At 49.5% G+C, this 123,881-nt stretch overlaps 2 protein-coding genes across 12 annotated transcripts; both read left to right on the forward strand.

The window, feature by feature from the left end:
• The first annotated feature begins 12,410 nt into the window (after positions 1-12,410).
• On the forward strand, positions 12,411-97,372 carry MARK1 (microtubule affinity regulating kinase 1). Of its 11 annotated transcripts, XM_055144419.1 has the most exons (19): positions 12,411-12,528; positions 44,388-44,591; positions 45,618-45,690; positions 47,143-47,222; positions 60,463-60,511; positions 61,723-61,788; positions 65,767-65,837; positions 71,302-71,358; positions 74,251-74,487; positions 74,577-74,696; positions 81,025-81,124; positions 82,088-82,200; positions 84,249-84,402; positions 84,865-85,058; positions 86,073-86,173; positions 87,386-87,550; positions 89,240-89,491; positions 92,474-92,518; positions 95,328-97,372. In XM_055144419.1, the coding sequence occupies exons 1-19, from the start codon at positions 12,478-12,480 to the stop codon at positions 95,680-95,682; spliced, it is 2,487 nt and encodes an 828-aa protein (XP_055000394.1). In that variant the 5' UTR covers positions 12,411-12,477; the 3' UTR covers positions 95,683-97,372. The 11 variants fall into 11 exon arrangements, 8 of the variants coding, with proteins under 8 accessions (XP_055000394.1, XP_055000395.1, XP_055000396.1 ...); XM_055144420.1 differs by lacking the exon at positions 47,143-47,222 and having other exon boundaries at positions 45,618-45,671; positions 89,237-89,491; XM_055144421.1 differs by lacking the exon at positions 47,143-47,222 and having other exon boundaries at positions 45,618-45,671.
• A 12,120-nt stretch (positions 97,373-109,492) lies between these two features.
• Positions 109,493-118,767, forward strand: C7H1orf115 (chromosome 7 C1orf115 homolog). Its single transcript, XM_055144620.1, has 2 exons — positions 109,493-109,798; positions 117,087-118,767. The coding sequence occupies exons 1-2, from the start codon at positions 109,535-109,537 to the stop codon at positions 117,204-117,206; spliced, it is 384 nt and encodes a 127-aa protein (XP_055000595.1). The 5' UTR covers positions 109,493-109,534; the 3' UTR covers positions 117,207-118,767.
• The last annotated feature ends 5,114 nt before the right edge of the window (positions 118,768-123,881 follow it).

Raw genomic sequence — 123,881 nt, forward strand, 5'->3', positions numbered from 1 at the left:
CCTTTAGACAGGTCTTATTGACAGCTTCTAAAATGTTTGCCTCTAAACGGACTTGTTCTTCCACTAAAGCCCACTTGCCAATGCCTAAAATCTGGTTCACAGTATTACCAACTTGTTTTGGTGTTTTAATTCTAGCAAATTTCTCAACCTCTTCTCTCCACCAGGATTTAAATTGTACATATTGAGAATTTTCTAACACTGCCTTTGCAAGAGTTTGCCAATCAAACGGAATTATAGTATTAGCTTCTGCAAAATTTTCTAGAAGGGCTAGCACATAGTTAGAAGTAACACCATAGGTGGTCACAGCTTGCTTAATCGAGGAAAGAAACTTAAAAGGATCAGGCTCATTGGGGGCCTGAGCGATAGCACAGCGGGTAGGGCGTTTGCCTTGCACGCGGCCGACCCAGGTTTGATCCCCTGCATCCCATATGGTCCCCCAAGCACCGCCAGGAGTGATTCCTGAGTGAAAAGCCAGGAGTAACCCCTGTGCATCGCTGGGTGTGACCCAAAAAGCAAAAAAAAAAAAAAAAAGGATCAGGCTCATATACGCCTGCCTGTCTTTTTCTTTGTATATCAGGATTACAAACAACTGGAAAAGCTATAAACTGAGCAGGCTGTTGACTCAACTTTGCTTTATATAAAGGAGCTTCATATTTTTGCATCAGAGAACGCAACTCAGGAGTAAGCTTAAAATGGCAACACAGAGATTCCTCTTCCCTATTCTTATACAATTGAGGCGAAGGAACTGCCAAAGGGTCAGGATCAGTGATACCCTATACAGCAGGCATTATCCTTCTTTCAGAAGGGTGGTTCATCTAAAGGTACTTCATTTATCTAATTAATGTATCTAATTTTTCATTAACTTTTCTCAACTCTTGGGAGTTTACCTCCTCTTCTAAAACCGAATTTTCTGTGTCTGACTTGACGCTGTCAGACTCAGATCGGGCAGGTGAATCATCAATTTGATATGATTTACCAGACAAGACAGATGCTGTTGGCTTAACACAAAATTTTGGCAATATTAAAGACTCTTCCCCACTTTTCTCCTCTAACACAGGAGTTTCCCTGTAAGTTGCCTTAGAATTTGATGAATTAGTGGAGAGAGACGTATGAGGAGACGAAAGAGTTGATGAATCAGTGGAGAGAGCCATATGAGAAGTTGAGAGAGAAGGCTCCTCATACTCAAAGTCAAACTGAAAAATTCAGGGCAGCAGCAATATAATTGTACGCCCTCCATTCCTTTGCTGGGATCAAATCTCCATTTTTCTGTGCATAACACAGTTCTCTCCCTATTTTTATCCATAAATCTAGATTGAATTGTTCTATATTTTTTGGCTTAAACCAATGACAATACTTTTGTATTCTCTATAGGAGGCATCTTATTATCTGTTCCTTTAAAGACAGATCAGCTGCTTTTGTTAGAGAGTTCAAAGTGTCAACATAGGCATCCTGCTGAGAAGTTACAGAATTGCCCATTGCCCCTTTTTCTTTTGCTTCCTTTATTTATTCTCTATTTCTTTTCTCCCTTTATTTCTCCTTTTCTTCTTTTCCCTTTCTTTCTTCCTTCCTGCCAATCTTTCTTTCTCCCTTTCGTTCTCTTTTTCTTCTTCCTTCCTTATCTATATTTCTTCTTTCTCCCTTTCGTTCTCTTTTTCTTCTTCCTTCCTTATCTATATTTCTTCTTTCTCCCTTTCGTTCTCTTTTTCTTCTTCCTTCCTTACCTATATTTCTTCTTTTTCCCTTTCGTTCTCTTTTTCTTCTTCCTTCCTTACCTATATTTCTTCTTTCTCCCTTTCTCTTTTATTTCTTCCTTCTTTCCTATTTCTTTTCTTTCTTTCTTTCTTTCTTTCTCTTTCTTTCTTTCTTTCTTTCTTTCTTTCTTTCTTTCTTTCTTCCTTTCTTTCTTTTTTTCTATTTTTCTTCTTTCTCCCTTTTTTCTCTTTTTCTTCTTCCTTTCTTTCTATCTCTTTACTTCTTTCTTTCTATATTTCTTCTTTCTCCCTTTCTTTCTCCTTTTCTTCTTCTCTCTCTTCCTTCTTTCTTCCTTTCTTTCTTTCTCTCTATTTTTATTCCCTCTTTTTCTTCTTTCCTTCCTTTCTTTCTCTATCTATATTTCTTCTTTGTCCCTTTCTCCTTTTCTTCTTCTTCCCTCTTTTTCTTCTTTCTATGTATATTTCTTTATCCCCTTTCTCTTTCTTCTTCCTTTCTTTATCTCTCCCCTTTCTCTATTTCTTCCGGATGGAGCCTTTATCTTAAAGCCCAGCATTGGGCGGCCATATGTTGCAACAATGTTGCAGTTTTACTTGACTGCAGGAGGCATTTCACTTGCAGAAGAAATATACATTTTTGGGAGGATCACATGACTATCTCCGGAGGTTTTTGTGTTGTGGCCTGCCTAAGAGCAGCCTGGTCAACCCCCTTTTATTAAGAAGGTTGATGTACTAACCAATGATATTCAGCCACATAGGCAGAATATGCAAATTAACTTAGTCAACGGAAACAGTAACAAAGTCAGTTACACACCTGGGAAGTATAGGCAGTTAAACAGTAACAGTAACAGAAAACGACATTTGCATCCAGGCCTAGCTAGGCCTGAGATTATGGGGTGTTGTATACCAACATCAATGTAGTAAATAAACTACAATAAACTCAATGTAGTATAGTTACCTAGCTAGAGAGTTATGTTTGGACACGGGGTGGGTCACACCCAGCAGTGTTCAGGGGTTATTCCTAGCTCTATACTCAGGACTGGCCTCTGCAGTGCTTGGGGAACCACAGGTAGTCTGAGGATCAAACCAAGGTCTGTCACACTCAAGCCAAGTGTCTTGCCTCTTGTACTCTCTCTCTCTCTCTCTCTCTCTCTCTCTCTCTCTCTCTCTCTCTCTCTCTCTCTCTCTCCTCCCTCTCTCTCTCTCTCTCTCTGTCCTTTACATGTTGAATTTTTTTTATGTTGCACACCTGAAACATATATTATTTAATGCAATGTTACTTCATGAAAAACTACCTTTAGCTATCAAAAATAAAAAAAAAAAACCTAAAGTGCATTCTTACCACCACCTAGAAAACAGAAATGTTCGTGTCACCAAGGCCGTCACGAAGGAGCTCTGAGGTCCAGCATCACAACTGTATTTTCACAGTATCGAAAGGGTCAGCTCAACCTTTGCTATATGAGTCTTGGTGCATTTATCTAAAAGCTAACATGCTCACATCAGGGATTGATTGTGCCAACCTTTTCAATAGAGGTGGATCCATAGTAGGTATATGTAACTGTGTGTCATTGACCAGTGGTTTAATGTTAAGGTGCAATTAGATTTGTTATGGAAAAAGTAGAGGGCAAAAGAATGGTTTAAAACATTGCAAGGGGGGTGAGGGGCAGAGACCAGTACAGTGGGCAAGGACCTTGCTGAATGGACCCTGAGCATCACCAGATGTGGCCTAAATTCCTTGCCTCCAGGGGAGAAAACATTCCAAAGAAATACATTTGTCCTTACATGTAAACCTGGATTCTAGACTTAGTAGCTTTGTGAGATGCAGATCCCATGACTTTCATTATTTTAACAAAACTCAGAATTTGGGTACTTGGTTTAAAATCTGAAAAGGAAAATATTGACAAAGGATAAAGAGAATTAATATGACACCTTTTTAACTGAGCTATTAAGCACACTGAGAGTGGTAGCAAGAGAGCAAAACAGATGCTGTTTCAAAAATGGAAGAACACTTAAACAAGGCTGTCACTCATCAGTGGCAAAATATCACTATCAACTGAGGGGGGAAAATGGGATCTGAAAACATGCATTCAAATTCAGAGAAATGATCGAGTCTATGATTCATTGCCCATCGAATTACTCCCTATTTGAACTCCTGTCCTTCTGATAGCCTAAGAACCCATTTTTTTTGCAGTGGGAAGATGGAAACCATGCTCATAATTTCACCCTGAGAGGTAATATTGAAGGATTTGTGAAGGTATATTCCACCAAAGAAAGTAATAGGGGGCAACATTTGTATAAGGCAAACAAGAAAGAACTTTTCAAAGCTGTATCTTCATCTGAAAAATAGTGCTTCTTGAATGGTTTTAAACATAGATTCCTATTTAGCACTTGATTCTTACCAAACTTCTAAAATATTGATAGTGTATGTAGAGCAAATGGAAATAGGGAAAGAATTGCCCATGATTTAAGATAAGGCAGTTCCTAATGATGAAATGTAAGTAGATGGGGGTCAGTAGAATAAAATTTGGATAATATTACACATGCAGATCAAATACAAGTCACCTGCTCCAAAAGACAACTGTATTATGGTTTTAAAGCACCAAAGTAGTTGTGGAACCAGTTGAAGCCGTTTATACAAAGGCTTACTGGAGAAAGGCCAAAATACTAAGAGAGAAAGCAATTATCTACAGATTGAAGAAAAGAACTAGCCACTGCAATTCATTACTTAAAAAAAAACAACTTTTAATGTAGGTGCTCGTGTTTATTAAAAGAGAAAAATAACCACGAATATGTAAAATGTCCTTGTACTGTGGGAATCTCTGGTTCTGAGCTGTCTACATATAGAAGGACCTTTTAAAATGTAAACTTTTGTGAGTGGGGATTTTTGTCTATTTTGTCTCGAACTCTAAAGTGCTAAGACTAGTGCTTGGTATTACGGCTCAATATTTTAAATGAATGAATGAATGCAGAGCAACATGTGACATCACTATTCATGTAAGAAAGAAAGCAACCATTGACATGTTAAGTAATTTAACTTTTAATCTAGAAAAACAATTTGAAGACATTGAAGAAATTGAGTTGAGTTGAGGGAAAGCAACATCAAAGCTAGCTTTTTTTTTTTTTTTTTTTGCAGTGAGTGACAAAACGAGTATGAACGTAAAAGAGAATAGTTCATCCGGGATATTGTCCATGAAATCAGTTGATTGAATTACAAGCTTGTTTGAAAGGGTGTTGAATTACATTATGTTCAATTTGTAGTTGCAAATACCCAGGGAAAGATCATCAAACTCCCACTTTGGAGTGGCTTTCAAAACACTGAAAAAAATCGCTTCCTTTGTCATATCACAGTTTAGGAGGTACAAGAATGCATATCCACACCCTACATGAGTGAGTAAATCACCGTCAATAGTCATTTGCACGTTTGCTGTCCCAGATGACACTGCCAAATGAGGCTCTGACAGGCAGCCTGCTGCAAGGCTTGAGGTAGGAAAAGCCAGTCAGCCACGTCCCGGGGTGGACCTGCTGCTCTGCTGCCGTGGCCTGGTTATTCGCCTTCTTGCCTCTGAAGTTCTTTCTCTTCCTGAGCGCTTGCTGTCAGCACTCCTTGGTTCGTGCAGGTGCCCACTTATGAGACATTTCTTGTGGAAAGTTCAGTGACCAGCAGCCCCTAGAAAAGAATACCAGTAATTACAGGAAAATGACAAAACAGTAAAACTAACAACACTTTGCCAAATGATCCCTTTTGTAGGACGTAGAGCAGAGCCACTCTGCTACCCAGGCAATAACATTTACTGGGAAGACAATTTGCAAACAGTGTGAATGTTTATCTACACCTACAGCCCCTAGTTGTAAATGTGAACGATTCTCCTATAATATATTCTCAATTCTCAGAAGATGCGTCTTCAAAATTCCAAAGAAAGTGGATGTGCAGAAAAATTTACAACAGGGACAAGTCCAAAAAAGGTCTTTCAGGAAATCGGGTATCTGCTAATTGCTAGTCACTGTGTTAGGCCTTGGGCAAAAAAAAAAAAAAAAAAAAAAGTTTTAACAAGAGAAATTCTACAGTTGAGTAGAAGGCCAGCCAGATGCCTGTGCAAAAAGACCCTGCAAAGGGCAGAGGGAGTAGCTAGGGAATGAAGGATGAACACGATGGCTGGGATGAGTGGCAGGGTCCGGAGGCCTTTCAGTGGTTTGCAGAGTTCAACTCTGAGTTCATCATGTGGAAAGGAGGGGAAGGACATCCCAGGAAGAGGGGTCTGAATCAAAGGTGCAGGCAGGTTAAATTCACTGCATATTGGGGGAATTCCAGACAGTGCCACATTGTCAAGCCTAGATGCTGGAGCTGAAGTATCATGTAAGCGTCGATCACTGGGAGATGTGCAGTGACCAACCAATCCAGCTCTGTTTGAATTTTCTTGATACTGATGGTTATGAATACATAGGTAACAAATAGAACTGCAAGGACACATTGGACCCTTTGTGAACACAAATACAATGTAAAAGGCAGCAGCCTTATGCAGATTTGAAGACCACACTATATTTTGTCTTGAGGTCCTTTACCATTTGAATAAGTCTCGGTTTTAGGTGGGGAAAATTGGCATGGATTGAGAGTTCATGTCAGAAATATGGGAGAACAGTGAAGATGCAGTTTATTTTCTGAAAAGAATTGCTTGTTTCTTTCTTGGTGGACTTCATCATGCTTCTTTTTAGCTGAGACAAAGTCTCATAGTTGGCTTGTGTGAATTAAGTGAAATGGGGCAAATATGAATTAAGTGAAATAGGGCAAATAAACCTTAGGTATCACAAAATCCTTCCATAAATAATTATTAATTCTCCAAGTCTATCAGACTTGAGATTTTTGATGTAGGAAATGTACAGTTTTGTTAGTTTCCTATGTCACATATTGTAAATTCAGACTGCAATCTGTGAACATTCATTTGTGTGGATTTGCCATGTTTTTCATTCGTCTTGCTAGAAATGGATATTATAATGCTAACTAATGGTAACTATTTAGGTAAGGAATATTCCCCTTAAATATCATCATGCTTGGCCTGAGCTACTTGTTGGTCACATTAGAGAATGAATTGTTAATAGCTTCTGATTAAAACCTTAGATTCTTCAGCAACTGAACCTTTTTTGTTTCACTTTACCTAATAGAGAAGTGCTGTCCAATCAAGATATCAGTTAATCACCTATATGATTTTATATTTTTCAGTATCCACATTTGAAAATGTCAAAGAATCGCTTCTCGGCCTTTTGGCTAAGATCAAGTGTGAAAATGTTCAAAGAAACAGCTGGGCTTAATTTTCATCATATAAAGTATTTAATCCAACATGTCAAAATATTAGCATTCCAGGATGCAATCAATATGCTATTTATTAAAGAGATGGCTTACATTCTTTCTGTTCCATCTTTCAAAAATTGGTATGTGAGGAGCCTCGAGGTGCTTCTGCAACTCACGCACTTGCCTTGTGCATGAGACTAAAATTCAGTCCCCAGTATGGCCTCCTGCATGGAGCTGTTCCCAAGTGCTGGCAACACCACCAGCCCCTTCAGGCTGCTGCACAGTGTGCTAGCCCTGCAAGACCGCAGCCTCCCGCCAGAGTGCTCGTGAGCATCGCTCTGAAGAGTGAGGCCTCAGCGAGCATGTGTACGTGCATGCAGCAGACGGCGTGCAGCCAAAGTGTATGCAACCCCGGTAGTCCCAATAAACATCAGCCCAGGGACAGGAAGGGACAAATAATACACCATGGATTATTCTTAAAAATAAATTAAAAGGATGGTGTGTATTTTCTTTCTTTTTTCTTTTTATTGGTTTTTGGGCTACACCTGACGATGCTCAGGACTTACTCCTGGACCTCAGGAATCACTCCTGGTGGTACACGAGGGACTGTATGGGATTGGAGAGCAAACCCAGGTAGGCCTCCAGCGAAGCAAGCACCTTACCCACTGTGCTATCACTCCATCCCTGCTGTGCATCTTCTCCATGCAGCACACCTCAATCCAGATGACATTTTGTTTTGACAGGGGCCACACCCGGGTTGCTCAGGGCTTACTCCTGGCTCTGGGCTCAGGGATCACTCCAGAGCTGGGGACTTGAACCCTGTGTACTGCCAGGGATAGAACTAGGGTTGGCTCTGTGCAAGGCAAAGTGCCTTAACCACTCTACTAATCTCTCTGGCCCCCAACAACACATTTTCATCAGAAATATTGGATCTGGGGGGCTGGAGCGATAGCACAGCGGGTAGGGCGTTTGCCTTGCACGCGGCCGACCCGGGTTCTAATCCCAGCATCCCATATGGTCCCCTGAGCACCGCCAGGGGTAATTCCTGAGTGAAGAGCCAGGAGTAACCCCTGTGCATCGCCAGGTGTGACCCAAAAAGCAAAAAAAAAAAAAAAAAAAAGAAATATTGGATCTGTATTTAGATTGCAGATTATTTAAAATTGCAAAGATATGTCCAATTTCACCCAACTTAATAAAAACGTTGTCAAGAACTGACTCAAATGTCAGTTTTTTTAACGTGGTAATTATTTAAAATAAAATTAGAGAAGTCAGCTACTCATTTGCACTAAGGATTGTCAAGAGCTCAACACCCACATGTAGCTATATCCACCACGTAGGACAGTGTCATTCTAGAGAATTCTGTTCCACAGAGCTCTTGCTAGGCCATGCTCCGCTTAACATACTTCAGTGTAGATCTTTATTCTTCTATTTTCTCTGTGCTTCATTTCCCCTGATGCCATTATTCCCCAAACACCTTAGGCTAGAAACTTCTAAATTAAAGGTGCCACATTTGGTTAATAACTCTAGAGAAAATTACTGAAAGGCTTAAAATATTCCTTTTGTAATTTCTTTGGAATCATGGGCACAAGAAGCTACAGAAAGACCCAACAGGGAATTTTTTCTACTAAGCATTCTCCTATAAATACCGTGGCTACGCAGTTTGGTTCAATCATGCAACTGCTTCATGCCCCTTTTGGGGAAACAGTTCTGGTGGGGGTGCACTTAAAACTCGTTTTGGGACCACACTTGGTGGTGGTCAGGGATTGCTCCCAATGGTGCTTGGTCGATCACAAAGTGCCAGGCTTGACCTCTGGCCTCCCACATGCAAAGCACGTGCAAGCACATGCACCCGCCCGGTAAGCTATGTATTTAGTATGTCCTGGCCCCAACAACTTATTCTGGAAAAAAAAAAAAGCACAAATTCTTTTCTAGCCAATGAAAAGTGAATTTTTATTTTATGTCAAGCCAAAAATTGTGGCTGTGAATAAGGATTACTTGAATTCCATTTTAAGAATGAAATGAACTTTTCATAGGGGCAACTGGAACTGCAGCTGTAGGTGGGATGGAGGGAAGATAGAACTCAGAGTCTTTTTTTTTTTTTTTAGAACTCTGAGTCTTAAGCACACCTGGCACATGGTCCCCACTTGAACTATCTCTCTGCCCTCTTTTTTTTTTAAAAAACTTTATTTATTTATTTATTTTGCTTTTTGGGCCACACCTGGCATTGCACATGGGTTACTCCTGGCTCGTGCACTCAGGAATTATTATTAATTAAAATACTCCTGGTGGTGCTCAGGGGACCATATGGGATGCTGGGAATAAACCCGGGTCAGCCACGTGCAAGGCAAACGTCCTACTCACTGTGCTATCTCTCCAGTCCCATCTCTCTGCCCTCTTGAGTGCCATATTTTAGCTGCCCTGTTTTCAGTCTATTTGTTAGCTAAAATACAAATTTGAATTACCTAACCAAGAAAGTCTCCCACTGAATGTAGGTCAGCTGCTAAAAAATTGTCTTGGGTCTGGAGAGCTAGTACAGCAGGTGAAGTGTGTGCCGTGTAAGCAGCTGACTAGGGTTCAATTACTGGCATCCCTTTGAGTTCTCTGAATTTGCCTAGGTGCAGAGTACCACCAAGTGTGGCCCAACAAAAACCAAACAAACAAATAAACATTCTTTTGGGGTTGACTTAAGAAATAAGTATCTTTTTTGATGCTATGCAATACTTAGCACTGTCCAGGACATGAGCAAAACATGAGAAACAGAGCTCAGAATTTGCCCATGGTTTGTGATATGTAATTTCAAGTCTTGGAAGCCATTGTGTCTGAATCCTGGCTCTCCTTTGGGGCTCTGTCTCTGGTTTGCTGGTGGAATCTCCAAGGGATCTTCTCACCGGGGCAGGACTGAACACTTCCACATAATCCAGTTATCTTCAGTACGTGACTAGCCATATTCCAGTTAGCTTTTGAAACTTGACTGTGATCTTGAATAAGTCAACTGAGCTGAGAGGATTGTTGTAAGACAGAGATAACCTGTCTGGGTTGACATAAGAAAACCCACCTAGGGTAATTGGTGAGTAGGAATTGAAAAAGCCAAACCCAAACTACCAGATGAAGGAACAGTTGAAGGCATGATGCCTGTCGCAACAGGGCGGAAGCCCTTTCATGGAGAGCTGCTCATTTCCAGGTTCTAGGCTGGAGAGGAAGCTGGATGGGCTAAACAGATCTTTGCACGCAGGAGCCCCAGATTTGATCCCTGGTATCTCAAGAGCCCCAGAGTAATTCCAGGAGTGGATCCCAAGCATACCCTGCTCAGGAAGGAAGGAAGGAAGGAAGGAAGGAAGGAAGGAAGGAAGGAAGGAAGGAAGGAAGGAAGGAAGGAAGGAAGGAAGGAAGGAAGGAAGGAAGGAAGGAAGGGAGGGAGGGAGGGAGGGAGGGAGGGAGGGAAGAAAGAAAGAGAGAAAGAAAGAAAGAAAGAAAGAAAGAAAGAAAGAAAGAAAGAAAGAAAGAAAGAAAGAAAGAAAGAAAGAAAGAAAGAAAGAAAGAAAGAAAGAAAGAAAGAAAGAATATCTAACCTCTGGGTTCTAGAGTAACATTGTTAGGTCACCCTGGGCTGCAGAGTCAGCCAGCAGCTCTTACGGGTTATCTTCTAGCAACTTCTCTTCTCCTCTAGCAACTTAGATTCATCTCCGTGATCCAGGAGCCTATTAGAGCTTGGCTTTCCCACTCACACAACGCCCCACAGTTCAGAAAACAGCCTTGCAGTTCCAGAGGCTGAATTCTGGAGGTTGAATGATGAACCCCAAAGGGACGTTGTGATTTACAGTTGCCTTGTCAGAATGGGACGTGTTTACAAGACAAAATGCTAAAGAAACAAACATAGCTGGTATTCTAGAAGAGAATGTATACATGTATATGGGAGAGGGCTCCCTCCCAGCCCAAGGAGCGCTGGGTTTGCTATTTTTAGGGCTTTGGAGCATGTTTTAAGGGTCAAGTGTTAACTTCACAGAAATAACCTTTAATGATTCAGGACAGAAACCATCTGGTGCATTCCTCCTCGGACAGGGCTAACTCCAGGAGGAATCTCCCATCCTCTAGGATTCCCGCTGTAGATTCATGGCAGTAGCTCGGGAACCGAATCTCACCCTTCCCACTCCTTGCTCTACCTTCCTGTCCACCCACGAGAAGGAAATTTTGGGAAAAGGAAGGGAAGGGGGAGGCTTTTCCCCCTTTTTGCCCTTGAGTCAAAAGATGTCAGCAGTCCTAAAAGCTCCAAAGCTGCAGTCTCGCTCTTTCCAGGACTCCTGGGCCCAACCCGCATTGCACAGGCGCGCGGCAGGTGCGGGAAGGCGCGGCGCCTTCGCGTCCGGATGGGGGTCACTCGGGGCCCAAACCAACGCACGGCTCCCCATCCTCCCTCAGCGAGCTCGCCTCGGTGACACTTCCTTGTGCCCCAGGAAGTGACGATCAGCCAGTGGGGCCGTTGTAACTCCAGGGTCCCCTCCACTCCCAGGGATGCTTCTGGCCACCTCCGCGGCCCGGGATGCCCAGGTGGCCGCGCCGTTTGCGCCACCCGACCGGCCTCAGGGGCGCTCGAGTCGCCCCTGGCAAGCTTGCACAAGCGCCTCTCGGGCGGACGGTGCCCTGTGCCCCCGCAGTGGGGGTGACCCTGCACCCACCGGGACAAAGGGACAGGAGAGGGGTCGCGGGGAGGGCGGCACCCCGGGAAGCTGGGCACAGGGGCGCGGCGGCTAATTTCCCCGAAGCAGAGTCCCGAGGCCGCAGCGGGGCAGTGCGGGGTGCAGACCACGAAGGGTCCAGGGTCGTTCCCGGGAAAAGGGCAAACGTCGGGGTCAAAAAAAAAAAAAGGCGATGGACACCCTAGGACCTCCGCGCCGCCTCGTCCCACCCCGACACAAACAAGGCCGCGGGGGAGCGGGGCTCCCGGGCCGCGCGCCGGCGGGGGCGGCCCGCACCCCGCGCGGGAATGAATGGGGCGGGCGGCGCCGCCGCTCCGGGGACCGGCACCCGCGGCCGGGCGGGGCGCGCGGGCGGCGCGGTCGGGGCCGCGCGGGCCGCGCCGAGCCCGGCCGTGATTGGAGGCGCCGCGAGCGCCCGGCGGCCCGGCCCGCAGCGCCCGGCGGGGCCCGGACGCCGCCCCCCGGCGCCCCCTCCCCGCCCCTCGGCGCGCCGCAGCCGGCCGGCCCGCGCCGGGCAACCGCCCTCGCCCGGAGCCCGCCCTCGCCGCCGCCCGCGTCCCCGGCGGCGCCGCCGCGGCCGCCGCTCCCCCTCCTCCCGCCGCTCCTCCTCCTCCTCCGCCGCCGCCGCCGCCGCCGCCGCCGCCGCCGCGCCGCCCCCCGCGCCCCGCCGCGGCCGCTTGTTGCACCGCCCCGCGGCCTGCGGGAGCCGCTCCCCGGCCCGGCCCGGCCCGCCCGGCCCCGCCGCCCGCCCGCCCGCCCCGCGCGCGGCCCGCACCGCCGCCCGCCCAAGATGTCGGCGCGGACGCCATTGCCCACGGTGAACGAGCGGGACACGGAGAACGTGAGTCGGCCCCGCGCGCCCCCGCCCGCGGCACTGCGGCGCCCCCGCCCGCGCGCCCGCCGCCCCCCGGCGCCCCGGGACCCGGCTCCAGGCGCCCGGGCGGGCGGCCGCCCCCAGCCGGGGGGCGCGGCAGGTGGGGCGCGGGAGGGGCGCGGAGGGCGCCCGGGGGGAGGCGGCTGTCGCCCGCCGCGGGCTCGGGAGAATGCTGCACCCACCTCTGGGGCCCCGGGGTCACTGCAGAAATGCGCCCGAGCCCGGGGAGCCCGCGGCTTCGGGCGCTCTCCCAGCCCCTCCGGGTCATTCCGGGCCGGGCTTGTACTTCAGGACTCTCCCCGCGGCTCCTCGGGGCGTCCCGGGGGGCGGCTCGCCGGGGGCGGCTCCCCGGGGTCCGGGTCCGAGCGCCCTCCCGAGTTGCCCGTCCCGATGTCGTGGCGTGGAAACTCGAGCAGATGCAAAGGATGCGATCAGCTGTGTTTCCACCTTCCGAAAAGTACAAGTGTGTGTGTGTGTGTGTGTGTGTGTGTGTGTGTGTGTGTGTGTGTGTGTGTGTGTGTGTGTGTGTGTGTGTGTGTGTGTGTGTGTTGCGCGCTCCTTTGTGGGGAGGGTTTTTTGGTGGATGTTTTTGTTTCCCCCTCCGAACCCTCACGCCCTGTATGTACAGTGAGACCTTGGCTGGTCCTCGGGCGGGTGCTCGGGCTAAGTTCGCGTGGGCTGCCCGGCGCGGTCCTGGAGGCAGCAGCTAGTCCGAGGTTGCCCGTGCCTAAGGCTTGGTCAAATAAAATCATTAACTGCTTGGGCGTTCTTAGACAAAAGGGGCGACAGGGGAGTGACAAACTCCGCGCCGGAGTGCTGGAGGTATAAACGGATTCTTTCATCTGGGCCGAGGAGAGGGGCCCTGGAACTTCCTGTGATCCCGGGAGGGAGAAGAAATGTTCCTAAGAGACTATTGTTAGAGCAGCCGGAGATGCTTCCTACTGCTTTTGTCTTCTCCCGTGGTGTTTCGGATGGTTTCAAAAGACGGGGCCACGCAGCCGCTATCATAAATTATAACTTCATTTGCATCCACAACCGCTCTTTCAAAAAATGTCATTGACTTGAGATTTTTTTTTTTGATGGACAGATTGAAGAAGCGGGGGTTGGGGCAGAGATGAAAATTTTGGTTGAAGTTGATTTTAAAGTCGAGTGGGTGCCGATTTTTTTTTTTTGTAATGGGAATTCTAAAAAAAAAAAAAAAAACGTGTTTCTGTCATTTCGGTGTGAATGGAAAGTCTCACAGATGACGCCCTTTGTTGTGAATAGCAAAGCCCAGCTCACCCCGCACTGGCTGTGTTCTATTTCGGAGTGCGCTTTCCATACTTGTATGAGTAAGGTCCATTATGCAGACGTGAGATGGCATTCTGGAACATGCATCTAGGAATAGTACAAAATGCAGCATCACGTGGGACGGGGAGCTGGTTCCTTCCAGGCTCAGCATTAGGACCCTGCGCAGTGTGGGTGTACCTGCAGGAGAGGTGGGAGGCATGCACCCACTTGCTCCATGTGTACGCATCTTATTCCACCCTCATCTGTGTGCCCTTACTGTGCTTGTGTTGTGCAGAACTCTGCCTTGTGGCTTTTTTTACCCACGGCTCCATTTCCGATTGCAGTGAAAAGCAGCCCGATATTTACTGCCCCTGTTAATTTGTCAATAAGCATGCACTCAGCTGTTTCTGGCTGGGAGGGACAGAAGTATTTAAGACACGACCTTTCCCCTCAAGGAGTTGACAGGAAAGGTAAATAGAACACCGAGAAAATCGCGTGCTGTGTCACAGGCAGCGTAAATTAGGGCCCAGTAGATTTATAAATGCCATCGGTGTTTTATCAGAGAGACCACCCGGGCTGCCTGATCGATTGCCATTGGGGTCTCTATTCTCTGGCTGGTAATAAATGTCATGGCCAGATGCATACTTACCTCTTATCAATGAAATAAAATAACACACTGTTAGTGTCCAAATGCCCATAGTAGTCATTTTCAGTTAAGGTAATGCTCTACATTTTTTACTCATTATTTTTATTTTTATTATTTTATTATTATTATTATTATTATTATTATTTGCTTTTTGGGTCACACCTGGCGGAGCACAGGGGCTACTCCTGGTTTTGCACTCAGGAATTACTCCTGCTGGTGCTCAGGGGACCATAAGGGATGCTGGGAATTGAATCCAGGTCGGCCACGTGCAAGGCAAATGCCCTACCCACTGTGCTATCACTCCAGCCCCAACTTATTGTTTTTAATACAAAAAGTTCTGAAGAACACACACCCTTGGACTGGGGGAAGAACTCAAAGGAACATGTTTGGCACACACAGGATTTGATTCCTAGTACTGCCAAGGTGGAATTGTTTTTTAGTGGTTATAAAATTTATATTCAAATGGCTAAAAAAGACTTTTGAAGTTGTTCTTTTTTGGGGGGAGGGGGGTATTAGCATAGCTCAAAGCCTGTTACTGCTAGAAATGAAGATCTTGTCATTGAAAAAGCCCTTGGTATTTCATTCACTTGCATTCAGTATAAAATGTGTTTAGTCATAATAGCACATTGGGTCTTGTATCCGTGGGAATAGTCACTGAGTGTCCTCCCCCCATCACTACTACAAACTGGGGGTGCATCTAAGGTGCACATGAGGACCGGTGCAGCTCTGACTGTGTACTTAGCAGAGTGGAAAGACTTGCCTGTCTCTGAGAATCTTCTGCATGGGCTTTGTTGGGAGTATAAATAATGAAGGGTTTGCATGTGTGATGCTGATGGGCCTCAAAGAGCAAAATACAACCAACGATTAACCTCAAAGGCAGTACATGCTTCATATGGAACTAAAAGAAGCAGGTTGCAGATAGTAGAATTAATTGATAGAAACTGTGTGATCCTGGGGTGGAAACTGCTAAGTCCAGAGAGAATGCATGTCTGAAGCCCAGCTCGTTCCCTCCTGCTAGGCTCTGTTTCCTCCAGATGGCCAAGGAACCTGGGGCAGGTGAGATTGTCTTCATAGTTAGGGAGCACTTTTTGTTTGTTCGCTTTGAGGAGTGAGACTTCCAGGGGGGTCCTGGGTGATCTTTGTTTCTGAAAGAGGGTAGTAGACCCAATGAGTTTGGAAGCCTTGCTGTTATACCCAGATCATGCCAGCGTGGATCAAGTGAATGCTACTATCATCCCTCTGTTTCTTTAACAGATGCAAGGACTGGGGGGTGAGGGGGTGGGGTGAAGAAATGCATGCTTTGAAAAAACCCAATCCCGCTAGTCTGTGTGGGTCCAGACTATCTAGATTGTGATCAGTGTGAAGGAAAATGCTTGGACTGACTTTGGTTAATTTTCCTCTGACGCTGTAGCTTTGCGTATGGGCACTGTCAGTGGCCATGCCTGCGCTAGATCTGAAAGCCCGTGTGGACTCTGAGTACACGGGGCGGCCTAGGGGGGGTCCCCTTGGGAACCATTGCAGGGACACGGAGGGCGAGAGGGAAGTGTGCCTTTGTCCCTGCCCTGGGTTTCCACGCACCCCTCTCTTACACACACTTGCCCCGTCACTCTTGTTCTCGGTGCTGGCTGCGTGCCTCTCTCCTTACATGAGCATGGCCTGTGCCCACCCCCTGGCTCCTTGCGCTGTGGGGATGCTTCCACCACTGCCAGTGCTTCCCCCCCACGCTGCTCTCACTGACCATCAGGATAGTGACCGCGCAGGCGTAGGGTCCTGAGGCAGAGCCTGGAGAGAGCCACGTGACCTGCTCAAGGTCATGGCCTCTCCGTACTTGTTTGGATGGTTCCTGTCCTAGGGATTTCCAGGCAGACAGGAGAGGATGGAAGCTACTATCTCAGAGGCGGAGCAGGGCCAACCACGCTTGTGCTTGTTTGGGAGCGGGGGAGTGTCGGCCGGTGGGGGAGTGGGTGGGGGGCCTGCCGCTTTCTCTTCACCACCCAGGGACAGCCTCGGTGGCCTCACTCATGCTTTTAAGACTTCTGAAATGATTACGTCCTGTGGCCTCTGTGGAAGCCGTGTATCTGTGTGTGTATCTGTATATGTATACTTAAATATTTGTGTGTATATGTGCTTATATATGTGTATGTGTATATACATGTGTGTCTGTATGTTACATTTATGTCTATATATGTATCTATATGTGTGTGTCTATACATGTGTCTGTGTCTATATGCATCTGTATATGTGTGTGTCTGTGTATCTATGTGTTTGTATATGTGTATGTTTGTGTGTGTATGTGTGTCTGTATGTTTGTACATGCCTATGTGTATCTGTGTGTATATGTGTTTGTATATATGTGTGTTTCTTTGTGTGTGTCTTTGTGTCTGTGTGTAGTTCACACATTGGTCTCCTAATTGGTGCAGAGGGATGAGCCATTGTGAGGAAAAGCCTTCCTTCATGGGTTCCCTTTTAATTAAACGCTTTTAACACACACACACACATACACACACACATTTCTTTTTATTTTTACAAGCCCAGCTTGTTTAGAACCAGCCACGTGATCTCAACATTACTCATTTTACTGGTTCTGCTCCCACCTCTAACTTTGTGTATTATTTTCCCCTTTCCAAGGAGTATCTTTCCCATTCTTTTCATGAAGGATTGTCAGTGACGAGCTTTCTCTTTTATACAGGACGTGTATTTATGCCGTTTTTCCTGTAATTCTGTCTGCACAAAAGTTGGTTACTCTTTTCTTTCTCTACTCAGAGGGTAATATTCCATTGTCTACTGATTCCAATTGTTTTGTTGAAAGTCAGCTGCCACCAGGTGGCCTATCTTTTCTGTGTCTGTTTAGGATACCATTTTTCTTAGGTCCTGAACTTTCACTCTGATTTATTTAGAGCAGATTTTCCCTCCCATTTGCTTCCAGTGTCCACTAGTTCATACTTTACATTAGTTCTGAAGTATCAGCTATTATCTTTTTTGAATACTTCTTTGCTTCTTGTATCTTTCAGCTTTATTTGGGGACTCTGTGTTGACCAATACACAGTAATTGCTGCACATGTCTTCTCGTTAATTTTGTCCATGAGTTCATTGCCTCTCTGTAACCTATGTATATTATTTAAATCTAAACCCTATGGATTTATAACACTCGTTACTTTTGGAAAAGTACTAATCACGATCTCTTTGCATATTATCTCTTCTGTAGTGCTCTGATTAGATGTGCTGAAGTTTCTCATCCCATTTACATGTTTTAAACTCTCGTTCACTTATTTCCCTATTTTGTTGCTTATACTATAATCTTAGTACAAGTTACAATGCAGTTATTGCATATGATATATTTAAATCTTTTAGTTAATGTAGTCTCTTTAGTTGCATATAAATCTTTTTTTTTTAATTGATTCACTGTGAGGTACAGTAACAAAACTTTCATGTTTGAGCTTTGATCATAGTCATCAAACACCCATCCCTTCACCAGTGCCTGTTTTCCACCACCAGAATCCCCAGTCCCACCTCCTGCCCCATTCCATACCTCCCCCTGCCTGTGTGGCAGACAGTTCACACAAGACTCTCTTTCTCTACTCTAGTTACCTTCGATATTTTGAGACCAGTCCCACCACTACTCATATCTGCCAAAAAAGGCAATGCTAGACAATGTATTTTGTATTGCTTGTTATGGATACAGTATAATGTCTCTAGGAATTTTAAACTTTTAATAATTCGGGTCTAGAGAGATCGCTGCGGCAAGTTGCTCGGGTCCGAGATTCGGTTGTGTGTCTCTGGATATGGTCCTGTGGGAGCTTAAGTAGGCAGTGTCTAGATGTGGTGTCATGTCAGAGTCCCATCGGGGCAGGGGAAAGGAGCAGGGCGAGTCCTCCCCTGAGCCATGAGGCCTGGTGTTTGCCGCCACTCACTCCTGGAGCTTGTCACTGAATTCTAGAAAATGGCGGCCGCCGGGGCTCCTAGAGGGCAGGCGGAGGGACGGCACCTGCCCCTGTCTGGAGTAGCCCAGCAGAAACGGCGTATTGCAAAGTCCAGGGCCATCTCTGCAGCAAGTTGCTCGGGTTCGAGATTAATGTGTGTGTCTGCATATAAATCATTATTAACCTCTCATTGAATCTTTTTAACTTTTTACCGTAATTAAAAACGTGCATGAGACCTACTGTTGTTGCAAATTTCTAAGTGCATTGTGGTATCATGAACTATAGGAACAATGATGTGTGGCTAATCTCAAGCATTATTTTAAAATCCTGCACCACTGGAACTTCATAGCCATTCAGTGATGGCTTCAGCTTTTCTCCCCTCCTCTGGCAACTACAAGACCTTTTTTTTTTTAGTACTTTAGAAACCTCATTTAAGTGGAATTATGCAGTATTAATCATCTTATGGCTGGATAGTTTCACTTTGAGAAATGTCCCAAGGTTCACCCATTTTGCAGCATACAGCACAATTTTCTTTCTTTTTTTTTTTTGTTTTTATGGTGGCCATGTCTTTCTTTTTTTATTTTATTTTATTAAAAAAAATTTTTTATTAATGAATCACCGTGCAGGTACAGTTACAGATTTACATATTTTCATGCTTGTGTTTCAGTCTTACAATGCTCGAGTACCCATCCCTCCACCAGTGCCCATTCTCCTCCACCAATGACCCCAGGATCCCTCCCACCCCCCCATTCCATCCACCCCACCCCATCCTACCCCGCCTCCGTGGCAGAGCATTCCCTTTTGTTCTCTCTCTCCTTTTGGGTGTTGTGGTTTGCAGTGGAAGCATTGGGTGGCCATCGTGTTCAATCTATAGTCTGCTTTCAGTACGCCTCTCCCATCCCGAGCAGGTCCTCCAACCACACTTTAGTTGGTGGTCCCTTCTCTATCTGAGCTGCCTATTCCCCCAGCATGTGAGGCTGACTTCCAAGCCATGGAGCAAACGTCCAGGTACTTACTTCTACCATTCTTGGGTGTTATTCTCCCATTCTGTTCTTTTATATACCACAGATGAGTGCAATTCTTCTATATATGTCTCTCTTTCTGACTCATTTCACTTAGCATGATACTTTCCATGTCGATCCACATATATGCGAAGTTTCTGACCTCGTCTTTTCTGACAGTTGCATAGTATTCCATTGTGTAGATGTACCAAAGTTTCTTTAACCAGTCATCTGTTCTCGGGCACTCTGTTTTTTACCAAATTCTGGCTATTGTAAACAGTGCTGTGATGAACATACAAGTGCAGATGTCATTTTGACTATACTTTTTTGCCTCTCCAGGGTATATTCCTAGAAGTGGTATTGCTAGGTCAAATGGGAGCTCAATTTCTAATTTTTTGAGAAGCGTCCATACTGTTTTCCAAAGGGCTGAACCAGCCGGCATTCCCACCAGCAGTGTAGGAGGGTCCCTTACTCCGCACATCCACGCCAACAGCGGTTGCTTCTGTTCTTTTGGATGTGGACCAGTCTCTGTGGTGTGAGGTGGTATCTCATAGTTGTTTTGATCTGCATCTCCCTGATGATTAGTGATGAAGAGCATTTTTTTCATGTGCCTTTTGGCCATTCGTATTTATTCCTTGAGAAAGTTTCTATTCATTTCTTCACCCCATTTTCTGATGGGGTTGGATGTTTTCTTCTTGTAGCGTTCAACCAGTGCCTTATATACCCTTGATATCAACCCCTTATCAGATGGGTATTGGGTGAATATCCTTTCCCATTCTGTACATTGTCTTTGTATTCTGATCACTGTATCTTTTGCGGTGCAGAAGCTTCTTAGTTTAATATAGTCCCATTTGTTTATCTGTTTCCACTTGGTTGATCAGTTGTGTGTCATCTTTGAAGATACCTTTAGCTTCAATATCATGGAGGGTTTTGCCAAACTTGTCTTCAATGCACCTTATGGATTGTGGTCTGATATTGAGGTCTTTAATCCATTTTGATCTGACTTTTGCATACAGCACAATTTTCTTTACTTTTTTTTAATGGCAGGAAAATATCCAATTGCATGTACATAATATATAATACATTCTTCTGTTGAAGGACATTTGAACATTTTCTATCCTGGTCTTGCAACCAATGTAGCAGAGAGCATAGGAGTTTAGATATGTTTTTGAAATCCTGATTTTGGTTCCTTGGGGTGGAGACAGGTAGTGCTCAAGGATGCTCCATCTACAGTGCTCAGGAACCACTTCTGGTGGTGCTTTCAAGACCTGTAGTCAGTGATTGAACTCAGAGCTCAGAATTACCCATCCAGATATATTGGTTTTTTTTTTCTTTTTAGCAATTTGGCTAGATTGTTACATTTTTCCCAAGTTTGTGAGCTTTTTGCTTTTAAATCTATCAGGTGACAAGTTCCTTGTTATCTGGTACTTTGAACATGTTCTGATTCTTGATAGTTTAGTTATCATGTGCCTCAGTGTGCATAAACCTTTTTGTTTTGAGCTTATCAGGGACCCAATCTATGTAAGTCCTTTTTAAGCATTTCCTCAAGCCTTTGCATTTCTCTCTCCATATTCAGGGCTTTTTAAAAGTCATTTTTAAATTTAACTTTCTGTCCCTTTTGCTTCTCCTTGTGGAACTCCCATAATGCACCTGTTGGTCTACTCGGTGGTAATCCATGAGTCTTCTAGGCTTTCCTTGTTCTTTTTCAAGCCAGTCCGGTGCTCGTTTCTAATTCTGTCTCACGAAATCTGTGGTAAACCCACTGCAGTTTGTTTTGCTTCCTTTTCTTTCCCCCCTTTCTTTCTTTGACCAAGCATTCCAGTGCATAAGGCTTACTCCTGGCTCTGTGCTCAGGGGTCACTCCAGGCAGTGCTTGGGAACAGTTGTGGTGCCAGTGATTGGATCTGGGTCAGCCGTGTGCAACGCAAGCCCCGTAACCCCTAGCCCCCCCCCCACCCCTACTGCCACCCTCTACCCCTTGTACTATCTTTCCAGCTCCCAGCTTTTTACTTTCTTTAGCTTCAAGATTTCAGTTTCGTCCTTTTTGTGTTACCTATTACCTTGTTGAAATTCTTCCCCCCTCACTATTTTCATAAGCTCAATAAGCATCTTTTTTCAAATTTTATTTAATTTTCTTATTTATTTTATTGAATCACCATGAGATAGAGCATTACAAAATTGTTCATGATTGCGTTTCAGTCATACAGTTTTCCAGCCCATCTCAATGAGCATCTTTATGTCAGTTGTTTTGAAATCCCTGTCAGTTAATGCGTAACCTCTGTTTCTCTGTAATTGGTTTTAGAGATTTTTTTTTCCCCTTGATTGGACCATGTGGCACTGTTTTCGTTTTTTTGTTTGTTTGTTTCTTGTTTTGTTTTTATATTTCTTGTAACTTGATGTTGTTATCTGTGGATTTAAAAAAATGGCTATCTCTTCCACTCTTTCTGAACTGGCTTCATAAACGGAAACACCTGTCTATGCCCGCAGTCCAGATGGCGCTTCTCGAGGTTCTCAGACCTCTGGAAACGTGGAGTGTTTGGGCCTGAGTTAAGTAGGTTCCTGGCCAAAGGGATTTGCCCTTTCTTCTTGTTAGGAGCTCCAGATCCCTTGTCCCCTCCGGGCTCTCCCAAGCACCAGCGCTCTGGGCTGGACACCACCTTTTGCTCTCAGTCTCTGCCCAGGCATCGTGTCCTGTCCGCTCTTGAGTCCAGCTGGACGGAAACCATTCCTGGGGCAGAGACCCGAAAACCCAGACCCTTGGCTACTCCCTGCGCAAGATTTGTCCTCACCTGTTGATTTGCTTCATGAATTTTGTTTTCTGTTTTCCTTTTTGTTTGTTTTGTGTTGCTTTTCTTCTGTTCCCATTGTTTTCTCTCAAACCAGTCTGGCCTTTTTAGCAGTCTGTCGGTCTGATCGTCTTAGGATTGCAGCCTCCTTCCCTTCAACCTCGAGTATCTTATTTGCTCCCTTCTCTCTCTCTCTCTCTCTCTCTCTCTCTCTCTCTCTCTCTCTCTCTCTCTCTCTCCTCTCTCTCTCTCCTCTCTCTCTCTCCCCCTCTTTCCCTCCCTCTCCCTCTCTCTCTTCCCCTCCCCTCCTCTCTCTCTCTCCCTCTCTCTCTCCTCCTGGGAACATAGCTGTCATATCTATGTCAACAGGATTCTCACCTGGTGGCTTGTTTCTTTCGTCTTTGCATTGTGGATGGGTTCCTGTTTGCTGTTCTTGACCTGCTTGAAACTTGGGACTCTGAGCTGAAGGTGGTCTCTAGAGAGGGTTCGGGTTTGCACTCACGGGGTGCAGCAGTGACCTGGGGTGCTTAAGTTTCCCTTAAGGATCCAACTCCACACAGGATCGGGGGATCAGACCGTTCACCTTGCTTTGGGCTCTAAGGCAATGCTGGTCTTTTTTTTGGGGTAGGGGCGGGGAGGAGGCTTTCAGCTAAAAGGTTTTTTTATTTTTATTTTTTCATTTCCATAGGTCTGTTTGTTGGGCCAGAGCAATAGTACAATGGGTTAAGGAACTTGCCTTCCACACAGCCGACCTGGGTTGGGCCCCCGGTATCCCATATGGCCCCCCCGTGCACCACCAGGGGTGATACCTGAGGGCAGAGCCAGAAGTAAGCCCTGAGTTACATTGTGCATAGCCCAAAAAGCAAAATAATAATAATAATAATAAGAAGAAGAAGAAGAAGAAGAAGAAGAAGAAGAAGAAGAAGAAGAAGAAGAAGAAGAATTAAAATTTAAACAAAAAGGTCTATTTATTTTATTTCTTCCCTTGGGAGTTTTCTTCAAGCTCTGCAGTGCATTAAAAATAAAAACGGGACTGGAGATAAAGCACTTGCCTTGAAGGCAGAGGTCCTCCCAAGTGCCCAGGGTGTCCGGGAGCCCCTACCCAGGGATTTTTGGTCACCTCAGCCATGCTCAGGGCCTGCAGGCCTGAGCCTGGTGATGTGTGGGAAACCAGGTGGCACTGAGCATTAAAGTGGGCTTGAAGGCGAGTGTCTCACCTCCAGACCAGCTCTGTGCCCCTAAATGTTGTTTGTTGTTGTTGTAGTTAAGGTATTGTGTTGACAGCAGTGTTGCCAGGCTTACGGTTATGACGTATGGTCTCTGTACCTTCACCGTCATCAAACTGCTTAAGACCCTCCACCACTGGCTTATGTCACTTCCAGTCCCCTCCTCCCCAGATCCTCTGTTTCTGCTTGGGGATCTTAGTTTTGTAACCTGGGGTCAAAAGTTTGTCATCATTTGTCACAATACTGTCTGTTTCCTTGTTTGCCATAGGGAGTGAGATCAAGCAGTGTTTGACCTTCTCCCTGTGATTGGTTTCACTGGCCAGAATATCCTCTAATTCCTTCCAAATTGGAGCAAACTGTCTTTTTACACAACTGCATAGTATTCCATTCCATCTGTATGCCATCACTTCTTTGTCCATTCACCTGCCACTGGACACTTGGGTGTCTCTGTGTCTTGGCTAGTGTACTCAGCATTGCAGTGGCCATAGGTGTGGTGCATACATCTGTCTTTGAATCACTGTTTTTCATATTTTTGGGAGAGAGGCCATGAAGTGGGAGCTCTGTTCTTAGTTTTAGGATATATCTCAGAGAGGCTGTTTATCACAGAGTTTGAGATGGACACTTTTCCCATCACCAATGAGGGTCCTCGCTTCACCACATCCCCCCAACATGGGCCCTTTCAGGGCGTTTTAATACTTGTCATCCCTGCTGGTGGGAAATTATACCTCAACGTCTTGATTTGCATTCCCCAATGAATGAGCACTGTTTCAACATGCCTACTGGCTGTCTAAGATTTTCCTGTTCTCCCAGCCCCGTGTAGAAGCTGGCGGTGTTTGAGGTCCTTCCAGCATGATGCCTGGTTCCGTTCTGCCGGCCTCTGCATGAGAAGCCTTGCTTCACTCCCCCTCTACTGCTTCATCCCAGCCGGAGTCAGGCACGGGGCACGGAGGAAACCCTGTTCTCCTCTGTGGGGACAAAACCGGGTGTTTGGACGGAGACAGACAAGTGTGCAGCAGTGACGGCCCTGTGGGAGGGGAGAGTGGGGGTGAGAGAGGGGCCGGGGAGCCTCTGACTCTGGCACGGGCAGGAGGGTGCCGAGAACAGGGAGGTGCGCCTGAACACGCTGTGAGGGGGTGTGTGCGGGGGCCAGCAGGATGGCAGACACTCCGCCAGGTCAGGGGTGGAGAGGCAGAGAGTGGGCAGGGCGGCCCGCTCGTGCCGGGTGAATTTGCTCTGGTCTAACCTCTGGTGCGAGCTGACTGCAGCATTGTGCTTCCCCTGCCCCGGCGAGGAGGTCCAGGGGCGCAGGAGGACAGCAGGCTGTGTCTGGGGTCCCTGCAGCCCTGTTCTGCGTGTTCAGCCAGGCTCTGCATGTCCTGGGCCGTGTCCATTTTAAACAACTGGTTGTGGAATAAATACAGTTGCTAGCGTCCAGTTTTTGATTTGGGTTTGCCCACCTCTGTACCCTGGGCCACACGCTGCTCCCCTCAGGTCAGGGGCTCCCGGGAGGACATGGCAGGAGCTGGAACTAGCTGGTCTTTATCCCTTGCCAGCTTCCTGCCTTCCAGGGGCGAGCAAGTCGCTCTGAGGGGAGGGTCATTTTGCTGCTGCCGACCTAGCAGACATGCCTTGGGGAGGTCTCAGCCTGCGGGCCCCTTTGTGTGGTAGTACTCAGCACATCACCTTTAGAAGAGCCTTACTGATAGCATATTGCTTGCCTGCTACCTAGCAAGTTGTGCTTCTGATTCCTTGGACCTAGTAGGTTCTTCCTGCCCCAGTGCCAGCAGTGGGAGGGATCTGGTAGACTCCGAGCATGAGTGCTGCCAGCTGGCTAAGCAGGGAAGCAGTGGCCGGTCACCTCTGCCTTGTGCCTTCCAGAATGACCTGGAGGTTCTCTCTGGATGCCAGTTGTGGGTGTGGGGAAGACACTTCTTTCAAACCAGACCGCAGTCGTGCACCCACTGCACACTCCCCAGGCGAGGCACTCTTGACTAGTGCCCACCATGCCAGGACCCTCAGGAGGTGGCTTTAAAAAGCCCGTTCCTCTTTTTTTTTTTTGCTTTTTGGGTCACACCTGGCGATGCACAGGGGTTACTCCTGGCTCTGCACTCAGGAATTACCCCTGGCGGTGCTCAGGGGACCATATGGGATGCTGGGATTTGAACCCGGGTCAGCCGCGTGCAAGGCAAACGCCCTACCCGCTGTGCTATCTCTCCAGCCCCAGAGCCCGTTCCTCTTAAAAACAGCAAGACCATGTCAAGGAGAGCGAGCCCCGCCCCTTTCGAGCTTGCTTCGACTCTGGATGCATCTGGGATACATGTATACAGTGAAGATCCATGCCTTCTGTGGAAAATGTTGGCATGCTTTATGAAGTTGAGGTGGGCCCAATATTCGGTCTTCCGATTCTAGTCATTCTCTTCCCGAGCTCTCTGAGAAGTTCACCACCCTTTGTGTTCATGTTCATTTTCTGAGTAATGTGTTCAGAAAGTGCCCTGAGTTCACATGGGTGGAATCAGTTAGTTTCTCTTAGGAAGTAAGCTAGATATTTTTTTTTCTTTTTGGGTCACACGGCGGTGCACAGGGGTTACTCCTGGTTCATGCACTCAGGAATTACTCCTGGCGGTGCTCAGGGGACCATATGGGATGCTGGGAATCGAACCCAGGTCGGCCTTGTGCAAGGCAAACACCCTACCCACTGTGCTATCACTCTAGCCCCCTAGATTCTTGTTCAGATTTGCTAAATTGTATCAGAACTAATGGCCTTAGAGTAAACCTTTGGGCAAGGAGAGTGTGTAAAGGACCAGCCAGCATCGGTTGTGGCCCCTGGACCTCTGCTCATGGGAGCAGCAGCAGGAGGAAGTTTCTGGGCTCACTTAAGGGCACATGTCAGAGGGACAGGTGTTTCCTTGTGTCCACTTGGGATGCTGTGTGTGTGTGTGTGTGTGTGTGTGTGTGTGTGTGTGTTTTCACTCGGTGCATTCTGTTGGTTTGTTTTTTGTTTTATTTAGTTTTTGTCTTTTGTTTCTTTGCCCTTTTTTTTGGTCATACCCAGCAAAACTCAAGGCTCACTTTTGGCTCTGCAATCAGCAAATATTCCTGGCAGTGCAGGTGGAGGAGGGGGTTATATGGGATGCTGGAGATCGAATCTGGGATGGCTGTGTGCAAGGCGAGCGCCCTACCCACTGCGCTATTGCTCTAGCCCATGCTTAGTGTATTCAGGTGAGTGGGAGCAGACCTCCTGTGGGGGTGAGTCAGAGGGAATGTTTTTGGAAGGAGCATCTCAACTCAGCCATTCTGTCTGCTTCTTGGGAGGTACCTGTCCCCTGGTCTCCTTCCAGACTGAGGAACTGTGTGGGGTGGTGTCTAGCTCTGGGACCTTGGGAAGCCACTTCATCACTCTTGGGGCGTGGCAGTGCCCGGTGCATGGGGCCGCACTGAGGCTTGTGTGCAGATGGTGCTCCACGAAGCTGTGCCACCTTCCAGCTGCCACTCTAGGCTGCAGGAGGCTGACCTGGTCTCCATGCTTCAGTGGCAAAAGTGGCTATGCCAGGGTTCCCAGGGCTGCCCAAGGCTATTATCCTGCAGCCACACAGTTAGACACTTGCCACTGGACCAGAGAACGTTTGTGTGTCAGTCCTGGTTCCTCTTCCTTCTGGTAACCCCCCTGTACAAACTGGATTTCATCTCCACACACAGTGCATCACGCTGAAGCACCACAGTGCTGGCATTCACCCTGAGAACGCAGGGTGGCGTGGTGAGCAGAAGCACTTTCAAGGGGTGAGTGAGGGGGTCTGGGGGTCCTGACTTCCTCAGAGGGAGCGGCTATGCTGGGAGGCAGGGAGCATGATGCTCAGGAGCACCGGCTTTGCACACCAGCCAGGCCCGGTGCGGGGTTCGTCCACTTTGTCATGGTTAAGACATAATGTGTGGGGTGGCATCCTTAATCTCTGCGGTGCGCGTGCTGCAGACCTGAAGGTGTGGTTTAAGTTATTGCAGGTCCAGGGCTGTTCTTTGCAGTGGTAGGTGCCCAGAGAAACCAGGAGTGCTGAGCTGAGATCCACTGTGCATTGCTCTGTCCCCTGCCCCTTGGTCACAGAGGCACTTGTGACCTGGGGCCTTTGCATCTTCTCTTCCCCGTGGCTGTTTCCTTTGCATCGGTATGTTCCTTCTTCAGGCCAAGGGCAGGTGCGTGGTTTGATGACTGCTTGACCCACGCCGGCGCACTCACTCACTTTCCACTCTCTGCGGACAGCCTTGGCTGCACTGAGGCTTCAGGGCAGGCCCGCTCGCGACGCTGGAGAGCAGCTTGAGAGTGAGCTGGGAGGCAGTGTTCTCTCTTTCCAGACGATAATGCCTATACTCTGACCCCTCCCAAATGAGAGATAATGGCTGGATGAGCAAGCATTTTGGTGGGGTTATAAAAAGTTCTTAGCGCTGGAGCCATAGTACAGTGGGTAGGGCATTGTTTGCCTGGCACGTGGCCAACCTGGGTTTGATCCCCAGCATCCCATATGATCCCCAAAGCACTGCCGAGAGTAATTCCTGAGCGCAGGGCCAAGAGTAACCCCTGAATATCACCATATGTGACCCAAAGAGCAAAAAAATGAAAAATTCTTCTGATGCCGTATTTGTCCTCCTCTTTCAGGAAATGCATTTCCCTCTAAAAATAATGTTCAGTTGGTATTTTTTTTTTAACTTGGAGGAATTAACATCTCCTCTAGTCAAGTGGACTTGACAGACTCAGATCAGATCTCCAGCTCATATCCTCCAGCCAGCTGTGGTTAAAAAGAAGAACCTGGGTTGGAAACTGACCACCCACCTGTATGAATGAACCTGAGGTCAGCGAGGGAAGCGGGATCCAGGGAGGTGACATCTGTATCATCATTGCCAGGACGGAAAGATCAGTGTGACACAGGGGAAGCGAGACACCCCGAGTCCCTGGGGCCGACTGGAGTCTGCACGTGCCCCTGTGCCAGGACTCTGAGGGGGACAGTCCAGCGGCTCAGGGGCCCAGGGAGCAGCAGATTGGCAAGGCCTGGCCTGCGCCGCCCCTTGGGGGAGTTCCCTGGCCACCCCCCAGTTCTGTCGCCCCACCTGCACACATTCCTCTGTGGCCCTCTCCACCCAGAGCCCTGCGGGCGGGACTGGGGCAGGGGCTTCCAGCTGAGGGAGCAGGCAGCATGTAATGCCATCCTGGCTCGGGGCCGCCCTGGGGCCTTAGCTTCTAAGGGTGGGGGGCGGCCTCACTCTTCCCAGACTTAACCTCCCACTGCTGTAGCTAGTGTTAACTCTTTCCTGTTGGTCATGGAGAAGTGGAGAAAGGAAATTTTAAAAAAGAAAGGACCAGAGACTCGGCTACTGGCCACACAGACTCCAGGCTCCAGGGGGAAGGACTCCTCCTGCTCCATCCGATGTCTCTGCAGCGGACCACGTGGTCAGGGCGGTGTCTGCGATTTAAGACTCACACCAGGTCCATATTCCCTGGCCCTTAGCAAACACTTTTGGGCCAGCAGGCCTCTGGCCTCTGTGGGGTTACTGGAATTTTCCGTAGACCTACCTTAGGACCTGGAGTAATAAGAGGTGCCCCAGAGGACGTCCTGCCTTTAGCCCTCCTCCGCCTCCTCCTCTCGGCTCTGTTACGTAAGGGCAACCCAGTTTCCCCCGGAGTGTCGGGACTGGCCACCCTCTCCAGGATAATCAGCCCCTTCTTCACCCATTGATTCCCTGCCACGAAGCCGCTCGGCTTGCAGTGCCGTGAGACGGTGCCGTGGCGCCTGGTGGGAGGCGGCAGAGCCCAGCACGGCCGCCGCGGGAGGAAAAGGCTCCCGGCAGACGGACGAGGGGCAGTCGTGCAAGGCGCCCCACTCCCCTACTGGCCTTTTGACCCCAGGACTCGGACTGTGGGGGAGAGAACCCTGAGGCTTTGTGCCGCGTGCTGCGGCCGTTCCTTGCTACTGGTGGCCGACCTCCTAGTGGCCCTGACAAGGACACTGCAGGCCGGAGAGTAGGCACGGCGGGAAGGGTGCTGGTCTTGCATACAGCCAGGCTGGGTTCAGTCCCCACCACATTGGGTCCCCGGCCCCCACTAGCTGCCAGGAGCCCGCCGCTCGGGCGGAACCGAGTCTAGATTTGGCTCACATGTTCTTGACTCCTGTCAGCTGGTCCTGGGGCACCTCCTGAGGCTGAAGTGTGGGCTTTGGCAGCGGGAACTGGGCAGGAGTTTGGCTCTTCCCTTTTTCGCTTTGAACTGGTGCTGTCCTTGCCCAAACGTGCCACGTCCTTCCTTTCGAAAATGTGTCTATACCTTCCCAACTCTTTGGCTTGTCCAGTCACAGCAGCCCCAGGTGAGAACACCCTGGACAGTTGAGTGGCCTCTCAGCCAGCCAGTGACCCGGCGCCCGGGAGAGGATCCTCCTGCAGGCTCAGGCCGGCTGGCAAGGGGCCAGAGCAATAGCACAGCTGGAAGCGTATTTGCCTTGCACACGGTCGGCCTGGGTTTGATTCCCAGCATCCCATATGGTCCCCTGAGCACTGCCAGGAGGAATTCCTGAGTGCAGAGCCAGGAGTAACCCCTGTACATCACCGGGTATGACCCAAAAGGGAAAAACAACAACAAAACCCAAAAAACCAGCTGGCAAGTCTGTGCTGTGATTCCACAGGGCTGGGGTCTCCCCACCCACCCCCAGAGCACCAGGTCCCAGTGGCTCTGTGCTCGGTAGAGATGACCGCAAAGGGGCCTCAGACCTGGGGACAGCCCTCCCCGCCTTCTCTGGCCCCCACTTCATACTGGCAGGCCTGGTGGTGACCCATAATGGTTTGGAGGGCAGTGTCACCTTCAGACACTGTAGCTGGGGGCAGGGCATCCTGAGATGCAGCCGTTTGCTTTTCCACAGGAAGGACATCACGGTCATTCACGGTGGGATTGTGAGGCCCACCCGGACTCCTGCAGAATTGTTCAGGCTAATGGCAGCAGACCTGGGCAGAAGGAGACGGTGCAGGGGCCAAGGTACCTTCCTTCATGCAGCCAACCCCGATCTACTGGTACTGCAGATGGTGCCCCCGAGCATCGCCAAGGGTGATCGCCGGGCACAGAGCCAGGAGTAAGCCCTGAGCACTGACTGTTGGGTGTGGCCTAACATCGCCCCCAAAGTTATTATCAGCATAAGGTCCCTGTGACTGTGTAGGTATGACACTCCTCCCAGGCTCTCCCAGTGGGGCCAGGGCTCCCCTCAACACCCTGCGAGGTGTTCGCCCTCCCCCTCCCCACGGCAAGAGCCAGTCTTCCCTGCCAGGCAGGGGTTTGGGTCAAGGCGCTAGATGAGAGCCCCTGGCCTGGAGGAGGAGTCGAGGCAGCAGGCTGCTTCCTGTCTTCGTCCTCCATGGAAATATCCAGAAGGGAGATGTTGATCCATCGCAGGAAAGTACATGAGACGAGAACTGCAGCCGGAGTCAGGTCAGGTTTGCCAGTGACCCTTTCCGCACACCGGCAGACCCGCCAGGGCCAGGGTGAGTTGAGTTGGCGGCGCCTTCCTGGCTGGCGCAATTCTCCGTGGCCCCTTCAGGGGGCCGTGTTTCGGCCCTGTACTGCTGCTGACCTTCCACACCCCCCACCCGTGGCCAGAATGTGGATAGCCCCCAGGCCGGAAAGCCAGGCCCGTGCAGAGTCTGTGTGTGCCAGCGGGGCGCTGCACGCTGGGCAGACTCGGGCTCCTGGGTTTGGCCGTGCAGTGAGCCTGGCCAAGAAGCTCCTTCACCACCTGATTCCTCAAGCTCCTGCGGAGATGGGGGCTTACAGTGGTCTTTTGGGTCCTGAGGAATGATTGTTTGGATTCCCTGCCTGCCCCCGCCCCATCTTTGGCCCACTAGTACATTCCTGTAGCACCCTTGGGAGTCGGGGAGAAGGGTTTCCGGACACCTCGGGTCTGGGAGCACGCGGTGGTGCCTTTTCTCACCGGCCCGCCCTTCCTGCATTCGAAGGACTCGAGCGCTTCCCCCTCTCTGAAATCCGGGAGTTGTTCAGGGCCTGGGAGTTGTTCAGGGCCTGGGACTCAAAGCTGCAAAAGCACCAGAGCGTAATGTTCTGCCTCCCACTTTGGGCTCACATTTCTCGGGGCCACTGCTTAGCCCGGTGGGAAGGAAGCCTGGGCGAGACACGGTAACCATGCTGAGCTTCTCACCTGCCCCACCAGTGAGGCTGTCGCCTCTGTCAGCGGGCGCTGGAACCTTCCAGGCTGGTCTGTTGTGTGTGTTGTATAGTCGTGCCAATTACTGCCATAACCTTAACGACCGAATAGGAGAGCCCGGCAAGCTACGAGAGTATCCCGCCTGCACGGCAGAGCCTGGCAAGTTCCCCGTGGTGTATTCGATATGCCAAAAACAGTAACAAGTCTCGCAATGGAGACGTTACTGGTGCCCGCTCGAGCAAATCGGTGAGCAACGGATGACAGTGCCAGTGCCAGTGACCCAATAGGAAAAGCCGAGATCAGGGCCTATGAGTGTAGTGTGGCTGTCTGCATGTTGGGGGTGCCCGTGCGTGCAGTGGGAGGTGGGGGCGCTGTGGTGTGGTCTTCAGCACAGCACCCGGCAGAGGCCACTATTCTGTCTCAGTGTGACCAGCTCTTGATGACAATATTGCAGGCTTCTGCTGGGTGAGCGCTTTTTGATCAGTATGAGTTGGTGATGTGTATTTAGCACTGGCTTTTGGACGCCTCTCTCGAAAGAGACGCTGTCTGCTCTGTTCGGTTAACACAGGAGGCGTTTATCTCCGTTCATTTTGGATAGTTCAAACAGCTGTTTTGCCCGATGAAATGCCTCTGGGCAGTCTTCCTCCCTCCTAGAAAGGAGCCACACCTGGATTTCTCTTCACGCAAATTTAGCATAATAGAGTGTGTCTGCTCAGGATTCAGCTTTCTGGTATGGCTTGCTCTCCTTGATGATTAGGTTGAAATCGAGGTAGCATTTGTCTTTTTTGAGGACAGAGGTGGGTTTTTGTGTGTGCATGTGTGTGTGTTTTATTGAATCACTATAAGATACAGTTACAAAACTTTCCTGTTTGAGTTTCAGTCATACAATGATCAAACACCCATCCCTCCACCAATGCACATTTTCCACCACCAATGTCTCTAGTATCCCTCCCCCCATTCCACCTCTCCTCCTGCCTCTGTGACAGTTTCCCTCTTACTCTCTCTCTCTACTTATGAGTATTATGGTTTGCAATACAGATACTGAGAGGCCATTATGTTTGGTCCTTTATCTAGTTTCAGCACACATCTCCCATCCTGAGCAATCCCTCCAACCATCATTGACTTAGTGATCCCTTCTCTATCCCAGCTGCCTTCTCTCTCAGCTCATAAGGCAGGCTTCCAACCATGAAGTAATCTTCCTGGCCCTTTCTCTACTGCCCTTGGATCTTAGTCTCATATTATGACATTTTATATTCCACAAATGAATGCAGTCATTCTATGTCTGTCTCTCTTTCTGACTCATTTCACTTAGCATGGTGTTCTCCATGAACATCCACTTATAAGCAAATTTCATGACTTCATCTTTCCTAATAGCTGCATAGTATTCCATTGTGTAGATATACCAAAGTTTCTTTAACCAGTTGTCTGTTATCAGGCACTTCAGTTGTTTCCAGATTCTGGCTATTGTGAACAGTGCCACAGTGAACATACAGGTGCAGTTGTCATTTCTACTGTGCTTTTTTGCACCCTCAGGATATATTCCCAGAAGTGGTATTGCTAGGTCATACAGAAGCTCAATTTCTAGTTTTTGAAGTAAGGCCCATATTGTTCTCCAAAAAGGCTGGACCAGGTGGTATTCCCACAAACAATGAAAAAGAGACCTTTTCTCCCCACATTTGCACCAGGACTGGTTGTTCTTTTTCTTTTGGATGTGTGCCAGTCTCTGTGGTGTGAGATGATATCTCATTCTTGTTTTGATTTGCATCTTCCTGATGGTTAGTGATGTAGAGCATTTTTTCATATGCCTTTTGACCATTTGTATTTCTTCTTTAAGGAAGCTTTTGTTCATTTCTTCTCTCCATTTTTGAATGGGGTTGGAGGTTTTTTCTTGTACAGTTCTACTTATGTCTTGTATATCTTGGATATTAACCCCTTATCTGAAAGGTATTGGGTAAATATCCTTTCCCATTCTGTGGGCTCTCTCTATATTTTGGTAACTGTTTCTTTTGAAGTGCAGAAGCTTCTTAGTTTGATGAAGTCCCATTTGTTTATATTTATGTTTATGTTTCATTCTTAATAATGCCTTTAGTGTCAGTGTCATGGAGGGGTCTGCCTACATTTTCCTCCATGCACCTTATGGATTCAGGTCTGAAATCGAGGCCTTTAATTAATCCATTTTGATCTGACTTTTGTGCCTGGTGTTAGAGTTAAGAGTTTCTTTGTTTTTTTTTTTTTTTTTTTTGCAGGTAGCTGGAGGACAGAGGTTTTGTGGGGGACACAGATTAGTAGATTTGGGGGAAGTAGAATAGTTGTACTGAGGGAGTTTTGAAAGAGAATGTGGGGTTTACCAGAGGGAGTGGGAACGAGAGGAGAAAGAGAGAGAGAGAGAGAGAGAGAATACTGAGAGTGTAAAGGAAGAGGCATTCTCAGCCTGACCTGGTACGTGGGCAGCTGGGGAATGATGGCTCCAGACTGCAGCTGTGATGCCAGCCCCGTCCAAGGAAAGAGCATGCCATTTTTTTTGGAAGTTCACGTCTGTGCACACATGTGTATCACACACACACATGCACTATACACACACACCACACACACTATAACACTACACACTCTGCCCTCCCCCCCACCCCCTTGATAATAGGCAGCGCCCTCATTTCCATGGCTGTAGACCAGGCTTTCCTGTTCCAGGATTCATGGAGGGAGGGAGGTGCCATGAGCACTTCCCTCCCCACCCCTGCCTGGCTCTGTCGCACCCAGATCCATTCTCACAGAGGAGAATTCTTTTTGATGAGCGTCCCAAAATATGTTCCTTTAGCTGCTGTTGACAAATACTCGGGTTATTTCCAAGTGGGGACTTTGGTGGGGTTTTATGCTGTTAGGAACATTCTTGTACATTTTTAAACTTAGAATCTTACTTTTTTGTTGAGGGGGGGGTACACCTAGGAGGGAAATTATTGGGTTGTGCCAAAGGCATACTTTAAATTTTTTAAAGAAACACAAATGCTTTCTGTCTGTGCCACTTGTCTGCTGGGCCTCTCACGCCCGCTCTGCTCTGCGGGCACTCTCGCCTGGGCCCACATGTGGCAGCGCCAGTCTCCCTGGCTGCGGGTGTTCTCCCAAGTATGCCGTGTCTCTCAGTGGCCACGTGCTTCCGACTCGGTGTTTCCCTGTGTACTCACCGGCCCTTTGTCCATCACCATTTCTCAGGCTTCTGTACAAGTCACTTGATTACCGTCACAATTGGGTTGTCTTTTTGTTAACTGGCATGCGGTAATTAAAAATATATATACATATATATCCTGGCTATGTTCTTTGTCAGAGTACTTATCTAAAACTCAAGGAGGAGTGCAGTTGGAGGTCAAGCTTTGGGGCCACTTGGTACAGATACTAGTGAAAGGTATGACTTTACCGGGAAAGTGTGTAGCCAGAAGGAAGAGACAAAGGACCGATGTGGTGCCCTGAGTCTCCACATTCCCTCCTTGTGCAGACACATATCAGCTGATAGTGGGTTTTTTTCAGCCTTTATTTGTTTGGTGTCATCTGGCAGTGCTCAGGGGTTACTCCCGACGCTGCACTCAGGTGTCACTCCTGGTGGTGTTCAGGGACTGTATGGATGGCGAGGGTGAACCCGGGACGGCCTCTGCAGCAGCTTCACCTGGGACTGGCTGGCGGTCCCTCTGCTGAAGAGTGTGGACCTGAGGAGCAAACGGGAGATGGTTGGCCAGCCTCTCTGGCTGCGGAAGGCCTGGTCATTCCCGTCCTAGGCAGCGGGCAAGTCAGCACTTCATTAGGACAGTGGCAGAGAATAGGGGCATTGCCAAGGTCAGTGGCCCACTGGCTGTTGATGAAGAACTGTGGTTTGGTGAGAGACAAAATAGCCAACATGGAATTAAGTGGCTCTCTGTTTCTCCCCTTACTTCCATGGAGCACGAATCCTTGGGAGTTTCCTGTTTGATGCACGTTTCTGTGGCATCTAGGGAAGCCTCGTTTAACTAGAGGCTGTGTCTGCTGTGGCCTTTGGGGATGTTCCCTTGGTCAGTTCCTGTGAGATTGTGCACTCGGCAAGTGTCTCGCCCAGTGTCTCGCCCAAGGTAAGACAAGGTGCTTTGCTGAGTGTGAGATCTCGTTCTGCCCTCTGGAAAGTGTAATTACGTAATGGTGGTGAAAGAGTGGATAGCATGCAAATTGTTCCCTGCTTCCCCAGAGTCCTGGTAGGGGGTCCAGATGGGCCTGGGTGGATAAAAGGCAGATCTTCGGAAGTAGCAGTCAGGTGGTCTTCTGCACTCAGATGGTTTCTAGGTATTGGAAACAATTCTCGCTTTGGGGGCACAGCGCACAGCAGACATACATCCTGATTACCCCGTCAGAGCGTAGTTGTGTTGATTTGCTTTGCTTCCTAACCCAGACTGCGCAGGGTCAGTTCTTGTAATAAGGTTTCGTCTTTCGGCAGTGGTGGGTTGTCAACCAGGACTGATTGAATTAAACCAGACAGCGTGATGCCGCCGGCTAATGGTTCCATCGTGCTGCCGAGGCGTGAGTGAGGCTTCGTCTGGAAGACTCTGGCTTTGGACTCCCCCGAAATGCAAACTTTCTGTTTCTCTTCTCACATGCTTCCAGTGCTGCAAATTGAGTTGAGGCAGAAAGCTGTGCCTGACGGGAGGCTTGTGTGACAGTAGCCCGTTTTCAGCAGGAAGGTGTTTTTAATTAAAGTCTGTCCACTGTTAAGCCACAGTGCTATTGCATCGTTAATAGGCTGCAGTCTATGTAGACATTGAAACTGCCCCAGCGGAGTTAAGAGTTGGACTCAGAATTAACAACTCAGTGTGCTGGGCGTTACTGTTGAGTAAGCCCAGGCCGGTTAAACTGCAGAGAATATCACCTTTCGGGGCTGGAGAGCTAGCACAGCAAATAGTGGGGTTGCTTTGCATGCTGCTGACTTGGGGGTTTGCTCCCTAGCACCCCATGTGTTTCCCAGAGCAGAGAGCCTAGAGTAAAGCCTTGAGCACTGCAGAGTGTGACCCCCCAAAAAACAGCAACAACAAAAGAATATCACCTTTCCCCTTATCGCTTTCTTCCCTGCGAAGCCATTAAGGAAGCAGTCAGCCCCTAAGCAGACCCCAGCAGCAGAAATCCAGAACAAATTCCTGGGTGCATGCACCATAGGAACGCGGGCAGTCTGCCCTCCTGTCCTCCCCTGTCTACAGGGTTTCTGGCTAACCTTGAACTTCTCTGAAAGGAAGTTGCAGCTTACTAAAGTAAGTCAGGGCTGACTCCTGTCTCAGGGATCTCTCTGGAGGACCGTTCAGGGTGCCAGGGATGGAAGCTGGTTGAGCCGCATGCAAGGCAAGCATCCTGTGCACGCTACTCTCACTCCAGCCCCGTTTATACATTTCGATCATGTCCGTCAGACATTTGTTCATCTCCTTTTCACTGGGCATCAGAGTTGAGTTTTGCTCGCTGGTGTCTGGCACCCAGCCTGTGAATGTTTCCGCCCAGCCACCAGCCAGCCTTAGGTGAAGCTGCTGTAGATGCTGTCCCAGACGCCTCCTCATCCCGGTGGCCCCAAGCAGAAAGGACCCCCAGGCACGACTGCAGGACCTGAGTAGTTTGGGGGAAGGGTGAGCATGTGCTTGCTTCGGGAGCACCTGCAGAACCAGCACTCTGGGCCTGGCTTTCCTGACTCCGTCTGCTGGAGAGGTGCTGCAGGATGGCGGGGAGGAACATGGTTTTGGGGTTCACTCTTGGGCCCTCAGTGCCCGCCCAGCGGGCCTGGCTCCTGCTTCTGTTTTGCTGTTGTGCACGGATCATTGCCGGCTCTCTTGCTTCTGGCACAAGACGCCCAGGCTCATCTTTGTGCATCTCCTGCTCCCAGACCTGGGATCAGCCATTTCTCAAAAGCGGGCGCCAAGGTAATTGCGTCTGGGGAGTGTCTGGGGACTGTCAGGAAATGGGCACTTTGCTCAAGAAAGCCTGAGTTCATACAGAGATTTGTACCTAGCGCCTCTGAGTCATTCTTTTCCTTATGTGTAAATGGGTCATTGTGGCATGCTTTGAGTAGGTTTGTGATGAAGGTTAGAAAATGGGATGCATGGAAAGCTTACAGCTGATGGCACGTAATACATCCAAAATGATGGTTGGTGCTGCCTTTTTCCTTCTAGATAGCTAACCTACTGCTATTCTCATGTAGCAAAACATGACGAAAGCAAAAATTCTTTCCTAGGCAGGTATTCTTCATGATTTAAAAGGTTGTTTGCTTCAGGCAGAAGAAAGGAAGCCACTTATTCTGAATTCAGTTGGAAATAGAGACATGGCTTACCTTTAATACCATTTTTCTTTATCATTTTGCTGTTAATTGATTTGCTCATATGTTCACTTTTTCATCAATTACCTGTTGACCAACCTGTGGTTTCTTTTACCTTTTAAATCTGGCATGGTATGTCAGATGCATTAAAATGTCTTATCGTAAAGCTTCGTGTGAATGTCAGTAGTTTGAGTTGTACTTTTTCCCTTAAAACTACTGAATTGTCAAGTTTTTTGAAGATGATATCCCATGCAAATTTCCGTTTCTCTCAGAGCCTGCCTTCACCTTGTCCATTCCTCCACCAGAATGCCTTCCCCTATGTCTCTAGGTCCTTGTCACCCTTCCAGTCCCACTCTGATGTCATATGTTCTATTTGTTCTCTGCTGTACCACCGTCTCCAGCTCTGACCCCAGCCAAGACTGACTCATGTCCATATTTCCTTCTTAGCACATATACCAAGTACAATTCTTTTCTTTCTTTTTTTTTTTTTTTTTAAAAAACCCAACTATTTAGACAACCTCATTTTATTTTATTCTGTTGTTGTTGTTTTGTGTTTTTGGATCACACCCGGCAATGCACAGGGGTGACTTCTGGCTCTACACTCAGGAATTACCCCGGCGGTGCTCAGGGGACCATATGGGATGCTGGGAATCGAACCCGGGTCGGCCGCGTGCAAGGCAAATGCCCTCCCCGCTCTGCTATCGCTCCAGCCCCCAATTCTTTTCTTTTGACTCTTTATACAGACTTGTCTTCTGTCCTCCAGAATATAAATCTCATTCTTTGTGATATTTCCAGGCTCCTTGTAGACTTGAAACATTCCTTCTTCTGCATGAGTTAGCCTGTGTTGGCTTCTTTTGCTCCCATCAAAGAAACCCGAGTGACAAGGAAAATAGGTACCGCAAGTGGTTGCAAGTCACGTATACCCAGGAAGTGGTGACAGTTTGGGTGGTTGAGCCCATGTTTGTTTGTGCCTGTGGCTTTAATCAGCAAGCTCTTCCATGCTGCATCATACTCCAAGCACCTTTGCATACATTATTTTGCCTAATCCTGAGCATAGCCGTGAGGCAGTTTTGTCGCTTGCTCCATTTTACAGGTAAGGAAACAGGCACCTAACATTTCAGCAGCATGTTAAGGTCAGATAGCTGGGGAGTAGGCGAACTTCATTTCATTTGTACTAAGGGCAGGGGAAGTTCTGTTATTATTTAGTAGTCGGAGCCTGCTAGTTGATGGAGTCTTGAAGACTGATGAGGTATCACCTGCAGTGGCTTAGACTGGGTTGTCCTCGCAGGGCAAGTTTCAGGATCAAGGGGAGTGTAGGGCAGCAGGTCCACTAGTTGGGTGGGAACTTAAAACAACAGCATGTAAATTTGCATTTTTGGATAAAGATGGGGATTAAAAATTAGATTCTAGGTTTGAGCTGTCATAATTTCTTATACCTAGCAGCAATTGTGATGAGCTATTTCTGAAATAAAGACACTATTTCATCCAGCCCAAACTTCTGTTCTTGCCGGGATTCCTACTGAAAGTTAAGCCATAAAATGGAAGACTGGAGGAAGGAGTAAGAATAGCTACTTGAAATTTTTCTGCAAAGATTCCCTTCAAGGCCCAGTGGAAATCCTAGGGAAAAAAACATTTAGATAGATAGGAGCTGGAGAGATAGTACAGAGGGTTAGGTGCCATGCATGTGGCTGACCTGGGCTCGATCCCCAGCATCCTGTACGATCACCTGAGCATCGCCAGGAGTGATTGCTGAGTGTAGAGCGAGGAGTAACCCCTGAGCTTTGCCAGGTGTAGCCCCCAAATAAAAACATAACAAAACAACAAACAAATACCATTTAGTAAAAGTTTGGGCAGCACCATGTTCTGCTCTATCACCCACGGTTTAGGTGAATGCATTCTGTGCAAACTGGGTAGCCCATAAAATGACCCAGCCGTGGTTGAGAGCCAGGCTTCAGATGCGCAGCGTGCCCTTCCCACCGGGGAGGTGGGGTGAGAAGGAAGAATGTTCTCAGCCGAGCCCTCTGTCCTGTCGCCTGCTCTGCGCATGAAGGCACAGTCATAGCCAGGCTTTCTCCCCAACTCCTCTGCTGCGAGCATGTGTCCCTGAATAAGTGAATGGTACACCAACACTCGTCCCATTACTCAGAGGAGCCAAACTCAGCTTCTTGGGGTATGTGTGCGTTCCTGAATGAAGGACGGTTCTCTCTATGAATGACGTGAGAAATAACACGAATTTGCTATGGAGATAGTATACAGACTACAGAATCTAAATATTTACTATCTGACAGCCTTCCCAGCCCTCCCCCCCAAATTGTGCCTGTCCCTCTGTTCTCCCATACTTACTAGGGGAACACTCAGACGGATCCCGCCCTGGAGAGCTTCTCTGCACGGAGTTGATCACATAGCCCCCTGGTTCTGTTTAGTTGGCACATTCTGCGAGGACTGGAATACATCAAGAAAATTCTTGACGCATGGTTCATTGATCTCTTACGGCTTTTGGTTTTGTTTTTTACTGCTTTGTTTTTTAAGTGACATATGTTTAATTGCGCTACAGGTAAGAATACATTGCAAAAGCCAGCAACCTGTTTCTGGCCTGGATCTGCAGTTCTGCAAGGTTGGCTAACTAGTTATTTCATGATTCCACTTCACCCACAGCGTCAGAAAACCACGGCATCAAGAGTTGAGATGAAGTATGTGGCTGGCCTTCGAGCCAGCCCTGACGTTCCACCCCTGATCTTCACTCACTGAGCTTCAGGGGATTGTCCTCGGTTGTGCTTTCTGCACCTCCCACGCCTCGCCTTTGAAGCCCCCCGTTCCGGCCCTTCCTGTCTGTGTCCCCCCAGTCACGTGCTTGTAGCAGCAGTAAATGAGCAGCGTCTCTGTCTCTCGAGATTCTCAGCATCCCCAGCAGCTTTATCAGTTTGTGGGGTTGCCGGGAGCATGGGGCATCTTCGAGGCAGCAGGGAGCAGAACCAACTGCCTTTTATTTGCAGGGTTTTTTGTTGTTGTTGTTGGGGGTAGGGCAGTGAATCCCCGAATAGTGTTCAGAGAGCTCCGGGCCCTTTCTGGCCATTCTCTGCCAGCCGCCTGGCAGTGCAGCGTGAGGACCTGAGGACGAGGTCACTCGGCTGGTTCTCAGGAGGCCCCGGGCTGCACCCGGCAGAGCTGGGGGGCAGGTGGTGCTGGGGATCAGAACTGCTTAATTTAACAGTAGTAACTGGCCACCCTGTGGACCCCAGCATCCCACCCCTCAGAGTCTGAGGTTCTCTGGGAACAGGCAGGTGCATTGATTTGTTCCAGGCGAGCTGGGAAACACTCTGCTCTTCCTCTCCCTCCCCCATGCCCTCCTAGTGTCAGCCTGTGTAAAAAGTACAAATGCGCGCGCAGGAGAGGGTGATGTGTGTGTTGTGTTCGCAGACTCCCGGGGCGGTTCTCTTGCACAGCTCGCGTTTGGTGCTCTCAAGCCGCTGTTTATGGACCGGATCGGGATGGCTCCTCCTTGTGCTCTGCTTCTGTCTGTCTCTCTATCTCTGTCTCTGTAGTCTCTCTGCTGGTCTCTCCCGCTCTCTGTCTCTGTCATCTATCCTCTGGTCTCTTCCAGTCTCTCTCTTCTCTCTCTCTCTCTCTCTCTCTCTCTCTCTCTCTCTCTCTCTCTCTCTCTCTCGGGAGCCTTCCTGCTTCTCTCTCTAGAGCCCTTCTCGCTCTCACTTCTGACTCTGACTCTTATTTCCGACTCTGACCCTTACTTCTGACTCCGATCCTTACTTCTGACTCACCTTGTGCTCTTTTTTTGCCCTGCTTCTGGCTCTGACGACTTCCTGATTCTCTTTTGCCTTTGCTCTGCTTCTGTGTCTTCTCCCTCTACTTCTCTTACAGTCTTAGTTTATATAGCAATCACATAGGGTGGTGACACAAAGGTGGGTTGAGCATTAACAAATCAACAAAGAGGGCTAAGACCACTCCTCCAGGAGATTAACAAAATCTCACTTAAGGAGATTACTCCAGATTACTAGGAGATCAGCTTAAGGGCGGGATCCCATCCAGGGTGTGTCACTTTCTTCTTTCCTCAGCTAGAAAGCAGATGCCCAACTTCACTTAAATAGTTCTAGTAAATTTACTTCTAATATTTCTAGCAATGTCATTCTGTATGAGCCCAGTAAGAGATATATCAGACTCTTTGGTTCTTCCTGAGGACATTCACTATATATTCCAGACCACAGTCCTCAGGCCAGGTTAGTCTTCCTAACCCCAGCAGGGTCCTAGTCTCGTGGTTACTTTCAGATCATGACAGCATTTGTCTATGACCATGCTCTCAACTTATAGTTGAGTATTGTGGCACTTTGGCCTGGCCCATTTTGATGCCAGGGTAGCTCACAGCTTGCCCTGGGTCCATTCTGTCCCTCGTCGGGACCCTGCTTTTGAGGTGCTAGAAACTAAGGGCAACTGAGTTCGGAAAGCAGATGCTCAGGAGTAAATATTATTGGAGTCATTCAGCTCCCAAGTTACAAAGCATAATATTAACTGTCTTCCTATGTCCATACAGAAAGGACATTGCTTTAAAGTAAACTAAGTTCCCTACGGCAAGGCTGAAAGAACAAACTCAGTGTTACCATACAAGCCTCGAAAGGCTTCTCAGGTGGGGCCACACGCTGAGGCAAGCAGGCAGGAAGCCCCGTGGTCTCAAAGCAGGATTTGAGCCAGTGGAACTGTTGTTAATGTTGCCTTGAAGACAGGGTTAGTTTGTTTTTGTTTTTTCTTTTTTTTTTTTTTTTAAGGGGGACAGGGTTTTGGGACTTGTCTAGATTGGATGACAGTAACTAAATTGGTCACTTAGCAAATAAAAGCAGCTTTTCTTTATTTTTTCCTTTAGTACTCTTAAAAAAAATTAATCAAACACTGTAAATTTTAACTTAAAAAGATGTTCATAGTAGCTGTTTCGGATATTTAATGTTCCAACACCATTCCTACCACCTTCACGAACACCCCTCCACCAAAGCTCCAGTTTCCTGCCCACCCCCAAGCCTGCCCCCTTAGCAGGCTCAAAATAATTTATGTTGCTTGTTACAACATATTCCTCACAATAGCGTTACTGAAGTCATTGTCTGAGGATTCACTGAGCCGCTTGTTGTTAGTTGAGCCTTCTGTGTTTGCCTGTTGAGCCTAAAAACACAACTTTCCGTGTTCCTTTTGGGTTGCTGGTACTGTGAAATATGGAGTTGTTGCGGCCATGTGCTCCGGAGTGTGGAATGGGGACGATTCAGCAACTTGGCATTTCTGAGATTGTTGCCAATGAAAGCAGCTTCTTTTGCTCATTTATTCTCCTCCTCTTCCACTCTTTCTCAGAAGCCAGTTCGCGAAGGCATGGCACCTACCGCGCCTGCTTCTGTACTTGCATGAAAGCTGCTGGAAGCTTTCTAGATGTCGGGTGTAGGCAGAAGTCGGCACGAACAAATCCATGGGAGTTGGCACAGGGGACACTGGGCTGGTGAGGCAGACGGACCCGGACGCCTGACACTGCTCCCCTTAGCCCCTGGAGGAGAGACTGGCCCAGCGTGGCAGCCTACCTCTAGTTAGCACTGGCGGGTGGGCAGACGGCAGCTCCTTGGTTTGGGTCCAGGCAGCCTCTGACAGCACTTGCTGGGCTATGCAAAGTGGGGCAGGCATTGAACTTGACAAGTAACTGGGCCAAGTCAAAGAATAAACTTGTACTAAAAAGTAGTTTTGGTTGGCATCAGAGACACTCTGCCTTGGGGATGCTTGTTTTGGTGCTTGGGGGTTTCTCCCAGGAGTGCTGGGGGACCATGTCGTGCCAGGGATGGGACCTGGGAGTGCATGAGGAGCCTGCACTCCAGCTCTTCGCCCCATCTCCTCAACTGACCCGCACTTGACTTTGCTCTTGACGCAATCCAGGGCTGCGTTGTCAGCTCGAGCCCTTAGAAACGGTCAGCAGGGCACCTGCACCCCTTCTTGTTTCCATAAAGCATGAATCTAAAACTGGGTAGAAAACTCCATTTTCAGGAGTTCCCCCCGCCCCCCTCAAAAAAGAAACTAAAGTCAAGTAGTAATTTTAAATAGATCAAACTATAAAATTATGTATTAGATGTTTTTCTATCAGACGGCTTATGAAGTATTTTATTCACTCTCTTATCTACTAATGATTATCTAGGACCATCTCATTTAATTTTGTAATTTTTATTTAATTAACCATGATTTACAAAGTTATTGGTAGTTGAGTTTGGACCATATATTTCAACACCGACCACACTGCCAGTATCAACTTCCCTCCACCAGCGTTCCCCTGTCCCGTACCCACACGCGCACCCACCCTCCCTGACCTGTGACCTTGACTGACACAGTCCAAAGTTCCAGTGGTTGTAGCTTAAAGCTCACGTTTTCCAGGTCATTGGATTATCAGTGCAAGTCATTCCTAATTGTTGTAACTGGCCACTTTCTGTGTGGCTTAATGACTAATGAAGTGCCGTGGCTTCTTTCCCCAGCATACGTCTGTGGATGGATATACGGAACCACATGTCCAGCCGTCCAAATCAAGTAGCAGGCAAAACATCCCTCGGTGCCGAAACTCCATGACCTCAGCCGCAGACGAGCAGCCCCACATTGGGAATTACCGTTTACAGAAAACAATAGGGAAGGGGAATTTCGCCAAAGTGAAGTTGGCGAGGCATGTCCTGACTGGTAGAGAGGTGAGTCTTCCTGGGGACGCGCAGTCTCTGTGCTTTACTTTCATGTCCTGGGGCAGCCCATGGTGGGGGTAAGTGTCCGTAGCCAGACGGAGGACGCTGGGCTTTGTGTGAACGAGTGGAGTGCGTGCACGGAGATGTAGACCCTGCCTGTTGGCATCTGGAACAAATCCAGTGCAGCCCAGGCGAGCCCCCGAGGCCCCCGCCACCCTCGAGTGCCATCTCTGCCTGTGCTGAAGCCAGAGAGGTGGGACCCCACCTGCCAAGCGAGGCTTCAGGCACAGAGGTGAAGGGGGTAAAAAGTCACCCTCTGGCATCAGTTTGGAACCGCTCCAGCCGCTGATGTTATCCAGACGCTCTACTCAGGTTTCACAGATCCCCGGGGCTCTGAATCGTGTGCACTCCTGCACTGGAAATGTGCATATTTTGTAATCCATCAAAGTCCTCAATAACTTATAGATAGGTGGTAAAGAGCGTGTGCTATTCCCTGGGACATTATGGGAAGTCCCAGTCATAAAACGTTTTTAGCAATATTTCACTGTGCCCTGTAGAGAATGTCCTTGTCACTGGTGGTTGGGTGTAGTCGGTGCCATCCTGATCAGGAGCACCTCAGACACGAACAGAGTTTGGGGACTTGCCAGGCCACTTTGCCAGGGCTGCAGGTCTCTCCACACATCATCATTTGTTTGTGCGGCCTCGATGTGCCCATTTCTAAGACCCCTCTTATCAGCATTGCTTATCAAGATCATGAGCAAAGGATTAGATAGAGATGGGTTTTAATTTTAAAAGCAGAAATGTGGAAGAAATCACAGAAAGTCTTTTCATTGACTTGGAGTCAAATGAGTTAAAAGTTTGGGACAATGGGATTCGTTCTAAGACTGCCATAGTATCAATACGGCCACACAGTTATGTTAACACACGTGAAGTTTAATCATCTAGAGTGAGGAATGAAATAAAAGATGTTTTTTTTTCTATGTTTCTATCCACAAAGTGTGTCTCAAATATAGTTTAATATTTTTTCTTTTTTAGGTGGCTGTAAAAATCATAGACAAAACTCAGCTAAATCCTACCAGTCTGCAAAAGGTATTTAATTATTTTAATAGTAAGTAATAGAATGTAAATTTATTTTTTAATTTAAATGCTACTCTGTGAAATCAGTTATGCTGAATTTTCTTAATAGATACAATATTATATTCCATTAGTATATGAAAGAAAATGACAAAATGTTTCTGGGTAGATTTAATAATAACATATTTATAAGATACTTGTTTGAAAATACTATGCATATGTATACATTGTAAAACCATATTAAAAGAATTTATGTCTTTTAATTCAGTAGAATTAAAAAACTTGTATCAAATATTTTGACATATTCAGGATTTTGCATAGTTATGGTTCTCTGAGTTTATTTTGTCCATCGGTGAGTTTCTGAGTTTTGGTGGGTTCTTTTTACCCCCTTTCACTTGCTTTTCTTTGTCTTCCACAAGGACAGTGAAATAGAGGGCTGGTAAAGCGGGTACGATGCTTGCCTCGCGCATGACTTACCTGGGCTCAATCCCTGGCATCCCAGATGGGCCCGCTAGCCCTGCCAAGAGTAATTTCTGAGTACAGAGCTAGGAGTAACCCCTGAGCATCATGAAATGTGGCCCAAAAACAAAAGAACAAAGAACAGTAAAAATATGAGCATTTTCCAAAGGTTAAAAATATAAGCTAGTAGGGGAAGAAAGGAAAGGCCGTTAAGTTGGCATTATGAGCACCTTAGAAATGTAGCAGATATTCTAACACTTATGGCATGTGATTTTTAAAATAGATTATAGGTGATTTTGTTAAACCGTCATGAATCACCATGTATAAATGTGACATAAATAATTTGGCATTTCTAAAAGAGAATTTTTTTTTTTTACATTTTAAGCAATGGGTTTACCAAACTGTTATTGTTAAGGTTTCATATATAAAAATCCCAGCAGATTTTTGTTAAGTTTTCATGTGCAAAATGTGTTTCATATATAAGATTTTGATACATATTTGATATAAATGACCTTTCATTCATACAAAACTTTGTAAAGGTTTGTTGTTAATGTTTCCTGTGTAAAGACCCCAGTACCACACCCTCCAGCAGGGTGTCCAGCTCCCTCCACAGTGGTCAGAGGGCCCTGCCCGTGTGCTGTCCCTGCCCTCCTGGGACCTCCCCGTTCCTGCCTGTACTGAGCTCCCTGCCGGAAACCAGTTCTCAGTTTTTTAGGTGGCTGTAAAATTGTTTCCTTTGTGCATCTAAATCAGAAAATCTTGTGAGAAGTTTTTCATATGGTGGGTTTATACCTACTCTGATTCTGTCCTTACGTACAAAATGAGTGTGTGAATTCAGGACTTTCTGCCTGGCCCCGTCTCCAATAATTCAGTGTGCTTGGTATATTTCTACCTGGAGATCTGTCTTTTTTGACAACTCGTTTGCGTCAGAGCATTGTTGTTTCTCAGCAGTAGTACTCATTTGTAGACAATTGTTTTTTTCTGTCTCTGAGTGTACCACATTATTGTCTCCTATGGACTTCCTCAGGGAGAAACTCGGAACTCCAGCCTTCCAGCCAATCGCAGTGTAGCTGTCTGAGTTCCAGAAAGACCTTCCTTCCTCGGCAGGTCTGTTTAGAGATGCTGGGGTGTGTGTTTTCTTTCCCTTGGGCTAGAGCCATCCTCAGGCAGATTTTTGCCTGCCCCCTTGCTGGGAATCCTTGAAAACGCGCTAACTGGGGCTGGAGCAATAGCACAGCGGGTAGGGCATTTGCCTTGCACGCAGCCGACCCAGGTTCGATTCCCAGCATCCCATATGGTTCCCTGGGCACCGCCTGGAGTAATTTCTGAGTGAAAAGCCAGGAGTAACCCCTGTGCACTGCTGGGTGTGACCCAAAAAGCGAAAAAGAAAAAGAAAAAGAAAATGCGCTAACTGTGCAACTGCCCACAGCCAACTCAGCGTTTCCACTTCTCTTGCATTAAGCTGTGGCTTGCTCTGGTACATGGGTTTAAGTGGCATGTAGGTGTACTCTGGGCCAGTTGAGTACAACTAGCTGGGTACTTTTCATTCCCACTTTCTCAACTAAGGGGCTCAGAGAAGTAGGGTGTAGGACCAAAGTCTGACTTGTTGTAACTTGCAGACCTGGAGTAGAATGTTGTTGCATTTGACTGGATTACTGAAAATGGCACGTTATGATGACAAGTAATCTCTGTTCTAAATCCTGCTGATCTCATTGACGAGGCGTGGCTTTTCCAGATAGCCATCCTTTATGGAATTCTTCATGGAGAAACTTATAACTCCACACTCTCAGCCAATCACGATGTAGTTGTGTGAGTTCTAGGGAGGCACTTCCCCCCAAGACAGGCATAGAAAAGAGTGACAACAATTTTGTTTTCTTTAATCTGTGAACATTTAAAAAAAGAAAAGAAATTCACTTAATGGTTAGGTACACTATGCATATTATTATCCATTTCAAATATCTGGCACCATTTTGACTAGAATCACTTTTGAATTTTCAGTGCATAAAATGAATGAGTGTTCAATCTGTAATTTTTTTCAGTCCATAAATATACATAATGTGTTTGTGTTTCATGTGAAAATATTTGTACCTTTTTTCCATTAATTTTATCAAAAATTATCAGCTACTATGGGATACTATTGTAAATAATATCAATACAATTTATTTCTATTTTTGTTGACTCTCTAAGAATTGCAATTACTGACTGTAAACAAACTGTCCAATGACTGTAATAAATGCACTTATAAGGTTCCAGGACTAAATCTCCAGGCAGAGTGGCGGCAGAGGACCTGGGCTGTCCCTCCCTGGGTCCCTGCCCGCCCAGCAAACTGGCTGTCATGCCCACAATTTTCCTCTGGGCTCCATCTTTTTTTTTTTTTTTTTTTTTTTGCTTTTTGGGTCACACCTGGCAATGCACAGGGGTTACTCCTGGCTCTGCACTCAGGAATTACCCCTGGCCGTGCTCAGGGGACCATATGGGATGCTGGGATTTGAACCCGGGTCGGCCGCGTGCAAGGCAAACGCCCTACCCGCTGTGCTATCTCTCCAGCCCTCTGGGCTCCATCTTAGCGCACCAACAGCCCTGGCCCAGAGACTCCCAATTGAATCCCAAAATGGATTAGTGCCATACAGAGATGTCTTTGGATGCCAATCATTTACAATCTAGAAATTTGCATTTATAATCGTGGACATGCAAGCTCTCATGATACTCAAAATAAGCAATGGAAAATAAATTATCTAGCATCTGCCCCTGCCAGGTAGGCTTGAATGGTGATGGGAAATTTCTTTCTTTTTTTGTTTTAAATTTTTTTATTAGTGAATCACCGTGGAGTACCATTACAGACTTCCAAACTTTCATGTTTGTGTTTCAGTCATACGTGATCGAGTACTCATCCCTCCACCAGTGCCCATTTTCTACCACCAATGGTCCCTGCATCCCTCCCACCACCCCCACCCCATTTCCCCCCTCCTGCCCCCCGCCTCTGTGGCAGGGCATTCCCTTTTGCGCTCTCTCTCTCTCCTTAGAGAGGGACAGACATAGACAGATTGCGTTCATTTGTGGAATGTAAAGTAATAGAATGGGAGACTAACACCCAAGTACAGCAGAGATAAGTACCAGGAGGATTACCACAGCTTAGAAGCCAGCCTCACATGCTGGGGGAAAAGAGAGCTCAGATAGAGAAGGGACCACCAAGTAAAGGGTGCTAGGAGGGCCCGTTCAGGATGGGAAAGGCGGGCTAAGAGTAGACTATAGACCAAACATGATGGCCACTTAATACCTCTACTGCAAACCACAACACCCAAAAGGTGGTGGGAAATTTTGAGCAAAGCATATGCCCCAAATTAGAGTATCGTGGAAACTGTCTGCCGGAGAGTCAGGGTGAGGACTCTGAGGCATGTGGGTGGTGGAAAATGTGCACTGCTGGAGGGATGGGTGTTCCATCATTGTATGGCTGAGTCTCAAACATGAGAGCTTTGTAACTATCTCATGGTGATACAGTTTAAAAAAAAAAACCCTGTAATGTGGAGTTCATGCCCAATTCAATCAGCTTAATCAATGGCTGAACAAACGGCAGTACTCCTACATTATTAAAATAATAATAAAATAAATGCATTTATAAATCAAGTGCATTTTCATAATTTAAAGGTCCCTGAGGCGATGCTGGGTTCACTTCTTCCTCTCTGCAGCAGCGGCCCTGGCTCAGGCGTCAGAATATGGAGTCGGGGTCTGGCTGTGACCCCAGGGCCTCTCCGAAGCGTCTGAGTCACGGGGGAGGAAAGCGCATCCGATCAGTCCTTTGCCCCAGCCTCCTGGAGCTGAGCTGGGCCATCAGCAGCCATGTCCTTGGCAGTCCTCTGGGCACAGAGACTGGGCGCATGGTGACGATGAGAAGACACAGTGGTAGCTGCTGTCTCACAGCCCCCGAAAGAGGCCACTGGCCTCTCTGCGCTGTTATTGACTTGCAGTACTAATCCCAGTCCACACAATTGGCCCGGGGGCCCAGAACTGGGTTACTGACTAATAAAACCTGGGAAGAAAGTGGAAATGGGGCCAGTGCCATGTGTGTGGCGGTGTGAGATAGTGGGGAAAGTGGCCCGGATGGCCAGTGTCTGTGCTACGGAAGCAATTTTGCGCTGAGGGAAAATGTACAAAAAACTTCAGTCATTGGTATCTGAAAAACGAGACCTCATTCAGTGGGTGAGCCATGATCACAGTGTCTATCGTGTTACCTGTTGTACAGCGTCTCACGGGTGGTCGGGGGGCCAGAGAGATAGTGTGTAGCAGGCAGGGCTGTTCACAGCCATGCACGTGGCCAACCCAGGCTTGATCCACAGCATCCCAGATGGTCCCCCGAGCACCACCAGGAATGACCCCTGAGTGCAGAGCTAGGAGTAAGCCCTGAGCATTGCCAGGTGTGGCCCCAAACAAACAAAAATCTTGCAAATGATGACCTTGCAAATGTTGGTGAGTTGAGGAGATCGTATAGCAGCTAAGGCACTTGCCTTCATGCGGCCCACCCAAGCTTGATCCCCAGCACTACATGTGGTCCCCCAAGTCTCCAGGAGTTCTCTCTGACCACAGAGCCAGAAATACGCCCAGGGCAAAGCCCAGTATGCTGTCTCAGCACACAGCTCCCACAGAAACAAACAAAAAAAAGCTTCAGTGAGTGTTCAGATATAGCCTAGAGACCTTTTTTGCTAAGTTCATAGAAATTTGCAGGACATAAGCAGAGTAATCAATGTCATATAGATGAATGTGGTCACTCAAGGTAGAGCAGAGGACAGAACTTTGGTTTTAAAAGTGTCAGCAATATTCAGAATTAAATTTCTGTTGGAAATGACCGAGAAACCAAACTTGTAAAGCCGATCACAAAATCATTGTCAAGGATAAAGCCAGTTTTGGGGTTTTGGTTTTGTGTGGGGCTGGGACCCAGTGAGTACAGCATTTCAGGCACCTCCCACCCTCCCCTCAGCAATGGCATTGGCATTGCACCTTGGGATCCTTGTCCAGAGCCACCAGCCTGGTTGGCTGAGGATTGCTGGGGGCGGGGGTCTCGGTCCCCCTCGTCCCCCAGACTCCAGGAGAGTCTCTGGGCAATACTCCTTGGCAGCTCTATCTGTGGGCACAGGTTGCAGGAGGCACGGAGGGCGCTTTCTGCTGGACTGGGCATCCAAACCGCCGCCCTCCTGAGAAGCACTTCTAGCTAGTTCTTTCCACGTGGGGCTCATTTGAAGGAAGCATCTTGATTTCTTTTACGTGTCTGTGTCTGAATCCGTGGAAAACCTAAGAGAATAGATAGAGAAGGTTTGCTTTTGGGGAGCTGGGGTGCATGCCCAGAGGCTGTCTCAGAAGCAGTGGTGGAACATCTCTGCCAGGGTGTCCGCCCCCTCTTTGTAGCTCTAAGGAATGGCACTTGCAGAACATGTGGAAATAAATAAACAAAATTTTACCTCATGCTCTGCCGCCCTTTGCTTTATTCTCCATGAAATTAGTGGTCACCAGCAAGCCTGATCCTGCTTTGGTTTTGAAGGAAATACTGAAAATAGGTTATCATAAAGCTGTGGCATTTGCAGATGTCTATTTAGCAGGCAGTGTAAAGAATTGGTGAGAAATATATTTTTCACACTGAAATCTGATGGGTTTTGAGGGAAAAGGTGTTTGTTTCAGTATCTTTTAAAAGTTATTATTACCAGCTCGGCCCCAGAGTATGGGGAGGAGATGGACAGAGACGGAAAGAAATCAAGGGGCGGAAGAGGCAGACAGGAAGCAGCAGGAGCAGGTGAGGACGGTTCCGGGACACTGATGGGGTGAAGGAGTAGGAGCCCCCCAGTCCCGGGGTCAGCAACCCTGGAAACAAGAGATCCAAACTCCAAAACCTACCTGGCAAGGTGGCAGGCTGGGGGCAGTGGGGAGGGAATCTGTGAACCCTGGTCACTGTCACTGTCACTGTCATCTCGTTGTTTATTGATTTGCTCGAGCGGGCACCAGTAACATCTCCATTGTGAGACTTGTTGTTACTGTTTTTGGCATATCAAATATGCCACGTGTAGCTTGCCAAGCTCTGCCATTTGGGCGGGATGCTCTCGGTAGCTTGCCAGGCTCTCCGAGAGGGGCTGAGGAATCGAACCTGGGTCGGCCACGCACAAGGCACCCTGGTAGAGGGGAAAAAAACATGTTGGTGGGATTGGTGCTGGAACATAATATGTCTAAAAGGTAGCTATGAAGAGTCTTGGCAATCACAGTGCTTTAGTAAATGAAATTTAGGGGCTGTAGAAATGGTATAACGGTTCGGGAGCTTGCTTTGCATATGGCTGATTAGGTTCAATCCCCAGCATCCCATCTGGTCCCCTGAGCCTTGTCAGGAGTGACCCTGACCACATAGTTAGGAGTCAGTCCTGATCACTGCAGGGTGTGGCCCAAACACCAAAACAACAACAACAACAATAAAAACGCACAGAAAAGAAATATTTTTAATTATTTTTTAATGAATCAGTGTAGTACAGTTACAAAGTTTTCATATTTGATCCACCACCAAACCCCCGCATACCCCCTTCCCACTCCCCCTCTGCCTGTGTGGCAGATATTTTTCACTTTACTCTTTCCTTACTTTTATAACATTCAGTTTTCAACAGGAATCTAACTATCATTATTTGGAGGTTTTCTTCCAACAGTCAGACATGCTGGATGGCATCAATAGTTTGTATGTTTTCATTTTTCAGAAAAGGTTGTGCAGCCGCATTAGCGGCCGTGCGGTTTGGAGATGTCCCAGTCCCGCATCCTGGAGCCATGTTAGTTTCTGCTCAGTGTCGCCGGGGCTCCATCTGGAGAAGGTGTGCTGGCTATACCTCCTCCGTCTGGCTCCTCCCTGGTGTTGCTGGCCCGGTCTGGGGTCCGGAGCATTCTCCGGCCTGCGTGGCTTACCGGAATGCCCGGGTTTTTCTCTGTTGAATATGGCAAGATGGCGCCGAGGGTGGGTCAAGGGCGTGACTTCCAGCAGCCAGGATGGCCTGGAGGCTGGGCTGGCGCCACCCCACTCCAGTGCCCCCCCCCCAGTCTAGAGATGTCCCAGTCCCGCATCCCAGAGCCATGTTAGTTTCTGCTCAGTGTTGCCAGGGCTCCATCTGGAGAAGGCGTACTGGCTGTACCTCCTCCGTCGCACAGAAAAAATTTTAAAGGTATTACCAATAATGTTAACCTCTGGCTAAAATACCTACTATTTAAATGTTGAAAATAAGCCAGATTTTCTGACAGACCAGACTATGTTTCAAGTATTTCTTGATTAAAAACCTGAATTTTCTGCAACTTGTTGGTTCTTGTTTACTGCTAAACCTTGTTTAATTGCTGGGAAAAGGGCTTAAAAGTGACTTCTTGTTGGGCACTTAACATACAAATACCATATTTAAAAAAATTAATATCTCCCATTAAAAAGATCTCCACAGCATAGTAAGAATTCCTTTCTATCATCCCACGAGTGGAAGTGTTCCGTTTCCCACTGCCCGGATGTGACATGCCTCGCCAGAGCCGTGCCTGGCTGCCCGGGGCTGGACAGGGCTCGTCCTGCTCTCAGAGCCTCTGGCCTCAGCCGGGTCGCATGCCCCACCTGTGAGTTTGACTCAGGGTTTGATTTTGTTTGAATTTATTGGAAATAAGAAGTTAGAAACAAGGGAAAGAAGAAAGAAATGCACTTTGTCGCGGAGCTAGAGACATCTGCTCACTAATTAATTCTTACTCTAACAGACATTTATGGAAGAGTAGTTTTTCGCGCTTTTCCTCTGCCCTTTTCCTCGTATTCTGTTTCCTGTGAGCTGGGCCGTTGCCCTTTTCTGCCCTTTTCCTCTGTAGTGGAATTCCGCAAGGCTTGACCGGAAGGTCTCTTCCCCCCGCCCCTCTCCTTCCCTCCCCTTGACTTCCTTTCTCATGGGCAGTTGTAGGCAACTGCTCGGGTTTCTGTGTTGAAGCCCAGCTCTCCTAGATGTGCTTGTGAATTCTCAAAGACAGCCTGACTCCATGATCTCAGGCCTCTTTGATCTTATTGGGAGCCCAGTGGCTGGGTGTCGCGGCTTTGACTGGAGTTAGGAAATGACTTTCTAGGGCCAGAGCAATAGTACAGTGGGTAGGGCACTCGCCTTGCATACGGCCAGCCAGGGTTTCCGTACTGTCCCATCCCAAAGCCTCACCGGGAGTAATTCCTGAGCGCAAAGCCAGGGGTAAGCCCTGAAGATCACCAGATGTGACCCAAAAACAAAACAAGAAATATAGAAAGAAAGTAATAACTTTCTGACATGCACTGTGTTGCTTCCCGTAGCATCTCTGTGACGTCATCTGCAGGGGAAGGGGAACTGTCATCCACTCACACGATCCACTTCTCACAGGATGATGTTTAATAGCCCATCCTAACTCCATTCTGTTCTCCATAGAGCAGAGTCGCCATGGCCCTGGGGTTGCAGTCAGGGACCGAATTGTGCACTGGGTGCTACTGACAGTCCAGTTCACACTGTCCATCAGCCACACAGCATTATTCATGGGGGAACCCCAGGCAGCAGCATCCTTGTGAGAGGTGCTGCACGGACAGAAGCTGCCGTAAAACTAAGGTTGACGGAGTCATGTTTGTGCTGCGCCCATCCCAGCCTCCCTCCCTGGGACGCAGAGGCCCCCTCCTGTGGGGTCAGATCATTCAAGAGCATGTAAATATTTGACATTCAAATTGACCACGTGGTGTCCATGCATCAGCCACTCATTCCTCCCTTCACACAGAGCCATGCAGAGCCAAGCTTCGCTCCTCCCTTCAGATTAGGTCTGCGGATTGGCATTCCGCTCTGTTTATCTGCTGCAGAGGCAGTCATGGACCCAGGAAACAGTTGCCTCTATTTATAGTTGTTGTTGTTTTCATTTGTGGAGGTCGGTTTATAGCAGCACGGGAAGCTGTCTCAGATCTTCCTCTTAACCTTTGACTTCGGTCTCACCCGGTCCCACAGGGCAGAGCTCTCTCTGGTCGCTTTCTTCGACTTTCCGAAGTGTTCCATTGAGTTTGTTTGGTCAAACAGTGCACTCACAAAGGGATTGACTTGCACTGGACAGACTCAGTGGCATCCCTGGTGACCAGCCGTGCAGTCCCTCACCCTGGAGTGTGGGCAGGACGGCAGCTTGTCCCTTAGGCTGGGGAAAGGTGTGTGGTAGTTGGTCACACCCTGGTCGCGCCATGTTCTGGGCATGATCTGCCCTGGCTTCATGAAGTAAACCACATTGGAGACTCTGTCTTAGCTTCCAGGCAACGGCCAGTCAGTCTACCCCAAGTGCCAGCGACAGAGAGCCACCGAGAACCCTGGGCCCTCGCTCCTGTCACCTCGAAGGCTGTGAGCCTGCTAGCCAGTGGGCTTAGCTTGGCGGTGCTGCCAGGACCGGGCCTAGGTTGCAGCCCTCTGAGATTCTGAGTGCAAGACCCAGGGCTGTTTTGGGTTTTGTTTTTTCTTTTGGGGTGGGAAGATACCCTGCGGTTCTCAGGGCTGACTCCTGGCTCTGTGCTCAGCAGTCCCTCCTGGCAGGCTCAGAGGGCCATATAGGTGCCAAGGATCAAACCCAGGTCGGCCAAGTCCAAGGCAACACCCTGCCCACTGTACTGTCTGTCTCTCCACCATCTGTGCAGAACTCTGACACATCAGAATTCGGCCGTGGAATCAGTTGTGTTGCTATCAGGTTAACAGGCCATGGTGGTTTGTTCTTCGTGAGAAAACCAGCTTCAGATTCCTTGTCCACAGTAACAGCACCGACAGGTGAGGCCCTAGAACACTTCTGACAAGTTGGCTGTGTTTTGGAGCAATCCTCAGGGAGGGAAGACTGTGATTCTGCACGTTGGAGCATTCAGATGCCAGCCTTGGGTTTGGCATGGCATGAACTGGAGATTGGTACAAAGCTGCTCCACACAGCAGTGCTTGCGAGCTGCGGCTCTTACAGAAACCCCCAACTACTTAACTCACCGAATAAGAAAGCAGGACTTCAAGCAGTCGCATTGCAGAAAACTGGAAACCCTAGAAGAAATGGCTGCATTCTTAGGTTCACACAGTTTTCTGGGATGGAGTCGGAGAGACCTAAGACAGACCTGAACGCCACCAGGGTCAGGCTCCAAGTTTGATCCCCAGTAGTGTCTGGACCCCTGAGCACCACTGGATGTGAGCCGGGTGGCCCCCAGTGGCACTGCCTTGCCAGGCCTGAGCACTGAACTGTCAGACCTGAAGAGCTGGACCAGGTTTCACCAGGAGTGGCCCCAAGTCTCCTGAGCACCATTTAGAAGCACCCACCCCCCTCCAAAAAAAAAAAAAGAAGTAAAACTGTCTCTGTTTTGCGATGTAGTACTCTGCAGACAGCCCTAAACTCTACCAAATCATCCTTAGATCTAGTCTACAAGCTCAGTGAAATTATAGGATGCAGAAGTAAAGAGGCCAAACTCTGCTGCTTTTCTGTACCCTGAGGACAAGCTGCCAGAGGAGAGAATGAGAAAGCAGCCCCACAGGGGTCCAGCTCTGGGGGCAGAAGCACCTGCCAACCAGCGCGAGGCCCCAAGCGTGACTCCCCGAACCACCCGTGTACCTGTTCGAGGCCCCCATGGCTTTGCCACCTGGTGTGCTCCTACGTGCCACCCCTGGCATGCATCGCAAATAAAAACTATGCAGGCAGCACCGTGCCCCCTGCCAGTGCCACAGGCAGGCCTTGTGCTGGCGCAGCCGTGAGTGCCCACCTGGAGAGCACCACCGCCAAGTGTGCAGTGCAGCGAGCACGGCGCAGTGTGTGCGTGACCCCTCATCATCACAGCAGTGAAGGAGGGGTGCAGGAAGGAGGAAGGAACAATCCACTGCTTACAGTCACAGCAAGAAGAATGAAATGTCTGGAACAAATCCGAGAAGGTGGAACACAGCACAGTGAAAACAGTCAGACACTGATGGAAGAAAGCGGAAACAAAACCAACACCCTGCGGGTCAGACACACTGAGAGTGCTGGCACGATCAGGGCCTCTGGGTACACCAGGATTCTTAGCAGAACCTCAGTACCCCGTGGTCTCTTTCACAGGAAGGACACAATCAGTTCTAAAATCTGTGTGGAACTACAGAACACCTCAGCGGACACCCAGAACAGTCTCAAGAAAAACAAAACTGGAGGCACTGTGCACACTGGCTCCAAACTGTAGTGTGTAAAGTTATGCTAATAAAAGCACTTCGATATTGGCATAAACAGATACACCAAGGTGTTCCCCTGAGCACCACCAAGAGTGAGCCCTGAGCACTGCTGGTGTTGACCTAAAACAAAAAAACAAAAAACCAAAAAGCACCAAAAACCAAGACTGGATGCATGATCAGCAGAATTGATTGCAAGCCCAGAAACAAACCACGAGTCAAGCTGATGGCAGAGGAGTGAAGAGTATATAGTTGTGGAAAACAATACGGACATTCCTCAAAATATTAGAAATTGAGCTTCCATTTGATCCAACAATATCACTTCTGGGAATATGCCCTGGGAGCCCAAAAACACACAGCATGTACAGCAGAAACACCATCTGCACTCCTGTGTTCATTGCAGCACAGTTCACAATAGCCAGAATCTGGAAACAACCTGAGTGCCCAAGAACAGAGGAATAGATAAAGAAACTATGGCACATCTACATAATGGAATTCTATTCAGTTGCTAGGGAAAATGATGTCATGAAATTTGCCTATAAATGCATGGACATGGAGAGCATCGTCCTGAATAAAATGAGTCAGAAGGAGAGGGACAGATATAGAATGACTGCATTTATTCGTGGTATATAAAAGTATATATGGTAGAAGACTAATATCCAAAGCCAGGGAAAAGAGGAGCTAAGAGGACTGGTCAGTAGTTGGGATCTACCACAAGTGTGTGTGGTGGAGGGGACATAAGATAGAAAAGGGACCAGTATGACAGTAATAGTTGGAAATGATCACAAGAACTGAGTTTTAAAAGGAGAGAGAGAGAGAGAGAGAGAGAGAGAGAGAGAGAGAGAGAGAGAGAGAGAGAAGTACCTGCCATAAAGGCAGGCTGGTGGGGAGGGTTGGAGTGATGGGAGGGAAACTGGGGACACTGGTGCTGGAAAATGTACAGTGGTGGAAGGATGAGTGTTCGAACACTGTATGACTGAAACCTAATCACGAACAGCTTTATAAGGATCTATCTCACAGTGATTCAATAATAAAAAAAAAATCTTAAAAAACAAACATTATCCAGTTACAACATAAAGACCAAAATAAAAAAAGTATACAGTTGTGAAAGGATAACCTCAGTCTAGAGCAGTCTAGAGTATGGTGTTGGGAGAGCCAGCCTGAGTCACACAGGGAGTGGCAGGGACCCTCTTTCTTACACGTACACAGAAATGAACCTAAATGGGTTAAAAATTTGAACAAGACCTGGAACTAAAAATCCCAGGAGAAAACTTAGTTGACAATGTTCTTGTCATCATTCTGGTGATTTGGGGGTCGGGGATGGGGGTCTGCTCTAAAAACAGGGGCAACAAAAGTAAAAATTGATCCCTAGGACTACATCCAATTAAAAAATGCTATGTATTGTAAATTGTAAAAGAATTTGTCAACATTCTAAAAAGGCATCTACTGATTGGTAGGAAGTATTCTTAGATCAGGACTAGAACTATAGTGAAGCAGGTAAGGTGCTTGCCTTGCATGCCGTTGGCCTGGGTTCAGTCCCCGCGAGCACTGCCAGGAGTGATCCCTGAGTGCAGAGCCAAGAGTAAGCCCTGAGCACTGTCGAGTATGCACGCCACACACAAGAAGAAGAAGAAGAAAAATGTCCTCAAATCATGTGTCTGATTAGGGGTTACTAAACATAATACATAAAGAACACATTCTAACCCATAGCAGAAATATCTGACGACCCAGTCAGATCTGGATAGATATTTTCCCACAATACACAGAGAGGACATACAGACCAACAAGTACTGAACAGATTCTCAATGTCTCTAGTCATCAGTGACATGCAAATCAGAATCTCATGCGCATTAGAATGGCCATTATTAAAATACTGTGAGGGTGTAGAGAAAAGGGAACCCTAGTACCGTATTAGCGGGTGTAGATTTGAGCCACCACTATGGAAAAACAGTGTAAAAAGATTTCACCAAAAATTAAAAGTAGTGTGGCCTGAGAAATAATGCAGGGACTCAGGCTTTGTCTTGCATGCAGCTGACCCTGGCTCCAAATTTGGTCTCTAGCATTGCATGTGGCCCCACGGACACAACCAGGGGGTCACTCCTGAACACAGCACCAGGAATAGTCCCTGAGTATGGCAAGGTGTGGCCAAACCCTAAAAACAAAATCCCAAAATTAGAAGAATTGCTGTATGATCCATCAGTTCCACCCTGGGTATTATCCGAAGCAAATGAAAATATTCAGTCACTTATGGTCTTGATTCACATTTACCTGATGGTTTATGATCTCGAGTCTCTTCTTCAGTGGCCTTTTCGCCATTGGCTGAGGTTCCTCAGAGAAATGTTCACTCTAGAAGCACTGATTCTACATTTTGCTCATTTGGTGATTTGAGTCACACCAGTTGCTGGTTCTTCTAATCTTAGTCTAATACAGACTCAGAAACAACATGGGGGTGGGTGGGGGAAATAAATCATGTTTTTGAAAAATGGGCCTTATGGTATTTTAAAAGTAAATGAAATGAAGGGAAGTGTTGGCATTCATATTTCAAGTGACATACTCATTTTGGTTTGTTTATATATAAAGTATAATAATAGCAAATATATTTTTTATTATCTTCAGCTGTCATCCAATTCCTCTTAAATTTAAAGATTTCAAATTATATTTAAAATTTGAATAATGTTTAAACTTTTATATCATTCATCTTTCATAAAGTTATATACATCATGGATTAAAAAAAATCATGTGGGGGCTGGAGAGAGAGTACAGCGGGTGGGACTCCTGTCTTGCATGCAGTGACCCGGCCTTGGTCCTTGGCACCCCATGTAGTCCCTGAGCACCACCAGAAGTAAGCCCTGAGCACAGAGCCAGGAGTAACCCCTGAGCTTTGCTGTGTGTAACCCAAACAACAACAGAATCGTCTGATGGGGCATTTGACTTAATCTGCTACCATCATTTGTTTCTTATTTCCTAGAAAAGAAGAGCCATGTCATGCAGATTGGCAGTCTGCGGAGTCTCCCACATGGCACCTTCTTACTGTCTTACTATCCTGGGAATAAGACCCCCTAGTACATTGCCAGGGTCCTGCACTGTCTTGTGAGCAGATGGGTTTCTTTCAAATGGATGTTTTGGCTGCTTCACTGCTTGAACATTCTTCTTTTAACAGAAATATCCGTTTCCTTTAATAGTTGTTTCGAGAAGTACGAATAATGAAGATATTGAATCATCCTAACATAGGTATGTGTTTTCTATATGCAATTGATGATGAAATAGTTCCTTTAATTGAGCCTATTTGAAAAGATTCAGCTTTAAAGATATTTTTTATTGAGGGGGATGCATCATTAATGACCTAAGAGAATCATCTACTTGGACTGAAGAGAGATGATAAGGAAGTTACTCGAGGGCTGGAAAGAGAGCACAGGGGGTGGGACGCTTGCCTTGCATGTGGCTGATCCAGGTTCGCTCCTTGGCATCCCCTATGGTCCCTCAGCCTTGCCAGGAGTGATCCCTGCGTGTAGAGCCAGAAGTCTGCCCTGAGCAGCGCCAGGTGTGACCCCAAAATAAAAAGAAGTTACTGGAAGTCAGCAGGCCACTGTTGTAGGTTGCTCGCTGTTTCTGCCCAATACTGACTGAATGTTCTTTCTTTCCTTATAAACCCCCTCCAGATGGAGATTGCACTCTACTTTGGTATTTGTAAAAAATGAATTTCTGGTCATTTAAATAATATTCACTTGGGTTTGATCATAGTTAATAGGAAAATAAATTTTAAAGAACTTATTTCCACATTAAGAGAATTGATTTCCCTAAATTCTGGTTCTTTCCCCCTGCCCCCATGTTTAAAGTAAATTTAGTAGTTACATATTTTCACAGTCATTGGATTCTGAGAATAGATTTTTTTCTTTTAATTTCTATTTATTAAACACTTCTTCCTAGCTATTTAAAATCTTAATCTTATTAGAGATATATTGTAATGTCTTATGGGGTATAATTTCAGCTGCATAATCTGATAACTTAATAGTTTTTTTAACAAAAAACATTTGATTTTTGTTAACATTTTGTTTCTGCACAATATTAACGCTTGCTCATATATTTCTTAGAATATGATCTCTTTTTTAAGCCTCAGTCAAATATCATTCTTATTTAAATTTTTCCTTTTCAATACCTTATTCTAATTAGAAATCATGATGGGTTGATAGTAATTTTTTAACTTAGCTCCCTTTTTACCTAGCAGTTGGTTTCAAATCACTTTGTGGTAAGTAGTTTCTTCTGTTGCAGTAATAACCCTTCAGAGAATTGTTGCATTGAAATTCATAATTTTTATTAAAGGCTTAGTGTTTCACTATTAAGAAAGTTTCCACTGTTAAGAAAATTAAGCAGAATATAATTTTCTTAAAACCTATTCGATGTGTAAAACAGTGACAGTGTTCTGTCTCTGATTTCTTTTTCAGTAAAATTATTTGAAGTGATTGAAACGGAGAAGACTCTCTATTTAGTCATGGAGTACGCAAGCGGGGGTAAGGGTGAGGGCCTGAGCTAGAATGTGGAATCCACAACTAACGACTCCTTTTAACATTCTGGTGTGATTGCTAGTGAATCTGTCATTTTCTAAGAATGCCTTTAAATGACATCATAAGAAAAATTCTTGTTTGCTTTCAAGAGCTATTTAGCCAACATTTGAAACTTGGAATGTTTTATTTTCGAAAAAAAATTACTTAGAGCTATTTTTTCAAAACACTAGATTGCATTGTTATTGTGGACTTCCAAATTCTCTTATGTAAATGTCCTGTTATTATGATTAGACGATCTTGGCTGTAAGCAGGAAATCTCAATTTCATAATGAATTAAAGCTAATAGGAAAAGAGTGTTTGAGGTCAGATATTTGTTTTATTTATTTTTCATAGATGTATATGTATATATCATATGTATGATAACTTAAAAAATTCCCACTTGAACAAATATAGATATATAAAGATCTTGTATAAGTTATAAGACATAGTTGATAGGGAAATAGAAGCATATTTTGACTACATAGTATCAATAATAGGAATTACTTTTTGTTGATTAAAATTTTTTAAATGTATTTTCATTTTATTGACTGATAATTAATAAAACATCTTTTCTCCTCCTGTACTTGCCCTCAAATTGAGAGCTATTTTAACCAAAATTATATTCTTTAGTCATGGGACTTAACTTTCTCAGAAGTGTTAGATATGTGAACTAACATTGAATAAATAAGGAGAGAAAACATGAAGGTTTTCAAGACTGAGAGACACGAAACGGTCTCAGGAGAGTGAAGGCAGCTGAACTGTTTGAAACCATTTGGGTTGATTTTGGTTTTGTTGTTACTGTTTTGGGGCCTCCCCCAGAGATGTTTTATTTTGGATCCATACCTGGCACTGCTCAAGGATCACTCCTAGTGGTGCTTGGGGGACCATATTGGGGTACCGGGAATCACACTAAGGCAAGCGCCCTACCCACTGTGCTGTCTCTCTTGCCCTAACTTAGTTATTTTGCTGCCCGACAGAAAAATTTGGTGTTGAATGTAGTGTTGAGTCCTTTCAGCTAATAAAACTATATATTTTTATGTAACTAAAGTTTTATGTAGAACATAAAAGATTTAATTCCGTCTCGAGCATCCCATCTGTGTGTTTTATACTGTTTTTAGTGTTCTAAATTTTTTTTGCTACAGATATTATATACTTTGCTTTTTCAGTTTTTATCCAGATTCAAATTTTCAGTAACTTAAAATTTGACACCCCCACCCATCCTTTTTGTTTGTTTGTCTGCGTTTTGGGACCATAAGTAGCAGTGTTCAGGCTTACTCTGAGCTCTGTGCTCAGGGTCACTTCTGGGGTCTCAGGAGAACATATGCAGTGCTGCTAAGAGCCAGCGCCTGGACCCCCGTACTGTCTCCCAGGCCCTGCCAGCCATGGCTATCCTGAAGCCCTCTAAATACAGTATTTTTCTAATTTAACCTAAAAGCTTACCTACATTGTTGATGCTTGTTATTACAAGACTTTAAAAAAGTCTAATATGTCCATGCAAATTCGCATGAAATGTAGGTGTGTAAGAACATTACTGAACCTAAAAATATGCATCATGACCTATTTCTTCATTTTAATTCTTTCATTGGGTTTATGTAGCTGTTTGTCAGCGTGGGAACCCTGGGTATTATTTTTAGTTCCGTTAGACCTTTTTTTGTTTTTCCTTTTGGTGAGCTAAAGTCTAGAGAAAGGGGCCAGACAGGCTTTGATATGACAATTTTTAGGCTGCTGGAAGTCTGTGGACATGGTTCTATTTTTAGGAAGGTCCACCACAGGCTGTGTTGACATTACTCTGCACTCTGTTTTAACCATGAATGGTAAGTCCAGTCAACTCTCTGTTGGTGCGGTGGAGGGGAGCGCCTGCCAGGGCAGTCGGGGACAGAGGCCCGCCCTGCCTTCCTCCGGCAGAACCCGGAGGGCGGTGTCTGCAGAGGGACTTGGCTGGCATTCAGCCCATACCACATGACCCTTCATTCATTCTACTGCCTCCTGATAGGTTTCTGTGGATCGGTGATCTGCTCATCAGTGATCCTGTAGTAGAACCACCTTGGTTCTCTAGCAGTAGATCTGGAATCATTTCTCTTGCCTCTTCATGAATCAATGGCAGGAAACCCAAAATCTCCCTATTTTCCCTATTTTCCCTCAGAAGATTATTTCTAGCTACTTTAGACTTGAGTCTGTCTGACACACTCACTTAGAAGTCTAGTGTAGACAGGAGCTAAGTTCATCACCTCCCTCTTGGATGGTGCCCACTTACGGCACTGAACATCTTTTGATGTTCAGTGATCAGGTAGACAAGTAAAGCTTTTATGCTTTAGAACTGCAGTTAGTGCCAAGAGCTATTAAAAGGAAGCACCAGGGCTGCTCTAAAATGGTCTGCTTCTTCCCTTCTTTCTTCCCTCGTTCATGCAAACTGTATTGGGTGATGATCAAAGACCAGGTCGCTGCCCACAAGCAAATTGCATTCTAGTTGGGGAAGCAAATCCTAAGCAAACAGTCTAAGTAAAAGAAGATCATGTAACAGATAGACTTTGAGTGGTCCAGGCAGAGCTTAAGAGTAGTTCACATTTGTTAATTTTGTATGCACCTCTCCTTGTCCAAACACACATACCAAGAATGAATTGCTAGGAGAGAACTAGAGCATCCATTCAGTTCTGTTTTCTGTCATTACATTTTCTCTGTTAAGTGTGCTTGATTGAGTATATTGTCCAGCATTGTAGCTGTTCTAGTTCCATCTGACATACATCTCTGCATATTTGATTTTTCACATTTTGCTTATCCTGGGATTGATACTTCATATGTGTCTATGTCATATATCTGTATGCTAGATACAAATATATAATTTATTGAGTGCTTTCTATACGTCAGTCACTGTGCTAAGCACATACATTATCTCATGAAATCCTCACAATGCCCATATGAGATTGACAAAGGATAGAAAATAAGTCTTACTGATGTTAAGAAATCATCCTGTCTCTCAACAGCTCTTTGGGGCTAAACCAGGATTCATACTTCAATTGGTCTGATTCTAAAGCCTGAGTGCTTAGCTACTTTGCATGAATTCTTTTTTTGTGTATGTTTTTAATGTATGTGTATATTTATATGGTGCAAATTCTAAAGATGGAACAAAAATGAATTCCTCCCATGCCCTGAGTTTTTTTTTTTCTTATTGTAGCTAAACATTAGTTTTTTCACTATGACTAGACAAAAAAATTTAGTTACATGTATACATGACTCTAAGGGAACTTCTAAGTTTCTAGTTCTCTAATTCTCTTTCAACTGTTCCAAGAAATATGTATTGTATCTCCACCTTCTGTTCTGTCTCATGGCATTGGGGATGCACCTGTGATGTGGGTGTTCAAGCAGTTTGCTGTTCACTTTGGGGTGGAGATGGCTATACTGTGTAAAGTGAATTGTAGGAAAGGGCCAGACCAAAATAGATGGCCTGGGTGTTGTGAACTCAGGCATGGTGAGTGTAGGAAGGGAAAGGAAAAAATCCACGTGTTCAGGGCCAGTGAGGAGGAATTTGATCGAGGCAGCCTAACAGCTGGAGTTTAAAGGCGGTCCAGCGTAATCGAACCTTTGTCACTAAAGCCCCATGTCACCTTGGACTGTCCACACTGTGGCTGTGCTTTTTGAGAATGGGTAATAAAGAGTTGACTGTATTTTTGCATAATACTGGAAAGCAGAAAGCAAATTTTCTTTGGTTATATTTTTATGACTTTTAAAAGAGTTTTGCAAAATTGTAAGCTGCTGAGGATACTCAATTCTACATGTATTTTTTTTTTCCTTTTTTCCTAGTCCTGTAATAGTCTGTGATTGACATAGCGCTATCAAACAAGTATGGGCCGAAAGCTTCTTTAAAAACAAGGCCAAAACTAGACATTGCGTTATTGTTCTGTGAAAATCGATGTATATTTTACTGCCTGCTCTGCCTTTCTGATTCAGGTGAAGTATTTGATTACTTAGTTGCCCATGGAAGAATGAAAGAAAAAGAGGCCCGTGCAAAATTTAGGCAGGTATGGAAAGTAGTTTTCAACTTTGCTTTGCTGGTGTTTTTAGTGATGTACAATGGATAGTATCACAAAGTAGACTTCAAAAAACATGGTATTTGAAAAGAGAAACTCCAACTTTCTTATGCTTTTTTTAAGTTTGAATAACGAAACAAGAAATCTTTCTGTATTTAAATTTAACCTAATTGAAATGGTTATTTTTAAATAGCGACATGTTTATAGTCTCACCTATCTGATAGTCTTGGAAATACAGAGTAGACCAAGATAGAAAAGAAATACTCCTTCATTTACTACCTGTTACAAGCTTTATTTATGCTCTTTAAAAAAATATTGATTATTTCCCCTATTATTAAAAGTATCTTTATGCTAAAACTTGTATTTTTGTAGACTTAAAGGCTATGGTCAGTTTAACCAAGTAGGCAAAGTGCCTTGAAAATATGGAAGAAGATTTTGGTAATAATAAGTCATCACTGTGTATAAGACTTACTACAGAAATGATAAAATAGGAAAACTAAGTTCATCTAGGATTTTATTTTTAACCATTAAGAATGAAGTGACGAAAATGAACATAATTTTTTTTAATTTTCTTTTTAAAAAATTTTAAAAAGTGCTCTACAGTGCTACCAATAAAAGAGTTCAGGGCACATAACGCCTCAACACCACGCCCCCCTCCAGACTGTCGGCCCTTCTCCACTAGAGTCCCTATTCCACGCCCACCCTTTGAGATGGAGTTCTCTGGGTCAACTCTCAGGGTCCCTTACCACTGGCCAAAAATTGAACACATATGAACTTATATTTACAAATAACTGCAGAACTGACCAATGGATGGATTTTAAATTGTTCAAGAAACATATTTGTGTTTTCAGCGGACAGCATACTGTATCCCAAACATTTTTAGTATATGTGCTGCCAAAGCAAGCACTATATCCCAAACTTTTATCTCAGGTATAGCAAGCACTATATCCCAAACTTTTATCTCACTATATCCCAAACTTTTATCTCAAAAATTTGAAAAATTATAAATATTTCACTTAAAATTTAAAGTGACTCCTCTGTAAGTATGAACCTTGGTTTTACAAGTAAAGGTGTCCTGTAATCAGCATGTTTGGGAAACATGAACTACTGATACAGGATCTTCCCCCAAGACACGTACAAATGCAAGGGCAGCTGGAGAATCCCGGAGGAGAGGCGCGAGGAGCTACTCCAGCGGAATTTTGATAAGTCCCCCAAGTGGGCCCCTGAGTAAACTGGTTTGCAATACCTCATTATTAATATCTCAGAGAATTTTTACTTTCTGGAACACATACTGCAAAATATTCTACACCAAAGACATGCAAAGCCCTTTCCCTTAGGATAGGTTCCTGGATACTTCTTCAGATAATGGGATCTAAAGACAACAGGTAAAGAGGGAGCTGTGCTAAGAAACAGAAGTGTGCAGCCACATTCTGCTGCACTCTCGCATTCCAGAATGAACTCCAGGCTCCCCACCCCTGGGAGTCTCCAGCCTAAATATCACAGATACTTCGGACTCATTCACAGAAGTTCTACTCACCAGCAAGAAAATTACAGTTGACGTGAAATACCCAGGGGGAATTTAAGTACATTTTTAATACTTTAAAATAACTTTAATATTAAGTACATTTGAAAATGTGCATTGAGGTAAATATGCATTTAGTGTATGTTTTAAATATTTAAGTGCATTATTACTACTCATTCTTTTTTGACAGCTGGTTTTCTTTATTTACTGAAAACAACCATGTCTGCAAAATTGTCCTGGGTACTTCACAGAATAAGAGAAGATGAAGTACTGGCTATTTGAAAAAGTTTGCTCATCTTTCCTGGTGGGTGGGGGTAGGCTCAGAGGCTGGGAGATAGACGTGTTCATAAAGAGCCAATAATTGCTGCGTGGCCCATGCACATGCACGCACGCGCGAGCGCGCTCGTGTGTGTGTGTGTGTGTGTGTGTGTGTGTGTGTGTGTGTGTGTGAATGAGAGAGGGAGAGAGAGAGAGAGAGAGAGATCAAACACAGGCCCTCACAATTTTTGGCCTTACTACCTTTTGTAAAAAGTAAAGAAGTGAAGCCTGGGTTATTTTGAAATACAGTCTTTTGCCTCATGTTATGGAGGCTGTGTTAAATGAGTGCTATTAAAATTTAAAATGTAGCACTGTAGCACTGTCATCCCGTTGTTCGTTGATTTGCTCAAGCGGGTACCAATAACGTCTCCATTGTGAGACTTATTACTGTTTTTGGCATATCAGATATGCCACGGGGAGCTTGCCAGGCTCTGCCATGTGAGTGGGATACTCTCAGTAGCTTGCTGGGATCTCTGAGAGGGACAAAGAATTGAACCCAGGTCGGCCATGTGCAATGCAAACATCCTACCCACTGTGCTATCGCTCTAGTCCAAGGGGAGCATTGCAGTTTCCAAAACATACACATTAAGTTCTATTTGGTGGAGAAATTTAAATAGTGGGAATTTTTTTCTTTTTTTAGGGGGGGGTCACACCTGGCAATGCTCAGGGGTTACTCCTGGCTCATGCACTCAGGGATTACTCCTGGCGTGCTCGGGGGACCCTGTGGGATGCTAGGAATCGAACCTGGGTCGATCGCATGCAAGGCAAATGCCCTACCTACTGTGCTATCGCTATAGCCCCGGGAAATATTTTCTTTATAATTTTTCCCTTATTACAGATATTCAAGGTATTTACTATGTATATGTGTTTCCCCAGAATTTAAACACTAACTCCCATTTTTAAAAAACAGGGACACTCCATACATACATGAACAAAATTTTGTAGTTATTTGGCAGGGTATTTTTAAATTTATTTTTAAGAAGCTTATTTTTCTTTATAATTTTAATGATTTGAAAAAATTACATATTTCTATATACTTAATGATACTCCTTTTCAAAATATGACTAGGGATGGCAGAGACTCTGTAGCCAGGATATGCCGTCCAAGGCCTTAGCTGTGCCTTTCCCCAGCGGGGTCCACTGACCAGTGTGAGGTCACTTTTGCAGCTGGTGATCAGACAGTGCTGCTTCTTACCTTAATATTTGAGAACCTGCGGGAAAATCCTGACATAGATTCCCCTCTCCCACTGTTGATTGCTTAAGGCGGGGGAATTCCTGATCCACTCCAGACAGCCCCGGCTGCTGCCCCTGTCTGGGGGAGCGCAGCCAGCCTGCCCTTAGGGCCATACAGGCCGAGCCTGTGACGGTGCTTTTAAAGGTCCAGAGCAGGAGCACTGCAAGGTGCCTGCATCCCGGTCACAGGATCCCAGATGTTTCGAGGGGAGTGTGTGGCCCCAGAAGAGTGCGAACGCTAGGGCTGTGGATGGAGATGCTTGGTCAGACGCCAGCGGAAATCGTGCCTCGTCAAACACACGTGGGCCTGTTGCAGGCTGGGGACCACGGCCAGATGGGGAGATGGAAGCTGGCCCCACAGCTGCCCTGTCTGGGAACCTGCCCGTTCCTGTGGCTCAGGAGTTCCACTTCAGCAGTGCGGTGGGACTGTTTGCGTAGAGACCACTCTGTCCAGTGTGAAGTTCGCGGTTGGTGACCAAACCGGTGTCTGTGACACACCTTCTTTGCTGTCATGGAAAGATGACCTGGGGAGAAGACCTCGAGAACCAGCCCTCGCAGCACATTTCTGCCGTCCATGACAGGCCCCACGCGCTGGGCCTTCCCACGCCCGCCCAGCAGGACTCTGAGACGTATCCCAGCCTGCCCAGAAGTGTGTCTGTCCCCTGGGTAATGGCATGGTCGTGTGGGAAGTCGATGAGTTGCATTTTGAAGCTTATTCTTTACGACGAATCCAGCGAATATCTGACTGGACGAGTCAGCTGCATTTGGAGGACTCGGATGCCCATGTGATCCCCATCTTTCACACTCCACTCAAAGACACCGTGTGTTGCCACACGCCGCCCGTGTTGGGTTTGGAATCCAGAGACCGCTACTGTCCCTCAAGACTGTACTGTCCCTCAACCCCTGTGCTGTGCTTTCCCCACTAACATCTCAAGAGCGTGGCGTGGCCTCACCCAGCCCAAACTCCCCACACACTACCACACCCCACATTTCCAAACACTGCCCTCTGCTCAGGATGGCAGGGACCAGACACCACCTGCCCCAGGAAGCATCTCTGAATAGAGATTCTTTCGTCTCTGTACCCCCTCCTCTGGGATCCCTGCCTGGGTTTTCTCCTGGCAGTCCCAAGGTTTGCCTGGTGTGCAACTTTGCTTCCCCACCCTGGCAGCTAGCATATGCTCTGCTTTCGCACATAACAGGTACTCAATAAACTGACTGTGGAATCCAAATAAATGGAAAAGGAATTCCATCCAGCTCATTGTGTGTCCATTTTGTTTTCTACTCATGCTTTGCTCTGTCTTTGAGCCGTTTCAGTAGTCACAGGGTAATTCTGTAGGACTCCGCTCTCAGTTTTGCCATCTACTACTTTGTTCTCTCTCTTTTTTTTTTTTTTTTTTGGAACCACCATTTTTCTCTGTTAGCATGGTCATCCATCATGTCACCTTGGCACTTTTAAAAGCCTTCGTTTCCACTGCTAGTCGTGCATGCCTGGCCGGCATTCAGCAATCAGTCTGACTGATGTCGGGTCACAGATCTGGGTGTTCTGTCATGCTCATAGGGGACTCCCTCCTGTCCAGCAGATTGGACTCTGTCTACGAAGTAGCTCGAACTTAATTGCCACCAGATTCTTCCCCTTCTGTACTTTGTGTAAGAGATAAATGATCACAGAATTGTTTCTAACTTATTTCTTGAACTGCTGGACTCTTCCTGGTTCACCCACAAAGCTATGAACACATACAAATGTTCAGTCTTCATATGGAGTGAATATTTTGCCCCAATGGATTAGAAAAAGGTTCAAGCTAAAATTTTATTTTCCCTCTTTTCATAACTGGGTTTATTCTTTAAGGCTCAAAGATTTGCCTCTTTGCATGTGAACAAAAAAACCTAAGATGTTGTAAATACCTCACTTGATAAGTTCTTAGTGGATTGGCCTCACTGAAGAATCTTGCCTTAAACACACTTGATAGTACCCCTAAAATAGACATGCTTTTCAAGCTTGGACCAGCCCTCTTGGAATACTAATTTGTGTGTGCCAAAACTTTCACCCCAACACTGGAATAAATCATTTGACTTTACTCCAAATTTATACCTATTTGATTATATAAATTACCCATAAAAATCTTCATGGATCCTGATAAAGAAATACTTTGCTTTTTTTTTTTCAAGAGAATACATACAGTTTTCCCACACTTGAGAGTAAAAATTGCATCACTTCTTTGAGAGTTTAAAAGTTGCTTTGCTTTAATACCTGATTTTCTGAAGTGACTAAGTACACTTTTGGAAGGCAAGTTAGTAGTTTATCTGATAGAGGTGATAATTGGGAGAAGTTATCATGTTTTACTGTAAATTAATTTGGAATCTTCTATTCCAACATTTATTTCAGATCGTGTCTGCTGTGCAGTATTGTCATCAAAAGTGCATTGTTCATCGTGATCTTAAGGTAAGCCTCTGGTTTTAGACAAGACATTCTTGATGAGTTAGAGATATCTGACAGTATGGAGCTGACTTTATGGTTGCCTAATTGTGCTAGGCACTCCGCAAGAAAATTAGTGTTTATTTCATTCTCATAACTTTGTAGAAAGAATTGGGCATTTGCCTTGCATGCGGCCAACCTGGGTTCAATTCCTCCATCCCTTTAGAGAGCCCGGCAAGCTATTGAGAACATCCCTCTCGCACAGCATAGCCTGGCAAGCTCCTCATGGCATATTCAATATGCCAAAAACAGCAATGACAAGTCTCACAATGGAGACCGTTACTGGTGCCCGCTCAAGCAAATCGATGAACAATGGGACAACAGTGCTAAGAAAATATGAATGAGAGGTTGTGTTAGAGATGAGATGGTTCAGTTCACTTTTGTTAAGAGCCTTGTTTTAATAGACAGATGTAAAGCATTTGACCCAAACTAAATCCCTGAGATGTCCTTTTCAGGCAAAAGCAAGATCAGAGAACAAATCACTGTCTATCTGAGGAAGAGCAGTGCTTATTCTTTACGTTCACATAATAAAAACTAATGGAAGCATGTCAGTGTTTTCATAAAGACCAAGTCACTGGGAGTTATACATTGGGAGCATACAGTAGGACAAGAAAACATTTGTGGCAATCACATAGACAATAAACACCTCTCCTAGGGATTCCTCTGCATCTATACCCAGAAATAGTTTCTGGATCATCCATTAGGTCTAGCTTCAGTTGTTTTTTGTTTTGTTTTCAGGAACTTCCATACTGTCTTCCATACTCTCTATCCCAGTTTGCATTCCCAACAACCTGTCCAAGGGGTCCCTCTCCTCTAGCAGTTCTTTTTATATTTTTGATGATGCCATTCAAAGCGATGGGGGGGCTGATGGGTGGGAGTGAGAGCTCCGGGAGGCTTGGATTCACATCACCCAGGTGACCAGGAGCGAGGTTTTGTCCCGGCCCCTGCTGGCCATCTGTCTTGCTTTCTTTATAAAATATGCCTGTGCTTTGATCACTTTTCAACTGGGCTGTTGTTTTGTTTGTTTTTGTATGAGGTTATATGAGTTCCTTCACTATTTTGGAGATTACTCACCCTTTATAAGATATATATAGTCATGGAAATATTTTCTCTGGTTGGGTAGGTTTCTGTTGCATTATGTGATGGTTTCCTTGGCCATGCAGAAGCTATTTAGTTGAAGTTTTCCTTGTTTGTTTTGGCTTTGTTGCCTGGGTTTTGGTATTGCACTCATGAAGTGAATAACACCATGTCAAGTACTGGGAATTCCCTCCGAGAGTAGATGCCGGGCTCCTACACACCTGCCTAGATGGTCGCCAGAAGACAGTGGCAGGCTAATCTCCTTTCCCATCATTTTCCAGGGTGTGTGTCCCCAGATCATCATGGCATAGGCTTTAGCATGAACAGTTTTCTTTTCCCAAGCTAAAACAGTGAAGGAGTGAGGAGAAGAGAGGAAGAGGGTGTGTGGGGGCGGAGATTGCTGTCTCTGGGGAGCCCAGCATCTCCCCGGGACACCGGCGGTCAGAGGTTCTTGTACTGTGCTCCTTTATGTGGCCTGGTAGAACATCTGCAGAGCAGCCTGATTGGTGAGCCCAGCAGAACAGGAAAGACAAATGATGCCAGAGGCAAAGCCTCTCTTGGGTGCCTCACAGGTTTTTCCTGGCCTGATTCTGATTTACGGTCTGGGAAAAGCAGTGTCTGGAAGCACGGAGCGGGGGGTGTATGCGGGAAAGGCCGCTTTCCACCCTCAAGTACCTCAGAAGAAGGTGCGTGTTAGAACAGCGCGGGGAAGCGCAGAGTGGCCCAGATCTCGCCGCAGGAGTGTTTTGTTTCACTGGAAGAACAGGCCTTTATTGGGAAGCTTCTATAAAGCAGGACAGAGGCTTGAGTTCAGTAGTCACAGAAGTCCCCTGACAGGCAGTGACTTTTATTCAACCCTGGAACCTTGTATCAGCCAGTGGTACTCGGTGCGAGCCGGTGCCTTGGGGTCACTACGTAGGCTCCGTTCTGTGTCTGCGGGTGTCAGGTGCACACAGGCTCCTGAGACTGGGGTTCAGTGCGGTAGGAGAGCGGGCTGTGGTCCCATGGTATTTCTTACCAAGAGGAAGAAAAAAGGGCTTTCAAATAACTTTGCTTTATCACTCTCCCGTCTGCATGTATGTGAGAACTTTCCTTGCATGGAATTTTTATCTGTCCCGTTTTATAGAGCTCTTAGGCAATTTGGTGCCACACTGGACTTCTTTTTTTTTTTTTTTAAGTAAATAGATTTTATTCGGAGGAAGGAATAAGTGGGAGAGAGAGAAGAGTAAGAATAACGTGCTCAAGGGAGAACACGGGCTTCTCCAAGGGTGGAGGAAGCCCCTACACATAACTGAGCCTTAGACACAAAAGTATGAAAGCATGAAAGTACACGTCTCAAGTGAAGAGATGCGGGCGACACATGTGCTCGGGCAACACATGTGCTCCTCCACGTGGGCACAAGCAGCACATGGGCTCAGGCAGCATATGCGCCCACACTGGACATCTAATGTGACATTCTGGTTTTATTTCTTCGGTTTTGTTTTTTATTCCAATTTGGGGAGGTGCGGGCACACTGGCGGTGCTCAGGCTGACTCTGGGCTCTGTGCTCAGGGATCGTTTCTGCTAGTGCTGGGGGGACTGTATGGGGTGCTGATAATCGAACCGATCGACCCTGGGTGGGCTTAGCCCTTTGCCCCCTGTTCTGTTGCTCTGGCCCCAGATGTTCCGTTTTTAAAATGAGAGAGGCAGGAAAATGTGTGCGTGGGGTCTGGGACAGTGATAAGCGTGTGTTCTCTGTTACGTGGGCTTTTCACATTGTCCTTTCTATTATTTTCCTCTCAGGCTGAAAACCTTCTCCTTGATGCTGATATGAATATTAAAATTGCTGACTTTGGTTTTAGCAATGAATTCACAGTTGGGAACAAATTGGACACATTTTGCGGGAGCCCGCCCTACGCCGCACCTGAACTTTTCCAAGGCAAGAAGTACGACGGGCCCGAGGTGGACGTGTGGAGTCTGGGCGTCATTCTCTACACGCTGGTCAGCGGCTCTCTGCCCTTCGACGGCCAGAACCTGAAGGTAGCAGCTGCCCCGCCTCCTGCCGGGGTCTCAGCCGGCGCCCACCCCCGCCTCGGCCACCCTCACCTGCTGTCTCTTGTCTCCCCAAGGAGCTGCGGGAGCGGGTCCTGCGTGGGAAGTACCGGATTCCCTTCTACATGTCCACCGACTGCGAGAACCTGCTCAAGAAGCTCCTCGTGCTGAACCCGGTGAAGAGAGGCAGCCTGGAAGTAAGTCGAGTGGGGTGCCGGCGCCGGCCCGGGAAGAGTCTGCTCCTGAGTGGCTCATTCTCTTAACTCGAGGGAGAGTTGCCCCCTTGGCCGAGGACGGCAGCAAGAAGGTTTTCTCCAGTGAAGCCGCGTTCGCCTCCCCCAGCCCTGCCCACCACCCAAAGTGACCTCCGGGCACACTGCCTGGGCACATACTCGGTCCACTGGGGGAGGCCCCCAACAAAACAGGGACCTGACTGTTCTCTGTTGGAGAAGGAAGCATCCCAGAACCTGCGGCATCCCAGGCGGAAGTGTATCGCGTCGTAAGTACAGGCAGTTCTAGGACAGAGGGAGAGTGGGAATGCAGTCAGGTCGTGCGCACTGGCTGCGTCCCAACATGCCGCTCAACTCTCCTGGTTGAGGGATTCAGTGGGAACGTCTCCGTCTCTGTGCAGAAAATGTGGGGATTTTTTTTTAAACATTTTATTAAAACATCATGATTTGTGAAGTTGTTCATAAAACAGTTCCAGTCAGTTAGCGTTCCAACACCACCAGGGTGAACTTGCCTCCACCAGTGTTCCCATTTTCCCTCTCAACCCTCTCAACAGATCTACTTATATTGCTTGCTCCAACAGAACTTAAAGAATAAACAAATGGAACACTCATAAAATAAGTCAATGAAAGCTGATTTGTGATTGCTGCGTGACTTTTCGTGTGGGGACATTTCTGAGTAGGTGGGACGCAGGTGCTTTGTTCCTGAACGTGCTGCCACTTGCCAGTTTGTCTTTTTTCCCCGTGACTCTCGGGCTGGGGTGTTCCTTCCGTGGCTACCTAGCTCTGTAGAAAGATGCTTTAGGGCTGTAGTGATAGGACAGTGGGCAAGGTGCTTGCTAGACCCAGGCTTGATTCTGGCTGCCCCAGGGGCCTTCCAAGCCCTGCCAGGAGTGGACACTGAGCACAGAGCCAGGAGGAAGCACAAATCTCCACCCCTTACTCTTCCTCCTCCCAAAACAGGATTGATGCTTTCACAAGGCAGCAGTGTCAGTGCCGGTCCTGTCTTGGTGGTTCTTCCACCGTGAGGTACTGTGGCTGCCTGGCGTGTCTCTGTGAAGTGAATTTCCCTGTTCTGTAAAGCCCCACGCAGTGAGTGTCCCTGTTAGTGAGTGTCTATGCAGTAAGCATCCTGTGCAGTGTCTTCTGTGCAGTGAACGTCCCTGTGTAGTGAGTGTCCCAATGCAGTAAGTGTGCCTGTGCAATGTCTGTGTAGTGGGTGTCCTTGTGCAGTGATTGTCCTGTGCAGTGAGTGTTCCTGTGCAGTGAATGTCTGTGTAGTGGATATCTCTGTGCAGTGAGCGGCTGTGCAGTGAGTGTCCCTGTGCAGTGGGTGTCCCTGTGCAGTGAGTGTCCCTGTGCAGTGGGTGTCCCTGTGCAGTGAGTGTCTATGCAGTGGGTGTCCCTGTGCAGTGAGCGTCCCTGTGCAGTGAGCGTCTGTGCAGTGGGTGTCCCTGTGCAGTGAACGGCTGTGCAGTGGGTGTACCTGTGCAATGCCTGTCCCTGTGCAGTGAGTGTCCCTGTGCAATGCCTGTCCCTGTGCAGTGAGTGTCCCTGTGCAGTGAGCGTCTGTGCAGTGGGTGTCCCTGTGCAGTGTGCAGTGAGTGTGTAATGCATTTCCCTGTGCAGTGGGTGTCCCTGTGCAGTGGGTGTCCCTGTGCAGTGGGTGTCCCTGTGCAGTGAGTGTGCAGTGGGTGTCCCTGTGCAGTGGGTGTCCCTCTGCAGTGCGTGTCCCTCTGCAGTGAGCATCTGTGCAGTGAGCGTCTGTGCAGTGCTTGTCCCTGTGCATGGACCCTGGGATGATCTGGTCTTTGTACTTCTGCTCCACATTCACGTTATGTTATGATGGAAGTTGAGGTGGTGGTCACTTCCTCTGGCAAACAGTTTTAAGTGATTTCTATCAGTGACTCAGTTGTCAGATTTTTTATTTCTTCCCGCTGAATCCTTGTTTTTCCCTTTGGGTTTTGGGCCGCACAGCAGTGCTCAGGGGTTACTCCTGGCTCTCTGCTGAGGAATTACTCCCAGTAGTGCTCATATGGGATGCTGGGGATCAAACCCGAGTCACCTGCTTAGAAGGCAACACCCTACCCACTGTGCTATCACTCCAAGCCGTCCCGCTGAGTCATTGAAGTGTGATTCAACTCCTACGAGTTTTGTTGTTTTGTTTCATGGGGGTTCTAAAGAGTATGTTGAGAGGAATTAAGTGGAGAAAGCAGGACAGCTCAGGCCCATAATGCTTTTCTGCTTCTTTAAGCAGACTTCCAACCACTCCATACCAAATTGTGTGAATTAATTCAGTTATTAAGTTGTTGGTGCTGGGGCCATGGCCCAGAATTGGGGGAGTACCTGCCTTATACTCTGAAGGCTACAGGTTCAGTTCTTGGCATTACAGGGGTCCGGTCCTGCCCAGCTGAGACATGAACCTCAGGCTTCTATTTCTGGGCTCAAGCACTGTAGGGGTTAGTGGTGACAGAGGGGTCCTTGATTAATAAAAAACTAAATGATTGATGCCCGTGACACTGAAATTTTATGGCAGCATAAATCTCTTTTACCTATGTGATCTACTTTTATCACCACAACCTGGTTTACCTAAATGTTACTTCATCAAATGTCCAGACCTAAGGCACCTTCTAAAGTAATAAGACAAGTAAAATGGAAAATTTATTTATGGGTTGCCAGAGCAATAGCACCATGGGGAGGACATTTGCCTTGCACATGGCTGACCTGGGTTCAATCCCTGGTACCCCAGCTGGTCTCCAGGAGTGCTCTCTGAGCACTGAGCCAGGAATAAGCCCTGAGCACTATTGGGTGTGGCCCAAAAACAAATGAAAATTGTGGGGAAGCATTACAAGTTCGTCTTTTCACAATTGGTGAGATACAGTGTCCTAAAGATGATTTAATGTACAGTAGTCAAATATTTAATTCTTTTGTCCTTGGTATTAAAATGCAAAGGATTAAAGTATTAAAACTGAAATGAATTTAAAAGTCAAACTTTTACTGTTAACAGATTTGATCACAGAGGCTTAGCTATCTGTACTTGAGCTTATTAAAACTAAGTTTTTTAGCCATGAAACCCTGAATCTAGATTGGAAATATCATAATAGTATGATATCACTGTATCGCTGTCATCCTGTTGTTCGTCGATTTACTCGAGCAGATACCAGTAACGTCTCTATTCCTCTCAGCCCTGAGATTTTAGTAGCCTCTCCTTACTCGTCTTTCCCAGTGATTGGAAGCTCTTTCAGGGTCAGGGAAATGAGACCTATCATTACTGTTTTTGGCATATCAAATACGCCATGGGTAGTCTATCAGGCTCTGCCCATGCGGGCAGGATACTCTTGGTAGCTTGCCGGGCTCTCTGAGAGGTATGTATATACTATCATCCCGTTGATCAATGATTTGCTTCAGTGGACCCAATAAAGTCTCCATTCATCCTAGCCCTGAGATTTTAGCAGCCTCTCTGCTCATCCTTCCCAATGGTGCTGCATTCAGGGTCAGGGGAATGAGAACCATCATTGTTACTGTATTTGGCATATGAATATGCCACAGGGAGCTTGACAGGCTCTCCTGTGTGGGCGGTAAACTCTCAGTAGCTTGCCAGGTTCTCCAAGAGGGAGAGCTAGGCTTTATGATGTCTAGGCTTCCAGGAGCTTAGTTTTATAGTCTCTGGATGTTGGCCATTGATGGGATTACACGGTGCCAGGGCCATTTCTGGGTGTGACTGCCTAGCTACTGGAAAATGGGGGATCTGGGTGGAAGAGGCCCAGTCCGGATTTGAGCAGCCTTGGAGATCTAGGGCCCGGGTCCTGCACACCTGAGTTCCTCTGCTGGTTCCTTCATGCATGAGGCTCATCCGAATAGTACAGGTATCACTATTAAAGCCTTATCTGCATCACAATTTCCAGAAATGACTTTCCAGAGAAACCTGACTCTTTAAAAAAAAAAAAAAAGATGTGTTATACCAAACCTGAAGAAAATCTTTAGTGAAATGACAGTGACAGAGAGAATTACTAGACTTTATATTTTTTGGGTGGTGGTGTTTTATTTTACCTTAGGACTATGCCCAGGGCTGCTCGGTCTCATTACTGTCTCTGTGCTCAGGAATCACTCCTAATGGGACTCAGGGGATCATGTGAGTACAACACAAGTACCTTCCCCGTCTCCTACCTGTCCGTTTCAATTTTTTGTGCAACATTTTTGTTTACGTGGTAGCAAATACACACACACACAGGCGCACACACATACACGAAGAAGAGCCATTTTCCTACCCCAGTCTCACTTGTGTAAACATAGACGTGTTCATACAGCAGCAGAGTTTCCACGTTACAGTGGCTCATTTCCTTCTAACTGGAAAGGGTCTGCTTGTGCTCAGACCTTGGGGGGTGAGCACTGCCTGGCCCCTGGCCGTGGGAGCCTCCTGGGGGATATAGATCACAGTTTATTAGCTCATCACTGCCTGTGGCATGTTTGAGTTGTTTTTATTGTTTGTGCTAAAAGCAATGTAATATATGTTCTCCCCACTCTGGGGAATATATGCTTAGATAAATTCTCTAAAACATAATTGCTAGATCCAAGTATCTATGTTAGTTATTCCAAATCCTTTCCAAAAAACTGAGCATGGACCACGACATTGGAAGGTACCAATACTCCACAGATGGCTTCAGTACTGAAGAGTATTTTCTAGTACTGGATGCCTTGGTGGCAATATGGTTTATTGCATTTGCTTTAATTTATATTTATTTCATTATAGGTAATGATTGTTCTGTTTTTGTTTTGAGATCGTACCTGGCGGTGCTCAGGGCTTACTCATAGCTCTACACTCAGCAGTCAACTCCAGGCAGGCTCAGGGGACCAGAGGGGGTGGCAGGGATTGAACCCGGGTTGGCCATATACAGCGCCCCACCCGCTGTGGTATTGCTCTGTCCCAGTAATCAACATTTGTAATTAACACAGTAACTAGACTTTATCTGTAATTTAACCATTCTCTTAGTGTCTTACTTAAATAGCTCTGGTTAGGGGCCATGGCTTAGCACAGCACACAGCCAGCCCGGTTGGCTCCCCAGCACCACGTGTGGTTCTCCAGCCCTGCCAAGAGTGATGCCTGAGCACAGAACCAGGAGTAGGCCCTGAGTACCACTGGGTGTGGCCCAAAACCGAAAAACAAAACCCAAGTCAGATTAATCAGCCTTAGATATCTGTACCAACCGTGTACGTTTGCTGTGAGATTATTTCCTGTGTTACGTTCCCCTGCTTTAACAGAGTAGAAGTTTTTGTGTGTTTTCCCCTGTGGTATTTCTCGAGTGTCCTGAGTTATTGTTGGTGAAGCTCAAGTCTGTCTTCACTGTGTGACTTGCTGTTGTTGCAGTTTGTCTCAGAGACTCTGTCGTGAACCCTGCCGACTCTGTTGTTGTATGAAATTGCTAACACCCCCCTCCCCCACCTCCTGCCTGGAGCCTCACCTATGGCCTTTTTTTTTTTTTTTTTTTTTTGCTTTTTGGGTCACACCCGGCGATACTCAGGGGTTACTCCTGGCTCTGCACTCAGGAATTACCCCTGGCGGTGCTCAGGGGAACAGATGGGATGCTGGGAATTGAAGCCGGGTCGGCCGCGTGCAAGGCAAACACCCTACCCGCTGTGCCATCGCTCCAGCCCCTCACCTATGGCCTTCCATGCTCTATTAAAGGTGTTTCGCTAAGCCTTCGAGGGGGATATCTTATTTATTTCCCATAAAATCTCAGTCCCTGACATTAGTCCCACACTTGGTTTCGTTGTCCTGCAGTCTGGCCCATGGTGGCCTGTTGTCTGGTGTGTGCTATGCTGTTCCCACTCACTGTGCCGGGTAGCAGGGCCAGTGCCCTGGGATGCCCCGTGGTGAGCACCTCGTTAGACATGGAATTTTATTTTTCCTGCTTATCAGAATACTGGCATATCTCAGGTTTTTATCTATTAAGAATATAATTTCTCGAGAGAAAAAAAAGGAAAAAAAAAGAATATAATTTCTCCCTTCTGTTTCCTTACTGTATATCTTCTTTGGTTTTTTCCCCAGTCCTTAACCATAGTGGTCCAGGCTGCCTGTCAGAATGATGTGAAACGTGAGCTCGTCCTGCAGAGCTGCTCCTGCTGGCATCTTCTCTCTTTCCTTTGCTCTTCGGTTTTTACCTTAGCAACCCTTCCGACCGCAGCTGCTGCCTGCTCTCTGCTGAACGGACCAGTGATCTTCACATTTCTTAAAATAGAGCTAAAATAGTGTTCAAATGTTCTGATTGGCCAAACATAAGGTAGCATTTTGTTTTCCCAGCAAATAATGAAAGATCGGTGGATGAATGTTGGTCATGAAGAAGAAGAACTAAAGCCATACTCCGAGCCTGAACCAGATTTCAATGACACAAAGAGGATAGGTGAGTGGTCGCGGTGGGAAAGGGTGTGTGTGCTGGCGAGTCCCAGGCTCCGAGCGAGGCTCCTTCCCCCTGTGGAAGGAGTTCCTACACAGGCAGCCACTTGCATCTGAAAAATGCTTCCGTTATCGTCCTTCCCGGTAGCATCCGTTAAACGTCACACCACTCAGATCCTTTACTCTTCCCGTGGAGTGTAACCTAATTCAGTCACTGACAGCAGCATTGTAAAATCTGAATGATGTTCACTGAATTAAAATGATACCTATGGGGCTGGAGCAATAGCACAGTGGGTAGGGCATTTGCCTTGCACGCAGCCGACCCGGGTTCGATTCCCAGCATCTCATATGGTCCCCTGAGCACCGTCAGGAGTAATTTCCTGAGTGCAGAGCCAGGAGTAACCCCTGTGCATCGCAGGGTATGATCCAAAAAGCAAAAAATAATTTAAAAATAAAAATAAAATAAAAAATAAAATGATACCTATGAATCCGACTACCTTATCAGCCTGGCCTAGGTCTCCCATGCTCTCCTCAGAAATGCAGGTGCTGGGCGGACACTTGGTCCCTGCCCGTCGCACCTGCCTACCCCAGGCCCCTGCCACACTCTGTCTGCTTCCAGGCTGTATGTTCTCTCCCTTTCTCTCGCCGGCCTCGAAGTGTGTCATTTCTGCCATGCTCCGGCATGGAGGGTGGGGGAGGGGGGTGCTGGGGGGAGAGAGCACTGCCTGCAGCTGGGTGAGGAGCCCAGCTGAGGGATGTGGACGGCCGTGGGAAGCAGGCCGGGCCGGGATTAGGCGGCCCAGGATGCAGCTGGCTTCCGCACAGAGCTCCGAGCGGGTCTCTCTGACCCTGACTCTGTTTCTGATGTTTCGCTTCTGTAGCTGTTGGCAGGTTTGCTCCCTACTGTGGGTTTGTTCCCTACAGCGAATCCCATCTTCAGAACCCTTGCATTTTTTTTTCTGTTCTCTAGATATCATGGTCACCATGGGCTTTGCGCGAGATGAGATAAATGATGCCTTAATAAATCAGAAATATGATGAAGTCATGGCTACGTACATTCTTCTCGGTAGAAAGCCACCTGAAGTGAGTTTCTCACCCTTTTTCGTTGATACGAGTCGCTGTGTGGCTGAGCTGTGTCCTGTGCGGCACTGAGAAGGTCTTGGGGACCCCGACATTCTTCCCTGCTAGAGGATGCTGAGTTCTGAGTCCCCAGAGAGCGTCCACTCGGCAGAGTAGCGAGACGCTGGCCTTGACTCGGGGACAGCCCTTCCAGGCTGACCTGAGGATGCCCCCACTGCGCCCCAGCCTGTGCGGGGGTGGGGCTGTTTCAGGTAGTGACTGATAGGCGGGTACAGTGGAGCATCTGCAGGGAGAGCTGTGGCCTCTGAGACCCATGTGTGGGGACCCAAGGAAGGAGGTTTTGGTGAAACTCTGGTCCTCTCCAGGGGCTTTGGCACGTCCAACTGGGAAGGGCCAGGAGAGGCGTATAACAAGGTACATTCTAGAAAGAACTGTACAAATGTGATGGGACTTTGGATCCTGTGCACAGCTGTGGGAGCAATGAAGATACAGGTAGAGCGAGAGACCAGAATGGCCCGGGGCTGGGAAGAGAGGTGGGGGGGGCAGTGCTTACCTCACCTGTGGCCGCCTTAGCCCAGCCTGGTTCCGTCCCTGGCCGCTCATCTGAGCCCCTGAGCAAACCAGGAAGAGCCCCAGCGCCTCAGAGGGTGGCCCAAGTGAGCTCCTCTACGGACATTAGACGCCAGTGGGAGGCGTTTCATAAACAGGCTGGAATTGATGACAGAGTAATAGCCGGGGAAGCGGAGTGTTCCGCTGAGCTCGCCACGCCTGCTCTGTACAGGAACTGAGCTAAGTTCCGGGGCCAGAAGGAAGAGTCTCTTTCCAGGAGTCTCTTCTGGAGGGGCCCCCGGCACCCTCGGGCCCTACACTGCAGGGTTCTGGGCGTCCAGAACAGGCCACAGCCCAGGCTTGCCTTGGAACCACGAGAGCGGATGGTGTTTACAAACCTGTGGGAAGTGGCGGCTCAGGGAGCCTCCAGTTCTAGCCCGAGTGGCGCCTTCCATAAGCTCTGGCCGTCCAACGGGAGAGGGACGTTGGGGGAGGATGGTCAGATGGAGGCTGGCACTGACCGTCCACCCTCTGCTCCCGCCTCCCAGGCAGCTGCTTTCCCTCTCGGGGAGGAGAGGACTGACAGACGGCAGGGGTCAGAGGGACCGGGAAGTCGTGGCAGAGGAGCCAAGTGGGAATTTTAAGTGGGAACCACGCTGGTGGCTGAGTCTGGAGCGTTTCTCCCCAGCCTGTGGGTGACATTCCTGAGACGTTTCCTTTTCCTGGAAAAGCACCAGGAAACACGAATTTTATGAGCATCTGAGCCTGGCCCAGGCCAGAATTAAGGCAAAGCTTGAGTTGTCTTGACCACAAGCCTCCTGGCCTTCGTGGCCACAGCCCAGCTCAGCCTTTAGCTCTGACATTGGCAGCTGACTTCCTTTATCGGACACTCAGGGTCCTGGTCTGTATAGCAGGCAGCTAATAGCACCAGCTTGTGCCGTCTCACGGGGGCTTCTGCACCCTGACTTCACAAGCTGCCTGTCCTCTGCATGTCTCTGTAAGCCTGTCATGAGCATCTTGCACATGAAGGCTGGCGTGCCGGGGATGTATGTAGTCAGGAGCTCCCTGCAGTGGGCACCTCTGCTGCCCCAGCAGACTTCCCCCTCCACGAGGGCTGGCAGCAGCCTGCTCTGTCCTATGAGTGTGGAGGAGAGAACAGAACAGAGAGAGAGAGAGAGAGAGAGAGAGAGAGAGAGAGAGAGAGAGAGAGAGAGAGAGAGAGAGAGAGAGAATGTAGCTCAGGGCCTGAATTTTTTCCCGTGTTCTGACTCCCAACGATGTCCCTGGCCTCCCTGGAGCTCTGCTGTTTCCATCGAGGACGTTTGGGCCCATAGCGGGGAGCATGTCCCCGTGATGCACAGGGTGACCTATGCAGAGATGGCCAGGCCAGCTGGCGGGGAGAACAGGCTCGGCTGCTGCCCGGCTCTAGGCTGGAGGCGCCCCAGCTGAGAGATCACTCTGCCTCTGTCTCCAATCCCTGACGGCTTCTCTTCTCCCAACAGTTTGAAGGCGGCGAATCCATGTCCAGTGGGAGCCTGTGTCCACGGTCACGACCCAGCAGTGACCTCAACAACAGCTCCCTGCAGTCCCCCGCCCACCTAAAAGTCCAGCGGAGCATCTCGGCCAATCAGAAGCAGCGGCGTTTCAGCGACCATGGTGGGGAGTGGGCGTGAGCTCGGACACGTGCCGTGGGCCTTGGCGTTTGGCTCTTTCTGCACTGCGCCATCCCACACGTTAGAGATGTGTTGTTCCGGAGTTCCATAGTGAACCCTTTGCCCAGAACAGGACCTATCTTGTGGTTGGGGGGAGAGGGTGTTGGGGGAGGCACACCAGGTGATGCTTGGGGGTTACTCCTGCCTCTGTGCTCAGGGATCCCTCCTGGTGGTGCTTGGGGGACCATGTGGGATGCTGGGGATCAAATCCAGATCGGTCACATGCAAAGCAAGTGCCCTTCCCGCTGGACTATCCCTTCAGCTGCCAACTTTTTATTTTTTTAACTATGCAATCTTAGCGCAGAGTGAAAAGTATGGGGAGGCATTTTTCATCGTTTTTGTTCACGAAAACAATTAATGTTCATTGTTTATCAGCTAAGTAGTCTTTTTTTTTTTTTCATTACAGCTGGTCCGGCCATCCCCCCTGCGGTCTCCTACACCAAAAGGCCCCAGGCCACCAGCGTGGAGAGTGAGCAGAAGGAGGAGTGGGACAAGGACCTCGCGCGGAAGCTGGGCAGCACGACGGTGGGTTCCAAGAGTGAGATGACCACCAGCCCGCTCGTGGGGCCCGAGAGGAAAAAGTCCTCCACGATCCCCAGCGTGAGTCTGTGCGCGGCCGCGTTGCGCGCTCGTGTTGGTGTCGACACGGAGCATCGTCGGAGAGACGCTCACGCGTGCCGGGCCGTGACGCTCGCTCCCTCTGCCCTGGCTGTGGCCGCCAGGGATGGCCATGCCCAGCCATGGGGCAGGCATTGGCTTGGGGTCCCTCCCCACCGGGAGAGAGGTGGGCCTGTGACCCTGTCTGTAGGGTGTCTAGTCTCATGTGCTGCTAAGACGGGTGGAAGCCCAGCGGGCCAGTGTGGGGCAGGGGCGTGTCCCCCTCCTTCCACTTTCCACAGAGGCAGGGGGCAGCGGGCAGCTGGTTGGCCCAGACTTGGCCAGTTAATGCTTCCCTGAAGCCATTGCCACTCCAGATCTATTTCTTCTACTCTTTGTATTTCCAGGTTTATGGGACCCGAGAAGTAGTTAAGCCAGGAGGGCACTTGCCTAGCACAGGGCTAACCCGGGCTCAATCCCCAGGACCTCAGAGGGTCCCCTGTGCCCACCAGGAGTGATCCCTGAGCAGTCAGGAGTAGCCCTGAGCATCACTGGGCACAGTCTCCTAACTCCCCCCAATTTCCCATTTCTGAGTTTTAAAAACTTGCCATTAGTATTTTATTTATCAATTTCATTTTTAATTAAATCACTGTGAGATTCACAGTTACAAAGTTAACCATGATTGGGTTTCCATCATACAATGCTTCAAAACCCATCCCTGTACCAGTGTACGTTTCCCACCACCAGTGTCCCCAGTTTCCCACCTTCTACCTCCCACTCCCAGTCTGTCTCTCTGGAAGGAACTTTCCCTCTCTCTTTCTCTCTCCTCTCTCTCTGTCTCCTCTCTCTCTCCATCTCACTTTCTCTATCTCCTGTCCTCTCCTTTCCTCTCTCTCTCTCTCTTCAGTCTAGGTACCTGAAAGATTATCACGCGTACCCCTTTAGCTATTTGAGCACCCAGTTCTTGTCCAGAGTGAGCTGTGAGTGTTTTAAACTGCCATCTTTTTCCTTCTTTAGAACAACGTGTATCCTGGGGGCAGCATGGCGAGAAGGAACACTTACGTCTGCGAACGGACCGCGGACCGCTACGTGGCCTTGCAGAATGGCAAGGACAGCAGGTGGGTCCGGCTGGGGGGTGCCCTCGCTCTTGCTCTCCCCAGCAGTGACCCCAGGAGGAACCATCGGTAGGCGCCTTATGTGCCCGGAGTGGAAGGTGGGAAATAGTTCAAGAAAATTTGGGGAGTCTCTTCACCTCCAAAGTGCCCTGAAAGCCTTGGACTGAAACAGAACAGCCCAGACCACCCATACCCGATCCTTGTAACCCGGACTTTTGTCCTATTTTGTCTGGGGGCCACGCCCAGCAGTACTCAAGCTTACTCCTGGCTCTGTGCTCAGGTCTCTCTCCTGGTAGTCACAGGGACCATAGAGGTGCCTGGACTCACGCCTGGGTCGGCTGTGTGTAAGGCCGGACCCTCCCCACTGTACTGTCTGTCTGGCGCCTAGGGAGGCAGACCTGCCTGTCTCTGCCGCTGTGGCCACAGTGGGTACCTCAGGCCCCACTTACTCCCTTTCCTGTCACCCAGTAACTGTGTCAACAGCGTGTGCTGTGAGTCTCCCAGCTCAGCACATCCTCCTCCGCGGCGAGTTCCTCTGGATCCCGAGGCTGCTGGAGCTGGTTTCCCTCCCCCGTCACCCCTGCGGATTCTCATCCACAGCTCACACCCACAGCACTGGCCCTTACTGATCGTGCCTGAAAACTAGTAGCATCCCGCTGATTTTCCAGGGATGTTGCTTTTAGTTAGGAATGCCTTGCTGCGTGACACATGAGAAACCACAGCAGCGCAGTGCAGCAAACTGGTTTCTGGAAAAATGCTAGTTGTTTCCAGTCATAGAAATAATTTCCCACCTTCTCCAGTTCACATACTGGAGTCTGGGAGTTTTCCTGGGGTGGGAGTCGACCAGTCCAGCCTGTACATTTTCAGCGGGAGCACTGGTGCCAGAGAGAGACCCCTGCGGTCTGGAGCACGTGCTTTGCGTGTGGGAGGCCGGGATTCGATCCCCAGCACCGCATAAGGTCTCCCGAGCCCTGGCTCACCAGGCTGAGTAGCTCGTGAGCACCCCTGGGTGTGGCCCCCCAACAAGGAAAACAAGAGGAAAACCTCCCTGCGAGACTGTTGTGTTGGTCTCTGGTCCCGCCGCCCGCGTGCGTTCAGGGGCATTTCAGTCCCCGGGAGTTAGACGGTTGAGACTCCGCAACATCTGCCTCTTAGAGTAAACTGCGTCTCTCCTCCTCTCTCCCATTGCCTCGGTCTCCCCACCTGCTCGCCCAGCCTCACGGAGATGTCGGCCAGTAGCATCTCCTCTGCGGGCTCTGCCGTAGCGTCTGCCGTCCCCTCCGCGCGTCCCCGCCACCAGAAGTCCATGTCTGCCTCGAGCCACCCCATCAAGGTGCCGCTGCCGGCCATCAAGGATGGCGCCGAAGCTTACCGGCCCGGGTAATGCGTTACTTCCATCTTCCTGCTGACCACCAGGCATTATTGTATCTATTTACTTATCTATTTAAAATTACAGAGCACTGTTTGGCACAGGACAGTCACCCTGCCCTGGAGAGTTTCCTGGGAAGGTCCAGCATTAATGGCAGGAGGAGAGGTGGACTGTAACTCCACTCACTCCACTCACTAGTCCCAGTGGGGATCCCAGTGCTGCTTTGCAATTAAGATTATCTTCATGGGGCGGTTTAAGGAGTTTATTTGAAATCCATCTGTAAAAGTATTGCTGCCTGATTTGTCACCTAAGTAAATTTGAGGGGAGAGGGTGGGTGGGGAATGCTGTACATGGTGATGCTTAGGACTTACTCCTGACTCAGCACTCAGGGACCACATTATTACTATTATTATTATTATTATTACTATTATTATTATTATTATTATTTGCCCAGAATTTTTTTAAATACAAAGCCTTCACGTTTAAGTCTCAGTCATACAATGATTGAACCCTCATCCCTTCACCAGTGCACATGTTCCACCACCAAGAACCCCAATATACCCCCCTCCCACCCAGCCCCCACCGATCTTCATTTTATTCTCTATACTTTGAATACATTCAATATTTCAATAGAGAACTCACTATTACTGTTTGGAATTTTCCCCCAACAATCAGGCCTGCTGGAAAGGCATCATTTAATAATTTCTTTTCATTGCTGAGAATGAAGACTCTGTGAGCTTGTGCGGTTTTGGATTTCTGATATTTTAGTTCAGTTCACAGTCATGTCTGTAAGAAGCCGCTCTGGGTGCCAAAATGGGTTAGAAGACCTCTTGAATCATAGTCTGTACAAGCAGAGGGTCTGTTTAGAGAGCAGCAGCTCTGGATCTTATCTGGACTGAGGGCGTGCCGGTACCGCCCCCATCCCATGATCGCCTATGAACCACAGCATTGCAAAGTTCCTACCTCTGGGTGGAAGTCTTAGGGGGTGGCTCTCGCCACGTGGATGATGCCACCGCCGCCATTTTCTGTGCAGAAAAACTGGGTGGAAAGGGAAAATCCCTCCCCGGGCGGCACGTAGTCGTAGTACAGCTCACAGTCTGTAAGAAGCCGCTCTGGGTGCCAAAATGGGCTGGAAGACCTCTTGGATCATAGTCTTTACGAGCAGAGGGTCTGTTTCGCGAGCAGCAGCTCCGGATCTTATCTGGGCCAAGGGCGTGCAGGATTTTTTTTTTTTTTAAATACCACCTCCTGCCCAGAATTTAATGTTGGTCAGTTGAAATGGATCAGTCAGGAGCTGAGACCAAGTCAGGGCACCGGATCTTCATCAAAGCAGCCTTTTCATTCCACCAAGTGGCTGCCCCAGCAAGCCCGTCAAGGTCCAGAGGACCGAACGCTGGTTCTGTTGGGATATCTCAGGGCCAGGAGCATGTTGGAAGCTTAGGTTTGTTAGTTACGGTCACAGCGAACACTCACAGCGAACAGTGTGACTCTGACTTTTGGGTATATCATGGTGCGAAATAGTCTGAGGGACTAGGAATGGCCTGGGGCAACGGCCTCAGTCCTGAGGGACTTTGCATTTGTCTGGGTTGGGGGGGCGGGGGGAGGCTGGGGGGCCAGGCCCGGCAGGCGGGGGGCGGGGCGGCTGTAGGGCGCGCGTGTGAGCTCTGCCCTGACCCGTCGCCCATCCGTGCATCCAGCAGCACCGTGCAGCGCGCGCCCGCCGCCTCCCCGTCCGCGCACAGCATCAGCGCCAGCACCCCGGACCGCACGCGCTTCCCGCGGGGCAGCTCCAGCCGCAGCACCTTCCACGGCGAGCAGCTGCGGGAGCGCCGCGGCGCCGCCTACAACGGGCCGCCCGCCTCGCCCTCGCATGAGCCTGGCGCCTTCGCGCACGCCCGGAGGGGCACGTCCACGGGCATCATAAGCAAGATCACGTCCAAGTTCGTCCGCAGGTCAGTACCAGGGGCCTTCCTCTCTCTCTCTCAAGGTGTCTGCAAGGCCAGCTGACCGCGATTTTCCAAAAGGAAAAGCTACAAACAAGAAAAGCAAGAGAAGGGGGAAAAGTGGACAAAATGAGAGTTCAAAAATTCTGTAACTTGAGGCCGGAGCAATAGCTCAGCTGGGAGGGCATTTGCCTTGCAATGGCCAACCCGGGTTCGATTCCCAGCATCTCATATGGTCCCCCGAGCACCAGCAGGAGTAATTCCTGAGTGAAAAGCCAGGAGTAACCCCTGTGCATCGCAGGGTATGATCCAAAAAGCAAAAAAAAATCTGTAACTTAGTGGGACCAGAGCAATAATCCAGCAGGTGTGGCGTTTGCCTTGCACACAGCTGACCCGGGGCCAGAGCAATAATCCAGCAGGTGTGGCGTTTGCCTTGCACACAGCTGACCCGGGGCCAGAGCAGTAATCCAACAGGTGTGGCATTTGCCTTGCACACAGCTGACCCGGGTTAGATCCCCAGCATCCCGTATGGTCCTCCAAGCACTGCCTGAGTAATTCTGGAGTGCAGAGACAGGAGTAACACCTGAGCATTGCTGGTTGTGACCCAAATAATAATAATAATAATAATAATAATAATAATAATTCTGTAACTAAGGCCATGAAGAGCAAAGCATGACAGCAAACAGGTGTTTTCACCAAAAGGTTGCCCTTCTTTAAATCCTGGATCGAGAAGGATTTACACGAGAGTTTCATGTGCCCTTCAAGTGATATTAGTGTGTCCCCATTGGCGCCGATCATGTATCTCTGCCCCTTTCCTCTTCCAGAAAGCCCGTGGGCTGGGGCCTGGCAATCACTCACGCGCTCAGGGTCATCAGGCTTTCGCAGCCTAGGACTGACTGTGAATGAGCAGCAGGTCAGCGAGCTCCCCGCCCGCCCGTACAGCCCGCGGCCATTCTCCCAGGGAGCGTCCTGTGTGCGCTTGCCGGCTGGTTGAGTCCCGCGTCCCAGACCAGCCAGCGCCGGGGCCCGCCACACTGGTCCAGCCCAGAGGCACCGGGAGGCGTCCTGCTCTCTAGGAGGTTGACCCCTGGGAGTATCAGCATGAGGGGTCAGCCGTGACTCCCCTCGGCTTGCAGGGCGGGGTCCATGCCTCTTACCCACGGCCGGTTTTGATTCTCAGCATCCTGTGGCCTGCAGAGCATGGGGGGAGGCCCCAGGCCCTCAGCGCCCAGGGTGGGCTGGATGTGGGACCTGAGCAACACCGCACCCCTGGGCCCTGGCCTCAAACCACTCTCCCAGAGGGCCGAGAACCACTGGTGGGACCCTGGGTCTCCAGAGCACCCTCTGTGGGGGGGCCCTAAAGATGATAGAGAAAATAAAATGTGGTTCATTTATTCTGGGTTTGGCTGGGGAAAAGGAAGAAACAGTGCCCCCCCGGCCACTGCATGGTCAGCTCTATGACTGTCCCGTAGCACGTCAGCTAGGACGGGAGCCCCAGGGGGTGTCAGCAGTGCCGGGCAGTCCTGTAACCCCCCCCAGTCTCCCACACACAGAAGGAACAGCGGAGCACTGGCTTCGGAGCCAGGAAGGCCTGCCCAGTGCTGTGACCAGCCATCGGGGACTGGGACCCGTGTGTGGCTGTAGTTGGCATGGTCTCTCGGAGTCCGGCCAGCCCCCGTCTGAGCGCTGGGTCAGGGCATGGTGCTGCCTGCTGTGTTCCGGTTCTTCCAGGCCTTCTCCCCTCTTCCTTCCTTGCTTGCTTCATTCAGGGTTCACGGCCCTGAGAAATGGGACTCCCCGCCTGAACCCCCACCCCAAACTCATACAGAGTGTGCCCCTTGAAACACATCCCCCATGTGGAACCTGAGCATTGCTCCCCCCGCCAGACACACATCCTGGGACACCCTGAGCCCCCTACATCCCATGTCTACTGAACACACCAAGGAGACAAGAGAAATGTGAAAGCACATTTCATTATCCTTTTCGGTTCGGCTGGGAATGTGGGCGTTGTACCGTCCGTTTATCATGAAAGACCTCCGGTGCAAAGCCCCGAGAGACGCGGGGCAGTCAGAGTACCCCGCTCCCATCCCAGACGGCTGTGGGTGTGGAGCTGTGTCCTGACCCAGGCTCGCGCCTTGTGTGAGAGCTTCCGGGGCAGTTACAGGATTAAGAACATGGTTGTCTGATAGTATTTGCCATCTGTCACACACCACCCTATTTCCAAGGGTGTTCACACTGTTCACACCACCCTATTCCCACTGCTACAAAGCTATGTGGTTGCCCTTGAAAAATGATAAAAAATTACTACTTTTTTTGTGGACTTGAAAAATAGTCATTGCCTTCAACGCCAGGACAGTCAGTCAAGTGGGTTGGCCTTGCTCTGCAGGTAAGAGCAGTGTTCTTGTTTGGGGCTTAATCCCCTTTAGACGGGGCTGTTGATTTGCTAGTTCTGTCAGATGCATGTCAGGATTTGCGTATATCCTAAGAAATAAGTCCCTTGCTTATTTAAAAATTGTTTATTTTTAGAAGTATTTATATATGAGTTAAATATTTATATCTGCGCTTTGTCTCCAACCTCAAGGTTAGTTTCTGCACATTCTAAATTGAGCCACTGCTTGACTTACTTTGAATAACACCCTCTGAAGTTGAATCCTGCTGCTAACAGTCATTAAACAGTTTTAAGTGTAGATTGATTGAACTAGACTGAAGCAAAAGATCAATTGTGCCATGGTAATCATGACCAGGAATTGGAAAATTGTGTTTAAAAAAATAATAACCTAGACCTCGCCCCCACCCTCACCCAGCCTCCTGTGGGCGCATCCTGAGCCCTGGGTAACTGCGGCCGGAGGAGGATGCGAGGAGTGTCCTTCGGGGGGTGGGAACTGTGCTGGACTTTGCATGGTGGTCCGTTAGGAAACGGCTTTGTATGCGGGTGCTCCTGATCACCTTTTCACTTTTATCATTAACTCTCAACCTTGACTTTGTTTTGAGGGATCCAAGTGAAGGTGAAGCCAGTGGCAGAACCGACGCTTCGAGGTGAGAAGACGCTTTGATGCAGCCGTGGGCGCCAGGGCCCGTGTGTGAGACACACCCGGCCTGCACAGCACCCAGACAGAAAGCGCGGTTGTGTGTCTGTGTCTGCGGATGCATGTGTGTGTGTGTGTCTGTGTGTTTGTATGTCTGTGTGTGTCTGTGTGTCTATATCCGTTGGTCGGTCTCTGTGTATCTCTGTGTGTCTGTGTCTGTGGATGCATGTGTGTATCTGTGTGTGTCTGTGTGTGTTTGTGTGCCTGTGTCTGTTGGTCTGTCTCTGTCTCTGTGTATCTCTGTGTCTGTGTCTGTAGATGCATGTGTGTATCTGTCTGTGTCTGTGTGTTTATGTGTCTGTGTGTGTCTGTTGGTCTGTCTCTGTGTCTGTGTGTCTGTCTGTACCTGTATCTGTGCTTGTGTGCTTCTGTTGGGGGCCGGGCGCTGTTGCAACTGTTCCCTGGCATTCACTCACTCTACTTGACAGCCAGATTTCATTTTACACAGGGCAGACCAGTGAGGATCGGGGGTCATGCGCCATGCCCAGGGGTCCTGGCCCTTAACTGAGGTGACCCTGAGCAGCCCTAGTGGGCCGGGTCCTGCAGCTTCGGGAGTCGTGGTACCCCATCCCATGTCCTGGGAGTCACTGGCGCAGGGCAGGAGGCTGGAGCAGGCTCAGGACCCCGGCACGGCAGGGCTGGACAAGGCTGCAGGCGTTCCCTGTTGGGGAGCAGTCGCAGGACCCCACAGGCCCATGGCCAGTCCTTGCTCTCAGCTCAGTGGCTTTGGGGCCTGAGAGGGACGTTCACACTTTCCAGCATCAGCACTTTCCGTGGAGCCTGAGCTCCTGTGACCGTCCAGGTCTCTCCCAGCTCGTGGGGAGAAGACACGGAGACAAATATGACCCCACTTGTTAGAGAATCCCGGAGACTCATTTCCTCTCCTGGTCTTTTCCTTATTCCCCCACCCCCCCCCCCCCCAGGCTTTGCACGGTTTGCAGCTCTGAGGGCCACCAGTACCTTCGAGTGGGGGGATGTGAACGTGCACATATGCACATAAAATGTATGCAGAACATTTATAGAGGATTGGAGTGATAGCACAGAGGTAGGGCACTCAGCAAATTTCATCCCAGGGTCTTCTGAATCAAAGTGTCGATCTAATTTTACCTCACTGGATTACTGAGCATAGGTTATCTGCTTCTAGATTATTCTGGGAGACCTTCAGGAGGGAAGGTTCAGAAGGGTCAGACCTGCCCCACAAACAGTGTCCAGCACCCGTGTCCCTAGCATAGATGTAGCCACAAACCTCACAGGCTATTTAGACAAGTCAAAGACCTCCTAAATGAAGAGGCGTGCCATGGGCTGTCGCATATGACAGATGACAGAGCAGGGTGAGCAGGTCAGGTGTGGGGGGGAGCTCCTGCCTGCAGGAGGAGAGGTCACTGCCTCCAGGGAGCCTCTGGCAAGACTCCTGCCCTTCTGCCCAGAAATAATAGGGGGTCCCATGGCCTGAGGAGCGTGGCAGGAGCTGGAGGAAGGAGTGGGGGCCTGCCGGTCCCAATGAACCTGGTCGCTAGCACACAGTTGAGACCCGGAGACACGTCTGTCCCCTGCACTCCTCTGGACTCAGGCCTCACAAGCCTCACCTCTACAGTTTTGGGATAACTAAGCCCCCTGCAGCCATCAGTACTCACTTTGTCTCTTGTCTCTCTCCCAACTCAGAAAGGAAAATAGCGGTTAGGGTGTTTGCCTTGCACACGACAGACCTGGGTTTGATCCTCGGCGTCTCATACAGTCCCCAAGCACTGCTAGGATAAATTCCTGAGTGTAGAGCAGGAATAACCGCTGAGAATCACCAGATGTTAACCCTCCCCCCAAAAAAAAAAATATTTCTGTATAAAGAAAAACTCTGTTTAGAGGCTAGAGAAATAGTGCCAGGGGTAGGTGCCTGTCTTACAGGCACAAGGCCCCGACTCACACCCCCAGAACCACACGAGCCCCAAACATTGCTCAGGCACCATCAGGCCCGAGCATCAAACTGCTGTCTGCTCCTGCCCCAGCTGGACAAGTGTCCCAGGAGTGGCCCAGGCTCCTGAGTCACAACTAGGAGCCCCCACACCAAATGCCTGTTTTGTGTGCCTGCACCAAAAGTAGAAAATTTTCTTTTGCAAAGTTAAACAGATATGAAAGGACCTGGAAAAATACTAAGTTCTTCGACACTCATCCACAGACTTCCACAACCAGATACATCTAAGAAAACAGATGATTTTAGGTGTGGTATTGGTGAAGGCCAGAGCAGCCGTGCCCAGGAAGCTGGTGTTTATGTTTGGTTGGTTGGCCTGGGGCCACCCTTGGCAGCTTAGGGCTTAGTATGCTCACCGGTCACTCCTAGAGTGCTTAGGGGCCCCTAGGGGTGTGGGCAATTGAACCCTGGTCATCGCACGTACTCTTTCAAACCCCTGGGCATCTACTTTTTTGTGTGGGGAGAGTTGTTTGTTTTGTTTTGTTTTTTGTTCCGGGGCCACACCAGCAGTGCTCGGGGGTCACTCCCAGCCCTGCACTCAGGACATCCTCCTGGCAGCACTGGAGGATGCTGGGATCAAACCCGGACTGACCACATGCAGCCAGGCGCCTTCCCTGCTGGACTGCCTCTCCGGCCTGGGCACCTGTGTTTATGGGAGAGGGCGGCAGAAATCTCATCCGTGAGCTAGGCGTGTGCGCAGAGCACTGCGCCGCCCCACCTAGACCGAGGGGGGCTTCTGGTGCGCTGCTCTCCGCTGAGCCCGGTCTGTGCTCCCTCTCTCCCTCCCCCCCTTCAGAAGCACATCAGGGGAGCCCAAGGAGCGGGACAGGGACGAGGGCAAAGATTCCAAGCCGCGCTCCTTGCGCTTCACGTGGAGCATGAAGACCACGAGCTCCATGGACCCCAGTGACATGATGCGCGAGATCCGCAAGGTGCTGGACGCCAACAACTGCGACTACGAGCAGAAGGAGCGCTTCCTGCTCTTCTGCGTGCACGGCGACGCCCGGCAGGACAGCCTGGTGCAGTGGGAGATGGAGGTGTGCAAGCTGCCCCGCCTCTCGCTCAACGGCGTCCGCTTCAAGCGCATCTCGGGCACATCCATCGCCTTCAAGAACATCGCCTCCAAGGTGGCCAACGAGCTCAAGCTATAGGGCGGAGACGCGCTCCGGGCCGGAGGTGGTGCCCGGGGAGGTCTGGCCTCGAACGGGCAGGGCGCGTGCCGTGGCGACCGGCCTGTGACTCTCCCGCTGTAGAACCTGCCCCTAATGCAATAAGGTTATACATAGTCATGAACTGTGCGATCAAAGTCCTTATGAACTATAATGAATATCTGTAGCTACAACAAAACGTAGGTTCACATGTACAGGTAAGTATATTGTGTATTTTTGTTCATTTTCTGTTCATAGAGTTGTATAATAAAACAGATGATTGCTTCAAACCTTGTATAGTTGTCGAGATTTCTGCACCCCCATGTATGTCTGATGCTCTGAGTTGAAAACGTTCTTCCCTGCTATTCCCATTCCGTTGGGTTTTTAAGAATTCTTACCTCCATCATGCCATTTTGAAAATTGTGTCCAGAACAAAAAAACAAAACAAACAAACAAAAAAAAAACCAAAGTTCACAGAAATTGTATCTACAGTGTAGCATGGACTTTAAAAATGTATTCCAAGCTCCTATTTCAATTGAAACCAAAAGCTGATGAATAGATCAGCTGTATTAGACACAGAATAACCCCTGCTCTATCTTTACTCTTATCTGTTACCAGACAAGGTTTAGTTGGGAAGACACCAAGTATTGACAGTGTTGGCACTTCGAGTTTTTGAAAATAAAGTACCTGAAAATAATCACAGCTTTGCCTTGAGCTAAAAAGTACTAGGGAACCTACAGTTTGGTACTTTGGATCTCCCCAGGTGTTTCCTGGTCCCCTGCCAATCATAGCAGTGACGAGAGGAGTTGCTTGGCGCACCTGTTTGTTAGGTGCTGCGTGTCACTTGACTTGCTGCCCTGTCGTCCCAGAGCGTGCTGGGGGAGGGCACGGGGCTGTCTCATAGCACAAACCCGTCTGGGAAGAGCGGATGGGGAAAGCCGCCTCAGGAATTAACTGCCATTGGGAGCCACCCCCCTCGCACACCCCAACACAGTGACATCTGAAAGCTCTTGAGAGACTTCTGAAGAAAGCGTGCTCTTTATAACCGAACACGATCATGCCATGCCTCCCGGCCGGCCTCTGGGGTTCTTGGGTAACCTGCCTCTTGACGATCTTTCCCCGGGTTTCTTGTGTTTCTTCCGCGTCGTCACGCCTCCACTGCAGCGCTGTAACGGCATTTGCTGACTTGTTCTCTCCTAATCCTCGAGCTGTGCAATGTGCAAGCAGAGTCAGCGGCCCCTCGTGCCTACTCATTCGATGCGGAGCCAGAGGCGGGCGGCCTACTGTCACTGTAAACGCGATCTCTGTCCTGTCAGCGCGGCCCCTCTGCACGCTCCCGAGACAGAGGACGCCGACTCAGATTGTATCTGTCTCCAAGGAGAGTCAGGCTGAGGTCATACTGTCGCTTCCTCTGCCGTCGAGAGCCCCCGGGCTTGGGGACCGCACAAGGATATTTTCCTCTCTGTGCCATGCTGTGCTGTAACTTTCTTCTGTAAACAGTTCTGTTCAAAAATGAAATGTTTTTGCCTTAGCAGTGGGTGGTATTTGGGGAAAAAAAATACTGTGTAGCCCCTTTTTAACCTCGTGTTCATTTAAAAAAAAATGGATGCAAATCATTATTCACTTTTACTGGTGCACACTGAAATTCTACTTGAACAGTCCTCATAATAAAGCACTTGTCTTTTGATCTGTATCAGAATGTGAATTACCTGTTTCTGGCACAAAGGTGTTCTTTCTGGGGAGCGGGGTTCGTGTGTTCTAGAGTTAGTTGGCAGGTGCTGAAGCTTTGAAGCCATCATTGTGGTGAGGATGGGGGCAGTTGCATCTTTTTATGGGAATTCTTACCATTAAAATACTTTTTCAATTTTTTTATTTATCTGTTTGTATGTTTGTTGGTGGGGGGGGGGGTCACACCTGGAGATATTCTCAGGAGTCACTCCCGGCTCTGCACTCAGGAATCAGTCCTGGCAGTACTTGGGGGACCATTTGGGATGCTGGAGATCAAACCTGGGTCAACTGCATGCAAGGCAAATGCCCTGCCCCTTTACTATCTCTCCAGCCCCTTAAAATACTTTAAAAACAAATTATTCTTCTTCCAAGCCAGAAGCTGGTGTTTTTCACATTTCCTCACTTTGGTTAACTCTCTGGGTTCATAGCAAGGAATTTTATTGTAATATTTTTTTGAAACTTCAGATGAAATCTTGATCACTTTAAATTTTCTCGTTGTATATGACAATGTAATGATTTTTAAAAAGATTTAGAGTTATCTTCTGTGTGTGCATCAATAATACCAGTTTCTGTTCCCTAACTATGTAATAATCAGAATTTCCTTGGTTTCCATTTAAAGATTCACTGTCATTGTCACTGTCGTTCTGTTGCTCATCGATTTGCTCGAGCAGGCACCAGTAACATCTCCATTGTGAGATTTGTTGTTACTGTTTTTGGCATATTGAATACGCCAGTAGCTTGCCAGGCTCTGCCATGCAGGCGGGATACTCTCCATAGCTTGCCGGGCTCTCCAAGAGAGGGACGGAGGAATCGAACCCGGCTCGGCTGCTTGCAAGGCCAACGCCCTATCCACTGTGTTATTGCTTCAGTCATAATGCCTAATGGAAATTATTCTCCCAGAGACCAGGGCAGCATTTAATCTGGACAATAAAAAAAAATATGACGGGGCTAGAGCAATAGCACAGTGTGTAGGGTGTTTGCTTTGCACACGACAGACCCGAATTTGATTCCCAGCATCCCATATGGTCCCCTGAGCACTGCCACGGGTAATTCCTGAGTTCATGAGCTAGGAGTAACCCCTGAGCATTACCAGGTGTGACCCCAAAAGCAAAAACAACAAAAAAAGTGATGATGAGTTAGCTGAAATCCAATCTGGAGCTGGGACCTAATGACATTCTCGAAGGGAGGATTTGGTTCTCCATCTCTCCCGAGAAACATCCACTGTGTTGAGCCACAACAATCCATGTGGGACACCATGAGTTTGCTGGCCTAAGTAAGCAGCGGATGCTTACATCTGTGGATGAGGGTCTCAGTTCTCTAGGGTGCCCCTGGGGAAGATGAAATATGCGAACATACAGTCAGTGCCCCAAAGACCACCCCAAGCAGAACCTAGTGAAGGAGCTCATACAGGAGCCACGCCATCAGTGTTCCGGGGAGTCTGGGAAAGGGGGATGCTGTGAGGGGGAGGCTGGGGGCAGGGGGAAGGTCAGACTCAGGAGTAAGGAGCTTCCAACTTTCGATGCCTGTGAGATCACGTGGCTCGGCCCTGGTCCCTCGGGACAGACAGACACTTCTTGTGGGCCACCCGTGTCCCAGCTGGCTGGTACCATCCAAAGATGATGCTCTAAATATCCAGTTGGCCCTGGGCGGAAAAAAAAAAAAAAAGGGTCCCTGGCCCTGATTGATGTGAAAGGAAGCCAAGGGCAGAGATCCACCCTGGGAGCAGCGGGAGACGCCGCTGGGAACAGCCTCTTCCTCAGCGCTGCTGTGTCCAGCTCTCGCCACGGTTGTCCTCACGCGCCGCCCCCTCACTCTCAGGCTCCTCGTCCAGGGTTCTGTTGGGAAACTTTGTCTTAAAATAAGTGGTTGGCCAGACTGGAGAGATTGTACAGCAGGTGAGGTGCTTGCCTTGCACAGGGACAGCCCGGGTTTGGTCCCGGCAGCCCGTTTGTCCCTCTGAGCCCTGCCAGGAGTGATCCCTGAGTACAGAGCCAGGAGTAAGCCCTGAGCATCGCCAGGTGTGACCCAAAACCTAAGATGAATTTTTGGGCTTCTTCCATTCTGGAGAAATCTGTGTTCTCTGTTGATTGTGTATCACTCTTTCCCCTCACATTTCTAAAATGTTTTTACTAAAACTATCTTGTGGAAGGAAAGGAAGGAGGGAGGGAGGGAGGAGGAGCCCTACCTGCTGTGCTATCACTCCAGCCCCCTATTTTTTTTATGATGTAGAAGCACTGCTATTTATTCAGCCATTGATTAAGCTGATTGAATTGCAGTTCCCTGTCACTGTCATTGTCATCCCGTTGCTCATCTATTTGCGAGTGGGCACCAGTAATGTCTCCATTGTGAGACTTGTTGTTACTGTTTTTTGTTTTATTGGGTTTTTTTTTTTTTGCTTTTTGGGTCACACCTGGCGATGCACAGGGGTTACTCCTGGCTCTGCACTCAGGAATTACTCCTGGCGGTGCTCAGGGGACCATATGGGATACTGGGAATCGAACCCAGGTCGGCCGCATGCAAGGCAAACGCCCTACCCACTGTGCTATCACTCCAGCCCCTTGTTACTGTTTTTTACATATCAAATACACCATGGATAGCTTGCCAGGATCTGCTGTGCAGGCAGGATACTCTCCGTAGCTTGTCAGGCTCTCTGAGAGGGATGGAGGAATTGAACCCGGGTTGGCCATGTGCAAGGCAAATGCCCTACCCGCTGTGCTATTGCTCCAGTTATACACTATATATTTAATGTCTATTTTTAAATAAACATGTTTAGTAATATATTTAAGTTCCCCCTCCAAAAGAAAGCAAAAAAAAGTAAATATTCTTTTGGAGGGTCTGGGGCAGATTGAGCTACAGCCAGCAGTGCTCCTGAGTCTGGCTCAGGGAGCACTCCCAGCTATCCTTGGGGGACCACATGGGATGTCACAGGGATTGAACCTGGGTTGGCCGTGTGAAAGGTCTTAACCCCTGTGTTATCTCTCCTGACTCTAAGGGGCGGGGAGAAGGAACGAGTTACCACTCACCTTCCCGAGTTCCTGACACCATGCCCAGTGCGGGGCACATTCCACAAACCCAACTCTTTTTTTTTTTTTTTTTTTGCTTTTTGGGTCACACCCAGTGATGCTCAGAGGTCAGTTCTGGCTCTGAATTGCTCTCAGGAATTACTCCTGACAGTGCTTGGGGGATCATATGGGATGCTGGGAATTGAACACGGGTCGGCCTCATGCAAGGCAAACGCCCTACCCGCTGTACTATTTCTCCGGCCCCAACAAGCCCAACTCTTAGCGAGGAATGTGAACTTGGGCACGGGGGACCCCCTCTCACCCGGCACTGCTGGCTCCTGTCCCCGTCTCTATGTCCCTTCACACTCTTGCCTCCCAGCACAGGGGGGCCAAGGCTGGACAGCGACAGAGATGACAGTGGGACTGAGCTTGAGGCGTTCTCAAGGATGAGCTCCCGGGGCTCTCAGGAGAGCAGCACCCCCCACCCCCGCCAGGAGCCAGGTCTCTGCCTCTCCTTCTTAGCGGGGGTCCAAGCTGAGAGACATCTGCGCTGCGAGCAAGGCAGACGCTCTACCCACTGTATTATCACTCCCGCTCCATCCTAGTTTCTCTTATAGTCCCCCCAATTCAGTATGGCTGGAATTCGGGACCTGAGTTCTCAGATGACCTGCAGTGGCCTCACCCAGGTGGCCGCAACCCCAACACATGAACACTGGGGACAGGAGAGCCGTTTGCCAGGGATTCATTTTTTTAATGAACTCGCTTGGATGGATGCAGTGACTTGCAGTTAGAAAGCTCACACGATGATATCATAAGAAGCTTTGGGAGAGAGATCAGCCCTGCGGAGCCCCCCGGGAGTGGTGCGTGATTGGGGGGACACAGCTTGGGGTTGCCATGGTGATGCTTGCCTTGGAGCCCCAGAAAGGAGCCTGTCAGCAATCCAGGCACCTCTGCTTTGTTCTTTTCCCTGGCAGCCCCCTATTTTTAAAGAAAATTATTGATTGGATGAGAAAATGTGATTCTGGGTCCAGAGTAATGGTGCAGTGCAAAGTCAGGCACTTTGCACGCGGCCGACCCAGGCTGAATCCCCAGCGAGCTCTGTGGTTTCCCTGAGCCCTCCAGGAGTGGTCCTGAGCACAGATCCAGGAGTAAGCTTAAAGCACCACTGGGTGTGGCGAAACCAAAAGAAAATGTGGATTCAGGGCCATTAGCAATAGTACAGCAGGTAGGCGCTTGCCTTGCTTGACTCGTATGAAACCAACCTGGGTTTGATCTCCTGCACCCTATACAGTTCCCTGAACCGCTCCAAGAGTGGCCCTGATCACAGAGCCAAGAGTAAGCCTGAGCTTTGCTGAGTATGGCCCAAAAGCAAACCAAAAGGGGGAAGGGGAGGCAAGAAAATGTGGATCCTAGGGCAGTGTGGCTCAGTGTAGAGCATTTAATTTGCGTGCTCAATCCTGCATGCACATCTCTGCATGCCAGAGCCCCAGGCCCGAGCCCCAGTGCCACGTGATCCTCCCCGAACCCTGCCAGGGTGCCACCTCCTTCCACCCAAATTGCGGTTTCAGTCACAATATCTGGCATCCACTGAGAAGTTTCCCTACATTTATGCATCTGACCCCAGTTTCATCCCCCGCACCTCACATGGTGCCCTCAACACCCACCAGGGGTCACTGCAGAATATGAACCCCCCCTCAAAAAAAATTAAAGTCTTCCTTCTTTCAAATATGCAGGAAGATAGAACCCAGGCTGTGGGTGGGGGATGGGGGTGGGGGGAGGGGAATCAATTGACAACCAGTAAAGGTAGAAATGATAGATTTAATAGTGACATGAAATTGTTGTATTTAGTAGAAAATAGAATTGAAAGTTATTAACTGTCAAGTGGATACGTGAGTGGAATAAAAGTCACAAATCAAGCAAGTATATCAGATCATCAGCTCCATAAAGGAATGAGCTCTGAAAACGGCTGTTGAAAGCAAAGTGGTAAGAATGTAGGCTTCACGACAGAAGCCAATTGTCAACAATGTAGCTGATCCGCAAAGACCAGAAGGGTTGACAAGGTTCTACACAAGATGTCATTGTAAAGCAGGTGGAGTTGAGTTAAAGAAGGATGTCATAAGTATGAAAGCAGTCATTAAAATAATATGGCAGGGGCCTGAATGATAGTGCTGAATGTAGAGTGTTCCCCTGGCATGCAGCTGACCTGGATTCCGGATTCGATCCCCAACACCCAATGTGGTCCGCCCAAGTCCCACCAGGTGTGATTCCCTGCGTGCAGATCTGGGAGTAGGCCCAGAATACCACCAGGTGAGAACCACTCCCCTGCAAAATAAATAAATAAAATACATGACAGTATTTTACGGGCTGGAGCGATAGCACAGCAGTTGGGCGTTCGCCTTTCACGCGGCGGACCTGTGTTGGATTCCTCCGCCCCTCTCGGAGAGCCTGGCAAGCTACCAAGAGTTTGGAGCCCGCACGGCAGAGCCTGACAAGCTACCCGTGCGTATTGGATATGCCAAAAACAGTAACAAAAAGTCTCTCGATGAAAGACGTTACTGGTGCCCACTCGAACAAATCGATGAGCAACGGGATGACAGTGACAGTGACAGTATTTTACACCCTGGTGCCTAGAATTAAAAAAAAAATTAATACACAATGTGGAAGCAGAGTGATAGTACAATGGGTAGAGCACTGGCCTTGCATATGGCCATACCGGGATCAATTCCCAGGGTCCTATATGGTCCCCTGAGCACCACCAGGAGTAACCTCTGGTGTGGCCCCCAAACAAAAATACACATGCACAAAAATACACAATGGGCCAGGGACAAGGCTTCCCTGGCAGAGCACATGCCCAGCCCGTGTGAGGCCCCAAGTTCAGCCCTCACTGCATGTGAGTAAGAGTGGGCCCTGGGCACCGTGGGGCTCAGACCAACACTGGGCAGTCCTTGTCCTTTACTTACAGCTGATTAACCAACCAAAACAAACTGGCATTAGAAAACAGTCGTGTGAAGGAAGACCCGGAAGAAAGAAAGAGCATCCCTGTCTTGAGGGCCGGGGTGTGGCTCCCTGTGAGACAGTGGCTTCTATTTCGGGCCCCGCAATGATAACAGAGCAGGAGCTGGGAGGGCAGACCAGGCCGTGGTAAGGTAAGCACCGTGCTCCAGGCTGGCCCCAGCATAGCATATGGTCCCCTGAGCACCACCAGAATTGATCCCTGTGCACAAAGCCAGGAGTAAGCCCAGAGCAGCAACCGGTGTGGGTGTTATTCCCCTACCCCAAATAACCATTTTTTTTTGCAAATCAGTCTAGAAGTGTTTGGTCTGTTTTTCTGTGTTTACATAGTAATGCTGGAGTGATAGCACAGCGGGTAGGGCCTTTGCCTTGCATGTGGTCAACCCAGGTTTGATTCCTTCGTCCCTCTCAGAGAGCCCGGCAAGCTACAGAGAGTATCCCACCAACACTGCAGAGCCTGGCAAGCTACCCGTGGTATATTCGTTATGCCAAAAACAATAACAAGTCTCACAGTGGAGACGTTACTGGTGCCCGCTTGAGCAAATCGATGAACAACGAGATGACAGTGCTACATAGTAATGCGTGTGTCGATGCAAGCTTCTGCTCACTGGGTTCATTCCTGCTATCTGACAGGATGGGTGTCATTCCAGCCTGGAAAACAGCAATGCCTTGACATTGGTTTTTATTTATTTGTTTGTTTGTTTGTTTATTCTTTTTGAGTCACACCGGCGATACTCAGAGGTTACTCCTGGTTCATGCACTCAGGAATTACTCCTGGCAGTGCTCAGGGGACCATATGGGATGCTGGGAATCGAACCCAGGTCGGCCGCGTGCAAGGCAAACGCCCGACCCGCTGTGCTATCGCTCCAGCCCCTGGTTTTTATTTTTAAAAGATTTTACTGTCATCAAGTAACATGGTGTCCATGTTTATACTTTTGCTGGCCAAATGTACTGCACCTTCACCGCCACCCCCGAAGGGCCAAAGACTGGGCCCAAACATTTGGATATTGGGAAGAATCATATCTGTTACTATAAGAGAAAACCACTAGAGGGCAGACAAGCCCTTCCCCAGTTGCAGCGCTGTTCCAACTGCCGCCCATACAGTTGGAACCTGTGGGTCAGCCACACAGTGGACACCTCCCTGCACCACCCTCGAATCCTCTGGCCTAGGTCCCCCCGTTTAATTAACATCATGTCTCAATTCTTCTGTCGACGCTCTGAATTTGACGCTAGCATCCTTGTCTGCTTCAGCTGGGGTTTGCACTTTTCCAGCTTGCTCAGGCTGCTTGCTTGAGTGTCGGCAAGGGGTAAGCTGCACTCCCAGTGTGCCCTCCGGACACAAACGCAGATCTCCTGCTACTCGATGGGACGCAGCATTCTTTTCATGTTATGTCAGTCCAGCAAAGTCCCAATGCAAAGAAATATATTAAAACGACATCCAAAGTAAACTTCATGTACCATCATATCATTTTTAGAGCCCATGATTTTTTCTCTTTGAAAATTTGAAGAGGGGACTGGAGAGATAGTACAGCAGAGAGGGTGTTTGTTTGCCTTGCATGCAACAAACCCGGTTCATTCTATCCCCAGCATCCCACAAGTTTCCTGTGGCACTGCCAGGAGTAGTTCCTGAGTGCAGAGCCAGGAGTGACCCCTGAGCATCGCCCATTGTGACCCCCTCCCATCCCAAAAATGTGATGAGCTGTTGGACTTTCATATCTTGACTCCTTGAATTTTAATTACTTGTAATCATTTGCTCTGATTTGGTGAGCAAGTGACCCCAGTCAGCCAAAGCAATTGTGTGGGCCATGGAGCTTTCTAAAATACACACATTTGTTGTTTTCACTGTTTTGTTTGAGGGCCACACTTACTGGTGGTCTGGGCTTCCTCCTGGCTTCCTGCTTAAGGATCACTCCTGGGGGGGTTAGGGGACCAAATGAGATGCTGGGGATCAAACAAGTAAGCTGCCTGTAAGCACCTTACCTGCTGTACTATTTTTCCAGTCTCTTTCTGTTCATTTCCATGTTGGATGGGTAAGCTTCCAGCAAGTTCTAGGATTTTACTCCTACCGATGTAGACACATAGATAGAAAAGGGCCCCCAGGGCAATGGAATTCTTAGGGAGTAATAAAACCAATAGCCCCGAGCAATAAAACCAAAAATAAAAACATCTTATGAGCTCAGAGGCCTCACAAGACTTACCTAGCACCAAGAGACCCAGGGAAGGCTGGACCCCCTCCAAGATAGGCTCCAGTGGAATAAAGGCCAGGAAAAGAATTCCAAAGACCATCCACCGCTCCCAACTCTACCCCCTTGGCAACCACCCTAGCAACAGACTCTTACCTAGCCAGAATCCCCACATGGGGCCTCTTGGAAAAAACCCTACAAAGCCAGTTTGCATAAAGGCCGTGCATGCCTCTGCTACCTCAGCCCGTACACTGCTTGTGCCCGTGTGGCCGGGCGTGCCAGGTGCCTGAGCACGTGTCGCCTGCATGTCCCCTCTAGTGATGTGTACTGGAGCTCTTTCTGTCTCTGGAGAAGCCCACGTTCTCTCTTGAGCATTAAGGGTAAGCAGGCATCAGGTGTGGCTTGACGGCCACCTCGTGGGGCTGGCGGGGTTCTGGCCTGTGCTGGCCCGGGGGTGACAGAGGCGGATTGGGAGAAAGTGGCCGTCTATCTCCTCTCCCCCTCACCTAAACCATTCACTACTTCCTACTCTGTGATTATATTCAGACACGAGCAAAAGGTTTTCAGTTTTACGAGTTTGTTTCAGTCTCCAAAATAGTGGAAAATGGGAATGTCCATTGGATAAGGATTGTGGGAAATAAGATGGAGCATCCACAAAAAATGAAAATTTCATCCGCAAGATGAAATTGAAACCATCAACAGGAGACGTTTCATCCACCCCGATGTTTATTGCAGCGTTATCTACGATATCTTTACGTACTGTCACCCTGGCCCCTCAGCAATTTTATTTTAGATACGAAAGTTGGCACCTGAGAGAGAGTGAAAAAGATAAGGCGCTTGCCTGGCATGTGGCTGCTTTGTCCGTGGCGCTGCATATGGCTCCCGAGCACCACTGGAGTGACAGCTGGGCACAGAGCCAGGAGCAACCCCTAGCGTTGCTGGGCGTGACCTCCAAACCAAAAGGCAGAGAGCTGTGTTCTGACTCTCCAGAAGAGGGGAATTTGTCCTGGAAGGCTTTGGGGGCGGGGAGGATTATGTGAATCTTGATAAGTCAGAAGGAAAAAGGCGAGTATTGGGTGATCACAGCCTCAGGAGCACTGGGAGCACTGGGAGGAGGTGAAACTGACAAAACAAAATGGAAATCAGCCAGTGGACACTGCCAGGTTAGACAAGGGGAAGAGGGCGAGGGAAGAAGGGAATGTGGGGGCTAAGGGGGTGACGAAGTGGTGAAGGAGGACTAAAAACAACACAGAATGGGCCCTAAGAATAAAAAAGGAAAGGGAGGGCATCAAACAGTCCTGACAGGCCAGAGAGACAGTACAGCGGGGAAGTTTGCACATGGCCAACCCAGGTGTGACCCCCAACGTACATAGAGTCCCCTAAGTCCCTCTAGGAGTGACCCCCCAAGCACAGAGGCAGGAGTAAGTCCTGAACACAGCCTGGTATGGCCCCAACACAAACAAAAAAATAAAAACAGTTTTTGCTAAGTGTTAACAAAAAGGACCAAACACAAGTTTCCTTTCATCTCTGACTCACCTCCGGTGATCCAACGCACAGCAGTAAGCATGGCAAGGCTGAGAAATAGACACTCAGGGCAACCCTAGACAGCCCCATTAGGACCCACACTGTCCAGTAGCTCGAACTGTGTCCAGCACCTACAACTTCAGTTAGATTTTCAACACCCCAAATCCTCTCCTGAGATAAGTTTTACAATTATCTCCTTTCACCTCATCTTTATCAACTTCATATATTTGAAGAGGACATTTAGCTATCTCTTCTGATAGCTATAGCTCTATGGATCCAAGCCTGGCCATTTGAAGCGGCAGGCATAAATTATCATTTGCTTTTATTTTCCTTTGTTTTTTTTTTATAGGGCTCAGTCCCTGCAGTCCTGGGGGTGGGGAGTAACGTAATAATTTCTCAAAATGCTCCAGGAGTCAGGAGTTGAAGTCAAATCCAGGGCCTCACAGAGGCTGGCCATACATTTTACCACAAGCCACATCCCAGCCCTGACATACTTTGAATGGTAACATTTGCCTTACAACAATTAAAAAATAATTTACAGATTCTTGCAATGTATGTGACAAAGCAGTTTTTCATGTTAATTGATTATAAATCCAGTCATTAGGGAATCTTAATCTACTTGGATAAAAGCAAATGATACATACCTATAAATTAATATAAATTAATCTATGTGTGTGTGCAACACATATCTACCTCTATATTAGAATGGCATGCCATTGGCAAGGGAGAATACACACAAATGTACTTTATTTTGGGGGGAGAGTTCCCAGAAATGTTCTTTTGGCCCATAAAGTCCTAACTCAGACCGCATTTCTCTATCATATTTAGTTTTCTGCCCCCAGTATTGTTAAGTGCCCATAACTCAGTCGTTTTCAAATTCTTTCATGGCTTTTGAGTAATATAAGCCAAGAAAACAAAACTCTCTAGTGCTGCTAAAGAATGCTTTTCAGGATGAGCTGTTGCACTGCAAAGCTTGATCAGAATCAGGCGACAGGTAGAGCGAGCCGGCGAGGAGGCAGGACCCCCAGTGCCCCTCAGGTCCAGGGGGAACCGCAGCTGCGCGGGAGCAGAAGCCAGAGCCAGAAGCGCGCGCGCTTCCTGGAACCTTCCACAAGGTGGGCGCCAGGTCCGGGCTGGAGCTGAGCAGAGGTGAGCCGCCGGCCTCCGCCCCCAGGCCATCCCGGCCAAGCACCACGGAGAGAGAAGACTTTGCCCCGGGCAGCGGTGGCTGGAGTTTGGGGTGTGGGCCAAGCAGAAGTCCGCCCTGTGCGTGCAGCCTGGCGGCTCGATGGGCAGCCGGGCAGCAGCGGGGACGGGAACGCGCTCTCTGCAGAGCTCCGGCTCGCGCTGGGGAGAAGCACCGCAGGGCGCAGGACACCGGGCGGCGTTAGCTCCGGGGCTCCCTCTCCTCTACAGCTGTCCCGCGACCACGCTGCGTTTCCCCTAGTTTGCGCCTTCTGGCTGCAGAAGCCCTACCCCTAAGCGGAGTACGACTTCGCTCTAGCGTTTGGGGAGGGGGAGGGCTTTTGCTCCCAGAAGAAACCTAGGCACCGTCTGATGTTTCTGCCCCAGCTATGGAAATAAAGGGTTCCCAGCTGCGACTAACACCACAACAGTCATCATCGCCATCCCAGCCGACTGGAGGTGGACCAACGAAGTCACGGTATTGGAGTGTTCATTTCCTCCACTTCAGTGCAAATATATCTTATTTATTACTGAATCACCCTGAGATACACAGTTACAAGGTTGTCTGTAATTGAGTTACAGTCATACAATGTTCCCAAACCCACCCCTTCACCAGTTGCACATTTCCCAACACCAATGTCCCCAGTCTTCCTCCTGCCCCCACCTCCACCCCAGCTTGGCACTTTTCCTCTGTCTGTCTCTGTCTCTCTCTGTCTCTGTCACTCTGTGTCTTTCTATGTTTCTGTGTCTGTCTCTCTCTGTGTCTCTGTCTCTGTCACTCTCTCTGTATCTTTCTCAGTCTCTGTCTGCCTCTCTGTCTCTGTCAGTCTCTCTGTCTCTGTGTCTCTCTGTCTCTGTGCCTCTGTCAGTCTCTGTCTCTGTGTCTCTCTCTGTCTCTGTCTGTCTCCTTGTCTGTCTCTGTCTGTCTCTGTCTGTCTCTGTCTCTCTCTCTCTGCCCCATCCCCTCCCTCCCTCCTGGGCATCCCGGCTTGCAGGACAGGCCCTCGAGGTCAGCGCGCCCTCATGTCCTTCCCGGCCCGGGCGAGCTGCAGGTGCGGTGCTGCGGCCCCGGGAAGGCCCCGCCGCCAGGGGGCGCCGCTCGCGGCTCCCACGGCCACCTCCCCTCGGGCGGGCGCGGGGCGGGAGTGGGGCGGGAGCGGCGGGGCGGGCGGGGCGCGGTGCGGGGTCTGCCCGGTGCCCGGCGGGAGACGCGGCGGCAGCATGACGGTGGGCGCCCGGCTCCGCAGCAAGGCGGCCGGCAGGCTCCGGGGCCGCGGCCCGGCCGAGGACGAGGCGGCGATCCTGGAGCTGGCCGAGTGCGGGGACGAGGCGGCGGGCACGGCGGACGCGGCGGGCCGGGGGGCGCGGGGCGCGCGGGGGCTGCCCCTGGCCGCGCGGCCCGAGCGCTACGAGCCGCTGGACGAGCCGGCGCCCGCGGGCAAGCCCCGCAAGCGCTACCGGCAGAAGCTGAAGAAGTACGGCAAGGTAGGTGCGCCCCCGCCCGCCCGCGGGACCCCCGACGGCCCCGCGGTCAGCTCCCGTCGGGGCCCGGCACCTCCCCACCCCTAAGGATGCCCCAGGGGCGCAGCGGCGCTGGGAAACCGCCGCTCCCGGGGCGCCCCGAAGCCCAAGTGGACCCGAGACCCCCGCCCCCGCCACCAGGGACAGCCCAGCGTCCCTCAGACCCAGGCTGTTTGTTTCCCCGTTCTCCTAGGAGTCCTCTGTCCGCAAACAAGGGGGGTCGCGAAGAGCGAATGACTAGAATCCCGATTCTGGGTAAAGAGGCGCTTTGCAGAGCGCAAAGTCCAGAGGCAGCTCCCAGAGGCCATCGCTGTCCCTGCCCCCTGGACAAGGCCACGGAAGGGAAAGCCACCGGGCTCCCCGTGCCGGCCCAGCCAAAGGCCACAGCCCTATCTGATAGGAGGCCAGCTATCTGCATCCTCCCGGGCCTCTTATCATCCCAGGGCACATGTCACTGGCCCGAAGCTGGTCACCCCCGCCTGGCGCAGCAGCTTCTGGGTGGGGTGGTAACGCCTGTTGGTACAAACTGAGGGCAGGGACTGGGGTCCACACCAGCCTTCCTCTTCCTGGGCACCGCTGAGCACAAAGGGGCTGGCAATGGGGCACAGAGACTCACAGTTTAGGGGTCACAGTGCGTGTATGGAGGTGCAGACCTGGGGTCACATAGCCCTGCCCTCGGCCAGCCCCCAGGCCCCCAGGCCACGCAGGAAGATGTGCCAGGGGCAGTTCTCCAGGGATGAGGGTTTCAAACCAGTCTGGGAGCTTTCTGAATGATGGGGGACTCGGACACTGGGGCCAGCAGGACGGCTAATGACACGGTGCTGCTGCACGACTCTGAGAAGGTCCTTCCAGAACATCAGCTGGCCGGGAATGTGGCTTGGTGGAGGCCTCCATAACCCAAGCAGAGGGAGAGGAAGGCACAAGGAAATGAGTGTTGGAGAAGAGGTGGGAAATAGGATTTTTTTTTAACATTTTATTTATTCTTATTTTGTTCTGGGGGACCACCCTGGCTGGCATCAGGGCTTAATTACTCCTAGCGCTGTGTGCTCAGGGGTCACTCATGGGGGTGCTCAGAGGACAGTAAACAGTGCCAGGGATTGATTCTGGGTCGGTGGCATTGGAGGCCAGCGCTGTATTATCTCTCCAGCCTGAGAAAGTGGGACTTGCTGGTGGCGATTCATGGGACACATGTGGCTGGGCGCTGTGGCTGAGCCATTGGCCACTCCTGGGAACCTGACACCCAGAACTTCCACATGATCTCTTTTTGTTTTGGTTTGGGGGCCACACCTGTTGGTGCTCAGGTCTTACTTCTGGGTCTGTGCTCAGGGATCCCTCGTGACAGGCTCTGGGGATCATACGGAGTACCAGGGATTGAGCCCGGGTCGGCCACGTGCAAGGCAAGAGCCCTGCCCGCTCTCCTCTCCCTCCAGGCCTGCCACATGACTAGCTCTTCCACTCCATATACACAAAACGTGGCAACAGTCTCCGACACACACACACACACACACACACACACACACACACACACAGACCACATGTTATTTACAATAGGTGGAAACAGCCCTAAAGTCCATCATGTGGTAACTGAAAAAAGCATGAGCTTTTTGCAACAATGGGGTTAGCCCTGAAAAGTGATGTGTTCCTCGTGCTACTCCAGCAGGACAGCCAGAGAAAACCTTTAGTCAGAGAAGCCAGCACGCGGGTCCCACCTGCAGAGGAAGTGGAGAGGCCAGTGTGGAGAAACCAAGCAAAGATCGGTGGTTGGGAGTCCCACTGGGATTGGGGGTTGGGAGTGACTTTACCTTGGCGGATGATGATGAAAATGTTTCGGAGGCGATGGAGAGTCAGTACAGGGGCTTACCATGCACGGTCAACTCCAGGCCCCTTCCAAGATAAGACCCCGAGCGCACACACACACACACACACACACACACACACACAGAGAGAGAGAGAGAGAGAGAGAGAGAGAGAGAGAGAGAGAGAGAGAGAGAGAGAGAGAGAGAGAGAGGAAAGAGAGGGGGAGAGGAGGGAGAGGAGAGGGGAGAGAGAGAGGAGAGAGAGGAGAGAGAGAGGGAGAGAGGAAAGAGGGGAGAGAGGAGAGAGAGAGGGAGAGGAGAGAGGGAGAGAGGGGAGAGAGAGGGAGAGAGGAAAGAGAGAGGGGAGAGAGAGGAGAGAGGAGAGAGAGGGAGAGAGGAAAGAGGGGACAGAGGAGAGAGAGAGGGAGAGGAGAGAGGGAGAGAGGGGAGAGAGAGGGAGAGAGAGGGAGAGAGGAAAGAGAGAGGGGAGAGAGAGGAGAGAGAGAGAAAGGGAGAGAGAGGAGGGAGAGGGGGAGAGAGAGAGGAGAGAGAGGGGGGATGGTGGGGATGGTCGCCAGTATGGGAAATGTACTGTATGCCCCTGAACCCCCACACTTCACAATGTTGACTTTTATTTTCTTCACTTTTATTTTCTGTATGCCTGGCAGTGAGTCAGGGCTAACTCCTGCCTTGGTGCTTCGGGGTCACTCCTAGTGGACTCGGGAGTCCATATGGGGTTCTGGCGATGAAACTCTGGTCAGCCGTGTGCAAATCAAGCGGCCTTCCCTCTCGGGCTCTGCTGACTTTTTAATGTTTTGTAAATCTCTCTCTCTTTTTTGTTTTATTTAAGAAAAGCTCCCAGCCCGTGGGGGGTGGCGGCTGTCCATGAGAAAGCGCCGGTTCAGCAGGTGACCTCGAGAGCACAGCGTGGTATTAGGGCTCACAGCCCCCCAAGGAGGTGGTTGCAGCTCCCCCTCTCCGGAGGCCTCTGAGGAAGGAGAGGCCCCACGGAGGCGGCCCGGCTCCGGCTCAGCCCCTGCTCTCTGCCCAGCCCTCCGCGTCGCTCAGGACGCTTTGGCTGACGGGGAGAGCAGGGACCCTTGGTGGTGACAGCATACAGCTTCGGGGTGGCAGCACCCCGCCCAGGAGTGTGTCTGCCCCACACTGAGGCTCCTCAGGCCCTCCTGCCCCCATCAGGATGCTCACTCCTTCCCGGTGACGACAGTCACAGAGAGGGCGCTTGGCTCCAGAACGTGCAAGGAGCGACACCCCCTGGGGCCCTGCATTCGCCAGCCACTGGGGCTCCGGGCGTCCCCTGCAGCCTGGGCCTCCTGCCAGCGGGCGCCCAGTGGGGTTTCAGGAGGGGCCTGGCCTTTGTTGTTGTTCCACCGTTTCCTGGGCGCGGGGAGAGCAGGCCGCCCTCGCAGCTGTGCCTGGGGGCCCCGGGGTGCGCTGTGCACTTGGGTGTCTCTGCTGCACCCTCTCCGCCGCCCGGAGGACAGGGGCCTGCGTGTGGCAGGAGGCGAACTAGAGCTGAAAGAGGGGCCACCAGGGAGGGACGGCGCAGCTGTCCCTGCAAGTGGCCACCCCGCTCCATTCCCCGACACCACATAGGGTCCCCCAGCATCTCCAGGAGTGTGGCCTGAGCACAGAGCCAGGAGTCATTCCTAAACATCACAGGGTGTGGCCCCAAGACAAACAGAAAATGGTGCCGCTGGGTGATAGGGCGCCCAGAGGGGTTTGGCTCCCTGTCGGCCCCCGCCCGCCCTGCTCAGGAAAGATGCACTCGAGATGGACAAGGCCGCCCCCCTGTTCTAAGTGGGGGTCGAGGCACTGGAGCCAGACCGCCGACGCTGCTGACCCACCTCCTGGGTGACCTTAGTTGCAGGCTTCTCTGCCTCAGTTTCCTCCTCTGAGCATGATCCACCTCCTGGTTAGAGGGTTTAGGACATGGTGGGGGGAGGGGCATGCTTCCATTCTTTTCTGTTTTGGTTTTGTTTGGTTTTGTCACCAGGGACAACTCCTGGTGGGGCCTGGCCCCTGCCCCCAGGGTCTGCCCAGCAGTGGCTCATGGAACTGTGCAGCGCTGGCCCCTGTCTGCACAGCCTGGACTCAGCCCGCTGTGACCTCTCCCCAGCTCATCGCGCCGTTGGCCAGGGGTTCTGAAGCCGCCCGGGTTCTGAGCACGCCTCACGGGGGCAGATGGGGACTTTCCATGCAGGTGCCTCGGCCTCACGGGGTCCTCGAGACCCACCTCATCCCCTGCAGAGTGCTCTAACGCCACTCCCTTCTGCCCGGTGCAGAGTGCTCTAACGCCACTCCCTTCCGCCCGGCGCCCGGGAACCCCCTGTTGTAGCTGTCTGTGGTGCCTTCTCTCTGCCAGTCCCTGCTTCTCTCAGCACCCACTCCTGCACCTGCTCTCTGCAGCGTCCTTACACGGACCCCCAAACAGGCACACCTGGGGCGCCTGCCCATGGGGTCTCAGACCCTGCAGGAGAGTGAGGATCCCAGCCAAGCGAGCCGTGCACCTGGCGCCCCACGCACATGGACACCACATTTCTTCTTCCTGTAGTCAGTTAGAGGTGTGCACACGCATGCACGCGCACACACACACACACACACACACACACACACACACACACTGTTGGAAAACAGCCCTGCACGTTGGGCTCAGTGCAGGGTCACCACGAACCTGCAGCTGCTTAGAAACGCTCTGCGTGGGGGTCGGAGCTTTAGCACAGAGGGTAGAGCATCTGCCTTGCGTGCAGCCGACCCGGGTTCGACCTTCAGCACCACCAGTAGTGATTCCTGAGCACAGAGCTACGAGTAAGCCTTGGGCACCACTGGGTGTGGCCCCCAAATACAAGCTTTACCTGCAAAGTGCAATCCAGCCAGGATGCGCTGCAGAGACTCAGGCAGCCTGACGCAGATCGCCCCCCGCCCCGCAGCTAACCCCCGGCCAGCCCCCAGTTCTTCACCTTCCCTCTGCTTGCACTGCCCCTTTGGCCACGTCAAAGGGTTCTGGTGGGCTCTGAGGGGAGGACTAGGCTGAGGGAGGGCTTGACTCCACCGTCTGCCTTCACTGTGCTCTCGGCCCCTGGAGAGAGGATCTGGGTCCAAAACTCGACTCCAATCTGCTCCCTCGGGCAACTCTAATGGAGTCGGGGTGGGGGTTGTGCAGGGGAAACCCCCCACTCCCAGCTGCTTCTGAAGCCAGAAAACTCAAGGAAACATCCCCAGCTGGACTGGCAAGAGGGACATTCATTTTCCGTCATGCATGAGGGAGCAGCTGGGCTCTGCCCCCAGGTTTTACAGAGGAGAGGAAATGGCATAAACCTGAAACGGGGACCTGCAGCCATCAAGAGAGAGAGACAGAGACGGAGACAGACAGAGAGCACTGAGAGAGAGCACTGGGAGAGACAAGATTCTGAGGGGATGTCTGCAGATAACCACGCACCTGGGTCCCCCTCCCACCCAGCTGCACTCTTCCCAGCAGAGGAGAGAAGCTGCAGAACGCAGGCCCTGGGGCAGGGGGCAGAAAAAGGCCGCAGGTGCTGCCTCCAGCTTCAGGGCCCAAAGCAGGAGCATGTGCATGGCAGAGCGGGCGGCCGGTGTTGGCTGAGGGTCGGGGGTCTGCTCTGTCACTGCAGGGAGTTGCTGGTGTCGCTTCCACCCCAGCTCTCGCATCTGTTCCAAAGCATGAGCTATTTTAGCAGCCCCCCGCCCTGGCCTCGGGGCTCTGGCCGGGTCTGTTTAAATGCCAGGAAATGCAGTGTGGAAGGTGTTGGCTTGCTGCAGGCCTGGAGCAAGCGTGGGGCAGTTCTGCACTTGGTCTCCAGTTTTGTTAAGGTTTCAAACAGGGAAGTTGGGTTCTCTGACGTCTCTAAGCAGCCTCAGCCCCCTACACACACACACACACACACACACACACACACACACACACAACCCTCTCAGCCCCCTCTGATGTCTCTAAGCAGTCTCAGCCCCCTACACACCACACACACACACTCTCTCTCTCTCTCTCTTTCTCTCTCTCTCAGCCCCCTACACACACCAGGTTGTAAGCCCAGTAGTGCCAGGAGTGCACGTGACCCGGGGACGGAGCCCAGAGCTCGGCATAACCAGGCACCTCTGAGCCCCACGTGGGGTTCCCTGGGAGCTAGACATCTCTCTCTCCTCACAGCTGTAGGACTCTGCAAACGCCAGCAACCCGGCATCCTTGCTGTGGCCATCCAGAGCCCTGCACCCCGGAGCACACGGCTAATCCACCCCCTCAAGGCTCTGGGCTGGGGCAGCGAGGGGAGCCCCGAGGTCCCCCGACGGACCCTCTTAGAGAGTGCAGGGTCGGGAAGGGGCTAACTCGGGGGAAACAGAGTCACAGGGGTGTTGGGACCGTTCTGGGGAGCCGAGGGGCGCTGGTTCTGCTGGGGGACGATGCTTGCAGTCGAGTGAACCCGGCCTAGCCTGAGTGCCCACGCTTCCCAGGCACCGTCCAGGGCACCCGCGTGCTGGGGAGATGCCCCATGGTGGCGGGGGTGTGGTGCCCGGCTGCAGGGACCATCCCGGAAATGAATGAGACCACCTAAGGGGCTGTGGGCCAAGAGAAGAAATGTGGGTGGGCATGACCCCAGGAGGCAGCTTGCTAGCCCCCCACACCCCGAGAAAGGCCGGAGGGTCCTTCCTGTCTGGCCCCGATGAGCGATCGGATATCCCAATGGCCCGTTTGTGTATGCCTGCGTGTGTGTCTTGTGTATGTCTGTCTCTGTGTATGACTGTGTCCTGTATGTTTATGTGTGTGTGTTTGCATTTATGCACATGTATGAGTGCATCTGTATCTGTGTGTGTCTCTGTGTATGTGTATGTTTCTCTGTGTGTCTGTCTCACTATGTGTATGTCTGTATGTGTGCATGTGTCTGTGGGTGTGTATGTATCTGTGCATTGTGTCTGTGGGTGTGTGTCTGTGTATCTATCTGTGTGCATGTGTCTTTGGGTGTGTGTCTATGTATCTGTGTGCATGTGTCTCTGTGGGTGTGTGTCTGTGTATCTGTGTGCATTGTCTCTGTGTTTTTGTGTATGTACATCTGTGTTTCTGTGTGTACATGTATTTGAGTGTATGAATGTCTCTCTGTTTATGTATTTATACGTGCCTGTGTGTCTGTGTGTGTGTTTGTGTATAGGAGTGTCTGTGTTTATGTGTGCGCATGTATGTGCTTGCGTGTCTATGTGTGTGTGTGTGTGAGTGTCTCTCTGTTTATGTGTGTTTATTTGCCTGTGTGTGTCTGTGTATGAGTGTCTGTGATTGTGTGTTTATGCGACTGTGTGTATGTGTGTGTGTCTGTGTGTACACGCGTCTGTTTATGTGTGCTTATGTGTCTCTGTATGTGTGTCTGTGTCCGTGTCTGTGTGTCATCACCACGTGACTAACCCTTCGCTTTTTCTTTCCTCTCCCTGAACAGAACTTCGGGAAGGTCATCAGCAAAGGTTGCCGCTACGTGGTCCTCGGCCTGCAGGGCTTCGCTGCTGCCTACTCGGCCCCCTTCGGAGTGGCCACCAGCGTGGTGTCCTTCGTCCGCTAGTGGGTGCGGTGGGGGCCGGTGCCACTGCAGGGCTGGGACCTCAGCTCTGGGAGGCACGAAGCCAGAAACATTCCATCCCTTGTCCTCGAACCCCCAATATTCTTGGAATAAGCCGAATGATGCTTTCTCTGTCGTGGCGGATACGTGCTGTGGACAGGCTGCCCTGGCCACCTGCTGACCTCTTCGGCCTGGCTCTAGACTCTGTGTTGGTCTGCTGGAACCAGCTGTCCGTGGACTGGGGCTGGGGTAGGTGCCAACCCCAGACACGGGGGAGCCCTGGAGGGGGGTCACCGTGGTGGTGTCAGTGGGGGAGGAGCAGGCCTGGGTCCAGGCGTGATCTCTAGGCCAGGCTGCTCCTGCCCCAGGCTGTCTGTTGCTCCCACCAGCAGGAGAGTGTGTTCTGGAATGTTCTGTACTGCCACTCTCTCCAGCCGTTCCCACCAGGAGGCTGCATACAGGCAGCAGAGGTCAAAGAAGGTGCATTTCTGAGCGTGCAAGCGGCAGACATACTACCCAGTGCCGTGGTGAAGGGGTGCAGCCCAGAGCTGGGGAGCCCAGGCTCACCCCAGCTGTGCTTGGACCCAGAGCTGGTCATCTCCTGTCTCTGCTGGCTGCCTGGGACCAATGGCTGCGCTAGGGAGAAGAAGCCAGATCACCTGGCCTGTGGGTGACAGAGGAGGAGAGAGAGAGAGAGAAAGGGAGGAAGAGAGAGAAATGGAGAGAGGAAGAAAGAGAGAGAGAGAGATGGAGGTGGTGGAAGGAGAGAGAGAAAGGAGGGAGGGAGAGAGGGACGGAGGGAGGGAGGGAGGGAGAGAATATGTGGGAGCGGCCGGCAGCGGGGGAGTAGGAAAGAAATGCAAGTGCAGGCTGGGATGTCCTGAGTCAGTTTGGGGGAGTTCGGGGGGCTGGAGAGGATTGGGGGTCCCACTGCCCAGGTGCTCCCCTTGGGTTTTGAGGGCGTGGTGTGCCCCCTTCCCTGGATTCATGGTCAGCGTGGACAGGGACTGTCACCTGGCCAGACCAGGCCTGGACAGCGAAGCAGAGGTGCCAACCCCACCTGCAGGATCCCCTTGCTGTTGGGAGAATTATCTAGAACGCTGGCTGCAGGGCTGGGGCCACACCCTGCTGTCCCCTGAGCCAGGTGCCAGGAGGGAGGCCTCTCATGCCCGTGCCACCAGTCCAGCCCAGGGAAGCAGAGAAGACAGGATGGACAGACGGACGGCTGGAAGGAGGAAGAGCGCAGAGCACCTGGCTAAGAACCAGGGCAGAACTGTCCGACGTGGATATGTAGCAGGACCACCCAGAGTGGCCCCCAGGCCGGGGCCGAGAGTCAGGTGCACACGGCCCACATGGACAGTGACACACACAGGTGACCTTCTCCAGCAGCCCTGGCCATTCCTCCTGCAACCCGCACCTGTTTCTGCGCTGACCCTCCTCTCTCCGCGGGCCGCGGGCGTCGGCGCAGAGCTGAGTGCCGTGGGAGGCGGTCTCTTCCCTGCTTCTGTACCCCGTCTTGATTTCAGGTGTAAATTACAAAAGAACAGTTTGTTAAGTGCTTTCACCTGTAGTTTTGTTTGTTTGTTTGGGGTAATTTTATTTTATTTTTTGGCTTTGGGGCCATACAGGTGGTACTCAGGGGTTACTCCTGGTTCAGCACTCAGGAATTCCTCCAGGAAGACTCGGGGAGCCATACAGGATGCCGGGTTCGAACCCAGTCAGCCTCCTGCAAGACAAATGCCCACCCTGCTGTCCGATCGTTCCAGCCCCTCGTGGTTTCACCTGTGACCTTTTTCTGCTCCTCGTTTCCTTTCTGTTGTTGTTGATTATTTGTGGGCCACATCTGGCGATGCTCAGGGGTCACTCCTGGCTCTGCACTCAGGAATTACTCCTGGCAGTGCTCGGGGACCCATATAGGATCGAACTGGGGTTGGTCACATGCAAGGCAAGTGCCCTAACCGTTTACTGTCGCTTTGGCCTATCTCCTCCTTTTTCCTTCTGGCCCAGGGGACTTTCTAGAACTGAACCCCTCACCCTACACCCACACGTCCACCCTGCCCTGGGCCCCTCTGATGCCTTTGTGCGGAGTGACTCCACCTGTCTTCGCTAGGGGTTGGTGGAGGACGGTGCTCAGAAGTCCAGCGGAGCAGGTATCGGGGTATAAGAGCCTCTCAGCTCGTACATTTACGGGTTCAATCCCACTATGGTCCCCCAAGTCCTGAGCACTGAGGCAGGAGGAAGCCCTAAGCATTGCTGCATTTGGCTTAACTCCACTTTTCCACCTTCCAGACTCACCAGTTTGGGCTTGAGTCTAGCTTGGGAAAGAAGCAGGATTTCCTACCGGCAGTCTAGAAGATTCTGAAGTAACCATTCCACATTCCAGGCCACCACAAGCCACCCGCAGCAGGGTTCTCTGCAGGTCGCATCTGCCAGGGGGGCTCCAAGGTGGGCGCCTGCCGGGAGTCTAGTCTAAGCACCTCACAGGTGGCACTTGTGGCATGGCCACTACCGAGTGGTGACCAAGAGCTGGGGGTGAGGCCAAGTGGGAAGAGTGCAGAGGAGTGAGGCTGTGCACCAGATTGTCTGCCCAGGCGGGATGGGGGTCCAGGCCTGCCAACTGGAGGGGTGGGGGGTGGAGGGCTGAAGCGGTCAGAGCCTCCTTGCAAATTGCCAGCCACCATCAAGATGGGCACAGACACAGGGACTCAGACTCCCCAGTGCCCATGACACCTGGGCTTGGCAGGCCCCGGGCAGAAGTGGACATGGAGTTGGGGAACTGTTGGGTAGATTATTGCCCCCCAGCCCCGAGTTCCCCTTCCTTCTCAAACCCTGCAGAAGAACTCTGCTGAACTCACCCTCGGCACACCCAAAGATGCTCTTAGAATGTCAGGGATCGATCTGCCACTGAAACTTGTACCGCAGAGGACGCGCCAAGTCAAAAACTAAGCCAGGCCTTGAGAGGGGCTCATGTGAGGGCTCCGTGGTGCAGCCAAAGTCCGGGGTACTCCCCAGCTAGGAACAAATGAAAAAGAGCAACTCCCACCAGCAGGTGCGAGAAACATGGCGTGCAGAACAGCTGCTGGCTTGGCCCGTCTGTTTTGAGAAACAGCATCCTTTGCGAGCCAGACGACTGCAGTGACAGTGACAGTCCGGGCCAAGAAGGACAGAAACTGTAGATTTTCTAGAAGGCTGAGAGCCACAGCAATGTGTGTGCGTGTATGCGTGTACGTGTGTGCATGTCTGTGTGTGCACGTGTGTGTGTGTGTGTGTGTGTGTGTGTGTGTGTGTGTGTGTGTGTGTGATATAACTAGGGCTCCTGCCTTCGGACCCTCTCAGGAGCTTGCACCTTCCACCCTGCTGCTCCCTTGGGGGAAACACAAATTAGGATCAGAATTCAACCCCTCCAGGACCAAATGCTTTTTTTAAAGGCGTCTCTCAGGTGATTCTTGCGTAACCTGTTGACAAGGTTCTGTTCAAGGCAGACAGAATGATAGGTGCTGAGTGGGGGTGGCAGTGGGCAGAAGCTGGCCCTGAAGGGAAGAAGCCAACAGACTTTCGTCTCTGGAATGAGTACCTTGAGCGCTAGGTACCCCCCAGGCCCCATTCTGCATGAAACCTGAGGGCTGAGGATTGGCTTCTGTTTGATGACTCCGCTAGAGTGAAAGGGGAAAGCTAGTCCCTTATTGTTGGCCGAGCCATCAGAAGGCTGCCTGAAGTGTTTCTCCCGTTGTGCAAGGGCCTCGAGTTGCGAGTTGCGTGCGGAGCCAGGTGGGAGGCGCTGCCCCACGTGGGTAGCTGGTGAGTCTCCTGCTTTTTAGAGTTGGAAGAGCAAACACTGAGCAGTTTTCTGCAAAGCTTTTGAGCGCCATCATTTCCCCAGTACCCAGCCAGGCTGGAATGCATCTTGCCCTGTCTTCAAGAAATGGGGGTGTCACTTCTGGGATCTCACCCACCCCCAGTTCCTCCTGACCCCTGCTTCTGCTCTGCCGCCTGCAGGAGCCCGGCCCAGAGCCCCAGTGTAGCCCATCTGCGTCTTCCAGCTTGACTGAAATCTCAGTTTCCTTTGCTCCTGGGTAACAGGCAATGGCGGCTCGAAATTCCCACCGCGGCTTTTGGCTGAAACCTCGGCTCAGGCGACAGGAGCCTCCCTTCAGGCCTCTCCCCCGCTCACTCCTGCTCCTGCCAGAGCCCAGAGCCGGGCGGAAGCAGAAAGCATCACTCCCAACACCTCATGCCCCGTCAGCGTGGAGGTGACCCCGGAGGTCCCCAACACCATCAGATAGGACCCTGGATGTCCTGAGTTCTTGAGGGTATTTTTGGGGGAGGGAGTCTCACTCCTGGTGGTGCTCAGGGGAACATCGCAGTGCTACGGACTGAAGCTGCTTGGCCTTGTGCAAGGCAAACTCCATCTCCCGCTGTGCTATTGTTCCAGCCGCTGGCACTGGCTCTAAGTAACATCATATCTCTTAAGACAGGTGACTCTGTCATTGCTCTGAGCAGTGCTGAGACCCCAAGCACTGCTCAGGAGCATCCTCCAAGCCAAGATAAATGTGACCCCTCCCACAGTTGCACCTTGGTTCTAGCATGGTGGCCGGAGGCATCAGGAACGCCACACGGAAGGCACTCAGCTCTGGGTCATCCTGAGCTGTGACTCCCGGTCCAGGCAGTGCTCGGGGCGGGAGGAGACCTGGATCCCTGTCAGAGTGGTTGAGGGGATTTTATTTTGCCACACTTCCTGGGTGTGGCTTTTGCAGGCACTATTCCCACAGGCTCCAGAGAGGAGTGACTGGGTCCCACCCGCATTGTTCACAGGACCCACGGGACCAAATTCCAGGGTCAGCAGGAAGCTGAGTAGGACCAGCACTGGCATGAAGCACCCTCACTTCTGGTCGACAGCCCTGTGACCTCAGACGCCTCCTGACCACCCGGAGTGTGTGTGTGGGGGGCTTGGTTTTGTTTGTGGAGTGATCAAGCTTGGATGATGTGTGTGTGTGTGTGTGTGTGTGTGTGTGTGTGTGTGTCTGTGTACCCAGCATGCAGTGGCTTCTGCCCTTGAGAAAAGGGAATGAAGGCCTGAGGGGGAGGGAGGCCTGAGGGGGAGGGAGCAGAGAGGGCGGATGTGGGGACCCCCAGGGAGCCGGAGCCCCAGCCTGCCCACCCATATTCCTCTCCCTTCTTTCTTCCTCTCACCCCCTCCCCTCCCCTCCCCCCTCCCCCCCAGTGAGTCAGCTGATCCCACCCAGGATCATATTAAAGCTCCACCTTTCCCTTTGCTTGAAAACTATTGATGGGGAGTCAGGGGGTGCCAGGGGCGGGTCAGGAGCAGCCAAGAGGGGGTTTAGGGGAAGACTGAGCATCTGGTCCAGGAGGGCTGCGGAGACAGCAGGAAGAGGCTGTCTGGTAAATTTAGTCTCTTTCTGCCCTTGCAGAGGAAAATAACCTGGGTGCAGTTTGTCAGCATCCCCTGACTGGCCTTACACAATGCCCACAAACAAGGGAAATTATCCTGTAACCCTCTGGGTTCTTCAGAGGTGGAAGCCCAATAAGCTCCTTCCAGGAATAGAGAGGTTGGCGCACACAGGTGCCTCCTGGGATCCTGGGAGAGCCCCAGCAAGTCTCAGAGCCTCGTTTCCCAGACTGGAGGCCTTTAAAGAAATGCAGCTTGAGGGGCTGGGGTGGTAGGAAGGGGTAAGACGCTTGTCCCACACGCCAGAGACCCAGTTCAGTCCTTAGCACGGCATATGGCCCCTGGGCACAGAGAGAGGAATAGCACCTGAGCACCACAGGGAGTGACTCACCACTCGGCCCCGGTAAATGAATAAATGCAGTGTAAGTTGAGGACTTAGGAAAAGAATAAGGGAGGACCAGCGAGGGAGGCTGCGGGACTGGGTGGTAAACTGAGGCACACAACTCTGAATTCCACCTCTTCCAAAGATTCATTTTTCAGTGCAGTTTGCCAGAATTGGGGTGCCAGGCTCTTTTCTCCCCCATAGGAAGTCCTGCCAAACTGCAGTGGACAATGAGGAAGACCTGGGGCCTCCGAGGAAGGGTGGCAGGGCAACTCATGTTTATTCGTGGAGAATTATGTTTATTCATAAGGAATCGTGTTTATTCATTGAATTATTTGTTTATTCATTTATTCAACAGCTGATTGACGTGGTATATACTTGGCACATACCAATTATGATCTTATAAATATCATTTGGGGGGGCCTCCTAAGTACTGTTTGGGTAGCCTTGGGATCCACTTCCAACCATAGCTGATCGACTAGGCCAGACAGTCCCTGGGTACCCAGCAGTGCTGGAGGCCCAGGGTTAACCCCCCAGGCTGGAGTGTATAGAGGGACAGGGCATCTGGTTCTGAGGCCAAGGCACACACCCTTAATCCCTGCTCCACCCCTGTGCCCCTTTATTTACATACTTATTCATGTTTCGGTGCCTCTTAGTTAGTTAGACTGTTACTGTCCATTCTCTATAGTGTTGGTATGGGTGGGCCCCATGGTGCCAGTGTGAGGCGGGGGGAGGGGGGGAACATAGATGGTCACTCTCCCAGTCGGCCTCTGCCACCCGGGACCCAGGGTTATCAGGTTCTTGTCTTGCCTCGCAGAAAAGAACATCAGGAGTAGAGAAGCAGTGAAGATTTTATTTGGAGGTTTCAGGAAGGGGAAGGAGGGAGAGA

Source organism: Sorex araneus, chromosome 7 (genome assembly GCF_027595985.1).
Source record: "Sorex araneus isolate mSorAra2 chromosome 7, mSorAra2.pri, whole genome shotgun sequence".
Classification (NCBI taxonomy): domain Eukaryota; kingdom Metazoa; phylum Chordata; class Mammalia; order Eulipotyphla; family Soricidae; genus Sorex; species Sorex araneus.

Bases quoted from the DNA above. Each gene is read 5' to 3' on its own strand.
- MARK1 (XM_055144419.1), top strand. From the start codon at position 12,478: ATGTCGGCGCGGACGCCATTGCCCACGGTGAACGAGCGGGACACGGAG. The intron at 84,403-84,864 runs GTGGGGAGTGGG...TTTTCATTACAG, and splicing joins GCGGCGTTTCAGCGACCATG to CTGGTCCGGCCATCCCCCCT. The intron at 89,492-92,473 runs GTCAGTACCAGG...CTTTGTTTTGAG, and splicing joins ACGTCCAAGTTCGTCCGCAG to GGATCCAAGTGAAGGTGAAG.
- C7H1orf115 (XM_055144620.1), top strand. From the start codon at position 109,535: ATGACGGTGGGCGCCCGGCTCCGCAGCAAGGCGGCCGGCAGGCTCCGG. The intron at 109,799-117,086 runs GTAGGTGCGCCC...CTCCCTGAACAG, and splicing joins AGCTGAAGAAGTACGGCAAG to AACTTCGGGAAGGTCATCAG.